The sequence below is a fragment of the Sceloporus occidentalis genome, unplaced genomic scaffold (assembly GCF_023333645.1).
Source record: "Sceloporus occidentalis isolate IW3139 unplaced genomic scaffold, rSceOcc1.0.p SCAF_213, whole genome shotgun sequence".
NCBI classification, from domain to species: domain Eukaryota; kingdom Metazoa; phylum Chordata; class Lepidosauria; order Squamata; family Phrynosomatidae; genus Sceloporus; species Sceloporus occidentalis.
In genome coordinates this window covers 742,261-886,439 of record NW_028317193.1, presented here as the reverse complement: position 1 = coordinate 886,439, position 144,179 = coordinate 742,261, and the positions used below count along the sequence as shown (strand labels likewise).

Below are 144,179 nucleotides of genomic sequence, written 5' to 3'. Positions count from 1 at the left end.
TCCAACTTGAGCTCTCTCTCTCCCCAGAGCACTCCCCCCTCTCCCAGCTCCACCTCCTGTGATGTCACTCAGGCTCTCATCACACAAACCCCCATAAATATTTATAAATATATTGTTTTCTTTAAAAAATATATAGATATAAATGCTCTATAAAATGAATACGGCAAGTGTTAAGCCTCTGCATTTTGCAATCACTTGCTGGTGATTATTTATTTATTATATAACAATGTTCGAGGTGAAGGGCCGACCTTATGTGTGTGCGACCTGTGTGGCCGCACGGGGCGCCATGGCAACAGGGGCGTCTGCGTGAGACTTAAATTAAAACATTGTTGGTTTTTTTGTGCTTTTTCTTAACTTTATTTAACATGGAGGATTCGTTTGTTTTGTTGAACTAAAAATTTGAGCAAGTTTCTTAATGTACATGTCCTGTGAAGTTAGGACATGTTTGTTAATACAATTCTTTACTCGTTTTATCGATTTAAATTTAGTTAAAATAGAGGAGAAAGAAATTATCTCTCCGTAAGCCATTATGTCTGCTATAGTATTAACTCCTGCTTGTTGCCAATATTTTAATGAAATATTATCCATGAGTTCTTCTAGAATGTTAATCTTTAATGTATCAACTAGCTTATCTTTAATACCCAAATTTTTTTTAATAATTAGCCATTCCGGAATGATATTCTCTAATATCATGTTTTTGTTTTTAACTTTATTTACTAAATCTTTATCATTCAAGGACCAAATACAACTGTTAAGACTAGTTACCTCGCACGACTTACATTCTAACTTGTACCATACTTCTTGTCTGGAGGTTTCTTGGTAAGTTTTAACGATGTGATACAATGTACTAGTTTCATAATATTTTTTAACCTGTGGAAAGCTCATACCTCCATCCCTAACGCGTGCGCTCATCCGATTTACATTAATCCTGGGGATCTTCCCCTTCCAAACAAAATCTAGAAAGGACGTATGGATTATAGCGAGCCAACATTGTGGAAATTTTAATGGTATCATACGGAATAAGTAACTCCATTTTGGCATTAAGTAAAAATTTAAAGCATTGACACGACCCCACCAAGACAGTTCAATTTTTCTCCATTCCTTCAAAAAAGTATTTGACACTCTTAATAGACGAAGAAAATTTATTTCTACTAAATTATCTATTTTCTCAGGGATAAGAATCCCTAGATGTTCAAAGTCCATTACTTTTAGATTTAAAGAAAATTGTTTAGATAGAGTATGTCTATCTTGAGCACTAATATTCTTAGCTTGTGCTATAGTTTTATCGAGATTTAGTTTGTAATTCGACACTAAGCTATAGTTTTCAACTTCTCTTAGAAAATATTTCACTGAAGTTAATGGATTAGTTATCGTGATAATCACATCGTCTGCATAGAGCGATATTTTAAATTCTTCATTATCTATTTTGATACCAATTATGTCTTGATTAGTACGAATTTTTTTAGCAAAGGATTCCAAAGTAAGAATATAAAGAATTGGTGAGAGAGGGCAACCCTGTCTGGTGCCATTTTTAAGATCGAACCAGGTAGAGCATAGTCCATGTCCAACCACCCGTGCGCTGGGATTGGAATAGAGAGATATAATAGCATTATAGAACCAGCCCGAAATTCCAAATGCCCTAAGGGTGGCCCTAAGAAACCCCCAACTGACCCTGTCAAAAGCCTTCTCGGCATCTAATGAGAGGGTCAGGAGGGGGTAACCTTGTTTTTCTGCATGATCTAATTCGTCAATCAGACGTCTAATGTTATTAGTAGAATCTCTACTTGGGACAAACCCCACTTGGTCTGAATATATCAAGTTATCTAATGTAAATTTTAATCTTTCTGCCAGTAGTGCGGAGAATAATTTAATATCTACGTTAATTAAGGAAATGGGACGATAGCTTTTTAATTCCTCTGAGTTCTTATTTTTTTTTATTATTGGGAGAATGTTAGCCTGCAAGATCTCTTTTGGGAGTATGCCCGTATTTGCAATTTCTTCAAAAATCAGGATAAGATGGTCTAATAGTTCTGATTTCATAGTTTTATAAAAAAGGTTAGTAAAACCGTCCGGGCCTGGGGTCTTGTATTTCTGCAGTTTATCAATAATATCATTTAATTCCTTTTTCTCCAGTGGCCTATACAGAGTTTCCTTTTGTTCTTCAGACAGTGTTGGTAAATTTATTGTTGCTAAATATTTTTCTATTTCGATATCGTTTACTTCGTTTGAGCTACTGTACAATTTTTCATAGTATAGCCTGAATCCCTCAGCTATATCCTCTGGAGACAATCTTGTACGGCCATCTGAAACTATTTTTATTATTTTTTCACTTGCTCTTTTCTCAAGTCTATTACTTTTGTGGTAGTATGTTGCTCTTAGTTTTTCCATATAGTATCTTGTTCTTTCTATTTCCCTTTGGTTTATTTTGTCTCTAATGGTTTGGACTTGGGATATAGACTCTGGTGTTGGATTTATTTTAGCTTTTAACGATAAATTATAGTATAATATATAAAGTTCATTTAGTGGCTGCTCCCTATTTATTCGCATCTTCTTCTTTATTTTAATGAAGTGACCTCTTATAACTGCCTTATAGGCACACCATCTGGTGATTTGTGTTGTTTGCCCTATTCTATTTTCTAAAAAGAAGGCCTTAGTCATCTCTATAATATAGTTTCTATTTTCCTCGGAGTGTAAAATATAATCATCTAGACGCCATGTTGTAAATGGCGATGGCGCCCACCTATCCTTTACCTCAAAAATAATATAACTGTGATCAGACCAAACGTTATCTTTCATCTTTATTTTCTGTAATTGGCTTACTGCTTTCCCATCCCCAAAAATCATGTCTATTCTAGAGAAAGTATTATGTACTTTCGAAAAGTGGGAGTAATCTCTTGTTGTGGGACATTTCAGTCTCCATAAATCATATAAGTCTGCTTTTAATATCATTTTACAGAAGGATTAATTTTTTAAATACACAGAAGCACTTTAATTTTTTGTAATTCTTAACCCTGGATCATAAAGTTTTCAATACTTGTGATTTCCTCTCTCTGAAATACATATGTTGGCTAATAATTTAGATCAATTTAAGGGATTGCTGTGGAGGGACTGATGACTTCATGGCTCACATTTTCATAATCACTCACAGTATAACAGCAGCTATGACATGGATTAGAAAAAATCTTGGGGTTAGTTGTCTTTTATGTGATGTGTATTCACGTTCTGTAGATTTAATGCAGTCTTTTGAGTACTAAGCATTGTCCACCCATGGCTGTGGTATTGTTTGGCTTAGTAGCATTTGTAATGTTTTGTCTAAGTGGAACAGCAACTTTAACAATAACATTGCTGTGCATTAAAAAGCAGAAAATTGTCTGAAATGTAATGGGAGGCATCTGCATCTGATACCGTTTATATTCAAAATAACTGTCTACTGGCATGACACTTTCCATTGCTGGTTTTAGCATTTCCATTCGTTGGGATAAGACCTGCATTCCTAGTCTTTTTATTTTATGTCTTTTTTTATGGGTACATCAAATATATAAAAGTGAAATCATGCTTTAGCAAATATGATCATTGGGAGTTTGAAAATTTCTTGTTCCCGAATGAGTTAAAAACATCACACAAACTGTCATGAAAGGCACACAACACTGGGCTGCTTTCAACACTTCTTTATTGCAGAGCTTAACTCCAGGGTAGACATCCCCTGCATCCAACTTGAGCTCTCTCTCTCCCCAGAGCACTCCCCCCTCTCCCAGCTCCACCTCCTGTGATGTCACTCAGGCTCTCATCACATCTCCCCCCTTTTAATGCAAAACATTTTGTTTGTTTTCCAACCAACAATAAACACATGAACAAAGAGTAACGAACTACAGGAACATATGACAATCTATCTAGGACATCGGGGTAGACTACCCTAGTCCACAGTAGCTTTGGGATTATTCTGCCCATTCTTCAAGCCACTGTTCTAACTACAGTGTTAATCTCTGTATCGCACTGGAAGCTTCACAACTCTACCACTTGAAGTCATTTTACAAGGACTTTCCCCAAGTCCTGGTGAAAGTGGTTGTGACTCCAATGGTGGCACCGATGTATCCCCACTAGAATCTCGTTGTGAGGCAGGTATGCTTCTGAAGACCGAGGTCTCCACTGGCTGTGGTTCCCGATTCTCGACATCTAACTCCTCGGGAACAGGCTGAAGATGTCTTCTGTTACGGCGGGCAACAGTCCCTCCTTCTGTGCGGACCACATAAGACCTTGGCTCAAGGGAACGCCCTACTACAGTTGCCGGCGTATTCCACCTCTTTTCTTCATCCAGCTTGACTCTTACACTCTGGCCTGTGTGCAGCTCCGGCAATGGACGCGCAGAGTGTCTTCTGTCATAGAAGAATCTGTAGCTCCGCTTTGCCTCCTCATCCCTCCTCCGAACGTCCTCTGGAAGGACGGGGTGGGCAGGTTGGAGTTCACGCACAGAAGGCAACGTGGTACGAATCTGTCGCCCCAACATCAGCTGTGCAGGGCTACATCCTGTGGCATGAATTGGGGTTGCCCTGTATGCTAAGAGGGCCAAATATGGTTCTTGTTGCTTCAAAACGAACTTGGCAGTTTGAACTGCTCTTTCAGCCATCCCGTTGGCTTGCGGGTAGTGTGGACTGGAAGTTGAGTGAACAAAATCATACTCTCTACTGAAGGATTTAAATTCCATGGAAGCAAACTGCATCCCATTGTCACTCACTAGCTCCAAAGGTATTCCCCACCTGGCGAACATACTTTTGAGGCGGGTGATTACAGCCACACTAGTGGCCTCCCCTAATGGTGCAATTTTGATGTACCTAGAATAATAATCTACACCAACCAGATATTTTTTCCCATTAAGTTCACACAAATCTGCAGCTATCTTCTGCCAGGGACCCTCAGGCAGCGGTGTAGATATTAGAGGCTCTCTCCTCTGTGTAGGCCGACGTTCACGGCAAAAGGCACATTTTGATACATATTCTGCAATGTCAGTACTTATTCCCGGCTACCACACCGCTGTGGCTGCTCTTTCCCTACATTTGGAAATCCCTAAATGGCCATCATGAATTCGCCCTAACATTTCTTGACGCATACTGGCAGGTATGACAATACGGTCCTGAAAGAGCACTAAACCATCCAGTTCGGTGAGATGCGCTCTCTCCAACTGGAAAGCATTCAGTGCCATCCACACTGTGCGACTCTCTGGCCAGCCACCCTTTATGTAACTTATAACTTCTTGGAGATCAGTATCCAGACGTGTCTCCCTCTTGATCTGTTCCAATCTCCCAGAAGAGATGGACTTAGATGACAATATTGAATCCACATATGCCTTAACATCCGATTCTGTTGATGATTCTTCAGCAGCAGCCAGCGGGAGCCTGGAGAGTGTATCTGCCACCACCAGTTGCTTCCCCGGCACATGCACTGCCCGAACATTGAATCTTAGTAGTCTCATTAGTAGTCTTTGACATCTCAGGGGAGCTTTGTCAATGTCATAAGTATTTATCAATGGAACCAGTGGTTTGTGATCGGTTTCCAGACTAAATCCTTCCAAGCCCACCAAATAGCGTTGGAAGCGCTCACAGGCCCAAACTCCCGCCAGACATTCCTTTTCAATTTGGGCATATCTTGTCTCTGCTGCTGTTAGTGTACGAGAGCAATAGGCAATGGGCTGTAACTTGCCCTCGTTCAGTTGCAGAAGGGCTGCTCCTAGGCCATAACTGCTAGCATCTGCGCTAACCACTGTCTTTCTAGAGGGGTCATAGAACCCCAGCACAGGGGCTGATCCCAACATTGACTTGACCAGAGCAAGGGCCTCCTCCTGTGAAGGTCCCCAGGTCCAAGCAACATCCTTCTTCAACAATTCATTAATAGGATGCAACACTGAGGATAATTCTGGTAGAAACTTGCCCAAATAATTCACAAGGCCAAGTATTTGTCTTAGTTCAGTTACATCAGAAGGGCTTTTCATCTTCTCGATAGCGAGGACTTTACTGGCATCTGGCTTAATACCGTCTCCGCTAATAATGTGACCAAAATAACACAGTTCTGTTTTCCCAAAGTGACATTTGTCTTTATTCAGCTTGAGCCCAGACTCTCTTACCGTCTGTAGTACACGATGCAGCCGCTGATCATGCTCTTCTTGAGTGGACCCATACACAAGGATGTCATCCATGACCACCACTGTGCCCTCATGGTCTCTCAGGAGGGAGCTTATCTCCCTTTGGAAAATCTCTGGTGCTGATGATATACCGAAGGGGAGTCTGCGGAAACAAAACCGACCTACTGGTGTGATAAAGGTAGTCAGCTTGCGACTCCCTGGGTCAAGGGGTATCTGCCAGAATCCGCTGGAAGCATCGAGCGTGGAAAAGAACTTAGCTCCTGACAATCTTGGAGCTATATCTTCCAAAGTCGGCATCACATATCTTTCCCTCTTCACAGCCTCATTTAGCCGTTTTAAATCCACACAAATACGAACTTTCCCGTTTTTCTTAGCAACAGGCACTATAGGAGCACACCAGTCAGTCGCTTCTGTGACCTCCTCAATAACACCAATACTTTTCATTCTCATAAGTTCTGCTTCAACCTGTGGCAGAAGTGGGAATGGAATTCTACGAGGTGTAGCGACACTGTATGGGACTGCGTCAGACTTAAGCTGTATTCGGACTGGCTCACAGTTCAACAGGCCAAGATCTCCAAAGATGTCTTCTGTGACCTCTTGCACCCTCGCAGCAAGGCCCAGACTGCAGGCTGCATTCCGGCTCAAAAGGTTATTAACACATTGACCTCTGATTACGTACACCCACAGGGTAAATCTTCTTTTCTTGTATTCACTGCGGGCAAGAAATCGCTCGACACAATCAATGCAGCCTCCAGGGCTATAAACTTTTGTCACAACCTTCTCAAGCTGTGGTCTTTGTGGCGGTTGCTTGAACGTTGCCAGAGAAATAACGGTAATGTCCGCTCCCGTATCAATCTTGAAGGCAATCCTTGCACCCATCACTGTAAGTGTAATTCGCCAATCATCGTCAAAGCGAGACTGTTCAATCACTGACCCTACAAAGGACACCTCCTGTGTCTCCTGGTCACTGTCCAGGTGCATTTCCTTAACACACTCTGATTTGCAAACTATCTCAAAATGGCCAACACGGTTGCACTTCCTACATCTCTTGTCTTTAGCAGGACATATCATTCTTGTTCCATGAGTTCGATTACAGCGCATACAACGAGTTTGATGTACCCCACTGCTTCTGAGCCTGTCTGCTGCCTGCGGTCTGCTACCCACACCCTGTCTGTCATTTGTAACTCTCCTGGACTGCAGCACCTCTTCTACCATGCTTTCAGATCTCATATCAGCACTCTGCTTCTTTACCAGTTCGTTTTGGCGGGCCATCCGTATAGCCTCATCAAGTGTCAATTCAGCCTCCAGCTGCAACTTTAAGGAGACTTCTGAGTCTGCAAGTCCTATGACAATTCTGTCTCTAATCTGCTCCTCCTTGGCAGCTCCAAACTCACAGAACTCTGTCAATTCATAAAGGCTGCGCACAAATGATTCCACAGATTCACCCACATGCTGAGTACGCTTGTGAAAACATGCCCTCTCATGAATCACATTCCTCCTGGGCACAAAATGGGCGCTGAGCTTATTCATGACTATCTCAAAGTCATATTTTTCCCCCTCTCGGAATGTAAAAGTATTATACACTGGCTCCACATCTTTCCCCATAGCATATAAAAGGGAATTAACTTGTACTCCACCACTCTCCTTGTCCAGCTTGGATGCAATCCTGAAGCGTGCAAACCTCCGTCTCCAGGTAGGCCATGCTGCAGGCTGGGAGAAGTCAAATGGCTCAGGTGGAGTGAACTTAGCCATCCTCACAAAACAACAGGTGCGCAGGTGAGTACTTCTGACACCATGTCATGAAAGGCACACAACACTGGGCTGCTTTCAACACTTCTTTATTGCAGAGCTTAACTCCAGGGTAGACATCCCCTGCATCCAACTTGAGCTCTCTCTCTCCCCAGAGCACTCCCCCCTCTCCCAGCTCCACCTCCTGTGATGTCACTCAGGCTCTCATCACACAAACCCCCATAAATATTTATAAATATATTGTTTTCTTTAAAAAATATATAGATATAAATGCTCTATAAAATGAATACGGCAAGTGTTAAGCCTCTGCATTTTGCAATCACTTGCTGGTGATTATTTATTTATTATATAACAATGTTCGAGGTGAAGGGCCGACCTTATGTGTGTGCGACCTGTGTGGCCGCACGGGGCGCCATGGCAACAGGGGCGTCTGCGTGAGACTTAAATTAAAACATCGTTGGTTTTTTTGTGCTTTTTCTTAACTTTATTTAACATGGAGGATTCGTTTGTTTTGTTGAACTAAAAATTTGAGCAAGTTTCTTAATGTACATGTCCTGTGAAGTTAGGACATGTTTGTTAATACAATTCTTTACTCGTTTTATCGATTTAAATTTAGTTAAAATAGAGGAGAAAGAAATTATCTCTCCGTAAGCCATTATGTCTGCTATAGTATTAACTCCTGCTTGTTGCCAATATTTTAATGAAATATTATCCATGAGTTCTTCTAGAATGTTAATCTTTAATGTATCAACTAGCTTATCTTTAATACCCAAATTTTTTTTAATAATTAGCCATTCCGGAATGATATTCTCTAATATCATGTTTTTGTTTTTAACTTTATTTACTAAATCTTTATCATTCAAGGACCAAATACAACTGTTAAGACTAGTTACCTCGCACGACTTACATTCTAACTTGTACCATACTTCTTGTCTGGAGGTTTCTTGGTAAGTTTTAACGATGTGATACAATGTACTAGTTTCATAATATTTTTTAACCTGTGGAAAGCTCATACCTCCATCCCTAACGCGTGCGCTCATCCGATTTACATTAATCCTGGGGATCTTCCCCTTCCAAACAAAATCTAGAAAGGACGTATGGATTATAGCGAGCCAACATTGTGGAAATTTTAATGGTATCATACGGAATAAGTAACTCCATTTTGGCATTAAGTAAAAATTTAAAGCATTGACACGACCCCACCAAGACAGTTCAATTTTTCTCCATTCCTTCAAAAAAGTATTTGACACTCTTAATAGACGAAGAAAATTTATTTCTACTAAATTATCTATTTTCTCAGGGATAAGAATCCCTAGATGTTCAAAGTCCATTACTTTTAGATTTAAAGAAAATTGTTTAGATAGAGTATGTCTATCTTGAGCACTAATATTCTTAGCTTGTGCTATAGTTTTATCGAGATTTAGTTTGTAATTCGACACTAAGCTATAGTTTTCAACTTCTCTTAGAAAATATTTCACTGAAGTTAATGGATTAGTTATCGTGATAATCACATCGTCTGCATAGAGCGATATTTTAAATTCTTCATTATCTATTTTGATACCAATTATGTCTTGATTAGTACGAATTTTTTTAGCAAAGGATTCCAAAGTAAGAATATAAAGAATTGGTGAGAGAGGGCAACCCTGTCTGGTGCCATTTTTAAGATCGAACCAGGTAGAGCATAGTCCATGTCCAACCACCCGTGCGCTGGGATTGGAATAGAGAGATATAATAGCATTATAGAACCAGCCCGAAATTCCAAATGCCCTAAGGGTGGCCCTAAGAAACCCCCAACTGACCCTGTCAAAAGCCTTCTCGGCATCTAATGAGAGGGTCAGGAGGGGGTAACCTTGTTTTTCTGCATGATCTAATTCGTCAATCAGACGTCTAATGTTATTAGTAGAATCTCTACTTGGGACAAACCCCACTTGGTCTGAATATATCAAGTTATCTAATGTAAATTTTAATCTTTCTGCCAGTAGTGCGGAGAATAATTTAATATCTACGTTAATTAAGGAAATGGGACGATAGCTTTTTAATTCCTCTGAGTTCTTATTTTTTTTTATTATTGGGAGAATGTTAGCCTGCAAGATCTCTTTTGGGAGTATGCCCGTATTTGCAATTTCTTCAAAAATCAGGATAAGATGGTCTAATAGTTCTGATTTCATAGTTTTATAAAAAAGGTTAGTAAAACCGTCCGGGCCTGGGGTCTTGTATTTCTGCAGTTTATCAATAATATCATTTAATTCCTTTTTCTCCAGTGGCCTATACAGAGTTTCCTTTTGTTCTTCAGACAGTGTTGGTAAATTTATTGTTGCTAAATATTTTTCTATTTCGATATCGTTTACTTCGTTTGAGCTACTGTACAATTTTTCATAGTATAGCCTGAATCCCTCAGCTATATCCTCTGGAGACAATCTTGTACGGCCATCTGAAACTATTTTTATTATTTTTTCACTTGCTCTTTTCTCAAGTCTATTACTTTTGTGGTAGTATGTTGCTCTTAGTTTTTCCATATAGTATCTTGTTCTTTCTATTTCCCTTTGGTTTATTTTGTCTCTAATGGTTTGGACTTGGGATATAGACTCTGGTGTTGGATTTATTTTAGCTTTTAACGATAAATTATAGTATAATATATAAAGTTCATTTAGTGGCTGCTCCCTATTTATTCGCATCTTCTTCTTTATTTTAATGAAGTGACCTCTTATAACTGCCTTATAGGCACACCATCTGGTGATTTGTGTTGTTTGCCCTATTCTATTTTCTAAAAAGAAGGCCTTAGTCATCTCTATAATATAGTTTCTATTTTCCTCGGAGTGTAAAATATAATCATCTAGACGCCATGTTGTAAATGGCGATGGCGCCCACCTATCCTTTACCTCAAAAATAATATAACTGTGATCAGACCAAACGTTATCTTTCATCTTTATTTTCTGTAATTGGCTTACTGCTTTCCCATCCCCAAAAATCATGTCTATTCTAGAGAAAGTATTATGTACTTTCGAAAAGTGGGAGTAATCTCTTGTTGTGGGATATTTCAGTCTCCATAAATCATATAAGTCTGCTTTTAATATCATTTTACAGAAGGATTAATTTTTTAAATACACAGAAGCACTTTAATTTTTTGTAATTCTTAACCCTGGATCATAAAGTTTTCAATACTTGTGATTTCCTCTCTCTGAAATGCATATGTTGGCTAATAATTTAGATCAATTTAAGGGATTGCTGTGGAGGGACTGATGACTTCATGGCTCACATTTTCATAATCACTCACAGTATAACAGCAGCTATGACATGGATTAGAAAAAATCTTGGGGTTAGTTGTCTTTTATGTGATGTGTATTCACGTTCTGTAGATTTAATGCAGTCTTTTGAGTACTAAGCATTGTCCACCCATGGCTGTGGTATTGTTTGGCTTAGTAGCATTTGCATGAGTAGAACTCATAGAGTGTGATGGCGGATAAGAACCATTTGGCCCATCTTGTCTGCCCATTTTGCTAATGTAAAAACTACAATCAGTCCTTGGTCTTGTCTTAGATTCATGATTGCTTTATGCTGAAATTAACTCACTGGTTTAGCCTCTACCACTTCTGCTGGGACCCTGTTCCATTTATCAACCACCCTCTCTGTCAGTCAAACTTCCTTACATTTAAACCTCTAGTTTTAAACTATATCATGTATATGTGTGTGTGTGTGTGTGTGTGTATATATGTATATATATATATATATATATATATATATATATATATAATGAGATCCTTTACACTTCCTTTACAGCTTGGAGGAAAGGAGAGAATTGATAGTAACATTTAAATACTGAAATACCGTATATTCCGGCGTATAAGACGACCTCCAACTTTCCCAGTTAAAATATAGAGTTTGGGCTATACTCGCCGTATAAGACTACCCCTCTACCCAGTATACAACAACCAGCCAATCACGGCAAGCGATGTACCTTACCGGTGATTGGCTGGTTGTTATACAGACATATACATACATACACTGCCCTTACACACAGACATTTTATATATATATATATATATATATATATTATGTGCAGGGTGTGTGGTGAGGGCAGTGTATAAATGTGTATGTAGTATGTGTAGATTAATATATCACTAGATACAAATGGGTTTTTAATGCTTTTATATTGAAACATAGATTGAAATGGTTTGCTTGATATTGTAAATGACCCTCCTATGTAATCATTGACATTATCTTTATGTTGTAGGAGAGAGATTCAGCGTGAAGATGTCATTGGTCACAATCCATGTGAGGATGCGAAGGCTGCGTTGGATTTGGCTTGATATTTTATTCTGCATGGGCCGAAGAAGGTTAGTGTTATCATCTGTTCTTAACTACCGACAGCTTCCATAACACTGCGTAGGAAGGGAAAAGGTGTGGATGAGGGCACTAGTACTGTTGTAATTCCATGTTATCGTAAACTGCTATCATTATAATAATTGCTATAAAACTGAAATAAAAATAAACACCATTTAAAAACTAGTTAAAAGGTTTGCAACTTTTGGGAGGACCAAGTCCATGTTCGGTGTGTGCGCAAAATGCTGTTAATCTGAACAGATAAATGGTTATGGTTATGATATAGTTGATAAATACATAATTAGTGTGTTGCTTTTTTATTGTAGTGAGCCTGAAGGTCGGGTGTTTGGTTTCTTATATAGAAACATAGAAAGTGACGGCAGATAAGAACAGTAGGCCCATCCAGTCTGCCCAACCTCTGAGTACTTTCCTTTAGTACCTGCCCTTCTCCTATATCTAGCTTGGTCTTATGCCTTCTTCCTTTATCTTGTTGATTCCCTTTAAGTATTTAAATGTTTCTATCATATCCCCCCTGTCACGTCTTTCTTCCAGGCTATATAGGTTAAGATCCTTTAACCTGTCCTGGTAAGGTTTATCCTGTAATCCATAAACCCTTTTAGTAGCCCTTCTCTGAACTTTCTCCAACATTTCTATATCCTTCTGGAGATATGGTCTCCAGTACTGTACACAATACTCCAAGTGAGGTCTTACCAGTGATCTGTACAACGGCGTGAGCTCTTCCCTCTATCTACTGCTAATACCTCCTTCTATACAACCAAGCATTCTGCTAGCATTACCTGCTGCTCTACTGCATTGTCTGCCTACCTTTAAATAATTTAAATAATTACCCCTAAATCCCTTTCCTCGCACATTGAGGTTAGGACAGTATCAAATATTCTATACTTTGCATTTATCCGCATTAAATGCTAGTTGCCACAGCTCTGACCATTTTTCCAGTTTGCCGGAATCACTTGCCATTTGGCTTCTTCCTCCAGGAACATCAACCCTGTTGCTAATTTTTGTGTCATCAGCAAATAGACATACCTTTCCATAAAGACTATCTGCAATATCACTAATAAAAATATTAAAGAGAATGGGTCCAAGTACAGATCCCTGAGGTATCCCACTGGTAACAAGACCTTGTTCTGAATATACGGCATTGACTACAACCCTCTGTTGTCTGTCATTCAGCCGCTCCTTAATCCATTCAACAACATCGGGATCTAAACTCTTCTTCTATGTGGCACAGTGTCAAAGGCCTTACTGAAATCCAGATACGCCGTTACCAATGATTCGTTAAATATATCAGTTAACGGTTTTGCTAGTACACCCCCAAGCTCTTTTAATAATTTGGGGTGTTTCCCATCAGGCCCCATCGACTTATTTGTCTTTACCTTAGACCAGGGCTCGACAAAAATCTTTATTTTTTTTTTGTCTTACAGACCAGCCTATTTTTTAGCTATTTCCTCCACTAGTAGGTTATCTAGTTCTTCTACTTGTCCTGGGGGTTTATAAATCACACCTACGCGAGTTACTTTACTTTTGCCAAATTGTACTGTAACCCAGGCTGACTCTATGTTCTCCTCACCAACTTGTATTAAGTTAGATTTTATGTTATTTTTCACATATAGGGCCACCCCTCCCCCTTTCTTATAGTGTTTTTGTGACATTCTAGGTTGACCAACTTAGTCTAGATGACATTTTTAGAAATGTGAATAATGGAAGTGGCTCCTTTAAAGCACAAGAGAATAAACCTGTTTTGTACCAAAATGGGGGTCACCTATCCACTGAACACAGACATAAAACAAATGGAACATTTAGCAGAGAACAGCTGGTAACATATTACATGGGAATGGCAAGGCAGCACACGTGTTTATCTCCTACTACTACAGCCCACAAGACATATGTAAATTTGTAACTTTTTGTGTTGAAGCTCCTTTCTCTTCAAGACGGTAGTCATGGTTTTTTTTCTTCCCATGGACAAAATCGTTTAATTTTTTTTAAGATTAGTACCATCGTCACGTGTGACTGGCCAGATGATCACCTATGTCACCAGAATGAATAACCTGGAGAAACGTGACCGTTCAAAACAATTGGAGTATATTCCATGTACTTCAGATAAAGAGGTGAGATGGAATAGGGACTATGGTTTTCTCCATTGAAACTCAGGAAATAATTCAGGAGGAACCTACTGTTGGTTAGACAGCTCTGTAGCTGGAGGGAGCTGAGTGCATCGCCTCGCATGGTTCGCTACACCTAGAGCATCATAGACGCTCATTGCTAGTTCTCAACTGTAGATTGTTCCGGTGATGGAGGTGAAGCCTCGTCTGATCCTGATTGTTTTTCAGAGCATTATGGAAAAAAATCTGGAGAACCACCCAGTGCAAATGTAAAATGGATAACTTGAAGAAACCACACATTTATCAAATGTATCAAAGTGCTGGAAAGTTCATCATTTCCAAGAGTAATGTGGGAAGCATTTTGGGAGTCGGGACCAGACATGCATTTAGTGTTACTAGTAGATATACACACCAATGTGTATTAGTTTTTACTGTTGTTTTAAGCTGTGAATACTTTACTGCTTTTTGTGCATTCCAGGTACTTAAGAAAGCTTGTAAATTGGTCCCTGTGTATCCAATCAGTGTAATAGAGTTCTGTCCCAAGGACATATACAGCAACTGTACAGCAAATGATATGATCGCAAAGGTAACTGAGATTTGTAGTGTCGGCAGTCATGCTAATAAGCCTGTTGCAGAAGACTGTTCTATTTACTAGACGAGCAGCACTATGAAAGTTGTGAACTTCTGGTAGCCCACAGGGCACTTCTGGATTCTTCACTCTATAGGAGACCCAGACTGGTTATTTGGGAAATCTTGCAATTGCTTCTAGCTGGATACAAGCAGTGGCACGCCAAGGGTAGGTCACACGTATCCGGCCACCAGCAGCAAAGGGGGGGACAAACTACAAATTAATGTCTATGTATTTAGAATGCAATGTCATAAAAGTCCCTGTCGGTATAATGGTCAGGTGCCCCAATACTTTTGTCCGTAAAGTGTATATTTTTGAAGCAGCATATATGTGATATCTGATCAAACAATATGTGTATGTTTTGCATAAAACCTTTTTTTGTTTCTATGTTTCAAGGTAAAATGTAAGTTTGAGGAGATGATGACTGTGTTTGCTGGTCTATTTAAGAAAGACGTTTTCTTAAAATCTGTAAAGAGGGCATTCCAGACCTGTGGGCCCATCCTTTCCCTTAGGATTTTATCAGAGAATTATCAGGTGAGTATCTTCCTGGGACTAAAAAAAATACATGCTCAAGAGTTCTCAAGAACCTCGCTGTCCGCTAGCAAATTGACTTTTTAGAATAATTTCTGAATTCTTATTTTCCCGTTTATTTCTATTGTAGTAAGCATAAATAAGTGACCACAACAACCATTTTTCAAGGATGTATAAATTCATCTTGCATGTGCTGGTCAGCAATATGAAATGTATGTCCTTGCTGGTATGGTCACCCTAAAGACACAGAGCATAAGACTTCAATATGCATATGTACAATGGTATAAATAGATTTTACATTTTTACATTTAAAATCTATCACTGGAAGGCTGCATACACAGAATTATCTCTATTGTCCTAGAATGCTGGATGAAATAGAGGTATATAATGTCTATAAAAAGCACATGCAATATTTTTTTTAATGTCTGACAGGCAGCCACAGACTTCAGATAACTATAGCTTTTTGCATATATGTTTTAGTGACTTTGGAAACACAATGGGTGTATTATGCAGGTCATATTTACATGTAGTGGACACAATTGTAAATGATTCTATGACATCACTACCTTCTTATTAATCATTTGTATTCGCATTTGTGTGCAGGGATGCATTATATTGTAAAATTAGTAAAGGTAATGCATTAAGACAGCATTGCCTCAAGTAACATAATATATATGTTTATTACTAGTAGTGTACGTAAAAAAAGAATCTGCTCATCTTATTTATTTCGATGTATGTTGTTCTGTACAGCCCTTTGTCTGCATAAAGTTCTCTGTCCTGGAGGCAGCCCGGTTGGCACTGGAAGGTTTCAATGAAACTTATGTTGATGGCTGCTTTATCAAGGTAGGTCATTCATGGGAAGTCATTTAAAGGAATGGAAATAATCACTGAGATTTAGCAGCCTGGGAAACAGGAGTTGTTGCTCCATCCAGTGCTATGCCTGTGGGAAACAAATCTACTTTCCAAATCTAACGGGGGTTCTTTTTTACTTAAATCAAATATCATAAATGTGTGGCTGACAAAGTCCACCACATATACTATATATGTGTAAATATTTCTTTCATATAGTAAATCAATTGTGCCATCAATATCTTCTCTCTGTTTGTTACACTTATCTGCAGTTTTATTTTTCTGATGTTCATACCATTCTGTGGCAGAACGGTATGAACCTGGGCATCAAAATAACTTAGTTTCTGCCATCAGCACCAGAAATATTTCAGTCTAACAACATTTAACCAAATAAGGAGTAGAACCAAGTCTAGAAAATAGGAGAAAATATTAAATAAATAAATAAAGGATAACTTCCCTTTCTTTTCACTGTGCTGGATACACAGCTGCAACCCTTAGAAACACTCTCCAGGTGTTGTTGTAGTAAAATCAGAAATCCACTAGGGGGCGCTCGTGTGTCTCAACAGAACAAAAAACAAATGATAGTGTAGATGTAGAGATATATTTTACAATCAATATATCCCAAATTTTGCACTCTACCTCTGTCTGAGTCGATCAAGGCAGTAGCTCAACCGTCCGCCTGGTGGGTTACGGATGCGGCATATATAAAACAAAACACGTAAACAAGCCAATAGTGTAATATTGCTTTGAGGTGGGAACCGCAAGAATGTAGTTGCACTTACGCTTAGGTAGAATGATTTGTGCCCGTAGTATCAAGATGTTCCTCCTTGTAGTTGGATTCCAATGGCAGAAAAAGTTCTTCACAAATGAAGATACTGCACACCGAAAATCAAGTAAAATAATATTTTATTATCTAATTTGTTCAGGGTCTTCTCACCATATATAGTTGGAGAAGACCTCTATATAAATAGCAGAAAAAACGGCTGTATGAAAATGTTAAAAAAAAAAACTGCAGTATGAGGCTTTTACAAAAGCCTTTTCGAGAATTGTTTTAAAAGATTCAAAAAGCTTTTAAAAAAGCTATTAAAAGATAGTCCAAAGTCCGAGTGAAAGAAAAGGTAGTCCTAGGTTTCAAACTCTACGCGTTTCGCCTGGTTTGGCTTCATCAGGAGTGTTCGGAAGTGTTTTGCCGGTGTCTTTTTAAAGTTTCGCGCCGTCCTCCCGTTCCGTCCGTCTGTGCGTCTGACGAATCGGTCCATCAGTGCGTCTGACGGAACGGCGTATCGGCGTCTGACGGAACGGCTTCTAGTGAGGAGATGCCCTACTTCCGGGTTTCGATCGGCATAATTCTCTCCGATACAGCATAGTCAGATAAACAGAAGAAAAATGTAAGTATGCAGGATAATCCATATACATAAATTGGTTGAGAAGGTAATGAAATAATATAATAAACTATATGTATTTAAAAAAGATAAGAAATAAAGAATCGAAAAAGTAAATGTATTTGTAATGAACTGTATATATAAAGAATGATCAAATACTAAATGAAAAATCATAAATACAGAGTTGTATAGATACCTGAATTGAAGAAAATTATAATATACTATATACTATAGTATATAATGTACGTAGAATTTTGTATGTGTATATATATGTGAACCGTACTGTGTGTATATGTGTGTGAACAGGGGAAATAAATACATGAATTCTAATATATGCATGTAAAAATATGGAGATACTTTTTGGAGAAAATAAAAATGTCATCTATGTGTCTGGATTCAAAAAACCTTGAGTGAAGGGTTCCTTCAGCAGAAGTTCAGTCATCTTAAAGACATAAAATCTATTTTACTACCAAGAAATCGCAGCAACCGGAAACATGCTCGATACTGTTATTTAAGTAGGTAACCCTTATTTTACTTTTATGTAAATTAACTGACCTAGGGTTGTTTATTACTAGTGAGGAGGTGACCCTATCCACATGACTTGGGTCAACCTTACAATATAGAGATCATAGTAGCTAGAAGTAAGGTGGAATTTCACATGTTGCAGAACTACTTATTGATGTCTCTTAAAGCTAAAGTAGAACAATTCCTGGAAGCTGTATATATTTACTTTGCCAAGCTTTGAATTTTAATCCCCAATAATGCATTTCCATGTCCTGATGTAGTACTCATTTAGCCTAACACCATTTATTAGAGAAGTTTTAAATATACTGTTTAGCCTTCCACCATCAGACTTTCCACAAACCCTATTACATACAAAGCATGTATGTTGTGGGGTAATTAATTTGGATCCAGGGGGTACTTTGATGGCAAACAGTTATAATATGTGGTACTTTCTGAAAGTCAATAGTAGGAGTACTTTGTTGAAGAAATGTGGACGACCGCTTCTGATATCTAAATCTCTGCCAAGATTGGAAAAGGTATTGAAAGATCAACACTTATGCCTGTTTTTGTCATAAATCTGTCAAGAATTCCATAGTTTTCCAAGTGCCCTTCTTGAGCTGAACATATCCGAGCACAAAGTCAATTAAGAACCTGTAAAGCAGTGACCGCCAGCCATTTGCATCGTTGGTTAAAGTCATCTATAAATTCTGTTCCACCAAAACAGCCTTTGAATGAAGCAGTGCTGCCACAGGTAATACATATGAATCTTGAATATTGCAATCCATTGAAAACCTGACATCATTTAGCTTGTGACTGGTTGAAACATCCAGTTAATAGTGTGCTATACTGGTTGGGGAAACCTCATTGTGATCCAGTGTGGACCAGGTTTCATGTGGATGATCAGGAGGGATTGTTCGATAAAAGCATTAACACAGATTGTTTCTCATACTCTAACTTTAGGTAATGGGTTGCATTAGCTTAAGTGCAATTTATTTTGATTTTGATGGCAGTGCAGTACTTTTTTCTTTCTTACCTGCCTTTTGAAATTTACTATTTTTAGCTCTGTATACAAGAATTACCGATTTTTGTATAAGGAAAGAGCTAGAACAAATCCAGAAGTGGAGACAGAAAAAAAGACATACTTATTATAAAGGGAACCCCCCAGCTCAACAGTCAATATTTAGTATGTACTTCTCTTGGTGACCAATAACCACTGGGGGGAAAAACACCTTATTGTATTTTACAGGAACATGATCTCAGAGATCTGACGGCTGCCATTAGAAGGGTGGACAGGAAAATGAATCAACTTTATGAATGCCTTGAAAGAAATACAATGTGCCTCATTCTTTTCCCTGGTAAAAACAGGTAAGCAACTTAATTACAACTAGTTACTTAACAAAGTCATATCCTCTTGCAATTGACCCCTGTTACTGTAAGATACTGAACGTAATGGCAGTCTTTATCTATGTACATTAATCTTAAACAAAAGGCTTTTTTGAAACTGTGCCAAGATATTTTACCCCAGCACACCCTCTACTGACTCAGAGTGCAGGTTATAAAGGATACACATACTTCTGGTACTCATCCGTTCTTCGCTTCCCAAGTTCCTTACGCTCTACTGTATACCTTTGGATTATTTTGCAGTGCAGACAATGCGATTGTGAACTGTGTAGCCTGTGTGGATAAGAGAAAACTCCTCTACATCTAAGCATCTGACCTTCTAGTTTTAGATTACAACCTCTTCTTCTAACATTTTTTGTCCTTTGAAATAATTTTCCCTCCTACTCCTATTCTATCTTTTTATGTATTTAAATGTTTCCAATACATCTAGTCTTTCTCTTCTCTCTGCTCCAAGCGATGCAGATAGAGATTCCTCTGTCTTTCTTTAGCGGCTCTCATCTGAACTCCCCCTTAGCACATCAAGACCCTGCTGGTGATGGGATCTCCAGATCTGTGAACATTACTTTACAGATTTCCGTTCAGATCGCACCTAAAGTGGCAGATCGACCTCCCTCTTTTTACAATTAACTACGTAACAAGACTATAACATTCTAAAATGATTATGCATAATATGTGTTAGTGCCTAATATAAAACAGCAGTAGCTTCTTAACTGCTTTAAGAAAAAGAATTGCGCTGATGTTTTTGAACCTACTCTATTTCCTACTGAGCTCTAACATTTAATTGTTTTTCTTGTCTTGTAGTGCTAATGGATTACTTCCAGGCTTCGGTCTGATGGGTATAAAAGAAGCATCTGGATAAATTATTTCAATTTCATATATGCCAACACTGAAGTTGCAAAAAAAAAATGAAATAAAGAGAATCCATGTTTTGTGTGTACTATGTACAAGCTATATTCAGCGTCTCACCAAAATTGTAGACACGCATAAAATGACTAAACGTTGAGTTTTACAGACAAGAAATCTATTCCTATTTGATGAAAATGTTCCTTTTGTTGCAAGATCTTTTTATGATAAAAGCCATCATATGCACTTTAATACAGCAGGAAAAATGTGTAAGAATCTGGGCAGCTTCAAATAGGGCCAAATTGTGATGGCTAGATGACTGAGTCAGAGCATCTCCAAAACTGCATGGTACCCTTGCTGATTTATGTCGGTTTATACAGTAATTGAATTTTAATCCTTATAACCTAAGTTTTACACATAAAAGTTCCAACACTAATTTGGACTTTTTAGATTTAGAAACATGTATTAAGACAGTTGACTGCAATGTATTTCTACCCTACTCCAGTCATCACTATTTACGCTGGCTCAGAAATCTCCCATTGTTTTTTTTTTTTGGTTTTTTTTTCCCAATCTGCTAATACCTGTTCACAATCACGTTATGAGGAAGCTGAGGTCTTTTAAGTGTAGGTAAAATACATCCATCTTCTCCCCACTGTATATTCTGCAATGGTCAACAACAACGTGTCTAGTAAAATCTGTTATGTATGGATGTGGACAATTTAAACCCTTAGCTGCTACCATTTTCAGCTAAAGTTGAGAGACAAATATTATTTTCAATGAGCTGGAAATCATTACTGATTACTATTTGTGAATTCCCAATATTTATCGCCTATAATTTTTTCTGCCCATGCTGCTGCAAGTCCACCTATTCATTTCAAAGAATCATAAGGCCCATGAGACAAGCAGCATTGTGTACTTTTGCACATAAGTTCCCAACAGCCTATTTGTTAACAAAGGTCAAAAGTAAAACTAATCAAACAATATATAGTTTTCAGATAGAAACATTCGACTATGACGTGTGTGCAATGGATACAGGGAAAGAACGCAAATCTGCAATACTTTAGTTTAGATCAGGGGCGTCCAACCTGCGGCCCTCCAGCTGCTGCAGGACTGCATCTCCCAGAATGCTCTTTCAGCTAAGGGGCTGGCCGAGGAGTATGGGAGATGCAGTCCTGCAGCAGCTGGAGGGCCGTAGGTTGGACACCCCTGGTTTAGATGGACACCACTCCATCCACACAGGTGGATCTCACTCCCCGTGTGAACTCTTTGTGGACTCAAGTTCAGTATTCAGATTGGTCAAGATGTATCGAATTTTTAATGTTTTTAAACCAGAAAAGGGGAACATTTGTTATCAACTATGCATTTTAAAGGTCTTCCATGACCCTTTGGCAGAGGCAGCTTTGTATGGGTTTCCTCATGCAACACATCTATTATGGCAAGATAAAATACTCGTCTCTACAACTAAGAAGCAGATCACTGTTCAATGGATTGAACAAAGTGTTACTTTCTTATAACCGGATGGAACTTTCCACCTCTGTCAGCAATAAATATCTGTGCAAGGCTGATATCATCATTATCATCTTAACAAGGAAGAGTTTTTTCAGATGGTGCCCATATGGTCATACATACTTGACTCTGAAAATCTCTCTGACAGTCGGGGGGGGGTGTATGCGTGATGGACGCAGACAACCCCCGCTGCTAACTGCACCTCCTTCCGGCTGCAGCAGAAGTTGCCTACGCGAATCGCGTAGACGTCTACCTGCTGCCCGGACAACACACCGGGAGTCAGTTTTTTTTGGAGGGGGGTGTTAAATGGGGGACATAAGGCATTTCTGTAGGCAGAGTGCTCTATGAAATACATTTTAACCCCCTTAATGCCACTCTGCCTCCAGAAATGCCTTTTAACCATCTATACGCCATCTGCCTCCTGAAATGCTTTATACCTTCCTATATGCCACTCTGCCCCATAATATGCCTTTTAACCCCCTAAATGCCAGAGCGGCATATAAGGGGTATAAGGCATTTCTGGAGGCAGAGTGGCACATTAGGGGGTCAAGAGGCATATCAAGGGGCACAGTGGCAGATAGAGGGTTAAAAGGCATATCATGGGATACAGTGGCATTTAGAGGGTTAAAAGGCATATCATGGGGCACAGTGGCATATATGGTGTATAAGGCATTTCTGGGGGCAGATGTGCATAACTTGGGATAGCAGGTTGGTAAATAAAAGGAAAAAAAAACCAAAACATTTTTCTCAATCATAGCTTTTATTAAAAAAATAGTTTAAATTGTTTACATGAATTAACATTTGCTGGTCGTCTTATATTCAGGCTTTTTCTTTTTTTCCGAAATTAATATTCAGATTTGGGGGGTCTTATAATCGAGCAAATACGGTAATTGAGATTTTTGGGGCTTTAGGACACAACGATACATTCATACTCACAGAACAAACACATTTGTGGGAACCAAAGACAAAGCTATTCAATTATTTAGGACAAAATAGCTTATGTAATCAAAGTAATGAAAAAAAACACATTCTGCAGTAAAATATTATATCTACAAATTCCTGGCACACAAAAAAACAAAACCTTGAGTTTAACACACGCAGTAACATACAAACATTAACACACATACAGCAACATATTTGCACACACTAACACACATACAAACAGTAACATAAATACCTTAACCAAGTTACTGTGGGTGTTTTGTGCCGAAAAAACACACTTTTTCATATATTGCTTTAACCATGATTCTGATTTTTTGTGCACACGCAAAAATGATATATTTTTTTTTCAAGGATAGACAGAGCCTTCTTATGATTCCATTTCCAGGTGTATAGTCGAACATTTATGTTGAATAATACATTTAAAAATAAAAAAAATGGTTCTTTTTTTCACCAACCATTCCATATCGTTTTGGATTGTTTGACACAAATTAGATGCAACTGCAGAACTAAATACTCGCCAAAATATATAGAAATATAGTTTCCAGAAATACCCCACATGCATAGGTTTTTTTCTGAGCTTTGGAAGTTACAGAGCAAATAATGGAACATCCCCATAACCCTTCCCAAATTTAAAATAAAAATTAAAAAAAATATATATATATATAACTTATTTGGGACCGTTTATCAATACGTTTTCATATTTATCTATATATCTGAACTTGGTTGTGTCATTTATATACATCTAAGGTCATTATGCTTTTTTTGAGGAGAATTACATTAAGCACACAAATCACCTTTTTTTCCTTTGAAAAATAATGACCTTTAAATATTATATTGCTAATGCAGTTAGCCTTTAAAGAGTTGGATATGCATGAAAGAAGAAGAAATACATATAATTTGTTATAATAAATAAAATAATATAATTTTTGTTTAGTATAAGTATCTCTGGTATTGCAGTTGTTAGCTACAGCCTTTTTTGGTACCCTGTGTATAACCTCTGGTGCCCCCTCCCCACTGGCAGCTGTTAGATCCTTTTCAGTCATAGAAGCTGAACAGGCAGAACAACTGGAACGTTTGCCCAGATTTTCTGGGAACTTTGCCCAAAGGGGGGTTACGTTCTGTGAAGCTTTGAAATGTTACAGCTGCTAATTGAACGCTGGCAACTCCCAGTAAATGCAAACGGGAGGGAGAATGAATACTCAGCTATAGCAGACGAAAGAAGCTATCAAAAATTTGGAGGGTTTTCATTCGTTTTTATTGGGGTCCCTCCCAAATTGAGCAAAAGTTGTTGACATTAACTTTTGCAGTAATTTAAATGCTTAAGTCTTAATGCACAAGTCTTGACACGCCCTGCTCCCCGCCCATTTTTTTCCTTGAAATGGGGGTGTTACCCGCCGACGTCAGCGTGCAGTCCTGGCCGCGTCCCGCAAGGGAAAGCTCCGGGTAGCCGTAGCCGAGAAGTTCCCAGGTATGCCTACAAGCACCAAGGGCTGACAATTCCTTTAACTTTACAGACGTCCACATATTTCAGTGAAGTAGATGTATCTTCATTTTTTTTTACGGGGAAAAAAATTGCGGCATCTTTTAATAAGTCTGAAAAGTTTTGACCGATTATCTTTAGTCTCCTCAGAACAAGCTGGTGTTGGTGTGTTCAGCTGGAGAGATAATTGCTCGGGGATTTCATTGTCACCTGGGCAGTGTGGCTGGGGTCCGGATTGTACTTGTGCTTCTTCCCCTTCGGGTACAGGGTGTAATGTCACAGAGCAATAAACACTCGTGCCAACGCTCAGGACAAGATCATTCGGGTCAGCTGAAGAAGTAAGATCATCTCCCAGATATTGTTCCTCTTCTTCTGTGAAAGATGGAAAGTCTTCCTCACGTACTGGATGTATCACGACGTCACAGCACATTCTGTTTCCAACACTGAGGACAACAAGATGTTTTAATGTATCATCCTGGGAGGTTTCCCTAGGAGAAAAGAAAAGAAAAAACTTTATATACATGCATACAGTGTTTATCTATCAAATACATTAACATCATCCTGATTTTTAGCGTTGGCACAGAGAAGGTATGATAAGCAAAATGTGTAAACCTTTAAATATACTCACTCTGCTTTTGGAAATGCTTCATTGCCTTCAGGGTGTATTTCCGGCAAGGGAAGAAAGTTTGTAAAGACCAGAACAGGTACTTTTTTCCCAACTGGCCACTTTCCCCACAGCTCATGCACCTTTTCTACAGTTTCATCCACAACAACAGTTTTGCTGAACCTTGCCAGAATGTCACCTATGGAAAAACAAAATATAACACCAATATGAAAACCTGAATATTTTTCTTTATACATCTATTGTTGCAGCATAAAATATTTGTCTATACAATTAAGAAGCAGATCTCCTTTCAATGGATCGAACAAGGTTTTAGTCCTTCTTACCTGGGCAGAACTTTCCACTCCTGTCTGCAACACCATTTTTCTTTACACTTAGTATCTGCACAAAACTGCCATTCTGAATGAGCTCCAGGCCAATATCCTCATTCTCTTCTTTCTTAACAAAGATGGCTTCTTTAGATGGTGCAAATGTGGTCACAGATACTTTACTCTGAGAATACAGAAAATTGTTAGGTTTCCGTCTTTGTGATAAAGAATTCTACAATTTGCGTCCTTTAGTGATTGCGTAATGTAGAATGCCAGAACATTCCATTCTGGTGTTCCGCATGGTGCAGAGCAAATCACACAGATCTATGGAAAACTGGAAAATAGCTCATGAACTAACCGGTGTAAATTTCAGCTTGTAAGAGATTTCAAAAGCATCATAGATGAATCCCAAACACTCTCCCAAACAGACAATTTGTCCCATATTTCTTTGGAATCTAAAAAAAAAAAATAGGGCAGACATTTACTATCTTGAAGACAAATACAAATTTTTACATCATATGGAAAAGGTCTCTTGTTCATTCGTTGTAAATGATGCATTAAATAAAGTATGTTTCTCCATAGAAACATTAGATTTAGAAAAAAAAATCCTACATACAGCAGGATACAACTCAGCGTGAACAGTTTCATGGGGATGCTTGTATTGTGTGAAGGCAACATGTACAAATCATATTAATACAATTATGTTCATTTTTCAACCATATTACTCATACATTTTTTTCAAATAAATGATATTTTTTGGGAGTCTATGTAGATTCACCTATATTGCCCTTTTCTTTTACCAATATATATGTGTTTATGATAGGTGACAAATTGTAGGTGTTAAAGCAAGATGAACACATGATGTAGCTGTCCAGACCCCTCTCCCCCCAAAAAAACTATTTGAAAACTAATTTCAAACGGCTTAAATAAAATGGACTCTTAGCTCTTGGCTGGCAAACAGTGGTATACTCACACAAATAATAATGAGAAGCACAAGGTATATAAAACACAATCCACAGCTTATGTTACTGTTCACCTTTCTGGCTATTTGTAACAAGTGACCTCCTTCAGGTGGTTTTCCTCTTTTATGTCTTCAATAGAGCATTGTGACATCATACAGCATTATGATGCAAGCGAATTCTATCATCTGCCAAGAGGAGGAAAATGTTAAACCTGGTCTGGCTTACATTTTTGAATGCAAACAATGCTTCATATTGCTCTATGGTTTTAGATTTCTTTAGATTTTATAAATGACTTCAAAGGAGCATTACTTCCATCAATCTGCGAAGAATATATTTGATATAGTATTGATTTCAACTTTTTTGGGGGGTTTTTTTGTGCATCCACAGAAATTATATATTTTTTCTTAAGGATAGATAGAATTTGCTTTTAATACCATCTTTAGTTGTATAGTCCAATATTTAGTATAAATAATACATTGAAATAATAAAAACAATTTCCCAATATTTTATTATGAAAGGCGACATAATGATTCATGTAACATATAAATTCAATGACATCTGATCCAACGGTGTCTTCATTTTAAATCTTTCTCTTTTTATAATAATAATAAAATCATAACTGAATTTATTACATATTTTTCCTTTTATATTATTGGAATTGTAAGTATTTATTGATTTTTTTTTAAGTAGAAATACAGCAATGATGACAAAAGACAAACTGTGATCTGAAAGACCTCAATCATACGGGATGGATGACAGCTGGTGTGACCTGGAACTGTATCTTTACTCAGGAATAAAATGTCTCCTTTACAATGTTACACAGATAGACCATTCATTTCTTTTGGCTTTCTGCACCCCACAGAGTACATGTATCTGCGCTGCGTCACTTTGTTATGTTGAGATCGGAACGTTCAAGCAACTCTTGGGTTGATGAATTGATTTGAAAAACAACTTGACTGTGTCGCACTGGAGTGATGAGTAAGATGTTATTTTATGTGAGTGTAAATGCAAGTAGACAATAGTGACCTAGTAAGTTGCGCTGACATATTCTCACAGCTCACATGCACTTGCTTTTTATTGAGTCAACCTGAATATGTTGTTGAGAAGAGAGACAAATATATAAGAAACTGATTTCCAAATTACTTGAATGTGTGCTTTTCACTTTCTGTTCCTTCTCTGAGTGCAGAAAGGTTTCCATTTTGAACTAGATCTGAAGGAGACTAGTAGGTGTCTGTTACTCTTCTTCCAATATTATCACACAGCGGGGTATATTTACTGCATTTTTCTTAACTCACATTCTTGCAGTTCTCCCTGCGAGTAATTTCTTTGAAGTTCTAATTATGAATTAGCAAATGTAAAAGTTGAAATGAAGTCCAACGCATTCAAGTTTTTTTTGCGGTGAATTTTTTTTTCTTCCCAACTCATAAGCACAGACAGTTTAGTGAATAGATGGAAATATGTTTTATTTACACAGTGTATTTTAAACAAGAGAAAGGTGGGAGAAAGAATGTACATAGAGCATCTACGCACCATCAAACCTTTGAAATGGCCATGGAGAAACACAGGAACCAAAGATAGAGATGCAGTTATTTTATTTTTTGGGCAACATGGGTTATTTTATACAACTAATGAACAAACACATTCTGCAGTTAAAACATTACAGGTATTAAATATTTTATCTACAAATCACTGGCAAATTAAAAAAATAAACCTTGAGTTGATAATCTTTATTCCGTCAACGTTTGCATGGTTTGACCACAAAGACAGCGACAACGACAACTGTAATTTTACCCAGAATCCATATTAAAGCCATTAACACAGATACACACACAAACACGCTTACACAATCTACCATACTTACCCACACACACACATAGAAACATCCTTACTTAAATACACACACAGTAACATACTTTTGGATAGAAACATATTTATTTTTACACACACATATACACCTACCTCCTTACCTTTGTAAGCTCAGAAGGAGGTAGGCCAGTCTCGGCCCACCTGGGTAGGGGGCAGGGTGAGAGGTGCTGGGGGCCCCCTCTAGACATTGTACTGCGAGCAATGCAGGGGCCTCTGTCATGGCAGTTTAGACCCCTGTGTCTTTGCGTTCAATATGCTCCAATTTATTTAAATGTAATCGCTTTCTTGCCTCTGATTGGCTGCTTAACTTAGTGGCAAGAATCATCAGGCCATGGAGAAAGAGGGCCGCTTTATTTCTCTATTTATTCATTTTGAAGAATGGGTATTGTACATTCTACTTTGGTGGGGTGTCAGGGACAGTTTTTACACACACATTATTGGGTCTGTATAACCCTGTGATACCCTCATACCCAGGAAACATCCAGAGCTGGTACAAAATACAGATAACAGGGGTGAGCACATGGGATATGATGTCATTTCTTGGGACTCCGATGCAAGCGGAGTGTGAGGAGTCTGTGAGATAAAATTGTGTGTGAATATGTAATTGTGTGCAAGTGAGTGTGTGTCTTTCTATGTTACAGTGTGTATATTAGTATGTGTTAGCATATATGACTGTAAGCATGTTTTGGTGTGTATTAGCACATGTGTGTTTGTGTGTATAAGTTTATTAGTGTGTGTATAAGCATGTGTGTTAGGATGTGTGTGTGAGTCTGTGGGTATTGGTATGTGTGTTAGTATGTATGTATTAGTATGTGTATAACCATGTGCCAATTAGTATGTGTATGTTAGTATGTTATTGTGTGTTAGTAGGTGTGTTAGTCTGTAGGTATTAGTATGTGTGTGTTAGTTTGTGTGTCTGTATATAAGTGATAGTGTGTTAGTGGCTGTATTAGTATGTGTGTGTGTTCAAGTGTTAGTATTGTTAGAGTGGGTGTATTAGTATGTGTGTGTGTTAGCATGTTAGTGTGTGTATTAGCATGTGTGTAACTGTGAGCATGTTAGTGTGTATTACTATGTGTGTGTGTTAGTATGTTAGTATGTGTGTTAATGTTAGTGTGTGTGTGTGTGTGTATGTGTGTATAGGTGTGTTACTCTGTGAGTGTTAGTATGTTAGTGTGTGTATTAGTATGTGTGTATGAGAATTAATATGCTAGTTTGTATTAGTATGTGTGCGTCGATTAGTTGGCCGATTCTTTTTTCGATTAATCGGATAAAAAAAAATGAATGTACATTTTTCGTTTATTTTAAACAACTGTTTGTTAAAACAAACAGCAGAATAAAAAAACTTTGAGAAAAATGCATTTCAGTTATGCACATCTGAGCCCAGGCTTGCCACACTGCCTCCCAGATATGCCTTATACCCCAGATATGCCACTCTTCCTTACCCAGATATGCCTTATACCCCTATATATACCCATCTGCCCCCCAGATATGCCTTATACCACCTAGACGCTCTCTGCCCTCTGATATGCCTTATACCCCAGATAAGCGGAGGATGTCTGCAGCATTCGGCCCAAGACATTGTGCTGCGTGGGGCGAAGTGTGAAATGACGTGACCCCCCCCCCACCACCACCACCGTGTGTGAGCCCTGACGTGATGCCTGACGTCATCCCGCGCTCTCCGGGAAACTAATGCTGCCACGCGAGATTTGACCTCCAATCACGGAGGAGAAGACGCTCTGCGCAGTGTGCATTAGGTCCGCAGACCGCAGACAAACTAATAATAGCTTGCTGGTGGCTGCGGCGCCCTAAAGCATTTCTTGGGGCTTTTCAAAAGTGCCACCTGGGGCAATTGCCCCACTCTGCTCCATAGTAGGGCCGGCCCTGGATGTCTGTGCGCATCGCACAAACGCCTGCTGGCCGTCAGAGAGGAGGAGGGTTCAGTTCCTCTATTTGAGGTTGAATTAAAAGACGAAGGATATTAAAAGAAAACCCTCATCTTATATTCGATAAAATATAAAAACCACAAAAATGTGACTCACTATCCTATCATTATTGTGTTTTATATAAATGTGGGTCCATCCCTTATCTCCCTAACCTTTCCCTCCGTCCTGTGCACTTCACCATTCTTTCTGATTCTTTCTTTAACCATTTAACCCAAGGGTAAGTTTAAGAAGTGTGTCCCACATTGAGAATGTGTGTCTATATATATACATCCCCCCAGCCCCACTGTCATCAATTTAACAAGCATTTTCCATGTATCCTATGACTCTATGAGGAGTTATATAGGTGAAAGAAGTGTTCATGCAAGCATTGTGATCGTCTACATTGAAGTTCCTGCCTCCAAACCAAACGTGAGCTGCACTATTCTGTAAGCACAGGGTCAAACACACATCTGCATGAGTTTTCTCTGGTCCTTAGTATGAGCGTAATCTGAGCTTTTTGTAATATAATGTAAATAATATATAATTTCCTAACATAACTTAGGTTAATACAAAAGAGGGCCCTCAGAGATGCGACATGACATCGTTGGCTCGGACCCGCGCTGGCAGACGGAGTTCACAGGAGGATATCATCACTTTGCCAAGGAGACACCTCCGTTCTTTTAGCAAGGGGAACAATCCAGCGCGCACTTTTTAAATTTTAGCCAACAGATACACGATACACCGCACTGGTATTTATGTCCCATGAAAAACTGCCGATTTTAGGTTATGGCGAGTAATTAAACTTTTTTTTTTTTTTTTTATGTATTACAATCTTCTATGGGTAATTTCTAAAATAACATGATTACTTTGCATTATTATGATGTTTATCTTAGCTATTCTTGTAAAGTATTTGCTCAGCTTCACAGTCAAGTCAAACGGGAGTTAAGATATGCATGGAATCAGCCATTCACGATCGAGTGGGCGGGGTTATCTGGCTAACGCAAAAACAAAGGCACAAACGTAAAGCTAAAAGCTGATCCGGCTGCTGAAAACCTATATATTTGATGTACACAAAAAAAGACATAAAAAGACTAGGTATGCAGGTCTTATCCCAACGAATGGAAATGAGTGTGTATATAATATTTATAATATATCACGTAACATAAGCATACAAATGCAACCATGCTAACCCCCCAAAAAACTGCTTTCTCTCCCCATATTTTGTCACCAAGAAATGATTACATATCACAGGGTTAAATGTCATAATTATGATTCCCAGGATATCTTCTTTAACTTCTGTTTTGGTTTAATAATTGCAATTAGGGTTAATCAGCTGTCCTTTACCTTTTAGTATGTGTGTGTTAATGTTAGTACGTTTGTGTTGTATTGGTATGTATGTTTGAGTGTTAGTCTGTTAGTATGTGTATTTATTGGTGTGTTACTCTGTAAGTATTAGTATGTGAGTGTACGTGTTAGTATATTAGTGTATGTCTTAGTATGTTAGTGTGTGTATTTATCGGTGTGTTAGTATGTTACAGTGTGTATTAGTATGTGTGTGTGTGTTAGTATGTGTAGTTATAGGTGTGTTACTCTTGTGTTAGTATGTTTGTGTGTGTAGGGGGAGTCTGAGGACCCCCAATGTGAGTGCACTTAGGGGGGTAGCACAGATGTGACGTCATCGTTGTCCGTACAGATGCAGTAGTGTAACGACTCTGCATTTTATTGCTATGCACTCATATAGACCACAAAGTGTAGTTCACTGGAAAGGGCAGGCAGGTATCCCTGGGTCCTAAAGACGGTACCTGGCTGGTACTGAGTCACCCGCCTATAGCATAGTGACATCAGCGCTCGTCGGCCAGTTCCGCCTCGCCGCTGCAGATGCTCTGGTGCTGCCTATCGAATAGGCAGGAGAAGCCGGTTCGGGCTGCGCAGGGCCATTATATCGGGCATTACAAGCCGCTGACCATGCTGTGGGGCGAGAGTCTGCTGGCCTCTTACACCGCCCTCTTCCTGCTGCTCCTCTCCCGCAGATCTCCTCCTGCCTTATCTGCGGCATTTTCTTCCTGCTGCTCAGCGTCAGGTTCCAGCCTATCCCGAGGACCAGGGCCTTGCAGGTGCTGAAGCCCCGGGGTGAGGTTTCTTCTATAGATCACCGAGGCGGGGGGTGGCACGATGCCCCTGAAAACACCCTGGCTGCTATCAGGACCGTCAGTACACGGGAGTTAACCCTTTCGTTAGCCTGTAGAAACCACAACTGTTCATTATGAAGGATTAACACTGACTTCTTTCTCCAGCAAGAAAAACTGAGTTAACCCTGTATAATGCATAATTCTATGTGCGAAGAATCTTTGTGATTGAACTATACATTATACAGGGTGACCCTGATGCTTCCCGCAGCAGAAGTTCATTGGGGTTGGCCCTTTATAGCAGTGTATGATGTGAAACACATATCTTGATATCCATAAGGAGTGCTTAACATAGTGTAATGGACAGAGAAGATGGGCTATCAAATTTGGCAGTGAATTTAATTTCTTGCCGTAGCCAACAGCTAATTATGATTTGAATGATATGATGTCCTCTTCTTGCGAAGCCTTCGAGAGGGATTTTCTTAGCCCACCCTGGACACAATATTATTAAAAGGTGCCTGTGGGTTTGTGCAGTTCTGCCGAATATTTTGGCCCTTTATGTTAAAATGATCCCAATTTTTGTTGCAGACTGCAAAGAACGGCGCTACAGGCGTGGAATTGGATCTTGGGTTTACGAGTGATGGAGTTCCCATTCTCATGCACGATGACACGGTTCAATTGCCGGCGCGTAGTGATGAGGGAGCAGTAGAGCAGTAAAAAGAAATGACAGGCCTCACGCTCCCACAACTGAATGGAAGATAGAAGATGAGAAAGGGGAGTAAGTGCAGTGTATGTGTATATATGTGTGTGTATGTGTATGGTCCGGTGTGTGTAAGAGCAGTGTAGGTATTTGTGTGTAAGCTGGTGTGTGTGTGTGTGTATATATATATATAATATATATATATATATATATATATATATATATATATATATATATACCGTATATCTATATATATATAATGTGTGTGGTGAGGGCAGTGTATAAATATGTATGTATGGACAGGTGTATGTTAGTATGTGTAGATATATATATGTGTGTAAGGGCAGTGTATGTATGTATATGTCTGTGTATGGGCAGTGTATGTGTATATGTGTGTTTGTAAGCTGGTGTGTACGTGTATATGTGTGTAAAGGAAGGGTTGTGTGAGGGCAGTGTATGTCTATACATGTGTGTGTGTGTGTGTGTGTGTGTGTGTGTGTGTGTGTGTGGACAGGCATATGTTAGGGAGAGCTGACCCATCCAATCCAAGCAGGCTTTGTATACAACAACCAGCCAATCACCGGTAAGGTACATCGCTTTAGAGTGTACTTTTCATCAAACAATAATATGAATGCACTTTGTGAAGTAAAACACAGACTCCCTACTTGGAGTCTGCCTTGATTCTTCCTTGTGCACTGTGCTCGCTATTTACCAGATGGTCACATTAAATAACTGTCCCTGGCTGCTATGATGCATAGTCCACACACGCAGTGAATATTTAGATCCCATGATACACACGGCATGTGTCTTACTAAATCTCCAGTTAAAATGTGTGTTATAAATTACACCTTCTGTCTTGTTGAGGATAGCCGTGTTACAGCTCCTGGTATATGCCGCTTTCACACGACACCCCAATATGTGTTCAGCAACATCTCCTGAGTACAGTGATACCCCACATGCATGGGTTTGTCATTTTTTGGGGGAACTAAAAGGCCACATTTGGTACGTGTGCATTTTTCTAATTGGAAATTAGATGTGTGGCCATCCTTCCCCCCGTGTTAATTGGGACATTGTTGAACCCGGCCAATTCAATTTACCCCATCAAATCATACATTTTTTTAAAGTAGACACCCCATGGGCATTTAATATGCCAATATTTTAACTCTTTCCATGCGAGAATTGTTTTAAGCTAATGTGCTAATTTTAGGACTTGCTCACAAAAATATATTTTTTATATATATATTTTATTTTTTTTGCCTTTTTTTAAAAAAAATGTAAAAAATGTTTTCAACTTGAAGGTTCCCTTGATAGTGACATCAGTGGGAAATTATTTTTACATTTTACTGTTTTTTTTACAATTTTTATCTAATTATTATTAATTTTATTTTATTTTTTATTTTATTTTTACTAATCACACTGTGATTAGAAAGCTGGGCTCCATTGACTTGCATGGTTGAATGCAGTACCTGTATTCAACCTGCAAGTGGAGCCAGAGTTCTCTAGAGGGTCTGGAGACCGTCTAACGAACTCTTTTATCTTTATTTTTTTTTTTCCCGGGCCGCCGCCATCTTGCTGATGGCGAAGATCACCGGCAGCTGTGGCTATGACCGCTCTCCGGAGCGGTCACAGTCCATCTAGAGGTAAGTGTTTGGTGTCGCTGGATGCCTCCTGATCGAGGCATTCCAGCGACACCATTTAAGTTTAGGAGGCGATCGTTGATCCTAAACGCTTTTAAAACGGGCGTCCGCCGCCATACAATGTATGGCGGTTGTTGACGCCCTGGGGAGGGGCCAGAGATGGCCCCTGGTGCCGATCGTGGCGTTGCTGAATGCCTCGAGGTCGAGGCATTACAGCAACGCCGTTTGGGTGCAGAAAGCGAACGTAGATCGCTTTCTGCACCCGTTTAAAGACGTGCCGGTTCTGGCACGTCATTTGTCGTAAACGACTTGTTTTTTCCGTGTCGTGCCAGAACCGGCAATTGTCATTAAGGGGTTAACAAAGTTACTGTGGGTGTTTTGTGCCGAAAAAACAGACACTTTTTCATATATTGCTTTAACCCTGATTCGGATTTTTTGTGCACACGCAAAAATGATATATTTTTTTTTCAAGCATAGACAGAGCCTTCTTATGATTCCATTTCCAGGTGTATAGTCGAACATTTATGTTGAATAATACATTTAAAAATAAAATAAATGGTTCTTTTTTTTCACCAACCATTCCATATCGTTTTGGATTGTTTGACACAAATTAGATGCAACTGCAGAACTAAATACTCGCCAAAATATATAGAAATATAGTTTCCAGAAATACCCCACATGCATAGGTTTTTTTTCTGAGCTTTGGAAGTTACAGAGCAAATAATGGAACATCCCCATAACCCTTAAAATAAAAATTAAAAAAAATATATATATATATATAACTTATTTGGGACCGTTTATCAATACGTTTTCATATTTATCTATATATCTGAACTTGGTTGTGTCATTTATATACATCTAAGGTCATTATGCTTTTTTTGAGGAGAATTACATTAAGCACACAAATCACCTTTTTTTCCTTTGAAAAATAATGACCTTTAAATATTATATTGCTAATGCAGTTAGCCTTTAAAGAGTTGGATATGCATGAAAGAAGAAGAAATACATATAATTTGTTATAATAAATAAAATAATATAATTTTTGTTTAGTATAAGTATCTCTGGTATTGCAGTTGTTAGCTACAGCCTTTTTTGGTACCCTGTGTATAACCTCTGGTGCCCCCTCCCCACTGGCAGCTGTTAGATCCTTTTCAGTCATAGAAGCTGAACAGGCAGAACAACTTGAACGTTTGCCCAGATTTTCTGGGAACTTTGTCCAAAGGGGGGTTACGTTCTGTGAAGCTTTGAAATGTTACAGCTGCTAATTGAACGCTGGCAACTCCCAGTAAATGCAAACGGGAGGGAGAATGAATACTCAGCTATAGCAGACGAAAGAAGCTATCAAAAATTTGGAGGGTTTTCATTCGTTTTTATTGGGGTCCCTCCCAAATTGAGCAAAAGTTGTTGACATTAACTTTTGCAGTAATTTAAATGCTTAAGTCTTAATGCACAAGTCTTGACACGCCCTGCTCCCCGCCCATTTTTTTCCTTGAAATGGGGGTGTTACCCGCCGACGTCAGCGTGCAGTCCTGGCCGCGTCCCGCAAGGGAAAGCTCCGGGTAGCCGTAGCCGAGAAGTTCCCAGGTATGCCTACAAGCACCAAGGGCTGACAATTCCTTTAACTTTACAGACGTCCACATATTTCAGTGAAGTAGATGTATCTTCATTTTTTTTTACGGGGAAAAAAATTGCGGCATCTTTTAATAAGTCTGAAAAGTTTTGACCGATTATCTTTAGTCTCCTCAGAACAAGCTGGTGTTGGTGTGTTCAGCTGGAGAGATAATTGCTCGGGGATTTCATTGTCACCTGGGCAGTGTGGCTGGGGTCCGGATTGTACTTGTGCTTCTTCCCCTTCGGGTACAGGGTGTAATGTCACAGAGCAATAAACACTCGTGCCAACGCTCAGGACAAGATCATTGGGGTCAGCTGAAGAAGTAAGATCATCTCCCAGATATTGTTCCTCTTCTTCTGTGAAAGATGGAAAGTCTTCCTCACGTACTGGATGTATCACGACGTCACAGCACATTCTGTTTCCAACACTGAGGACAACAAGATGTTTTAATGTATCATCCTGGGAGGTTTCCCTAGGAGAAAAGAAAAGAAAAAACTTTATATACATGCATACAGTGTTTATCTATCAAATACATTAACATCATCCTGATTTTTAGCGTTGGCACAGAGAAGGTATGATAAGCAAAATGTGTAAACCTTTAAATATACTCACTCTGCTTTTGGAAATGCTTCATTGCCTTCAGGGTGTATTTCCGGCAAGGGAAGAAAGTTTGTAAAGACCAGAACAGGTACTTTTTTCCCAACTGGCCACTTTCCCCACAGCTCATGCACCTTTTCTACAGTTTCATCCACAACAACAGTTTTGCTGAACCTTGCCAGAATGTCACCTATGGAAAAACAAAATATAACACCAATATGAAAACCTGAATATTTTTCTTTATACATCTATTGTTGCAGCATAAAATATTTGTCTATACAATTAAGAAGCAGATCTCCTTTCAATGGATCGAACAAGGTTTTAGTCCTTCTTACCTGGGCAGAACTTTCCACTCCTGTCTGCAACACCATTTTTCTTTACACTTAGTATCTGCACAAAACTGCCATTCTGAATGAGCTCCAGGCCAATATCCTCATTCTCTTCTTTCTTAACAAAGATGGCTTCTTTAGATGGTGCAAATGTGGTCACAGATACTTTACTCTGAGAATACAGAAAATTGTTAGGTTTCCGTCTTTGTGATAAAGAATTCTACAATTTGCGTCCTTTAGTGATTGCGTAATGTAGAATGCCAGAACATTCCATTCTGGTGTTCCGCATGGTGCAGAGCAAATCACACAGATCTATGGAAAACTGGAAAATAGCTCATGAACTAACCGGTGTAAATTTCAGCTTGTAAGAGATTTCAAAAGCATCATAGATGAATCCCAAACACTCTCCCAAACAGACAATTTGTCCCATATTTCTTTGGAATCTAAAAAAAAAAAATAGGGCAGACATTTACTATCTTGAAGACAAATACAAATTTTTACATCATATGGAAAAGGTCTCTTGTTCATTCGTTGTAAATGATGCATTAAATAAAGTATGTTTCTCCATAGAAACATTAGATTTAGAAAAAAAAATCCTACATACAGCAGGATACAACTCAGCGTGAACAGTTTCATGGGGATGCTTGTATTGTGTGAAGGCAACATGTACAAATCATATTAATACAATTATGTTCATTTTTCAACCATATTACTAATACATTTTTTTCAAATAAATTAAATTATATTTTTTGGGAGTCTATGTAGATTCACCTATATTGCCCTTTTCTTTTACCAATATATATGTGTTTATGATAGGTGACAAATTGTAGGTGTTAAAGCAAGATGAACACATGATGTAGCTGTCCAGACCCCTCTCCCCCCAAAAAAACTATTTGAAAACTAATTTCAAACAGCTTAAATAAAATGGACTCTTAGCTCTTGGCTGGCAAACAGTGGTATACTCACACAAATAATAATGAGAAGCACAAGGTATATAAAACACAATCCACAGCTTATGTTACTGTTCACCTTTCTGGCTATTTGTAACAAGTGACCTCCTTCAGGTGGTTTTCCTCTTTTATGTCTTCAATAGAGCATTGTGACATCATACAGCATTATGATGCAAGCGAATTCTATCATCTGCCAAGAGGAGGAAAATGTTAAACCTGGTCTGGCTTACATTTTTGAATGCAAACAATGCTTCATATTGCTCTATGGTTTTAGATTTCTTTAGATTTTATAAATGACTTCAAAGGAGCATTACTTCCATCAATCTGCGAAGAATATATTTGATATAGTATTGATTTCAACTTTTTTGGGGGGTTTTTTTGTGCATCCACAGAAATTATATATTTTTTCTTAAGGATAGATAGAATTTGCTTTTAATACCATCTTTAGTTGTATAGTCCAATATTTAGTATAAATAATACATTGAAATAATAAAAACAATTTCCCAATATTTTATTATGAAAGGCGACATAATGATTCATGTAACATATAAATTCAATGACATCTGATCTAACGGTGTCTTCATTTTAAATCTTTCTCTTTTTATAATAATAATAAAATCATAACTGAATTTATTACATATTTTTCCTTTTATATTATTGGAATTGTAAGTATTTATTGATTTTTTTTTAAGTAGAAATACAGCAATGATGACAAAAGACAAACTGTGATCTGAAAGACCTCAATCATACGGGATGGATGACAGCTGGTGTGACCTGGAACTGTATCTTTACTCAGGAATAAAATGTCTCCTTTACAATGTTACACAGATAGACCATTCATTTCTTTTGGCTTTCTGCACCCCACAGAGTACATGTATCTGCGCTGCGTCACTTTGTTATTTTGAGATCGGAACGTTCAAGCAACTCTTGGGTTGATGAATTGATTTGAAAAACAACTTGACTGTGTCGCACTGGAGTGATGAGTAAGATGTTATTTTATGTGAGTGTAAATGCAAGTAGACAATAGTGACCTAGTAAGTTGCGCTGACATATTCTCACAGCTCACATGCACTTGCATTTTATTGAGTCAACCTGAATATGTTGTTGAGAAGAGAGACAAATATATAAGAAACTGATTTCCAAATTACTTGAATGTGTGCTTTTCACTTTCTGTTCCTTCTCTGAGTGCAGAAAGGTTTCCATTTTGAACTAGATCTGAAGGAGACTAGTAGGTGTCTGTTACTCTTCTTCCAATATTATCACACAGCGGGGTATATTTACTGCATTTTTCTTAACTCACATTCTTGCAGTTCTCCCTGCGAGTAATTTCTTTGAAGTTCTAATTATGAATTAGCAAATGTAAAAGTTGAAATGAAGTCCAACGCATTCAAGTTTTTTTTGCGGTGAATTTTTTTTTCTTCCCAACTCATAAGCACAGACAGTTTAGTGAATAGATGGAAATATGTTTTATTTACACAGTGTATTTTAAACAAGAGAAAGGTGGGAGAAAGAATGTACATAGAGCATCTACGCACCATCAAACCTTTGAAATGGCCATGGAGAAACACAGGAACCAAAGATAGAGATGCAGTTATTTTATTTTTTGGGCAACATGGGTTATTTTATACAACTAATGAACAAACACATTCTGCAGTTAAAACATTACAGGTATTAAATATTTTATCTACAAATCACTGGCAAATTAAAAAAATAAACCTTGAGTTGATAATCTTTATTCCGTCAACGTTTGCATGGTTTGACCACAAAGACAGCGACAACGACAACTGTAATTTTACCCAGAATCCATATTAAAGCCATTAACACAGATACACACACAAACACGCTTACACAATCTACCATACTTACCCACACACACACATAGAAACATCCTTACTTAAATACACACACAGTAACATACTTTTGGATAGAAACATATTTATTTTTACACACACATATACACCTACCTCCTTACCTTTGTAAGCTCAGAAGGAGGTAGGCCAGTCTCGGCCCACCTGGGTAGGGGGCAGGGTGAGAGGTGCTGGGGGCCCCCTCTAGACATTGTACTGCGAGCAATGCAGGGGCCTCTGTCATGGCAGTTTAGACCCCTGTGTCTTTGCGTTCAATATGCTCCAATTTATTTAAATGTAATCGCTTTCTTGCCTCTGATTGGCTGCTTAACTTAGTGGCAAGAATCATCAGGCCATGGAGAAAGAGGGCCGCTTTATTTCTCTATTTATTCATTTTGAAGAATGGGTATTGTACATTCTACTTTGGTGGGGTGTCAGGGACAGTTTTTACACACACATTATTGGGTCTGTATAACCCTGTGATACCCTCATACCCAGGAAACATCCAGAGCTGGTACAAAATACAGATAACAGGGGTGAGCACATGGGATATGATGTCATTTCTTGGGACTCCGATGCAAGCGGAGTGTGAGGAGTCTGTGAGATAAAATTGTGTGTGAATATGTAATTGTGTGCAAGTGAGTGTGTGTCTTTCTATGTTACAGTGTGTATATTAGTATGTGTTAGCATATATGTCTGTAAGCATGTTTTGGTGTGTATTAGCACATGTGTGTTTGTGTGTATAAGTTTATTAGTGTGTGTATAAGCATGTGTGTTAGGATGTGTGTGTGAGTCTGTGGGTATTGGTATGTGTGTTAGTATGTATGTATTAGTATGTGTATAACCATGTGCCAATTAGTATGTGTATGTTAGTATGTTATTGTGTGTTAGTAGGTGTGTTAGTCTGTAGATATTAGTATGTGTGTGTTAGTTTGTGTGTCTGTATATAAGTGATAGTGTGTTAGTGGCTGTATTAGTATGTGTGTGTGTTCAAGTGTTAGTATTGTTAGAGTGGGTGTATTAGTATGTGTGTGTGTTAGCATGTTAGTGTGTGTATTAGCATGTGTGTAACTGTGAGCATGTTAGTGTGTATTACTATGTGTGTGTGTTAGTATGTTAGTATGTGTGTTAATGTTAGTGTGTGTGTGTGTGTATGTGTGTATAGGTGTGTTACTCTGTGAGTGTTAGTAAATTAGTGTGTGTATTAGTATGTGTGTATGAGAATTAATATGCTAGTTTGTATTAGTATGTGTGCGTCGATTAGTTGGCCGATTCTTTTTTCGATTAATCGGATAAAAAAAAATGAATGTACATTTTTCGTTTATTTTAAACAACTGTTTGTTAAAACAAACAGCAGAATAAAAAAACTTTGAGAAAAATGCATTTCAGTTATGCACATCTGAGCCCAGGCTTGCCACACTGCCTCCCAGATATGCCTTATACCCCAGATATGCCACTCTTCCTTACCCAGATATGCCTTATACCCCTATATATACCCCTCTGCCCCCCAGATATGCCTTATACCACCTAGACGCTCTCTGCCCTCTGATATGCCTTATACCCCAGATAAGCGGAGGATGTCTGCAGCATTCGGCCCAAGACATTGTGCTGCGTGGGGCGAAGTGTGAAATGACGTGACCCCCCCCCCACCACCACCACCGTGCGTGAGCCCTGACGTGATGCCTGACGTCATCCCGCGCTCTCCGGGAAACTAATGCTGCCACGCGAGATTTGACCTCCAATCACGGAGGAGAAGACGCTCTGCGCAGTGTGCATTAGGTCCGCAGACCGCAGACAAACTAATAATAGCTTGCTGGTGGCTGCGGCGCCCTAAAGCATTTCTTGGGGCTTTTCAAAAGTGCCACCTGGGGCAATTGCCCCACTCTGCTCCATAGTAGGGCCGGCCCTGGATGTCTGTGCGCATCGCACAAACGCCTGCTGGCCGTCAGAGAGGAGGAGGGTTCAGTTCCTCTATTTGAGGTTGAATTAAAAGACGAAGGATATTAAAAAAAACCCTCATCTTATATTCGATAAAATATAAAAACCACAAAAATGTGACTCACTATCCTATCATTATTGTGTTTTATATAAATGTGGGTCCATCCCTTATCTCCCTAACCTTTCCCTCCGTCCTGTGCACTTCACCATTCTTTCTGATTCTTTCTTTAACCATTTAACCCAAGGGTAAGTTTAAGAAGTGTGTCCCACATTGAGAATGTGTGTCTATATATATACATCCCCCCAGCCCCACTGTCATCAATTTAACAAGCATTTTCCATGTATCCTATGACTCTATGAGGAGTTATATAGGTGAAAGAAGTGTTCATGCAAGCATTGTGATCGTCTACATTGAAGTTCCTGCCTCCAAACCAAACGTGAGCTGCACTATTCTGTAAGCACAGGGTCAAACACACATCTGCATGAGTTTTCTCTGGTCCTTAGTATGAGCGTAATCTGAGCTTTTTGTAATATAATGTAAATAATATATAATTTCCTAACATAACTTAGGTTAATACAAAAGAGGGCCCTCAGAGATGCGACATGACATCGTTGGCTCGGACCCGCGCTGGCAGAGGAGTTCACAGGAGGATATCATCACTTTGCCAAGGAGACACCTCCGTTCTTTTAGCAAGGGGAACAATCCAGCGCGCACTTTTTAAATTTTAGCCAACAGATACACGATACACCGCACTGGTATTTATGTCCCATGAAAAACTGCCGATTTTAGGTTATGGCGAGTAATTAAACTTTTTTTTTTTTTATGTATTACAATCTTCTATGGGTAATTACTAAAATAACATGATTACTTTGCATTATTATGATGTTTATCTTAGCTATTCTTGTAAAGTATTTGCTCAGCTTCACAGTCAAGTCAAACGGGAGTTAAGATATGCATGGAATCAGCCATTCACGATCGAGTGGGCGGGGTTATCTGGCTAACGCAAAAACAAAGGCACAAACGTAAAGCTAAAAGCTGATCCGGCTGCTGAAAACCTATATATTTGATGTACACAAAAAAAGACATAAAAAGACTAGGTATGCAGGTCTTATCCCAACGAATGGAAATGAGTGTGTATATAATATTTATAATATATCACGTAACATAAGCATACAAATGCAACCATGCTAACCCCCCAAAAAACTGCTTTCTCTCCCCATATTTTGTCACCAAGAAATGATTACATATCACAGGGTTAAATGTCATAATTACGATTCCCAGGATATCTTCTTTAACTTCTGTTTTGGTTTAATAATTGCAATTAGGGTTAATCAGCTGTCCTTTACCTTTTAGTATGTGTGTGTTAATGTTAGTACGTTTGTGTTGTATTGGTATGTATGTTTGAGTGTTAGTCTGTTAGTATGTGTATTTATTGGTGTGTTACTCTGTAAGTATTAGTATGTGAGTGTACGTGTTAGTATATTAGTGTATGTCTTAGTATGTTAGTGTGTGTATTTATCGGTGTGTTAGTATGTTACAGTGTGTATTAGTATGTGTGTGTGTGTGTGTTAGTATGTGTAGTTATAGGTGTGTTACTCTTGTGTTAGTATGTTTGTGTGTGTAGGGGGAGTCTGAGGACCCCCAATGTGAGTGCACTTAGGGGGGTAGCACAGATGTGACGTCATCGTTGTCCGTACAGATGCAGTAGTGTAACGACTCTGCATTTTATTGCTATGCACTCATATAGACCACAAAGTGTAGTTCACTGGAAAGGGCAGGCAGGTATCCCTGGGTCCTAAAGACGGTACCTGGCTGGTACTGAGTCACCCGCCTATAGCATAGTGACATCAGCGCTCGTCGGCCAGTTCCGCCTCGCCGCTGCAGATGCTCTGGTGCTGCCTATCGAATAGGCAGGAGAAGCCGGTTCGGGCTGCGCAGGGCCATTATATCGGGCATTACAAGCCGCTGACCATGCTGTGGGGCGAGAGTCTGCTGGCCTCTTACACCGCCCTCTTCCTGCTGCTCCTCTCCCGCAGATCTCCTCCTGCCTTATCTGCGGCATTTTCTTCCTGCTGCTCAGCGTCAGGTTCCAGCCTATCCCGAGGACCAGGGCCTTGCAGGTGCTGAAGCCCCGGGGTGAGGTTTCTTCTATAGATCACCGAGGCGGGGGGTGGCACGATGCCCCTGAAAACACCCTGGCTGCTATCAGGACCGTCAGTACACGGGAGTTAACCCTTTCGTTAGCCTGTAGAAACCACAACTGTTCATTATGAAGGATTAACACTGACTTCTTTCTCCAGCAAGAAAAACTGAGTTAACCCTGTATAATGCATAATTCTATGTGCGAAGAATCTTTGTGATTGAACTATACATTATACAGGGTGACCCTGATGCTTCCCGCAGCAGAAGTTCATTGGGGTTGGCCCTTTATAGCAGTGTATGATGTGAAACACATATCTTGATATCCATAAGGAGTGCTTAACATAGTGTAATGGACAGAGAAGATGGGCTATCAAATTTGGCAGTGAATTTAATTTCTTGCCGTAGCCAACAGCTAATTATGATTTGAATGATATGATGTCCTCTTCTTGCGAAGCCTTCGAGAGGGATTTTCTTAGCCCACCCTGGACACAATATTATTAAAAGGTGCCTGTGGGTTTGTGCAGTTCTGCCGAATATTTTGGCCCTTTATGTTAAAATGATCCCAATTTTTGTTGCAGACTGCAAAGAACGGCGCTACAGGCGTGGAATTGGATCTTGGGTTTACGAGTGATGGAGTTCCCATTCTCATGCACGATGACACGGTTCAATTGCCGGCGCGTAGTGATGAGGGAGCAGTAGAGCAGTAAAAAGAAATGACAGGCCTCACGCTCCCACAACTGAATGGAAGATAGAAGATGAGAAAGGGGAGTAAGTGCAGTGTATGTGTATATATGTGTGTGTATGTGTATGGTCCGGTGTGTGTAAGAGCAGTGTAGGTATTTGTGTGTAAGCTGGTGTGTGTGTGTGTGTATATATATATATATAATATATATATATATATATATATACCGTATATCTATATATATATAATGTGTGTGGTGAGGGCAGTGTATAAATATGTATGTATGGACAGGTGTATGTTAGTATGTGTAGATATATATATGTGTGTAAGGGCAGTGTATGTATGTATATGTCTGTGTATGGGCAGTGTATGTGTATATGTGTGTTTGTAAGCTGGTGTGTACGTGTATATGTGTGTAAAGGAAGGGTTGTGTGAGGGCAGTGTATGTCTATACATGTGTGTGTGTGTGTGTGGACAGGCATATGTTAGGGAGAGCTGACCCATCCAATCCAAGCAGGCTTTGTATACAACAACCAGCCAATCACCGGTAAGGTACATCGCTTTAGAGTGTACTTTTCATCAAACAATAATATGAATGCACTTTGTGAAGTAAAACAATCTATTCCTGCTTGAGATAAAATGTTATATGTTAACTGCTGCTTACAGGTGTATCTTCCCTACTTGGAGTCTGCCTTCATTCTTCCTTGTGCACTGTGCTCGCTATTTACCAGATGGTCACATTAAATAAATAACTGTCCCTGGCTGCTATGATGCATAGTCCACACACGCAGTGAATATTTAGATCCCATGATACACACGGCATGTGTCTTACTAAATCTCCAGTTAAAATGTGTGTTATAAATTACACCTTCTGTCTTGTTGAGGATAGCCGTGTTACAGCTCCTGGTATATGCCGCTTTCACACGACACCCCAATATGTGTTCAGCAACATCTCCTGAGTACAGTGATACCCCACATGCATGGGTTTGTCATTTTTTGGGGGAACTAAAAGGCCACATTTGGTACGTGTGCATTTTTCTAATTGGAAATTAGATGTGTGGCCATCCTTCCCAATTGGGACATTGTTGAACCCGGCCAATTCAATTTACCCCATCAAATCATACATTTTTTTAAAGTAGACACCCCATGGGCATTTAATATGCCAATATTTTAACTCTTTCCATGTGAGAATTGTTTTAAGCTAATGTGCTAATTTTAGGACTTGCTCACAAAAATATATTTTTTATATATATTTTTTTTTTTTTTTGCCTTTTTTTAAAAAAAATGTAAAAAATGTTTTCAACTTGAAGGTTCCCTTGATAGTGACATCAGTGGGAAATTATTTTTACATTTTACTGTTTTTTTTACAATTTTTATCTAATTATTATTAATTTATTTTATTTTTTATTTTATTTTTACTAATCACACTGTGATTAGAAAGCTGGGCTCCATTGACTTGCATGGTTGAATGCAGTACCTGTATTCAACCTGCAAGTGGAGCCAGAGTTCTCTAGAGGGTCTGGAGACCGTCTAACGAACTCTTTTATCTTTATTTTTTTTTTTCCCGGGCCGCCGCCATCTTGCTGATGGCGAAGATCACCGGCAGCTGTGGCTATGACCGCTCTCCGGAGCGGTCACAGTCCATCTAGAGGTAAGTGTTTGGTGTCGCTGGATGCCTCCTGATCGAGGCATTCCAGCGACACCATTTAAGTTTAGGAGGCGATCGTTGATCCTAAACGCTTTTAAAACGGGCGTCCGCCGCCATACAATGTATGGCGGTTGTTGACGCCCTGGGGAGGGGCCAGAGATGGCCCCTGGTGCCGATCGTGGCGTTGCTGAATGCCTCGAGGTCGAGGCATTACAGCAACGCCGTTTGGGTGCAGAAAGCGAACGTAGATCGCTTTCTGCACCCGTTTAAAGACGTGCCGGTTCTGGCACGTCATTTGTCGTAAACGACTTGTTTTTCCGTGTCGTGCCAGAACCGGCAATTGTCATTAAGGGGTTAACAAAGTTACTGTGGGTGTTTTGTGCCGAAAAAACAGACACTTTTTCATATATTGCTTTAACCCTGATTCGGATTTTTTGTGCACACGCAAAAATGATATATTTTTTTTTCAAGCATAGACAGAGCCTTCTTATGATTCCATTTCCAGGTGTATAGTCGAACATTTATGTTGAATAATACATTTAAAAATAAAATAAATGGTTCTTTTTTTTCACCAACCATTCCATATCGTTTTGGATTGTTTGACACAAATTAGATGCAACTGCAGAACTAAATACTCGCCAAAATATATAGAAATATAGTTTCCAGAAATACCCCACATGCATAGGTTTTTTTTCTGAGCTTTGGAAGTTACAGAGCAAATAATGGAACATCCCCATAACCCTTAAAATAAAAATTAAAAAAAATATATATATATATATAACTTATTTGGGACCGTTTATCAATACGTTTTCATATTTATCTATATATCTGAACTTGGTTGTGTCATTTATATACATCTAAGGTCATTATGCTTTTTTGGGGAGAATTACATTAAGCACACAAATCACCTTTTTTTCCTTTGAAAAATAATGACCTTTAAATATTATATTGCTAATGCAGTTAGCCTTTAAAGAGTTGGATATGCATGAAAGAAGAAGAAATACATATAATTTGTTATAATAAATAAAATAATATAATTTTTGTTTAGTATAAGTATCTCTGGTATTGCAGTTGTTAGCTACAGCCTTTTTTGGTACCCTGTGTATAACCTCTGGTGCCCCCTCCCCACTGGCAGCTGTTAGATCCTTTTCAGTCATAGAAGCTGAACAGGCAGAACAACTTGAACGTTTGCCCAGATTTTCTGGGAACTTTGCCCAAAGGGGGGTTACGTTCTGTGAAGCTTTGAAATGTTACAGCTGCTAATTGAACGCTGGCAACTCCCAGTAAATGCAAACGGGAGGGAGAATGAATACTCAGCTATAGCAGACGAAAGAAGCTATCAAAAATTTGGAGGGTTTTCATTCGTTTTTATTGGGGTCCCTCCCAAATTGAGCAAAAGTTGTTGACATTAACTTTTGCAGTAATTTAAATGCTTAAGTCTTAATGCACAAGTCTTGACACGCCCTGCTCCCCGCCCATTTTTTTCCTTGAAATGGGGGTGTTACCCGCCGACGTCAGCGTGCAGTCCTGGCCGCGTCCCGCAAGGGAAAGCTCCGGGTAGCCGTAGCCGAGAAGTTCCCAGGTATGCCTACAAGCACCAAGGGCTGACAATTCCTTTAACTTTACAGACGTCCACATATTTCAGTGAAGTAGATGTATCTTCATTTTTTTTTACGGGGAAAAAAATTGCGGCATCTTTTAATAAGTCTGAAAAGTTTTGACCGATTATCTTTAGTCTCCTCAGAACAAGCTGGTGTTGGTGTGTTCAGCTGGAGAGATAATTGCTCGGGGATTTCATTGTCACCTGGGCAGTGTGGCTGGGGTCCGTATTGTTCTTCCCCTTCGGGTACAGGGTGTAATGTCACAGAGCAATAAACACTCGTGCCAACGCTCAGGACAAGATCATTCGGGTCAGCTGAAGAAGTAAGATCATCTTCCAGATATTGTTCCTCTTCTTCTGTGAAAGATGGAAAGTCTTCCTCACGTACTGGATGTATCACGACGTCACAGCACATTCTGTTTCCAACACTGAGGACAACAAGATGTTTTAATGTATCATCCTGGGAGGTTTCCCTAGGAGAAAAGAAAAGAAAAAACTTTATATACATGCATACAGTGTTTATCTATCAAATACATTAACATCATCCTGATTTTTAGCGTTGGCACAGAGAAGGTATGATAAGCAAAATGTGTAAACCTTTAAATATACTCACTCTGCTTTTGGAAATGCTTCATTGCCTTCAGGGTGTATTTCCATCAAGGGAAGAAAGTTTGTAAAGACCAGAACAGGTACTTTTTTCCCAACTGGCCACTTTCCCCACAGCTCATGCACCTTTTCTACAGTTTCATCCACAACAACAGTTTTGCTGAACCTTGCCAGAATGTCACCTATGGAAAAACAAAATATAACACCAATATGAAAACCTGAATATTTTTCTTTATACATCTATTGTTGCAGCATAAAATATTTGTCTATACAATTAAGAAGCAGATCTCCTTTCAATGGATCGAACAAGGTTTTAGTCCTTCTTACCTGGGCAGAACTTTCCACTCCTGTCTGCAACACCATTTTTCTTTACACTTAGTATCTGCACAAAACTGCCATTCTGAATGAGCTCCAGGCCAATATCCTCATTCTCTTCTTTCTTAACAAAGATGGCTTCTTTAGATGGTGCAAATGTGGTCACAGATACTTTACTCTGAGAATACAGAAAATTGTTAGGTTTCCGTCTTTGTGATAAAGAATTCTACAATTTGCGTCCTTTAGTGATTGCGTAATTTAGAATGCCAGAACATTCCATTCTGGTGTTCCGCATGGTGCAGAGCAAATCACACAGATCTATGGAAAACTGGAAAATAGCTCATGAACTAACCGGTGTAAATTTCAGCTTGTAAGAGATTTCAAAACCATCATAGATGAATCCCAAACACTCTCCCAAACAGACAATTTGTCCCATATTTCTTTGGAATCTAAAAAAAAAAAATAGGGCAGACATTTACTATCTTGAAGACAAATACAAATTTTTACATCATATGGAAAAGGTCTCTTGTTCATTCGTTGTAAATGATGCATTAAATAAAGTATGTTTCTCCATAGAAACATTAGATTTAGAAAAAAAAATCCTACATACAGCAGGATACAACTCAGCGTGAACAGTTTCATGGGGATGCTTGTATTGTGTGAAGGCAACATGTACAAATCATATTAATACAATTATGTTCATTTTTCAACCATATTACTCATACATTTTTTTCAAATAAATTAAATGATATTTTTTGGGAGTCTATGTAGATTCACCTATATTGCCCTTTTCTTTTACCAATATATATGTGTTTATGATAGGTGACAAATTGTAGGTGTTAAAGCAAGATGAACACATGATGTAGCTGTCCAGACCCCTCTCCCCCCAAAAAAACTATTTGAAAACTAATTTCAAACGGCTTAAATAAAATGGACTCTTAGCTCTTGGCTGGCAAACAGTGGTATACTCACACAAATAATAATGAGAAGCACAAGGTATATAAAACACAATCCACAGCTTATGTTACTGTTCACCTTTCTGGCTATTTGTAACAAGTGACCTCCTTCAGGTGGTTTTCCTCTTTTATGTCTTCAATAGAGCATTGTGACATCATACAGCATTATGATGCAAGCGAATTCTATCATCTGCCAAGAGGAGGAAAATGTTAAACCTGGTCTGGCTTACATTTTTGAATGCAAACAATGCTTCATATTGCTCTATGGTTTTAGATTTCTTTAGATTTTATAAATGACTTCAAAGGAGCATTACTTCCATCAATCTGCGAAGAATATATGTGATATAGTATTGATTTCAACTTTTTTGGGGGGTTTTTTTTGCATCCACAGAAATTATATATTTTTTCTTAAGGATAGATAGAATTTGCTTTTAATACCATCTTTAGTTGTATAGTCCAATATTTAGTATAAATAATACATTGAAATAATAAAAACAATTTCCCAATATTTTATTATGAAAGGCGACATAATGATTCATGTAACATATAAATTCAATGACATCTGATCCAACGGTGTCTTCATTTTAAATCTTTCTCTTTTTATAATAATAATAAAATCATAACTGAATTTATTACATATTTTTCCTTTTATATTATTGGAATTGTAAGTATTTATTGATTTTTTTTAAAGTAGAAATACAGCAATGATGACAAAAGACAAACTGTGATCTGAAAGACCTCAATCATACGGGATGGATGACAGCTGGTGTGACCTGGAACTGTATCTTTACTCAGGAATAAAATGTCTCCTTTACAATGTTACACAGATAGACCATTCATTTCTTTTGGCTTTCTGCACCCCACAGAGTACATGTATCTGCGCTGCGTCACTTTGTTATGTTGAGATCAGAACGTTCAAGCAACTCTTGGGTTGATGAATTGATTTGAAAAACAACTTGACTGTGTCGCACTGGAGTGATGAGTAAGATGTTATTTTATGTGAGTGTAAATGCAAGTAGACAATAGTGACCTAGTAAGTTGCGCTGACATATTCTCACAGCTCACATGCACTTGCTTTTTATTGAGTCAACCTGAATATGTTGTTGAGAAGAGAGACAAATATATAAGAAACTGATTTCCAAATTACTTGAATGTGTGCTTTTCACTTTCTGTTCCTTCTCTGAGTGCAGAAAGGTTTCCATTTTGAACTAGATCTGAAGGAGACTAGTAGGTGTCTGTTACTCTTCTTCCCATATTATCACACAGCGGGGTATATTTACTGCATTTTTCTTAACTCACATTCTTGCAGTTCTCCCTGCGAGTAATTTCTTTGAAGTTCTAATTATGAATTAGCAAATGTAAAAGTTGAAATGAAGTCCAACGCATTCAAGTTTTTTTTGCGGTGAATTTTTTTTTATTCCCAACTCATAAGCACAGACAGTTTAGTGAATAGATGGAAATATGTTTTATTTACACAGTGTATTTTAAACAAGAGAAAGGTGGGAGAAAGAATGTACATAGAGCATCTACGCACCATCAAACCTTTGAAATGGCCATGGAGAAACACAGGAACCAAAGATAGAGATGCAGTTATTTTATTTTTTGGGCAACATGGGTTATTTTATACAACTAATGAACAAACACATTCTGCAGTTAAAACATTACAGGTATTAAATATTTTATCTACAAATCACTGGCAAATTAAAAAAATAAACCTTGAGTTGATAATCTTTATTCCGTCAACGTTTGCATGGTTTGACCACAAAGACAGCGACAACGACAACTGTAATTTTACCCAGAATCCATATTAAAGCCATTAACACAGATACACACACAAACACGCTTACACAATCTACCATACTTACCCACACACACACATAGAAACATCCTTACTTAAATACACACACAGTAACATACTTTTGGATAGAAACATATTTATTTTTACACACACATATACACCTACCTCCTTACCTTTGTAAGCTCAGAAGGAGGTAGGCCAGTCTCGGCCCACCTGGGTAGGGGGCAGGGTGAGAGGTGCTGGGGGCCCCTCTAGACATTGTACTGCGAGCAATGCAGGGGCCTCTGTCATGGCAGTTTAGACCCCTGTGTCTTTGCGTTCAATATGCTCCAATTTATTTAAATGTAATCGCTTTCTTGCCTCTGATTGGCTGCTTAACTTAGTGGCAAGAATCATCAGGCCATGGAGAAAGAGGGCCGCTTTATTTCTCTATTTATTCATTTTGAAGAATGGGTATTGTACATTCTACTTTGGTGGGGTGTCAGGGACAGTTTTTACACACACATTATTGGGTCTGTATAACCCTGTGATACCCTCATACCCAGGAAACATCCAGAGCTGGTACAAAATACAGATAACAGGGGTGAGCACATGGGATATGATGTCATTTCTTGGGACTCCGATGCAAGCGGAGTGTGAGGAGTCTGTGAGATAAAATTGTGTGTGAATATGTAATTGTGTGCAAGTGAGTGTGTGTCTTTCTATGTTACAGTGTGTATATTAGTATGTGTTAGCATATATGTCTGTAAGCATGTTTTGGTGTGTATTAGCACATGTGTGTTTGTGTGTATAAGTTTATTAGTGTGTGTATAAGCATGTGTGTTAGGATGTGTGTGTGAGTCTGTGGGTATTGGTATGTGTGTTAGTATGTATGTATTAGTATGTGTATAACCATGTGCCAATTAGTATGTGTATGTTAGTATGTTATTGTGTGTTAGTAGGTGTGTTAGTCTGTAGGTATTAGTATGTGTGTGTTAGTTTGTGTGTCTGTATATAAGTGATAGTGTGTTAGTGGCTGTATTAGTATGTGTGTGTGTTCAAGTGTTAGTATTGTTAGAGTGGGTGTATTAGTATGTGTGTGTGTTAGCATGTTAGTGTGTGTATTAGCATGTGTGTAACTGTGAGCATGTTAGTGTGTATTACTATGTGTGTGTGTTAGTATGTTAGTATGTGTGTTAATGTTAGTGTGTGTGTGTGTATGTGTGTATAGGTGTGTTACTCTGTGAGTGTTAGTATGTTAGTGTGTGTATTAGTATGTGTGTATGAGAATTAATATGCTAGTTTGTATTAGTATGTGTGCGTCGATTAGTTGGCCGATTCTTTTTTCGATTAATCGGATAAAAAAAAATGAATGTACATTTTTCGTTTATTTTAAACAACTGTTTGTTAAAACAAACAGCAGAATAAAAAAACTTTGAGAAAAATGCATTTCAGTTATGCACATCTGAGCCCAGGCTTGCCACACTGCCTCCCAGATATGCCTTATACCCCAGATATGCCACTCTTCCTTACCCAGATATGCCTTATACCCCTATATATACCCATCTGCCCCCCAGATATGCCTTATACCACCTAGACGCTCTCTGCCCTCTGATATGCCTTATACCCCAGATAAGCGGAGGATGTCTGCAGCATTCGGCCCAAGACATTGTGCTGCGTGGGGCGAAGTGTGAAATGACGTGACCCCCCCCCCACCACCACCACCGTGTGTGAGCCCTGACGTGATGCCTGACGTCATCCCGCGCTCTCCGGGAAACTAATGCTGCCACGCGAGATTTGACCTCCAATCACGGAGGAGAAGACGCTCTGCGCAGTGTGCATTAGGTCCGCAGACCGCAGACAAACTAATAATAGCTTGCTGGTGGCTGCGGCGCCCTAAAGCATTTCTTGGGGCTTTTCAAAAGTGCCACCTGGGGCAATTGCCCCACTCTGCTCCATAGTAGGGCCGGCCCTGGATGTCTGTGCGCATCGCACAAACGCCTGCTGGCTGTCAGAGAGGAGGAGGGTCCAGTTCCTCTATTTGAGGTTGAATTAAAAGACGAAGGATATTAAAAAAAACCCTCATCTTATATTCGATAAAATATAAAAACCACAAAAATGTGACTCACTATCCTATCATTATTGCGTTTTATATAAATGTGGGTCCATCCCTTATCTCCCTAACCTTTCCCTCCGTCCTGTGCACTTCACCATTCTTTCTGATTCTTTCTTTAACCATTTAACCCAAGGGTAAGTTTAAGAAGTGTGTCCCACATTGAGAATGTGTGTCTATATATATACATCCCCCCAGCCCCACTGTCATCAATTTAACAAGCATTTTCCATGTATCCTATGACTCTATGAGGAGTTATATAGGTGAAAGAAGTGTTCATGCAAGCATTGTGATCGTCTACATTGAAGTTCCTGCCTCCAAACCAAACGTGAGCTGCACTATTCTGTAAGCACAGGGTCAAACACACATCTGCATGAGTTTTCTCTGGTCCTTAGTATGAGCGTAATCTGAGCTTTTTGTAATATAATGTAAATAATATATAATTTCCTAACATAACTTAGGTTAATACAAAAGAGGGCCCTCAGAGATGCGACATGACATCGTTGGCTAGGACCCGCGCTGGCAGACGGAGTTCACAGGAGGATATCGTCACTTTGCCAAGGAGACACCTCCGTCCTTTTAGCAAGGGGAACAATCCAGCGCGCACTTTTTAAATTTTAGCCAACAGATATACGATACACCGCACTGGTATTTATGTCCCATGAAAAACTGCCGATTTTAGGTTATGGCGAGTAATTAAACTTTTTTTTTTTTTTTTTATGTATTACAATCTTCTATGGGTAATTTCTAAAATAACATGATTACTTTGCATTATTATGATGTTTATCTTAGCTATTCTTGTAAAGTATTTGCTCAGCTTCGCAGTCAAGTCAAACGGGAGTTAAGATATGCATGGAATCAGCCATTCACGATCGAGTGGGCGGGGTTATCTGGCTAACGCAAAAACAAAGGCACAAACGTAAAACTAAAAGCTGATCCGGCTGCTGAAAACCTATATATTTGATGTACACAAAAAAAGACATAAAAAGACTAGGTATGCAGGTCTTATCCCAACGAATGGAAATGAGTGTGTATATAATATTTATAATATATCACGTAACATAAGCATACAAATGCAACCATGCTAACCCCCCAAAAAACTGCTTTCTCTCCCCATATTTTGTCACCAAGAAATGATTACATATCACAGGGTTAAATGTCATAATTATGATTCCCAGGATATCTTCTTTAACTTCTGTTTTGGTTTAATAATTGCAATTAGGGTTAATCAGCTGTCCTTTACCTTTTAGTATGTGTGTGTTAATGTTAGTACGTTTGTGTTGTATTGGTATGTATGTTTGAGTGTTAGTCTGTTAGTATGTGTATTTATTGGTGTGTTACTCTGTAAGTATTAGTATGTGAGTGTACGTGTTAGTATATTAGTGTATGTCTTAGTATGTTAGTGTGTGTATTTATCGGTGTGTTAGTATGTTACAGTGTGTATTAGTATGTGTGTGTGTGTTAGTATGTGTAGTTATAGGTGTGTTACTCTTGTGTTAGTATGTTTGTGTGTGTAGGGGGAGTCTGAGGACCCCCAATGTGAGTGCACTTAGGGGGGTAGCACAGATGTGACGTCATCGTTGTCCGTACAGATGCAGTAGTGTAACGACTCTGCATTTTATTGCTATGCACTCATATAGACCACAAAGTGTAGTTCACTGGAAAGGGCAGGCAGGTATCCCTGGGTCCTAAAGACGGTACCTGGCTGGTACTGAGTCACCCGCCTATAGCATAGTGACATCAGCGCTCGTCGGCCAGTTCCGCCTCGCCGCTGCAGATGCTCTGGTGCTGCCTATCGAATAGGCAGGAGAAGCCGGTTCGGGCTGCGCAGGGCCATTATATCGGGCATTACAAGCCGCTGACCATGCTGTGGGGCGAGAGTCTGCTGGCCTCTTACACCGCCCTCTTCCTGCTGCTCCTCTCCCGCAGATCTCCTCCTGCCTTATCTGCGGCATTTTCTTCCTGCTGCTCAGCGTCAGGTTCCAGCCTATCCCGAGGACCAGGGCCTTGCAGGTGCTGAAGCCCCGGGGTGAGGTTTCTTCTATAGATCACCGAGGCGGGGGGTGGCACGATGCCCCTGAAAACACCCTGGCTGCTATCAGGACCGTCAGTACACGGGAGTTAACCCTTTCGTTAGCCTGTAGAAACCACAACTGTTCATTATGAAGGATTAACACTGACTTCTTTCTCCAGCAAGAAAAACTGAGTTAACCCTGTATAATGCATAATTCTATGTGCGAAGAACTGTGTGATTGAACTATACATTATACAGGGTGACCCTGATGCTTCCCGCAGCAGAAGTTCATTGGGGTTGGCCCTTTATAGCAGTGTATGATGTGAAACACATATCTTGATATCCATAAGGAGTGCTTAACATAGTGTAATGGACAGAGAAGATGGGCTATCAAATTTGGCAGTGAATTTAATTTCTTGCCGTAGCCAACAGCTAATTATGATTTGAATGATATGATGTCCTCTTCTTGCGAAGCCTTCGAGAGGGATTTTCTTAGCCCACCCTGGACACAATATTATTAAAAGGTGCCTGTGGGTTTGTGCAGTTCTGCCGAATATTTTGGCCCTTTATGTTAAAATGATCCCAATTTTTGTTGCAGACTGCAAAGAACGGCGCTACAGGCGTGGAATTGGATCTTGGGTTTACGAGTGATGGAGTTCCCATTCTCATGCACGATGACACGGTTCAATTGCCGGCGCGTAGTGATGAGGGAGCAGTAGAGCAGTAAAAAGAAATGACAGGCCTCACGCTCCCACAACTGAATGGAAGATAGAAGATGAGAAAGGGGAGTAAGTGCAGTGTATGTGTATATATGTGTGTGTATGTGTATGGTCCGGTGTGTGTAAGAGCAGTGTAGGTATTTGTGTGTAAGCTGGTGTGTGTGTGTGTGTATATATATATAATGTGTGTGGTGAGGGCAGTGTATAAATATGTATGTATGGACAGGTGTATGTTAGTATGTGTAGATATATATATGTGTGTAAGGGCAGTGTATGTATGTATATGTCTGTGTATGGGCAGTGTATGTGTATATGTGTGTTTGTAAGCTGGTGTGTACGTGTATATGTGTGTAAAGGAAGGGTTGTGTGAGGGCAGTGTATGTCTATACATGTGTGTGTGTGTGTGTGGACAGGCATATGTTAGGGAGAGCTGACCCATCCAATCCAAGCAGGCTTTGTATACAACAACCAGCCAATCACCGGTAAGGTACATCGCTTTAGAGTGTACTTTTCATCAAACAATAATATGAATGCACTTTGTGAAGTAAAACAATCTATTCCTGCTTGAGATAAAATGTTATATGTTAACTGCTGCTTACAGGTGTATCTTCCCTACTTGGAGTCTGCCTTCATTCTTCCTTGTGCACTGTGCTCGCTATTTACCAGATGGTCACATTAAATAAATAACTGTCCCTGGCTGCTATGATGCATAGTCCACACACGCAGTGAATATTTAGATCCCATGATACACACGGCATGTGTCTTACTAAATCTCCAGTTAAAATGTGTGTTATAAATTACACCTTCTGTCTTGTTGAGGATAGCCGTGTTACAGCTCCTGGTATATGCCGCTTTCACACGACACCCCAATATGTGTTCAGCAACATCTCCTGAGTACAGTGATACCCCACATGCATGGGTTTGTCATTTTTTGGGGGAACTAAAAGGCCACATTTGGTACGTGTGCATTTTTCTAATTGGAAATTAGATGTGTGGCCATCCTTCCCAATTGGGACATTGTTGAACCCGGCCAATTCAATTTACCCCATCAAATCATACATTTTTTTAAAGTAGACACCCCATGGGCATTTAATATGCCAATATTTTAACTCTTTCCATGTGAGAATTGTTTTAAGCTAATGTGCTAATTTTAGGACTTGCTCACAAAAATATATTTTTTATATATATTTTTTTTTTTTTTTGCCTTTTTTTAAAAAAAATGTAAAAAATGTTTTCAACTTGAAGGTTCCCTTGATAGTGACATCAGTGGGAAATTATTTTTACATTTTACTGTTTTTTTTACAATTTTTATCTAATTATTATTAATTTATTTTATTTTTTATTTTATTTTTACTAATCACACTGTGATTAGAAAGCTGGGCTCCATTGACTTGCATGGTTGAATGCAGTACCTGTATTCAACCTGCAAGTGGAGCCAGAGTTCTCTAGAGGGTCTGGAGACCGTCTAACGAACTCTTTTATCTTTATTTATTTTTTTCCCGGGCCGCCGCCATCTTGCTGATGGCGAAGATCACCGGCAGCTGTGGCTATGACCGCTCTCCGGAGCGGTCACAGTCCATCTAGAGGTAAGTGTTTGGTGTCGCTGGATGCCTCCTGATCGAGGCATTCCAGCGACACCATTTAAGTTTAGGAGGCGATCGTTGATCCTAAACGCTTTTAAAACGGGCGTCCGCCGCCATACAATGTATGGCGGTTGTTGACGCCCTGGGGAGGGGCCAGAGATGGCCCCTGGTGCCGATCGTGGCGTTGCTGAATGCCTCGAGGTCGAGGCATTACAGCAACGCTGTTTGGGTGCAGAAAGCGAACGTAGATCGCTTTCTGCACCCGTTTAAAGACGTGCCGGTTCTGGCACGTCATTTGTCGTAAACGACTTGTTTTTCCGTGTCGTGCGAGAACCGGCAATTGTCATTAAGGGGTTAACAAAGTTACTGTGGGTGTTTTGTGCCGAAAAAACAGACACTTTTTCATATATTGCTTTAACCCTGATTCGGATTTTTTGTGCACACGCAAAAATGATATATTTTTTTTTCAAGCATAGACAGAGCCTTCTTATGATTCCATTTCCAGGTGTATAGTCGAACATTTATGTTGAATAATACATTTAAAAATAAAATAAATGGTTCTTTTTTTTCACCAACCATTCCATATCGTTTTGGATTGTTTGACACAAATTAGATGCAACTGCAGAACTAAATACTCGCCAAAATATATAGAAATATAGTTTCCAGAAATACCCCACATGCATAGGTTTTTTTTCTGAGCTTTGGAAGTTACAGAGCAAATAATGGAACATCCCCATAACCCTTAAAATAAAAATTAAAAAAAATATATATATATATATAACTTATTTGGGACCGTTTATCAATACGTTTTCATATTTATCTATATATCTGAACTTGGTTGTGTCATTTATATACATCTAAGGTCATTATGCTTTTTTGGGGAGAATTACATTAAGCACACAAATCACCTTTTTTTCCTTTGAAAAATAATGACCTTTAAATATTATATTGCTAATGCAGTTAGCCTTTAAAGAGTTGGATATGCATGAAAGAAGAAGAAATACATATAATTTGTTATAATAAATAAAATAATATAATTTTTGTTTAGTATAAGTATCTCTGGTATTGCAGTTGTTAGCTACAGCCTTTTTTGGTACCCTGTGTATAACCTCTGGTGCCCCCTCCCCACTGGCAGCTGTTAGATCCTTTTCAGTCATAGAAGCTGAACAGGCAGAACAACTTGAACGTTTGCCCAGATTTTCTGGGAACTTTGCCCAAAGGGGGGTTACGTTCTGTGAAGCTTTGAAATGTTACAGCTGCTAATTGAACGCTGGCAACTCCCAGTAAATGCAAACGGGAGGGAGAATGAATACTCAGCTATAGCAGACGAAAGAAGCTATCAAAAATTTGGAGGGTTTTCATTAGTTTTTATTGGGGTCCCTCCCAAATTGAGCAAAAGTTGTTGACATTAACTTTTGCAGTAATTTAAATGCTTAAGTCTTAATGCACAAGTCTTGACACGCCCTGCTCCCCGCCCATTTTTTTCCTTGAAATGGGGGTGTTACCCGCCGACGTCAGCGTGCAGTCCTGGCCGCGTCCCGCAAGGGAAAGCTCCGGGTAGCCGTAGCCGAGAAGTTCCCAGGTATGCCTACAAGCACCAAGGGCTGACAATTCCTTTAACTTTACAGACGTCCACATATTTCAGTGAAGTAGATGTATCTTCATTTTTTTTTACGGGGAAAAAAATTGCGGCATCTTTTAATAAGTCTGAAAAGTTTTGACCGATTATCTTTAGTCTCCTCAGAACAAGCTGGTGTTGGTGTGTTCAGCTGGAGAGATAATTGCTCGGGGATTTCATTGTCACCTGGGCAGTGTGGCTGGGGTCCGTATTGTTCTTCCCCTTCGGGTACAGGGTGTAATGTCACAGAGCAATAAACACTCGTGCCAACGCTCAGGACAAGATCATTCGGGTCAGCTGAAGAAGTAAGATCATCTTCCAGATATTGTTCCTCTTCTTCTGTGAAAGATGGAAAGTCTTCCTCACGTACTGGATGTATCACGACGTCACAGCACATTCTGTTTCCAACACTGAGGACAACAAGATGTTTTAATGTATCATCCTGGGAGGTTTCCCTAGGAGAAAAGAAAAGAAAAAACTTTATATACATGCATACAGTGTTTATCTATCAAATACATTAACATCATCCTGATTTTTAGCGTTGGCACAGAGAAGGTATGATAAGCAAAATGTGTAAACCTTTAAATATACTCACTCTGCTTTTGGAAATGCTTCATTGCCTTCAGGGTGTATTTCCATCAAGGGAAGAAAGTTTGTAAAGACCAGAACAGGTACTTTTTTCCCAACTGGCCACTTTCCCCACAGCTCATGCACCTTTTCTACAGTTTCATCCACAACAACAGTTTTGCTGAACCTTGCCAGAATGTCACCTATGGAAAAACAAAATATAACACCAATATGAAAACCTGAATATTTTTCTTTATACATCTATTGTTGCAGCATAAAATATTTGTCTATACAATTAAGAAGCAGATCTCCTTTCAATGGATCGAACAAGGTTTTAGTCCTTCTTACCTGGGCAGAACTTTCCACTCCTGTCTGCAACACCATTTTTCTTTACACTTAGTATCTGCACAAAACTGCCATTCTGAATGAGCTCCAGGCCAATATCCTCATTCTCTTCTTTCTTAACAAAGATGGCTTCTTTAGATGGTGCAAATGTGGTCACAGATACTTTACTCTGAGAATACAGAAAATTGTTAGGTTTCCGTCTTTGTGATAAAGAATTCTACAATTTGCGTCCTTTAGTGATTGCGTAATTTAGAATGCCAGAACATTCCATTCTGGTGTTCCGCATGGTGCAGAGCAAATCACACAGATCTATGGAAAACTGGAAAATAGCTCATGAACTAACCGGTGTAAATTTCAGCTTGTAAGAGATTTCAAAAGCATCATAGATGAATCCCAAACACTCTCCCAAACAGACAATTTGTCCCATATTTCTTTGGAATCTAAAAAAAAAAAATAGGGCAGACATTTACTATCTTGAAGACAAATACAAATTTTTACATCATATGGAAAAGGTCTCTTGTTCATTCGTTGTAAATGATGCATTAAATAAAGTATGTTTCTCCATAGAAACATTAGATTTAGAAAAAAAAATCCTACATACAGCAGGATACAACTCAGCGTGAACAGTTTCATGGGGATGCTTGTATTGTGTGAAGGCAACATGTACAAATCATATTAATACAATTATGTTCATTTTTCAACCATATTACTCATACATTTTTTTCAAATAAATTAAATGATATTTTTTGGGAGTCTATGTAGATTCACCTATATTGCCCTTTTCTTTTACCAATATATATGTGTTTATGATAGGTGACAAATTGTAGGTGTTAAAGCAAGATGAACACATGATGTAGCTGTCCAGACCCCTCTCCCCCCAAAAAAACTATTTGAAAACTAATTTCAAACGGCTTAAATAAAATGGACTCTTAGCTCTTGGCTGGCAAACAGTGGTATACTCACACAAATAATAATGAGAAGCACAAGGTATATAAAACACAATCCACAGCTTATGTTACTGTTCACCTTTCTGGCTATTTGTAACAAGTGACCTCCTTCAGGTGGTTTTCCTCTTTTATGTCTTCAATAGAGCATTGTGACATCATACAGCATTATGATGCAAGCGAATTCTATCATCTGCCAAGAGGAGGAAAATGTTAAACCTGGTCTGGCTTACATTTTTGAATGCAAACAATGCTTCATATTGCTCTATGGTTTTAGATTTCTTTAGATTTTATAAATGACTTCAAAGGAGCATTACTTCCATCAATCTGCGAAGAATATATGTGATATAGTATTGATTTCAACTTTTTTGGGGGGTTTTTTTTGCATCCACAGAAATTATATATTTTTTCTTAAGGATAGATAGAATTTGCTTTTAATACCATCTTTAGTTGTATAGTCCAATATTTAGTATAAATAATACATTGAAATAATAAAAACAATTTCCCAATATTTTATTATGAAAGGCGACATAATGATTCATGTAACATATAAATTCAATGACATCTGATCCAACGGTGTCTTCATTTTAAATCTTTCTCTTTTTATAATAATAATAAAATCATAACTGAATTTATTACATATTTTTCCTTTTATATTATTGGAATTGTAAGTATTTATTGATTTTTTTTAAAGTAGAAATACAGCAATGATGACAAAAGACAAACTGTGATCTGAAAGACCTCAATCATACGGGATGGATGACAGCTGGTGTGACCTGGAACTGTATCTTTACTCAGGAATAAAATGTCTCCTTTACAATGTTACACAGATAGACCATTCATTTCTTTTGGCTTTCTGCACCCCACAGAGTACATGTATCTGCGCTGCGTCACTTTGTTATGTTGAGATCAGAACGTTCAAGCAACTCTTGGGTTGATGAATTGATTTGAAAAACAACTTGACTGTGTCGCACTGGAGTGATGAGTAAGATGTTATTTTATGTGAGTGTAAATGCAAGTAGACAATAGTGACCTAGTAAGTTGCGCTGACATATTCTCACAGCTCACATGCACTTGCTTTTTATTGAGTCAACCTGAATATGTTGTTGAGAAGAGAGACAAATATATAAGAAACTGATTTCCAAATTACTTGAATGTGTGCTTTTCACTTTCTGTTCCTTCTCTGAGTGCAGAAAGGTTTCCATTTTGAACTAGATCTGAAGGAGACTAGTAGGTGTCTGTTACTCTTCTTCCCATATTATCACACAGCGGGGTATATTTACTGCATTTTTCTTAACTCACATTCTTGCAGTTCTCCCTGCGAGTAATTTCTTTGAAGTTCTAATTATGAATTAGCAAATGTAAAAGTTGAAATGAAGTCCAACGCATTCAAGTTTTTTTTGCGGTGAATTTTTTTTTCTTCCCAACTCATAAGCACAGACAGTTTAGTGAATAGATGGAAATATGTTTTATTTACACAGTGTATTTTAAACAAGAGAAAGGTGGGAGAAAGAATGTACATAGAGCATCTACGCACCATCAAACCTTTGAAATGGCCATGGAGAAACACAGGAACCAAAGATAGAGATGCAGTTATTTTATTTTTTGGGCAACATGGGTTATTTTATACAACTAATGAACAAACACATTCTGCAGTTAAAACATTACAGGTATTAAATATTTTATCTACAAATCACTGGCAAATTAAAAAAATAAACCTTGAGTTGATAATCTTTATTCCGTCAACGTTTGCATGGTTTGACCACAAAGACAGCGACAACGACAACTGTAATTTTACCCAGAATCCATATTAAAGCCATTAACACAGATACACACACAAACACGCTTACACAATCTACCATACTTACCCACACACACACATAGAAACATCCTTACTTAAATACACACACAGTAACATACTTTTGGATAGAAACATATTTATTTTTACACACACATATACACCTACCTCCTTACCTTTGTAAGCTCAGAAGGAGGTAGGCCAGTCTCGGCCCACCTGGGTAGGGGGCAGGGTGAGAGGTGCTGGGGGCCCCTCTAGACATTGTACTGCGAGCAATGCAGGGGCCTCTGTCATGGCAGTTTAGACCCCTGTGTCTTTGCGTTCAATATGCTCCAATTTATTTAAATGTAATCGCTTTCTTGCCTCTGATTGGCTGCTTAACTTAGTGGCAAGAATCATCAGGCCATGGAGAAAGAGGGCCGCTTTATTTCTCTATTTATTCATTTTGAAGAATGGGTATTGTACATTCTACTTTGGTGGGGTGTCAGGGACAGTTTTTACACACACATTATTGGGTCTGTATAACCCTGTGATACCCTCATACCCAGGAAACATCCAGAGCTGGTACAAAATACAGATAACAGGGGTGAGCACATGGGATATGATGTCATTTCTTGGGACTCCGATGCAAGCGGAGTGTGAGGAGTCTGTGAGATAAAATTGTGTGTGAATATGTAATTGTGTGCAAGTGAGTGTGTGTCTTTCTATGTTACAGTGTGTATATTAGTATGTGTTAGCATATATGTCTGTAAGCATGTTTTGGTGTGTATTAGCACATGTGTGTTTGTGTGTATAAGTTTATTAGTGTGTGTATAAGCATGTGTGTTAGGATGTGTGTGTGAGTCTGTGGGTATTGGTATGTGTGTTAGTATGTATGTATTAGTATGTGTATAACCATGTGCCAATTAGTATGTGTATGTTAGTATGTTATTGTGTGTTAGTAGGTGTGTTAGTCTGTAGGTATTAGTATGTGTGTGTTAGTTTGTGTGTCTGTATATAAGTGATAGTGTGTTAGTGGCTGTATTAGTATGTGTGTGTGTTCAAGTGTTAGTATTGTTAGAGTGGGTGTATTAGTATGTGTGTGTGTTAGCATGTTAGTGTGTGTATTAGCATGTGTGTAACTGTGAGCATGTTAGTGTGTATTACTATGTGTGTGTGTTAGTATGTTAGTATGTGTGTTAATGTTAGTGTGTGTGTGTGTATGTGTGTATAGGTGTGTTACTCTGTGAGTGTTAGTATGTTAGTGTGTGTATTAGTATGTGTGTATGAGAATTAATATGCTAGTTTGTATTAGTATGTGTGCGTCGATTAGTTGGCCGATTCTTTTTTCGATTAATCGGATAAAAAAAAATGAATGTACATTTTTCGTTTATTTTAAACAACTGTTTGTTAAAACAAACAGCAGAATAAAAAAACTTTGAGAAAAATGCATTTCAGTTATGCACATCTGAGCCCAGGCTTGCCACACTGCCTCCCAGATATGCCTTATACCCCAGATATGCCACTCTTCCTTACCCAGATATGCCTTATACCCCTATATATACCCATCTGCCCCCCAGATATGCCTTATACCACCTAGACGCTCTCTGCCCTCTGATATGCCTTATACCCCAGATAAGCGGAGGATGTCTGCAGCATTCGGCCCAAGACATTGTGCTGCGTGGGGCGAAGTGTGAAATGACGTGACCCCCCCCCCACCACCACCACCGTGTGTGAGCCCTGACGTGATGCCTGACGTCATCCCGCGCTCTCCGGGAAACTAATGCTGCCACGCGAGATTTGACCTCCAATCACGGAGGAGAAGACGCTCTGCGCAGTGTGCATTAGGTCCGCAGACCGCAGACAAACTAATAATAGCTTGCTGGTGGCTGCGGCGCCCTAAAGCATTTCTTGGGGCTTTTCAAAAGTGCCACCTGGGGCAATTGCCCCACTCTGCTCCATAGTAGGGCCGGCCCTGGATGTCTGTGCGCATCGCACAAACGCCTGCTGGCTGTCAGAGAGGAGGAGGGTCCAGTTCCTCTATTTGAGGTTGAATTAAAAGACGAAGGATATTAAAAAAAACCCTCATCTTATATTCGATAAAATATAAAAACCACAAAAATGTGACTCACTATCCTATCATTATTGCGTTTTATATAAATGTGGGTCCATCCCTTATCTCCCTAACCTTTCCCTCCGTCCTGTGCACTTCACCATTCTTTCTGATTCTTTCTTTAACCATTTAACCCAAGGGTAAGTTTAAGAAGTGTGTCCCACATTGAGAATGTGTGTCTATATATATACATCCCCCCAGCCCCACTGTCATCAATTTAACAAGCATTTTCCATGTATCCTATGACTCTATGAGGAGTTATATAGGTGAAAGAAGTGTTCATGCAAGCATTGTGATCGTCTACATTGAAGTTCCTGCCTCCAAACCAAACGTGAGCTGCACTATTCTGTAAGCACAGGGTCAAACACACATCTTTTTAGATTTTAGGTTATGGCGAGTAATTAAACTTTTTTTTTTTTTTTTTATGTATTACAATCTTCTATGGGTAATTTCTAAAATAACATGATTACTTTGCATTATTATGATGTTTATCTTAGCTATTCTTGTAAAGTATTTGCTCAGCTTCGCAGTCAAGTCAAACGGGAGTTAAGATATGCATGGAATCAGCCATTCACGATCGAGTGGGCGGGGTTATCTGGCTAACGCAAAAACAAAGGCACAAACGTAAAACTAAAAGCTGATCCGGCTGCTGAAAACCTATATATTTGATGTACACAAAAAAAGACATAAAAAGACTAGGTATGCAGGTCTTATCCCAACGAATGGAAATGAGTGTGTATATAATATTTATAATATATCACGTAACATAAGCATACAAATGCAACCATGCTAACCCCCCAAAAAACTGCTTTCTCTCCCCATATTTTGTCACCAAGAAATGATTACATATCACAGGGTTAAATGTCATAATTATGATTCCCAGGATATCTTCTTTAACTTCTGTTTTGGTTTAATAATTGCAATTAGGGTTAATCAGCTGTCCTTTACCTTTTAGTATGTGTGTGTTAATGTTAGTACGTTTGTGTTGTATTGGTATGTATGTTTGAGTGTTAGTCTGTTAGTATGTGTATTTATTGGTGTGTTACTCTGTAAGTATTAGTATGTGAGTGTACGTGTTAGTATATTAGTGTATGTCTTAGTATGTTAGTGTGTGTATTTATCGGTGTGTTAGTATGTTACAGTGTGTATTAGTATGTGTGTGTGTGTTAGTATGTGTAGTTATAGGTGTGTTACTCTTGTGTTAGTATGTTTGTGTGTGTAGGGGGAGTCTGAGGACCCCCAATGTGAGTGCACTTAGGGGGGTAGCACAGATGTGACGTCATCGTTGTCCGTACAGATGCAGTAGTGTAACGACTCTGCATTTTATTGCTATGCACTCATATAGACCACAAAGTGTAGTTCACTGGAAAGGGCAGGCAGGTATCCCTGGGTCCTAAAGACGGTACCTGGCTGGTACTGAGTCACCCGCCTATAGCATAGTGACATCAGCGCTCGTCGGCCAGTTCCGCCTCGCCGCTGCAGATGCTCTGGTGCTGCCTATCGAATAGGCAGGAGAAGCCGGTTCGGGCTGCGCAGGGCCATTATATCGGGCATTACAAGCCGCTGACCATGCTGTGGGGCGAGAGTCTGCTGGCCTCTTACACCGCCCTCTTCCTGCTGCTCCTCTCCCGCAGATCTCCTCCTGCCTTATCTGCGGCATTTTCTTCCTGCTGCTCAGCGTCAGGTTCCAGCCTATCCCGAGGACCAGGGCCTTGCAGGTGCTGAAGCCCCGGGGTGAGGTTTCTTCTATAGATCACCGAGGCGGGGGGTGGCACGATGCCCCTGAAAACACCCTGGCTGCTATCAGGACCGTCAGTACACGGGAGTTAACCCTTTCGTTAGCCTGTAGAAACCACAACTGTTCATTATGAAGGATTAACACTGACTTCTTTCTCCAGCAAGAAAAACTGAGTTAACCCTGTATAATGCATAATTCTATGTGCGAAGAACTGTGTGATTGAACTATACATTATACAGGGTGACCCTGATGCTTCCCGCAGCAGAAGTTCATTGGGGTTGGCCCTTTATAGCAGTGTATGATGTGAAACACATATCTTGATATCCATAAGGAGTGCTTAACATAGTGTAATGGACAGAGAAGATGGGCTATCAAATTTGGCAGTGAATTTAATTTCTTGCCGTAGCCAACAGCTAATTATGATTTGAATGATATGATGTCCTCTTCTTGCGAAGCCTTCGAGAGGGATTTTCTTAGCCCACCCTGGACACAATATTATTAAAAGGTGCCTGTGGGTTTGTGCAGTTCTGCCGAATATTTTGGCCCTTTATGTTAAAATGATCCCAATTTTTGTTGCAGACTGCAAAGAACGGCGCTACAGGCGTGGAATTGGATCTTGGGTTTACGAGTGATGGAGTTCCCATTCTCATGCACGATGACACGGTTCAATTGCCGGCGCGTAGTGATGAGGGAGCAGTAGAGCAGTAAAAAGAAATGACAGGCCTCACGCTCCCACAACTGAATGGAAGATAGAAGATGAGAAAGGGGAGTAAGTGCAGTGTATGTGTATATATGTGTGTGTATGTGTATGGTCCGGTGTGTGTAAGAGCAGTGTAGGTATTTGTGTGTAAGCTGGTGTGTGTGTGTGTGTATATATATATATAATATATATATATATACCGTATATCTATATATATATAATGTGTGTGGTGAGGGCAGTGTATAAATATGTATGTATGGACAGGTGTATGTTAGTATGTGTAGATATATATATGTGTGTAAGGGCAGTGTATGTATGTATATGTCTGTGTATGGGCAGTGTATGTGTATATGTGTGTTTGTAAGCTGGTGTGTACGTGTATATGTGTGTAAAGGAAGGGTTGTGTGAGGGCAGTGTATGTCTATACATGTGTGTGTGTGTGTGTGTGTGGACAGGCATATGTTAGGGAGAGCTGACCCATCCAATCCAAGCAGGCTTTGTATACAACAACCAGCCAATCACCGGTAAGGTACATCGCTTTAGAGTGTACTTTTCATCAAACAATAATATGAATGCACTTTGTGAAGTAAAACAATCTATTCCTGCTTGAGATAAAATGTTATATGTTAACTGCTGCTTACAGGTGTATCTTCCCTACTTGGAGTCTGCCTTCATTCTTCCTTGTGCACTGTGCTCGCTATTTACCAGATGGTCACATTAAATAACTGTCCCTGGCTGCTATGATGCATAGTCCACACACGCAGTGAATATTTAGATCCCATGATACACACGGCATGTGTCTTACTAAATCTCCAGTTAAAATGTGTGTTATAAATTACACCTTCTGTCTTGTTGAGGATAGCCGTGTTACAGCTCCTGGTATATGCCGCTTTCACACGACACCCCAATATGTGTTCAGCAACATCTCCTGAGTACAGTGATACCCCACATGCATGGGTTTGTCATTTTTTGGGGGAACTAAAAGGCCACATTTGGTACGTGTGCATTTTTCTAATTGGAAATTAGATGTGTGGCCATCCTTCCCCCCGTGTTAATTGGGACATTGTTGAACCCGGCCAATTCAATTTACCCCATCAAATCATACATTTTTTTAAAGTAGACACCCCATGGGCATTTAATATGCCAATATTTTAACTCTTTCCATGCGAGAATTGTTTTAAGCTAATGTGCTAATTTTAGGACTTGCTCACAAAAATATATTTTTTATATATATATTTTATTTTTTTTGCCTTTTTTTTTAAAAAAATGTAAAAAATGTTTTCAACTTGCGAGAATTGTTTTAAGCTAATGTGCTAATTTTAGGACTTGCTCACAAAAATATATTTTTTATATATATATTTTATTTTTTTTGCCTTTTTTTAAAAAAAATGTAAAAAATGTTTTCAACTTGAAGGTTCCCTTGATAGTGACCTCAGTGGGAAATTATTTTTACATTTTACTGTTTTTTTTACTATTTTTTTCTAATTATTATTAATTTTATTTTTTATTTTATTTTTACTAATCACACTGTGATTAGAAAGCTGGGCTCCATTGACTTGCATGGTTGAATGCAGTACCTGTATTCAACCTGCAAGTGGAGCCAGAGTTCTCTAGAGGGTCTGGAGACCGTCTAACGAACTCTTTTATCTTTATTTTTTTTTTTCCCGGGCCGCCGCCATCTTGCTCATGGCGAAGATCACCGGCAGCTGTGGCTATGACCGCTCTCCGGAGCGGTCACAGTCCATCTAGAGGTAAGTGTTTGGTGTCGCTGGATGCCTCCTGATCGAGGCATTCCAGCGACACCATTTAAGTTTAGGAGGCGATCGTTGATCCTAAACGCTTTTAAAACGGGCGTCCGCCGCCATACAATGTATGGCGGTTGTTGACGCCCTGGGGAGGGGCCAGAGATGGCCCCTGGTGCCGATCGTGGCGTTGCTGAATGCCTCGAGGTCGAGGCATTACAGCAACGCCGTTTGGGTGCAGAAAGCGAACGTAGATCGCTTTCTGCACCCGTTTAAAGACGTGCCGGTTCTGGCACGTCATTTGTCGTAAACGACTTGTTTTTCCGTGTCGTGCGAGAACCGGCAATTGTCATTAAGGGGTTAACAAAGTTACTGTGGGTGTTTTGTGCCGAAAAAACAGACACTTTTTCATATATTGCTTTAACCCTGATTCGGATTTTTTGTGCACACGCAAAAATGATATATTTTTTTTTCAAGCATAGACAGAGCCTTCTTATGATTCCATTTCCAGGTGTATAGTCGAACATTTATGTTGAATAATACATTTAAAAATAAAATAAATGGTTCTTTTTTTTCACCAACCATTCCATATCGTTTTGGATTGTTTGACACAAATTAGATGCAACTGCAGAACTAAATACTCGCCAAAATATATAGAAATATAGTTTCCAGAATTACCCCACATGCATAGGTTTTTTTTCTGAGCTTTGGAAGTTACAGAGCAAATAATGGAACATCCCCATAACCCTTAAAATAAAAATTAAAAAAAATATATATATATATATATAACTTATTTGGGACCGTTTATCAATACGTTTTCATATTTATCTATATATCTGAACTTGGTTGTGTCATTTATATACATCTAAGGTCATTATGCTTTTTTTGAGGAGAATTACATTAAGCACACAAATCACCTTTTTTTCCTTTGAAAAATAATGACCTTTAAATATTATATTGCTAATGCAGTTAGCCTTTAAAGAGTTGGATATGCATGAAAGAAATTTTAGCCAACAGATATACGATACACCGCACTGGTATTTATGTCCCATGAAAAACTGCCGATTTTAGGTTATGGCGAGTAATTAAACTTTTTTTTTTTTTTTTTATGTATTACAATCTTCTATGGGTAATTTCTAAAATAACATGATTACTTTGCATTATTATGATGTTTATCTTAGCTATTCTTGTAAAGTATTTGCTCAGCTTCGCAGTCAAGTCAAACGGGAGTTAAGATATGCATGGAATCAGCCATTCACGATCGAGTGGGCGGGGTTATCTGGCTAACGCAAAAACAAAGGCACAAACGTAAAACTAAAAGCTGATCCGGCTGCTGAAAACCTATATATTTGATGTACACAAAAAAAGACATAAAAAGACTAGGTATGCAGGTCTTATCCCAACGAATGGAAATGAGTGTGTATATAATATTTATAATATATCACGTAACATAAGCATACAAATGCAACCATGCTAACCCCCCAAAAAACTGCTTTCTCTCCCCATATTTTGTCACCAAGAAATGATTACATATCACAGGGTTAAATGTCATAATTATGATTCCCAGGATATCTTCTTTAACTTCTGTTTTGGTTTAATAATTGCAATTAGGGTTAATCAGCTGTCCTTTACCTTTTAGTATGTGTGTGTTAATGTTAGTACGTTTGTGTTGTATTGGTATGTATGTTTGAGTGTTAGTCTGTTAGTATGTGTATTTATTGGTGTGTTACTCTGTAAGTATTAGTATGTGAGTGTACGTGTTAGTATATTAGTGTATGTCTTAGTATGTTAGTGTGTGTATTTATCGGTGTGTTAGTATGTTACAGTGTGTATTAGTATGTGTGTGTGTGTTAGTATGTGTAGTTATAGGTGTGTTACTCTTGTGTTAGTATGTTTGTGTGTGTAGGGGGAGTCTGAGGACCCCCAATGTGAGTGCACTTAGGGGGGTAGCACAGATGTGACGTCATCGTTGTCCGTACAGATGCAGTAGTGTAACGACTCTGCATTTTATTGCTATGCACTCATATAGACCACAAAGTGTAGTTCACTGGAAAGGGCAGGCAGGTATCCCTGGGTCCTAAAGACGGTACCTGGCTGGTACTGAGTCACCCGCCTATAGCATAGTGACATCAGCGCTCGTCGGCCAGTTCCGCCTCGCCGCTGCAGATGCTCTGGTGCTGCCTATCGAATAGGCAGGAGAAGCCGGTTCGGGCTGCGCAGGGCCATTATATCGGGCATTACAAGCCGCTGACCATGCTGTGGGGCGAGAGTCTGCTGGCCTCTTACACCGCCCTCTTCCTGCTGCTCCTCTCCCGCAGATCTCCTCCTGCCTTATCTGCGGCATTTTCTTCCTGCTGCTCAGCGTCAGGTTCCAGCCTATCCCGAGGACCAGGGCCTTGCAGGTGCTGAAGCCCCGGGGTGAGGTTTCTTCTATAGATCACCGAGGCGGGGGGTGGCACGATGCCCCTGAAAACACCCTGGCTGCTATCAGGACCGTCAGTACACGGGAGTTAACCCTTTCGTTAGCCTGTAGAAACCACAACTGTTCATTATGAAGGATTAACACTGACTTCTTTCTCCAGCAAGAAAAACTGAGTTAACCCTGTATAATGCATAATTCTATGTGCGAAGAACTGTGTGATTGAACTATACATTATACAGGGTGACCCTGATGCTTCCCGCAGCAGAAGTTCATTGGGGTTGGCCCTTTATAGCAGTGTATGATGTGAAACACATATCTTGATATCCATAAGGAGTGCTTAACATAGTGTAATGGACAGAGAAGATGGGCTATCAAATTTGGCAGTGAATTTAATTTCTTGCCGTAGCCAACAGCTAATTATGATTTGAATGATATGATGTCCTCTTCTTGCGAAGCCTTCGAGAGGGATTTTCTTAGCCCACCCTGGACACAATATTATTAAAAGGTGCCTGTGGGTTTGTGCAGTTCTGCCGAATATTTTGGCCCTTTATGTTAAAATGATCCCAATTTTTGTTGCAGACTGCAAAGAACGGCGCTACAGGCGTGGAATTGGATCTTGGGTTTACGAGTGATGGAGTTCCCATTCTCATGCACGATGACACGGTTCAATTGCCGGCGCGTAGTGATGAGGGAGCAGTAGAGCAGTAAAAAGAAATGACAGGCCTCACGCTCCCACAACTGAATGGAAGATAGAAGATGAGAAAGGGGAGTAAGTGCAGTGTATGTGTATATATGTGTGTGTATGTGTATGGTCCGGTGTGTGTAAGAGCAGTGTAGGTATTTGTGTGTAAGCTGGTGTGTGTGTGTGTGTATATATATATATAATATATATATATATACCGTATATCTATATATATATAATGTGTGTGGTGAGGGCAGTGTATAAATATGTATGTATGGACAGGTGTATGTTAGTATGTGTAGATATATATATGTGTGTAAGGGCAGTGTATGTATGTATATGTCTGTGTATGGGCAGTGTATGTGTATATGTGTGTTTGTAAGCTGGTGTGTACGTGTATATGTGTGTAAAGGAAGGGTTGTGTGAGGGCAGTGTATGTCTATACATGTGTGTGTGTGTGTGTGTGTGGACAGGCATATGTTAGGGAGAGCTGACCCATCCAATCCAAGCAGGCTTTGTATACAACAACCAGCCAATCACCGGTAAGGTACATCGCTTTAGAGTGTACTTTTCATCAAACAATAATATGAATGCACTTTGTGAAGTAAAACAATCTATTCCTGCTTGAGATAAAATGTTATATGTTAACTGCTGCTTACAGGTGTATCTTCCCTACTTGGAGTCTGCCTTCATTCTTCCTTGTGCACTGTGCTCGCTATTTACCAGATGGTCACATTAAATAACTGTCCCTGGCTGCTATGATGCATAGTCCACACACGCAGTGAATATTTAGATCCCATGATACACACGGCATGTGTCTTACTAAATCTCCAGTTAAAATGTGTGTTATAAATTACACCTTCTGTCTTGTTGAGGATAGCCGTGTTACAGCTCCTGGTATATGCCGCTTTCACACGACACCCCAATATGTGTTCAGCAACATCTCCTGAGTACAGTGATACCCCACATGCATGGGTTTGTCATTTTTTGGGGGAACTAAAAGGCCACATTTGGTACGTGTGCATTTTTCTAATTGGAAATTAGATGTGTGGCCATCCTTCCCCCCGTGTTAATTGGGACATTGTTGAACCCGGCCAATTCAATTTACCCCATCAAATCATACATTTTTTTAAAGTAGACACCCCATGGGCATTTAATATGCCAATATTTTAACTCTTTCCATGCGAGAATTGTTTTAAGCTAATGTGCTAATTTTAGGACTTGCTCACAAAAATATATTTTTTATATATATATTTTATTTTTTTTGCCTTTTTTTTTAAAAAAATGTAAAAAATGTTTTCAACTTGCGAGAATTGTTTTAAGCTAATGTGCTAATTTTAGGACTTGCTCACAAAAATATATTTTTTATATATATATTTTATTTTTTTTGCCTTTTTTTAAAAAAAATGTAAAAAATGTTTTCAACTTGAAGGTTCCCTTGATAGTGACCTCAGTGGGAAATTATTTTTACATTTTACTGTTTTTTTTACTATTTTTTTCTAATTATTATTAATTTTATTTTTTATTTTATTTTTACTAATCACACTGTGATTAGAAAGCTGGGCTCCATTGACTTGCATGGTTGAATGCAGTACCTGTATTCAACCTGCAAGTGGAGCCAGAGTTCTCTAGAGGGTCTGGAGACCGTCTAACGAACTCTTTTATCTTTATTTTTTTTTTTCCCGGGCCGCCGCCATCTTGCTCATGGCGAAGATCACCGGCAGCTGTGGCTATGACCGCTCTCCGGAGCGGTCACAGTCCATCTAGAGGTAAGTGTTTGGTGTCGCTGGATGCCTCCTGATCGAGGCATTCCAGCGACACCATTTAAGTTTAGGAGGCGATCGTTGATCCTAAACGCTTTTAAAACGGGCGTCCGCCGCCATACAATGTATGGCGGTTGTTGACGCCCTGGGGAGGGGCCAGAGATGGCCCCTGGTGCCGATCGTGGCGTTGCTGAATGCCTCGAGGTCGAGGCATTACAGCAACGCCGTTTGGGTGCAGAAAGCGAACGTAGATCGCTTTCTGCACCCGTTTAAAGACGTGCCGGTTCTGGCACGTCATTTGTCGTAAACGACTTGTTTTTCCGTGTCGTGCGAGAACCGGCAATTGTCATTAAGGGGTTAACAAAGTTACTGTGGGTGTTTTGTGCCGAAAAAACAGACACTTTTTCATATATTGCTTTAACCCTGATTCGGATTTTTTGTGCACACGCAAAAATGATATATTTTTTTTTCAAGCATAGACAGAGCCTTCTTATGATTCCATTTCCAGGTGTATAGTCGAACATTTATGTTGAATAATACATTTAAAAATAAAATAAATGGTTCTTTTTTTTCACCAACCATTCCATATCGTTTTGGATTGTTTGACACAAATTAGATGCAACTGCAGAACTAAATACTCGCCAAAATATATAGAAATATAGTTTCCAGAATTACCCCACATGCATAGGTTTTTTTTCTGAGCTTTGGAAGTTACAGAGCAAATAATGGAACATCCCCATAACCCTTAAAATAAAAATTAAAAAAAATATATATATATATAACTTATTTGGGACCGTTTATCAATACGTTTTCATATTTATCTATATATCTGAACTTGGTTGTGTCATTTATATACATCTAAGGTCATTATGCTTTTTTTGAGGAGAATTACATTAAGCACACAAATCACCTTTTTTTCCTTTGAAAAATAATGACCTTTAAATATTATATTGCTAATGCAGTTAGCCTTTAAAGAGTTGGATATGCATGAAAGAAGAAGAAATACATATAATTTGTTATAATAAATAAAATAATATAATTTTTGTTTAGTATAAGTATCTCTGGTATTGCAGTTGTTAGCTACAGCCTTTTTTGGTACCCTGTGTATAACCTCTGGTGCCCCCTCCCCACTGGCAGCTGTTAGATCCTTTTCAGTCATAGAAGCTGAACAGGCAGAACAACTTGAACGTTTGCCCAGATTTTCTGGGAACTTTGCCCAAAGGGGGGTTACGTTCTGTGAAGCTTTGAAATGTTACAGCTGCTAATTGAACGCTGGCAACTCCCAGTAAATGCAAACGGGAGGGAGAATGAATACTCAGCTATAGCAGACGAAAGAAGCTATCAAAAATTTGGAGGGTTTTCATTCGTTTTTATTGGGGTCCCTCCCAAATTGAGCAAAAGTTGTTGACATTAACTTTTGCAGTAATTTAAATGCTTAAGTCTTAATGCACAAGTCTTGACACGCCCTGCTCCCCGCCCATTTTTTTCCTTGAAATGGGGGTGTTACCCGCCGACGTCAGCGTGCAGTCCTGGCCGCGTCCCGCAAGGGAAAGCTCCGGGTAGCCGTAGCCGAGAAGTTCCCAGGTATGCCTACAAGCACCAAGGGCTGACAATTCCTTTAACTTTACAGACGTCCACATATTTCAGTGAAGTAGATGTATCTTCATTTTTTTTTACGGGGAAAAAAATTGCGGCATCTTTTAATAAGTCTGAAAAGTTTTGACCGATTATCTTTAGTCTCCTCAGAACAAGCTGGTGTTGGTGTGTTCAGCTGGAGAGATAATTGCTCGGGGATTTCATTGTCACCTGGGCAGTGTGGCTGGGGTCCGGATTGTACTTGTGCTTCTTCCCCTTCGGGTACAGGGTGTAATGTCACAGAGCAATAAACACTCGTGCCAACGCTCAGGACAAGATCATTCGGGTCAGCTGAAGAAGTAAGATCATCTCCCAGATATTGTTCCTCTTCTTCTGTGAAAGATGGAAAGTCTTCCTCACGTACTGGATGTATCACGACATCACAGCACATTCTGTTTCCAACACTGAGGACAACAAGATGTTTTAATGTATCATCCTGGGAGGTTTCCCTAGGAGAAAAGAAAAGAAAAAACTTTATATACATGCATACAGTGTTTATCTATCAAATACATTAACATCATCCTGATTTTTAGCGTTGGCACAGAGAAGGTATGATAAGCAAAATGTGTAAACCTTTAAATATACTCACTCTGCTTTTGGAAATGCTTCATTGCCTTCAGGGTGTATTTCCATCAAGGGAAGAAAGTTTGTAAAGACCAGAACAGGTACTTTTTTCCCAACTGGCCACTTTCCCCACAGCTCATGCACCTTTTCTACAGTTTCATCCACAACAACAGTTTTGCTGAACCTTGCCAGAATGTCACCTATGGAAAAACAAAATATAACACCAATATGAAAACCTGAATATTTTTCTTTATACATCTATTGTTGCAGCATAAAATATTTGTCTATACAATTAAGAAGCAGATCTCCTTTCAATGGATCGAACAAGGTTTTAGTCCTTCTTACCTGGGCAGAACTTTCCACTCCTGTCTGCAACACCATTTTTCTTTACACTTAGTATCTGCACAAAACTGCCATTCTGAATGAGCTCCAGGCCAATATCCTCATTCTCTTCTTTCTTAACAAAGATGGCTTCTTTAGATGGTGCAAATGTGGTCACAGATACTTTACTCTGAGAATACAGAAAATTGTTAGGTTTCCGTCTTTGTGATAAAGAATTCTACAATTTGCGTCCTTTAGTGATTGCGTAATGTAGAATGCCAGAACATTCCATTCTGGTGTTCCGCATGGTGCAGAGCAAATCACACAGATCTATGGAAAATAGCTCATGAACTAACCGGTGTAAATTTCAGCTTGTAAGAGATTTCAAAAGCATCATAGATGAATCCCAAACACTCTCCCAAACAGACAATTTGTCCCATATTTCTTTGGAATCTAAAAAAAAAAAATAGGGCAGACATTTACTATCTTGAAGACAAATACAAATTTTTACATCATATGGAAAAGGTCTCTTGTTCATTCGTTGTAAATGATGCATTAAATAAAGTATGTTTCTCCATAGAAACATTAGATTTAGAAAAAAAAATCCTACATACAGCAGGATACAACTCAGCGTGAACAGTTTCATGGGGATGCTTGTATTGTGTGAAGGCAACATGTACAAATCATATTAATACAATTATGTTCATTTTTCAACCATATTACTCATACATTTTTTTCAAATAAATTAAATGATATTTTTTGGGAGTCTATGTAGATTCACCTATATTGCCCTTTTCTTTTACCAATATATATGTGTTTATGATAGGTGACAAATTGTAGGTGTTAAAGCAAGATGAACACATGATGTAGCTGTCCAGACCCCTCTCCCCCCAAAAAAACTATTTGAAAACTAATTTCAAACGGCTTAAATAAAATGGACTCTTAGCTCTTGGCTGGCAAACAGTGGTATACTCACACAAATAATAATGAGAAGCACAAGGTATATAAAACACAATCCACAGCTTATGTTACTGTTCACCTTTCTGGCTATTTGTAACAAGTGACCTCCTTCAGGTGGTTTTCCTCTTTTATGTCTTCAATAGAGCATTGTGACATCATACAGCATTATGATGCAAGCGAATTCTATCATCTGCCAAGAGGAGGAAAATGTTAAACCTGGTCTGGCTTACATTTTTGAATGCAAACAATGCTTCATATTGCTCTATGGTTTTAGATTTCTTTAGATTTTATAAATGACTTCAAAGGAGCATTACTTCCATCAATCTGCGAAGAATATATGTGATATAGTATTGATTTCAACTTTTTTGGGGGGTTTTTTTTGCATCCACAGAAATTATATATTTTTTCTTAAGGATAGATAGAATTTGCTTTTAATACCATCTTTAGTTGTATAGTCCAATATTTAGTATAAATAATACATTGAAATAATAAAAACAATTTCCCAATATTTTATTATGAAAGGCGACATAATGATTCATGTAACATATAAATTCAATGACATCTGATCTAACGGTGTCTTCATTTTAAATCTTCTTTCTCTTTTTATAATAATAATAAAATCATAACTGAATTTATTACATATTTTTCCTTTTATATTATTGGAATTGTAAGTATTTATTGATTTTTTTTTAAGTAGAAATACAGCAATGATGACAAAAGACAAACTGTGATCTGAAAGACCTCAATCATACGGGATGGATGACAGCTGGTGTGACCTGGAACTGTATCTTTACTCAGGAATAAAATGTCTCCTTTACAATGTTACACAGATAGACCATTCATTTCTTTTGGCTTTCTGCACCCCACAGAGTACATGTATCTGCGCTGCGTCACTTTGTTATGTTGAGATCGGAACGTTCAAGCAACTCTTGGGTTGATGAATTGATTTGAAAAACAACTTGACTGTGTCGCACTGGAGTGATGAGTAAGATGTTATTTTATGTGAGTGTAAATGCAAGTAGACAATAGTGACCTAGTAAGTTGCGCTGACATATTCTCACAGCTCACACGCACTTGCTTTTTATTGAGTCAACCTGAATATGTTGTTGAGAAGAGAGACAAATATATAAGAAACTGATTTCCAAATTACTTGAATGTGTGCTTTTCACTTTCTGTTCCTTCTCTGAGTGCAGAAAGGTTTCCATTTTGAACTAGATCTGAAGGAGACTAGTAGGTGTCTGTTACTCTTCTTCCAATATTATCACACAGCGGGGTATATTTACTGCATTTTTCTTAACTCACATTCTTGCAGTTCTCCCTGCGAGTAATTTCTTTGAAGTTCTAATTATGAATTAGCAAATGTAAAAGTTGAAATGAAGTCCAACGCATTCAAGTTTTTTTTGCGGTGAATTTTTTTTTCTTCCCAACTCATAAGCACAGACAGTTTAGTGAATAGATGGAAATATGTTTTATTTACACAGTGTATTTTAAACAAGAGAAAGGTGGGAGAAAGAATGTACATAGAGCATCTACGCACCATCAAACCTTTGAAATGGCCATGGAGAAACACAGGAACCAAAGATAGAGATGCAGTTATTTTATTTTTTGGGCAACATGGGTTATTTTATACAACTAATGAACAAACACATTCTGCAGTTAAAACATTACAGGTATTAAATATTTTATCTACAAATCACTGGCAAATTAAAAAAATAAACCTTGAGTTGATAATCTTTATTCCGTCAACGTTTGCATGGTTTGACCACAAAGACAGCGACAACGACAACTGTAATTTTACCCAGAATCCATATTAAAGCCATTAACACAGATACACACACAAACACGCTTACGCAATCTACCATACTTACCCACACACACACATAGAAACATCCTTACTTAAATACACACACAGTAACATACTTTTGGATAGAAACATATTTATTTTTACACACACATATACACCTACCTCCTTACCTTTGTAAGCTCAGAAGGAGGTAGGCCAGTCTCGGCCCACCTGGGTAGGGGGCAGGGTGAGAGGTGCTGGGGGCCCCCTCTAGACATTGTACTGCGAGCAATGCAGGGGCCTCTGTCATGGCAGTTTAGACCCCTGTGTCTTTGCGTTCAATATGCTCCAATTTATTTAAATGTAATCGCTTTCTTGCCTCTGATTGGCTGCTTAACTTAGTGGCAAGAATCATCAGGCCATGGAGAAAGAGGGCCGCTTTATTTCTCTATTTATTCATTTTGAAGAATGGGTATTGTACATTCTACTTTGGTGGGGTGTCAGGGACAGTTTTTACACACACATTATTGGGTCTGTATAACCCTGTGATACCCTCATACCCAGGAAACATCCAGAGCTGGTACAAAATACAGATAACAGGGGTGAGCACATGGGATATGATGTCATTTCTTGGGACTCCGATGCAAGCGGAGTGTGAGGAGTCTGTGAGATAAAATTGTGTGTGAATATGTAATTGTGTGCAAGTGAGTGTGTGTCTTTCTATGTTACAGTGTGTATATTAGTATGTGTTAGCATATATGTCTGTAAGCATGTTTTGGTGTGTATTAGCACATGTGTGTTTGTGTGTATAAGTTTATTAGTGTGTGTATAAGCATGTGTGTTAGGATGTGTGTGTGAGTCTGTGGGTATTGGTATGTGTGTTAGTATGTATGTATTAGTATGTGTATAACCATGTGCCAATTAGTATGTGTATGTTAGTATGTTATTGTGTGTTAGTAGGTGTGTTAGTCTGTAGGTATTAGTATGTGTGTGTTAGTTTGTGTGTCTGTATATAAGTGATAGTGTGTTAGTGGCTGTATTAGTATGTGTGTGTGTTCAAGTGTTAGTATTGTTAGAGTGGGTGTATTAGTATGTGTGTGTGTTAGCATGTTAGTGTGTGTATTAGCATGTGTGTAACTGTGAGTATGTTAGTGTGTATTACTATGTGTGTGTGTTAGTATGTTAGTATGTGTGTTAATGTTAGTGTGTGTGTGTGTATGTGTGTATAGGTGTGTTACTCTGTGAGTGTTAGTATGTTAGTGTGTGTATTAGTATGTGTGTATGAGAATTAATATGCTAGTTTGTATTAGTATGTGTGCGTCGATTAGTTGGCCGATTCTTTTTTCGATTAATCGGATAAAAAAAAATGAATGTACATTTTTCGTTTATTTTAAACAACTGTTTGTTAAAACAAACAGCAGAATAAAAAAACTTTGAGAAAAATGCATTTCAGTTATGCACATCTGAGCCCAGGCTTGCCACACTGCCTCCCAGATATGCCTTATACCCCTATATATACCCATCTGCCCCCCAGATATGCCTTATACCACCTAGACGCTCTCTGCCCTCTGATATGCCTTATACCCCAGATAAGCGGAGGATGTCTGCAGCATTCGGCCCAAGACATTGTGCTGCGTGGGGCGAAGTGTGAAATGACGTGACCCCCCCCACCACCACCACCACCGTGTGTGAGCCCTGACGTGATGCCTGACGTCATCCCGCGCTCTCCGGGAAACTAATGCTGCCACGCGAGATTTGACCTCCAATCACGGAGGAGAAGACGCTCTGCGCAGTGTGCATTAGGTCCGCAGACCGCAGACAAACTAGTAATAGCTTGCTGGTGGCTGCGGCGCCCTAAAGCATTTCTTGGGGCTTTTCAAAAGTGCCACCTGGGGCAATTGCCCCACTCTGCTCCATAGTAGGGCCGGCCCTGGATGTTTGTGTGCATCGCACAAACGCCTGCTGGCTGTCAGAGAGGAGGAGGGTCCAGTTCCTCTATTTGAGGTTGAATTAAAAGACGAAGGATATTAAAAAAAACCCTCATCTTATATTCGATAAAATATAAAAACCACAAAAATGTGACTCACTATCCTATCATTATTGTGTTTTATATAAATGTGGGTCCATCCCTTATCTCCCTAACCTTTCCCTCCGTCCTGTGCACTTCACCATTCTTTCTGATTCTTTCTTTAACCATTTAACCCAAGGGTAAGTTTAAGAAGTGTGTCCCACATTGAGAATGTGTGTCTATATATATACATCCCCCCAGCCCCACTGTCATCAATTTAACAAGCATTTTCCATGTATCCTATGACTCTATGAGGAGTTATATGGGTGAAAGAAGTGTTCATGCAAGCATTGTGATCGTCTACATTGAAGTTCCTGCCTCCAAACCAAACGTGAGCTGCACTATTCTGTAAGCACAGGGTCAAACACACATCTGCATGAGTTTTCTCTGGTCCTTAGTATGAGCGTAATCTGAGCTTTTTGTAATATAATGTAAATAATATATAATTTCCTAACATAACTTAGGTTAATACAAAAGAGGGCCCTCAGAGATGCGACATGACATCGTTGGCTCGGACCCGCGCTGGCAGACGGAGTTCACAGGAGGATATCATCACTTTGCCAAGGAGACACCTCCGACCTTTGTAGCAAGGGGAACAATCCATCGCGCACTTTTTAAATTTTAGCCAACAGATATACAATACACCGCACTGGTATTTATGTCCCATGAAAAACTGCCGATTTTAGGTTAGGGCGAGTAATTAACCTTTTTTTTTATGTATTACAATCTTCTATGGGTAATTTCTAAAATAACATGATTACTTTGCATTATTATGATGTTTATCTTAGCTATTCTTGTAAAGTATTTGCTCAGCTTCACAGTCAAGTCAAACGGGAGGTAAGATATGCATGGAATCAGCCATTCACGATCGAGTGGGCGGGGTTATCTGGGTAACGCAAAAACAAAGGCACAAACGTAAAGCTAAAAGCTGATCCGGCTGCTGAAAACCTATATATTTGATGTACACAAAAAAAGACATAAAAAGACTAGGTATGCAGGTCTTATCCCAACGAATGGAAATGAGTGTGTATATATTATTTATAATATATCACGTAACATAAGCATACAAACGCAACCATGCTAACCCCCCAAAAAACTGCTTTCTCTCCCCATATTTTGTCACCAAGAAATGATTACATATCACAGGGTTAAATGTCATAATTATGATTCCCAGGATATCTTCTTTAACTTCTGTTTTGGTTTAATAATTGCAATTAGGGTTAATCAGCTGTCCTTTACCTTTTAGTATGTGTGTGTTAATGTTAGTACGTTTGTGTTGTATTGGTATGTATGTTTGAGTGTTAGTATGTGTATTTATTGGTGTGTTACTCTGTAAGTATTAGTATGTGAGTGTACGTGTGTGTGTACGTGTGTGTGTGTGTAATTATAGGTGTGTTACTCTTGTGTTAGTATGTTTGTGTGTGTAGGGGGAGCCTGAGGAACCCCAATGTGAGTGCACAGATGTGACGTCATCGTTGTCCGTACAGATGCAGTAGTGTAACGACTGCATTTTATTGCTATGCACTCATATAGACCACAAAGTGTAGTTCAATGGAAAGGGCAGGCAGGTATCCCTGGGTCCTAAAGACGGTACTTGGCTGGTACTGAGTCACCCGCCTATAGCATAGTGACATCAGCGCTCGTCGGCCAGTTCCGCCTCGCCGCTGCAGATGCTCTGGTGCTGCCTGTCGAATAGACAGGAGAAGCCGGTTCGGGCTGCGCAGGGCCATTATATCGGGCCTTACAAGCCACTGACCATGCTGTGGGGCGAGAGTCTGCTGGCCTCTTACACCGCCCTCTTCCTGTTCCTGCTGCTCCTCACCCGCAGCCCGCTGCTCTCCTCATGCCTTATCTGCGGCCTTTTCTTCCTGCTGTTCAGCGTCAGGTTCCAGCCTATCCCGAGGACCAGGGCCTTGCAGGTGCTGAAGCCCCGGGGTGAGGTTTCTTCTATAGCTCACCGAGGCGGGGGGCACGATGCCCCTGAAAACACCCTGGCTGCGATCAGGACGGTGAGTACACGGGAGTTAACCTGTAGAAACCACATTGACCTTTCCACTAGTTTAATACGCTTGTGCATTAACCCTTTTAATACACCAGAGCAGGTTTCTGGCACTGGAATGGTCTTTAACTAATACAGCTCTGAAATGCACTCATTAACCCATTAGTCGTCCAGTGCTGCCTAACGGCAACCTGCCATGCAAAAGTCTTCTGCTCTAATCAGGGGCTGAGAGGGGTTGACAAAGTGGCTCTAGCACTTTATGGCCAGTGGCCGCCTACTAACGTAACTGTGGATACCGGGGGAGATGCCAGTTTTTGTGTTCACGTAGCATGCAGCCGGTCTACCCCAAGAACAGTAGATTGCGGCGCTGTCGACCAGCAGCCTGCTGGCTGGATTATTGACTTTGGGAAGAGGCAATTCATAATAAGGTTTGTACTCTAAAGGAAGGGGGGGGGGGGTGGATTGTGGATTTAACTCTATTGCTCAACTGTTCGTTATCAAGGATTAACACTGACTTCTTTTTCCAGCAAGAAAAACTGAGTTAACCCTGTATAATGCATAATTCTATGTGTGAAGAACTGTGTGATTGAACTATACATTATACAGGGTGACCCTGATGCTTCCTGCAGCAGAAGTTCATTGGGGTTGGCCCTTTATAGCGGTGTATGATGTGAAACACATATCTTGATATCCATACGGAGTGCTTAACATAGTGTAACATGACATGGACAGAGAAGATGGAAGTGAATTTTATTTCTTGCCGTAGCCTTCACTATTGATATGCAAAACCCAACAGCTAATTATGATTTGAATGATATGATGTCCTCTTCTTGCGAAGCCTACGAGAGGGATTTTCTTAGCCCACCCTGGACACAATATTATTAAAAGGTGCCTGTGGGTTTGTGCAGTTCTGCCGAATATTTTGGCCCTTTATGTAAAAATGATCCCAATTTTGTTGCAGGCTGCAAAGAACGGCGCTACTGGCGTGGAATTGGATCTTGGGTTTACGAGTGATGGAGTTCCCATTCTCATGCACGATGACACGGTTGAAAGAACAACAGATGGATTTGGCAAGTTGAATGACCTCACTTACGCTCGCATCAAAACGCTTAATGCCGCAGCTAAGCATCACTTGCAGTGAGTGCGAACTGAAAATGAGCGTAAAATACTACTGTGTAAAGGAGCAGCCGCTCGTTACTCCCATTCTCTACATTTATAGTCATTTATATCTACTCATGCTTCTTTGACCTCTTTGTATCCTTCTTATTGTTTGTGACCCTTACCACTTTTGTTTTTCAATAGGTATGGCATAAATATTTTTTAGTTACTGATATGGAATCTGTTTGTGTAGCGGGTGGGCTGCAGCCTCTGCTTTTCCATAATGTCACATGCTTTAATGGCTTATATAATTTACTTTAATGGTTATCCAGCAAAAGATGCTGGAAATCTCAATTATTGGGGTCCTTGGTTACCGGAATTTCTGAACATATATATTGTGTGTCTGTTGTATTTTCAGCCTTGAATAATATGAATTTTGTTCTTCACAGGGACAAGTTCCATGGAGAAAAGGTTCCTACATTGGACGAGGCAGTTAGAGAGTGCATACATTACAATCTGATTATTTACTTTGATGTCAAAGGCCATGCTGATCAGGTATACTTTCTGCTGGCACTTTTACCTTTCTAGATCTGTGGCTGAATTCACCCACCCCGTATATATTTCTGAAAAAAAAAAAAATATATATATATAATATATATATATATATATATATATATATATATATATATATATATATATATATATATATATATATATATATATTATACTAGAAGGTGCAATTAAGTTGGCGGTTGAGGGCAGTAACGATGGCACCATAGTGTGGAACTTAAACTTCAGATAAGTAAATCTCGTTTTATCTGTTCATGTGCTAGCAATTCCTCAACCACAACGGACAGATAAAATGTTATTCTTTATCTGAAGTATTTGTAAATGAAATGCAGACTGTTTGGTTAACATTTCTTTTCTGTTTATTCAAGTGCCTCTGCTGCTTACAGGGAGTGCTGCCATCTTCATGTCAGGGGCAATTAATGCCAAGTGCCCCCACACCGGTCTCACTCAATACACTCATACACCTGTGTATCTTCCCTACTTGGAGTCTGCCTTCATTCTTCCTTGTGCACTGTGCTCGCTATTTACCGGATGGTCACATTAAATGACCGTCCCTGGCTGCTATGATGCATAGTCCACACACGCAGTGAATATTTAGATCCCATGATACACACGGCATGTGTCTTACTAAATCTCCAGTTTTAATATGTGTTATGAATTACACCTTCTGTCTTGTTGAGGATAGCCGTGTTCGTCCAATATTATAAAGGGGAAAAGAACATTGTACGAGCTGTCAAGGGTATTATCCTCCCTTTATTAACTAAAGGGAGGTTGAACCTCTTGAAAGTAGCATTTTTTTGCCCTTCAAAGTAAAGACTTTTTTTTTTTTTTAATAAAATACATCAGCTACTAGCCAATCAGAGGAGGCCATGTGTTATATGATTTGGAGAGTGTTAGGTAGGTAAGTATCTATATTTAAAATTTAGCACATAATTTTTTTTTTATGCTTACTCAAGTACTTCAAAGACCTCCGAAAATGATCAACTCTTTGTCTCAGATACTTACATCTCAGCCTTCTCACGCCTTTATTTTTCTTCATGTGCCACATTCCGGTGCAATTTTGTTATCTTTAAGTATACAAAAGACTGGACACCAATGGTGAAGAGTATAAAATTGGAATTGAAAAGTTAGCCTCAACAAAGTAGGTGCTGTAGGTCCCTCCACTATGGGATTAGTACAGCCATGCTTTGTGCTTTCAAATAAGTGGTGAAGATGATTTGTCTGTTTTTACATATTTTTCTAACTGCTCCCACTAGGAGCTAACAATTATAAACCGTAAATTCTCTCTTTTTTTTTTTTTTTTTAATTAGGCTGCTAAAACTCTCGGGAAATTGTATAAGGATTACCCTCATCTGTATAACAACAGCATTGTGTGTTCATTCGAACCAAGTGTTATTTATAAAGTAAGTGAGATTTTTTTTATTTAGAGTTTTACTTCTCCCAACAAACCGATCTGTGTCTTTCAGTAGACAGATTGAATCCGTAGTCATGATCGACCTAGTACACGGCCACACATTCCAAGCTGAATTCTAAGGAGCCTCAGTAGAAGTTTTCAGAGCATTTAATCAGCGGTCTCCTGGAGATCTGTTCTGTAAAGTGCTCCCAAGCAATACCAGGACTGTATGCAGCTTTAATATATTTACGTGTGCAACACAGAGTTTGTTTTATGGTAAATAATTTATTGTTCAATGTACAATAAAGGCTTAAGGCAGTGCGGGGCCATAAACCTATTGGGATTCTAGCTACCAGCTGCTGCTCCCTTCTCTTGATGGGTGGAAGAAACTGGGAAGGATTAATTATACCATTTGGGTCTAGAATGATACTGCTAGTGAGCTAAGGATCTGGGAATTCAATCATGATATTTTCATCGAGTTGGGGTTTTTGGACTACCTTCTTGTGTGTTGGGAGAGTACCGTGCACAAGCTATTACCATTTCCTTGACTTCCAGATGAGACAAGCAGACCAACACGTTGTCACCGCTCTCACACACAGACCGTGGAGCCTTAGTCACTTCGGAGATGGTAAAAAGAAATTCGATTCTTTATTAAAACATCACTGGTACATGTTTCTGGATGTTTTGCTGGACTGGGGGCTACACAACATACTATGGGATCTCTGTGGAGTATCGGCTTTCCTTATGCAGAAGAATTACATCTCACAGTGAGTAACTTACAATGCTTATTAAGATGATGTTCAAACAAGCAAAGCCTTTGGTTAAAAGCTAAGTATGTCTTCAGTGGTTTTATTTTTTTTTTTAAGAAGGTCAAACTGAATAAACCAAGCTTGTGTGCTACGAAATACTTTTACTTTACAGTATGGAAACAATAGTAAAGGCGCTCCTCTATACACGTATATTGCAGCTCTCTGCAAATATTTCTTGGCATAGACTGTTCAGTCATGTTTTTACTTAATTCTTTAGGATAGCTTTGTGCACATCCCAAGCGTTCCTGAATGCCCTTACGGTCTTCTACGTGAAATGTAAAGCATGTCCGATCCTAGGACGTATGAAAGGATATTATTGAGAATATCAAATCAAAATGCATCTTCAAGCTATTTTTTTTTCTTCCAACCAGAGTACTTGGATTTCTTGTGTCTCTCATGCCCTACTGCTTAAAAATACACAATATGTGTGTGTATACAAGACAAACCTACCAGCGGCCTAGGGGTATATAATGTTTGGTGCCCTCTACTCAAAGAAGTAAATAGTACTTTATATTACTTTATTCTGTCTTACCTTACAGAGCGTACGTGGACCATTGGAACCTCAGAGGTATCGAAGTTGTAGCGTGGACAGTTAACAGCGCTTCCGAAAAATCTTTTTATCAAACCGTCTTGAATAGCAGTTACATCACTGACAGTTTGGTGGAAGACTGCGACCCCCACTACTGACCTGCAAAACTTGAAGCACTCTCCATTACAAAACGGATAATAATGGACCTGATTGCCTTACTGTTCCTTGTTTAGGGAGATACTCAGGTCGAATGACCATCTCAGTTGTTTTCATCGTCCGTAAAAATAACTATGGACTATTCTGTTGTTTTGAACAAGGGAGCAAAACATCAAATCGGGGTTCGATTATACATTGTTCTATAGATTATCGACATTCTTGTCAGAACAGGTGCTAACTTGTTACTAGTTTTAGGTGAATAAAGGGAAATAAATTATATGCATCGGGAAATAATCCTGTGTCTGCCTCTAGATCTCAAGGAACACCTTGGGACCTTAAATTAATATTTTTTGTATACCTTCTAAGTACTTAAGTTTATTTCTGGTTTTAATAAGAGCTAATATATTTCACTCTCCTAATGTTGATTTTATAAGAATCCACATTATAATTTACCGATCTCTGAAATGTATTGCTCGCAGACCAAATATATCTAGAGTTGGCTCCTAAAAGCACAAATTGTATCAATAATTAACGATCTGGAACTCTGTGTTGGCTGTGGATATGCCACCACTTAACAGAGCGGCAAGAGAAACAGGGTATTACATATAGTTATTTGTTTCTTTACATTGTGTATTTAAATAAAATGTGTGATCTGGAGCGCCAATTTACTATTGAGGCAGCTAAGATACAGGCCTTTTTTTTTTTTTTTTTTTTTAATTTTTTTTTTTTTATAAAGGTGCAGAAAATTACATTGTAATCTTCTGGTGTTCCACATCCTTACTCCAAAGATCTTGCTGAATTTGATCAAGTCTTAAAGAGCAACTGTCACCCATGCAACACGCTTTATTTATTAAAACTAGCTATAGCTTGTTTTTGTTTATCAGATTACATAATAGTTTTGCTGATGTTAGTTGAGATGTGTGTTAAAGGCTGACACTTACTAGTGTATTGATATTTCCAGTACTGAATTTTACTCCGTCTCTCTAGCTTTTCACAAACCACACAATTGGGAATTTGTACTGTAATTATAAGGAGGTCCCTTGGATGGGGCAGCTCGCCTACACTTGTCTACTTCTCAGAAGAAGTAAGTGGAGCCTTCCAACATTCTTCCAGTACCCACCATTACTATTGCTGTCCCATGTCTGCTGGTGGTACTTGGCTCATCATAGAAAATGTTGTAAAGGAGGAAGGCCTATTTGATTTTCCATCTTTTTCAAGATTGGCTCAACCAAAGACAAAGGACTCTTTTGAGCTAATACAGTTACATCCATCTAGCCAGTTTTTTTTCCTTAGCTTGAAAGTGGGTTTTTCTTTTTACTAGTATTGTTTTAAGTTAAGTATTGTTTTGCTTTCTCTGTTTAGGCTGCAAATGTTTTTAACTGTCTTGAAATTATGTTCATGTAGAACATGGGTACCAACCACTAATGTAAACGTACAATATTATGAAAAATGTCTGATGAGCTGATAAGGCTGCTGCTGTTTTATTGGAGTCTGTTTCTGGCCAGTGGCCATGATTTCAATTCCAGCTGTATGGTACTTGCTGACCTATGTGTTGACACCTATAAGAATCAGAATACATGAATATTCATATGTCAGTTTTTTTATGTGTCTTCTTACCTTGTGTCCTTGCAACATCCTTTGCGTTCTAGATATTATTCATATTATTATTATTCACATTAAGGAATTTTTGCCCTGAGATGACATGGGACTAGACTAGAGAATCTGCGTCTAATGCTTGCGTTAGACCTCTTCTTGTTGGCAAGTCACTTTTAACTACAACTGCTTTGGCCTGCAGCATTACCTTGCTCCATGGAGAAGAGTCTTACTATCTGAACAAAATGTAAACTGTTTATTCATTGCACATTACAAAAAGCCATTCAGTATTAGCAATTATATTTTAATTATCTGTTTCTATGTCACTTTTTTGGTTGGACCCTTTCCTCAAATGCACCTTTGAGTGTATTCAGTACTGTAACTACAACAACTACACCTAACCTATAATAGCAAAGTATTTTTTTTCTATCCATCCATTCATGAAATGAAATGAAATCCCTCTGTAGTTGGAGGAATGTTACAGTTCGTAAGATGCTGAAATTGGAAGTTGGTGGATATTTTAATAGTTTCCACCAACTGCCAATAACGTTCTAAAATCCACAAATACAGCAATTGTGTAATACTGTCTAACAGTTCCATTACCATAAAAACACAAGAAAACACCAGACTATTGTAATTAATACTAGAATGTAATTAAAAAATGTTTAATGCTGCTGATCAAGTAAATAACAAGTAACAGTAAAAAACTGTTAATAATATTGAAACTCTAAGCTCTTTTTGTGCTTCAACCCTAAGACCCATTTTATTTTACAAATGCAGTTAATTGTACACTAAGGACAATGCACTAGAGGTCTTTTAGGCTTCACCAACATTCATGGGTTTTCTGGTTGTCCTGGGGCTATACGAGTTTGCATGTGGTTCTGTGAGCTGGACTCGTCTTTACTATTATTCACATTTTTGTTACCCCGTTATTTATCTTTCACATATGGCACTGATAGGGTTGAAGTTATGTTGCTATTACCTATAGTTGACTGATGTAATACAAGTTTATGACTTGGCTATAGTAATGTGTTGAATTTATAATATAACATACACAGATGATTTTACCAATAAAGGCATTAAATGAAAGGGATCAAGGAATTTGCTTTAATAAATATGTATATTAATCTAAACTTTTAACATTTGAACTTAACATTGTTTACCTGTAAACTATATTGGATCAAAACAGGGTTTTTTTATTCCCTTTTACGGAACTTAAAACAATTACTTTGCTACTGGAGTACGTTGGCTTTTGACATATTATGGACATCATGTTTTTGATTTCATATCTCTGATTGGAAGTTTAACTCAATGAGGCTGTCAGTAGTACATAAGCCATGTGGCTACCTGTCCATTTCAGCTTGTTGTCTTGCTCTCATAGCCATTGCCAAAGCCTCTGAAGTGTCAACTTGACTTCTGGATTGTTCTCTCTCTAATTCAGCTTGTTGTCTTGCCCTCATAATCATAGCCATTGCATCTGAGGGAGGTGTACGGTCCATCGACTGATCTCTCAACAGTTCAGCTTGTTGTCTTGCCCTCATAATCAAGGCTATTGCATCTGAACCCTGATGATAGCCCTCTCCGGCTGTCCTATTTTCTAAAGAGGTTTCTTCCAGATCTGCCTGATGTTTTGCCATCATAGTAAGTTCCGGTGCATTTGTCCCACCAATGCTTTCACTTCTGGAAAATGGTGCTTTGGATCCTGAAAGATAGCAGAGAATAAGCATTAGACGAAAGAAGGACTTCTGCTTCTTCAAGTACTTATATGTCAAGTCTTTCTCTAAGTTTAAGATATTCTGATCCTCTGCCTGGCCCTGTACCAAACCTTGAGTTTTGGGGCTTGATTGCCTTTCAGGAATACCTGCAGCTACCCCATATAAAAGTTATTCAGCGTATGTTCTGTTCAGGACACTCAAAATCTTAGCCTGCTAAACACAATTCATACAAAAAACTGATAATTGTATTAATGCTAGGCCAGATATTATTTGTACACACTTAATAATAAATCAAAATATCACAATATATTTTCAGATATATTATCCAAACTCACCATGGACACTGTGACTCTCCTGAGTTCCTAGAGAAGGTGAGAGCTGGAATACATAAAAAAGGTTTAATTAAATAAATTCTTCAAATGTCACACACAGCAGAACAATTTACATTTTACTACAATCTGAAGCACTGTGTCAAAATAATATTCCTCGACCAAAAAAAAGGCTATTTACAATATAGGATTAACCTCATTCCAGTTTCTCACATTCAGAAATCATTCCACCTTCTCACAGCCAAAGAAAAGAGTCTGACCAATAAATGGAAGTTGCTACATTTGGTCCAGCTCTGCTAAGAGTGTAATAGAGTGTAATAGGAGCACCATGGAGATGTTTTAAGTTTCACACCGGATGAATATAATCTATTTTATTCTTGGAGTTCTCTATTGTAATAAGTAGCTTGTTAAAGTGAACCAAATTGATGTATTTCGTGTATAGCTGTCACTTCTTGGTATGTTCATGAAAACATCTTCCACGAGAGGGAACATTTTCTGTGTATCAAATAATTAACGATAGAGTTGAAGCTTCAGGGCAAGTTGAAGATTGTACGAGTGCTGTAGTTCGATCAACAGATTTGTTGACCAATTAAAGTTTTAACATTACATTTATTTATAGAGCAATACATTCTGTATCGCTATTACAATTGTTATTATTATTATCTTATTTATATAGTGCCAATAATTTACGCAGCCCTTAATACAAAACAAAAATTCAAGGGGTCTGACAAGATGAGAATTGACAGACTAAGACAAACCGATACATTAGGTGGAGAGAGCCCTGCTATGTGTTATGCAGTGTTATGAAGGGCCTTATATGTTAGTACCAGGATTTTAAATTTAATTCTAAAGGTAATTGAGAGCCAGCGGAGGGTTTCACAGAGTCGGGAAGCAGAAGAGGAGCGACGTGCAATGAGAGAAGGATGAAAATGATCAACAACATATAAACTAACAATATACAAAGCTGACAATAACACATTAGAAGACCTTCTGATACAAAATTAGAAGAGCGTCCTGGTCTTGCAAGCATCAATCTACCAGGAGTTTGGAGGACGGTAGCAGAAGGACTGCTAGGGTGATGCGAAGAAGTCAGTGGCCAGAAGCTCTCAACTAACTAAGCTAACCATTGGCACACCATCAGTTATTTCCCTACACAAATGTCATCATGCAGGTTTAGGGTTAACCATGTTGTTTGTTAACTGATCCTATACCGACAAGAGCAAATGTAAAATTCTGTATGCTTAATTAACACCTTTATAGTGTATGAGAAGAGATGGAAATCTGTATTGCAAATTTGAGAACGTAATACTCTCTTTTAAACTGGGTTGAGAAACTATGGGAAATGGGTATTCTATGGTGTCACTCCCGTAGGTACAATATACAAATTTAAGTAAAGAATTGTAATGGTTTGAGGCAGTAGCTAAAGGTACACGATTCGTTCTTGAGCAAGATGCCCACCTACCTGTTTTGGAGATCTCTGGTATGGAACAATGACAGCTGCTTCATAAGAATTATGTGTTTTACGTAGCTCTTGCAGTAAAAATGTTTTATCTTTCCCTTCCTGGAAAAAAAGTAATGATGTGATAAATATTTGATGATAAAAGAATTCTTACAACATATACACACACCAGCACTTTGTATTAACTGACTGACACCGCTTTCCAATCTATACTGTGCTCCATATGTTTGTCATCATAATGTATACAGCTAGATGTGAGTACTGCGCAGTAGTCCACGGTATTGTTTATAGGTTATTTGGCACAAATTGAATATGGTACCCAAGGGATAGTAACACTGAATAAGATAGTATGTTGACTGCCATAAGGGACTCACATTACCAATCTGTTCTAGCAAGAGTTTCACCATTGTCTTCCGACCTCGAACGATCTGCCAGTAGAGATAGGATATAATCCTGAAATAAAGCAGCAGGTTATTATTAAATACAGAAATTTTGATATACATAGTTTATGTGAAATCTTATAATAATGTTGTGTGATGCCCCCCAGTACAGAGGAGTCATCCTACTGTACTGTACAAATTATAAATTCTTTCCTTCCCCTTCCTTCAGTTCTAGAACTGTGCTACGGAAATCTGGTGTTGGTGGGGGCCACAAAGTTCTACCTCTACTGCATATTGCATGTGATTTGTAAATACAGATCAGCACAAATGTTGTAGTGGCTTCTGTGTTACATTTTAGAGTCAACTGCGTTTATTTTTGTTTGAGAAAATGCTTACAAAATGTTATTCTATGTATCGAAAATTATATTTACCCAAAGTTTGGTAGAAAGCCAAGATGGCTGTTCCCTCAACCAAGGTTTGGTCAACCTTCAAACTCAGGAAAACACTAACACTACATATTTTATATAATGGTATCCTCATTCAACTAATTATTTAGCATGGCTTTCTTTGGATATTTTTTAATATACATGCACCGGTATAAAATCTGTATACTTACAAAACAATTAGAGTAAGAATGTAGAAAAACAGAACACTTTCAACTAGGTTGTGATAAATCCACACCACCCATTTTGAATGTTCAAAGACTGTTATGTCAGCCACCCAATTAGAGATAGCGTTATAAGGCTCGTCCAATGTTTGGAAAGGTCCACAGGTTTTTGAAGGCTGGCGTCTACAAAATAAAAAAGATACACAACATTTAAATCTTTACATACAGTAAATGTTCATTTTGATTAGCATTATATAAAATATATATTGATTTCAAGTAATTTGAATCTAATAGATTAGTAGTCTTTGGGTATCGTGGACCAACTTAAAATAGAGGTATTGTTTCTTAGCCTACCTGAGCACATTTTTCTTTAAAATAAAAAAAAAACCAGTATGCACTCAGAATAATGTATGCATTGAGTTAGCCAAACTGGCTTGAACTCTGCTTGTGACCATTTCTATACCTCCAGACAGTGACGCCAATAACACACAGAGCTCCGGCAAAAGACGGGAAGAAAAGGAGAAAAATAAACACAGTGGTCATCTGAGAAGCTCTCCAGGCTCTGCGAGGTGGGATGCAGTTCATCATTAAGCTCACCTATAGACCAAGAACAATATTTTAGTTATGCAGGTAGGAAGACTCCCTGATTCATGACAACCTCTCTGGCAGTTTAGCACTGTCATCACTTTTTCTTGCTTGTCATGTCTATGGCTTTAAGGGGAACAGGCCCCATGGTATGCACCCCAGCTTAGCGAGAGGAACATACAAGTGTTGTACAACACAGATCATTACTACCAGACAACAGCAATGACCTCACCACTGGCTAATGTATACAAACAGTAGACTTGTGCACATGGACCAAAAACTATTCAGATAAATGTTTTGTTTTTGGTCCATTTGTTTCTGGACAACAACTTTCAATTCCAGTCCTATCAGTTTGGATGAAATTTGCTTTTCTGATTTAGAAACAAAATTTTTTTCATTCACTCTCTCACTCCCATTCCTACTCTCTCTCATACTCTCTCTCAATGTGGGGATGAGGTTGTCCCTGTGGTGTGCGCCAAGGCTCCATTCTGCTGCAGAAGTTTACCAGGACGCCAGGTTAACAAAGCAGAAAGAGAAGAGAGAAGAACAAGAGGAGGCAAGGCATAAAGGGGAGCAGTGGAAAAGGAGACAGGGAAGCAGTTAACAGAGAAGGTAGAGAGACATGAAGCATGAGAGAGTGAAAGAGTGAGGGGAAAAAACAATGAAATACAAACAAAAATTCAGAGCTCTCTGCTTTGTTTTTGGGGTCCCTTTTTGGGGATTCATACAAATGAATTGGCAAATTTCAATGAATGAATGCAGCAATCTAACAATGGAGAGACACCTTATTGCATGTATTGTTTGTACTATTGTGACAGAAAAAAGGGGGTAACTGCCAAATTTTTTTAAAGTGCACCACCGCAGGATGATCGTTATGCTTCTCCATTAAATAAAACATTCTTACCCTTTTCACGTAAAATATTATGAATAGCTTTAAAATCTGGATTATCGGAAGTAACGGAGAGAAGAAAATTCCAATCCTATATTTAAAAAACAAAACAAAAAACAGAGAAAACATTTATTTGTATCATTTTTATGGATTAAACTTCCTCCAAATATTGGAATTGAAGGCTACAACCAAATGCAAATGCTGAACTTTACTGCCCTCTACTGTGTATATTAAGGATGGTGTATTACAAGATAAGCCAAAGAACTACTTGATTTATAAGAGCAGAAGGTCTCAACTGTTTGGAACACTAACACCTTTTGTTTCACTCCGACAAGTGCTCACATGTCTTATTTGATACAATGCTTGTGATGGCAATTACCCAAATGTATACTGGTGGTCCAAAATATAAGTGAATGTAGCAGGTAGAAAGTGCTACTTTCAACTAATATTAGTTCTTGCAACATACATTTTCCAACTGTGTTCCTCATAAAAGGTCAACATTAGCTCTCCTAATCACCTCCTCTAGGATTGTTCTGAATCATAGAAGCAAAATGCTGCAGAAGTTGTATCAACATCAACAAATGGACAAACGTGTGAACATTGGCCAGAAGAAAACATCTTATGTGGTCACACAATTTGATCCAAAACAGTTGTTAATTTTTTGGGTACTTTTTAGAATAAATAACAGAGATAATATCTTGTACTGATTCAATTAAATGATTTATAAGGCAAAGTGCAACTAATTCTCTCCAACCCCAAATCATAATAAATACGCCCTAAATTATAATACATACCACCCAAGATTTCAAATGACCAAAAAGACAGGATTGTGGGTAAAGCAAAGGTGGCTATGGGTCCTTGTGATCCATTGATAGATATTGCTGAAATTGTGTAGGATGTTTCAAAGCAGAATGCTTCTACACATATTATTGTGGCTAGATATGGGATCCACTCGTATCTAGCAACTATTCTGAGCTCTTAGCACAGGGCAACAATAGGAGAGGAAAGAGGGAAAGGAAATTGTGGTTGTTTTTTCTAAACAGGGGCACATAAGGCACTATTTATTCAAATCAAAGGCACTGGGTCCATCTCCCTTTACTCACCATGCAAGTGTCTGACCGTATATCAAATCCAAGACATTCCTCGCTATATCAAATTCTGGTGTCCCCAGTTTTTTGCAACACCGAGTTCCAATTATTCTGAACAACGAAAAACAAATGCAAGTAAAAAAAAATTGTGAGTAAACATTTAAGGACATTACATAAGAGGTGCCTAAAGAGGTAACTAATAAAAAAACCCACATATTCACGCCACACTGAAACCCCAAACTTATTTTAATTCTTTGCCTTCTGGATAGTTTTATCCACATCCCAATAATTTGGGGTTCTTCTGTATTAGTCCTTAGCAATTACACCGACGATGCTTACCTTCTCACAAATTCTCCAAAGAATGAGCCTATCAAAGCAAATATGAAATCGATCACCACCAGACGATAAATATCTTGTCCCACGTATGATTCCCAGCACTAGGATTTAAAGTATAAGGGAAAAATACCATTACTAACGTATATTTATGCCTATATTGTGATCCGTGTTGTTGCTGATCCACTGCAGGTTTACCAAGCTACGTGTGGGTCCGGGGGATCCTATAATCGCTATGCTTCTATCAGAAGATCAGAAATTAATTCTAAACTAGATCATTGTTCAGAACTCAGAATCACATCTAAGAACGTACAACAGATTCCCATTCATAATTCAATGTGTGTTGGCTCTTCCTAATTCATAGTGAAGTCAAGGAGCATAAAGACATGTTCCTTTTTGAGAATACAGCCTCAGCTACACTTTGATGACCCCTGTCTACAGTAAAGATCTTGCAAACAACTATATGTTATTTCCGCTTTTTTGTGCCTGACAATGAGGATATTGAGAGAAGGATGCCTTGGTCACGTTAAAAGGCGTCATTCTAGGAGTTAAAAACCCAGCTGTAATTTCAAAAGAAATGTTCTTTCAGATGTTTCCGCATGCATAGACAAAAAGGACACCCTGACTTTTTCTCAGAGGGCATGCATGCTTTGTTTAGAATAATACAGGGACACGCAAGGAAAGGCCATAAAGGAAGTGCAGCTTGCCGTGTCCTTATAGTATGTCACAAAGTCCCCAAAAAACAAAAGGCCGTAGCGTGACAATCTTGTGGCACTTGCAGTCAGATGGGTTTTTTCTCTATCACAAACTTGCAGAGCGGGATTGGAAGTAGACGTTTGCGTTTCGACAACCAGAAATAGGTGGACTCCAATCTCAAGATATGATAGTCATACAGAACCCAGATTGTATGTAACTGGTATAGTACTTGTTTCATCTTATGAGCTCCCCTGTAGAAGTAAAACGATCGGGTACTTTAACCAGTAGCTATTAAAGCCAATGTCAATGGGGTGTATTATACCCATACCTGCCAACAGTCTCAAATTTATGAGCATAAAAATACTGCCTATGTGCATTACACCATGCACAGGCAGCATTGCGTTTTACGTCTAAAACGCTCCAAACCACCCAGTATCTGTACTGGGAATCCTAGCGCTCAATGCTGCATGGTCACGCAGTGTGTGCCCCCTACCCTTTGTCCCGGGATGCATTAAGGAAATGTTGGTGGGTATGGTTAAACCTTGCTTATGGAAAGCTTACCTTTCTATTCGACATTGCAACAGACTCGAGCCAGTAATAGCACAGAATCCCAATAATTGAAATTTTGAGGAATACATTCCTAGAAAACAAATATGGTGTCTGTTCATTTCCAGTGACTTGTTGGTGAATATATATGTATAACAGTAAAATGTACGGTAAAACAATAAACAGCCATTTAGAAGAAAGATGGGAAGATGGAGAATATGGATGGAAAGATGGACTACAAAGGTCTCATGAGGATTGATTTTCACTAGCAAGCGCATTTCAGCTCGAAACACGGATAGGCAAAGTACAAGGACACCAGTGGCAAGGTCTGTGGAGGTCAACAGAACATCATTAAATTGTCCACCACAGACCCCAGTAAATATCCGCCATGAGGAAGGTTGGTGCCTACCCCTGGTTCCAATAGCATATTTGCAATCCCCTCTGTCTCTGAACTTTATGGGGGTTCCATTTGCATGCAACTTTTATTTAGGATACTGAACAATAAAATGTAGGGTTTGGGTGAGTTATATTACCTTATGATCACCGTGTAGATGTGATGCCGGGGGTATTTAAATTTTTCTACCAGGTCAAACACTGCATATATGAGAGGCACTACGACGTTGATAAGGGCCACTATCACCGGAACCAGTAACGTTGCTGCTTGCTTCGTCAAATCCCCCACATTCTTAGACTGTAGAAGAAATTGCAATAGAACATAAAAACTAAAAGAAACATTAGATGTATCTGACAGATACCAAAAAAATCCAGTGATAATAGAACAAATTGCACCACTTTCCACGGTAGAGCGGATTAAAGTGTGGGGTAATGATTATGTTGACCAATAATGTGTGAAGCTTAAAAACTACAATGGGTCTGTTATGGTGATAAGACCACTGCTACATAATTGCGTTCCTAGAGCACTTGAAGCTAGGAACATAGTGCTTTAACCCAATAATCTCAAATCCTGAACTGTTCAGATGCTTTCCTTTAGTTTCAAAGTCTATACTTTTGTTGCAATGAAGTCCTCGTAGAGCTTGACCTTCGCATAAATAAGTCGCTAACCCATGATCCAACCTCCTTTTTAACACTATAAATCATCACATGCATTTCCCCTGACCTCTTTATTCGCCGGGTATTGGTTGACAAGGAATACCAGTTGAACAGCTCTTAACAATCATTCTAAGATGACTGAAACTTAAGCCTGCGGAGAGAAATCTCTCAACTGCTGGCTATTTTCAATGTGGTTCCGTATCATCTTTCAGATGTGTTTGTTTCTCATGTTGGGAAAACTGGCACCCAAAGCCCTATAATGGCTGTTTAAAGGGATATACACCATATTTGTAAAATGTTCATGTGATGACATCAGACATTTCTTAAAGACATGGATGCTACTTGCTGCCAGACGGCACTTTTTATGCAAACCATTCAGCAACATGTAAAACTGAAATACATCTGGCAGAAAACAGTCCATGCAGCAAATCTAAGCTTGGGCAATAAATTTAAATTTAGCTCGAATTCACAGAGGATAAGCAAATATATTACATAGGCCAATAACAGCTCGAATTAAATGATGTATTTTAAACAGGTGGGGAAGTGTGATCTAGCTATAGTGCTGCTTATGTTTCCGTATGTTAGGGTTACCCCCGGGCTACTATTTTATAAGATGAACTTCATCCTTGGGAAAATAATAAGTATACACAGAGAATACCTCTTCACCGGGGTGAAATGCAGTATTACTGGGAGAATACCTGCAAGGAATCCAGTTTGATGCAGAGGTAATATACACCTGCGCAGCAGCCAGCCGTAATTCCGGTGGACAGGAACCAAGCCGCCACGTGGATACCAATGCGACGCATCTTCTCTTTCAGAGTAAGCTCGAGTTTACCCATTAATTTTTCTGATACTGTTTCCTGTAATCACAAACAAATGCCTAAGCAAACTCTTACTTAGGAAAACCAAAATCACTTTTTTTCACTTAATTTCAAAGTGAGGGCTATGTGGCCTTATGCGGCCCCTCAGCAACAGCATTATGTGAGCGCTAGGAGCAAGTGTGAGTGCGTGTGTGTGTGCAATGAACACTGGAGGGGCACTTGGCTTTGCTTGTCCCTTAGGCCAAAAGGTGTCAACATTCCCTCTTACAGAAAGACAACTGGGAGATACATTTTGAAATGTTTTACTTTTTAGTGGTTAATGATTACTCAGCTTCCTGCAGTGGGGAAAATCCTTATCTGCTAATGAGGTATTATACGCAAGTCTTAACTCACACATTCCATTCATTTGGCTTAAAGTACCGTACACATCCAATAAATACCGTTGCTAATTATCAATAAGCCATCAATTTCATGGAATTTTTATAATTATATGACAAAACTAGAACGACAATGTTGGGCAAAAAGGAACAGTGGAAATAATACAATTACTACAGAATGAGATCTCTATTATTTTTCTATATCTTTGGTGCAGGTCACAAAGTGCGCTTGTTTGGAAGGTGTGTATCAGTAGATCACAGAGCTCCGCAGTGATGTAATTACCAACACTGTGTTCTTGAACTGCAGGAAATATGTTTTTATGAATAGTTTGGCCTTCATACCTAATCCTTATATTACTGTAATAATCTATCATCAGGTCATAAAGTCACCATGGAGTAGCTTTCGCTTTACCACTAGCACCCAAAACAAACATTATTTAATGGAAGTAAATACCCTATAAATGGCCATCAACAAAGCGACCCTGATACTGGATGACAAGAGGCTGCCAATGATGTAAGTGCGGCTAACGGCTGGATATGAGGGGCTGCACAATGCTATTTTATGCTCATGCAGTGGACACACACTGGGGCACATAATCTGTGAATGGGAGTATGGAGTGATGTTGGCCAGTGGCACGCCATCTGCATGTGTATGTAAAATAGTCTTGATAAAGCCTTGCCCCAAAACAACACCCCTAAGCAACCCCCTTAAATGTCAAATGTATTGGGGTATTTCATTAGAGCACCAACCAGATCCCCATTGCACATCCTCACGTCGTGGCCAGACCCTCCATATAAAATCATTCATGTACACAAGAATTGTTTTCCAAATCTACTTTACTGGAACTCCAGTAACCGCCACTGGTTAACCACAATAGCTATGAATATTATTTCGGTACACTCCGTGTTATGTATAAGGTCATATAAAATGAACCATGCTCCAGGAACGAAAACAAAGGGGTTTCTGTTAATCTGGAGATGAAGTAAACATGTGTAAGTTTAGAAAGTCTTAGTAACAGGCTGCTACCTAGAAGCCTCCACTGAAATTAAATGCTGAATAACTGTCAGGCAGAAAGACTGGTTTCTAAATAGTTCGAGGCATTTATCATATATCATGTCTTTCTTACTGGAGTAGATAAGGTGTTGAAACCATTGTCATATTTGTGTTGTATAAGGCCAGTATATATATATATAAATACAGTACGGCACTAGATTCAAGTATGATAATATTAAAGGTTTCACAAAGTCAACATGTACCAGGAAGTTCACTTTATATTTACTTTACCTTTATTTGTGTGCTAAGGTGCCTTCTCTTAAGCTTCACTGCTTTTTCATTTGTAATGCTGAAATCCCAACTACAAAGAAGTTTGGCTGCGTTTCCAGAGAAGGAAGCAGGATTAATAAAGTTATCTCGAAACGACTTTGCCATACTAAAAAAAGGAGAATATAACAAATGATGTCATAAACACCTTCATTAAATAAATCTACCAGTTACATATTATATATTGGTTAATTTTAACATACCTATTAATGTATACCCATTGCAAGCCTTCTATGTGCTTCAAATTACACAGTGAGTGGCCTGGCATTTGTAATAATAATAATAATTATGATAATAATAATAAAATGCTTGTTTATCAATGCTTAATGCACATTTCAAAAATACTTTTAGAGATTTCAGAGCTTTAAATAACTTGGAATTCATAAGAGCAGTAATTCACCAATAGTAAGACTTTGTAGACATAGCATGCATTTTTCTCTTCCAAAGCTACATTACCTGTAAAGCAAGATAAAAAAGCAGGTTGCCAGATATAATCCAATGGTAAATATATATGCCAGTTGCATATTATATGGAGCAAGGTTTTCATGTTTTCTGATGGTCTGGTTTGTATAATATCCATAGTACAAAACTGTATCTTCAAAATAGCCCTGGAAAGGAAAATGATGCATTTCATTAGCTGTCTTGCCCTTGTATAGCTGAATCCATACATACAGATTATAATCTACACAATCGCATTTACATTATTTGTTGTATGATGATCAAATGGCCAAAATGGAAATTATTTAAAGGTACGTTTGTAAAACAAATATCTTCCCCTTGATATTTCTATCTCATCCCATGGTCTTCTCCTAAAAAAATAATCTCATTTGATGCTAGATAAAACTTGTGCACTTTATCTAACTCAGCATATTAAGTACCTGCACTGTATATTATAGGCTCATATATCTTATATCCTAGTAATATATAGTATATTAGGAAATATAACAGTAATAGATTTATGAGGATGTGTAAATTATATTTATTCATAGTAATTAAATACTTTTTCATTTTTTTTACTGATATTTCTAACTGGCTCTTGACAAAAGTTATAAAAAAGTTATAATTACATTTGTATCCATGGCAGCACTACTAACCAAAGGTATAAAAGCTATCAATATCCACAGATGATGAAAGGCTGGACAAATGGGTTTGGGTAATTAGTTAACCTTGTAAATATATAGTTTTACTTACAGCTCCTGTAAGCAGCTCCAGCCCAGAAAAGGTTAAGTTGTTCGGACTCATATCAAAGAATTGAGGAATTGTTATGAAACTGAAGTTGACTACAAATGAGAAGATGTTAAAAGCCAACAGCCACCTGAGGAAGATGAAATAGGAGAGAATACTTGTTCCAAACTTCCCCTCTATGACTTTAAGGGTGCTGTGCCAAAGTTTGAATGCAGTGCTAACATCTGACACAAACTGCTTCAGTCTTCGGAAGGACTAGAGTCAAAAAGTAAAGAAAAAACGTTTAGAACAATGTAAGAGGTTTGTATGTGGTACTTTCAGTTTTTGAGGATATTGAACATTTATGTTATTGCAGACATTTACTTCTGCTGTGAAATACATGATGCTCATAAAAAAAACACCCCCTTTAATCCATTTAAATACCCTCAATCTGTCTGAACATGGGTCCTGGGTTCCATGAGCAGATCCCTCCGTCGCTTCTCCCTACGAGTCAACATGTTAGGAAGGACATTGTCTCCACACATAAGTACTTCTAAAGACCAGGAAAAGGAAGAGGCGCAGATTTAAACGAGACCTTTAGGAACAGGGATCACATGGTGAGTAAAAAAGATGGACCCCCTTGGACTAAAGGCTAGTTGCAGCTGTACCCTTTACAAAAGTTGAACTTGATCTCGTGCTTGTCTAGGAGAGTTATTGATGAAGGTATTACAGGTATGTATTCATTAACTCTTAACAATAACATGGTGTAACACAGGCCAGGAGAGCTATTGATCCAAAAAACCTGTTTAGCTGGAAAGTATTTGGGCGATAATCACACTGACATTTCCTCTTCTTTGTGCTTCAGTTTAAAGTATGACCCTAGGAAGTCTATCCACTACCAACCACTTTCTGTGGCCCTCCCATGGCCTTCGATGCAGCTGCATTTGCTGGGTGGCCCTGTGCACTGGGAATACGTTGCCCATAGACACTAACCTTCTTATTATAGTCTGATTAGAAAAAAGGAATTTTTGTGGCCTTGCTATTTCTGGGCTCTTTGGCCAAACCATGCCTTTTCTGTACTCCCCTGTTTCAATTATTTAACCAATTCCTCACAAGATGATAAAATACTCACCTTCTTAATACTATAAGTACATCCAGCACAGCAGTTTTGGGATGATTTAAATGATTTCTGTTTCATCTTGATTACATTATTCCTGTATTAGACCAAGGATGAATAAATGAAAATAAGATCTGCCTATGACATAGTCATACCAAAGTACCTACTAACAATGTCTTTTGTTAGATGTTTTACACAATACATTGTACCTGAAGGTCTGAAATATATTTTAACTTGACACCAACTCCAAATAGGCATATGTAATTTGGGTTAAATTTATATGTTGTGAAATCATAAGAACACTACAGCTTTTTGTATCTGATACAAGAACAACTTGAAATAAATAAACTATGACCGATTATATGTTACGTTTCCTAATGGTGTTTATGTCATGTGTTTTCATGTTACTGTTCGCTTCATATATTGCCAGGTTCAATTCTGTTACATTTTTATTCTTCTTCACTCTACTGAATATGGGCCTCTATGAATAAAATGTAATAATAATATCAATTTTTTCCTGATTAATTTATAGACATGCAATGCAGCCAGCTACACTAACACAATGTATTTCAAAGCATGTAATATAGTTTCTTAACTGTACCTGAGGCCTCTTTTTTCATTTAGAGACTTCGGAAGCTTCTGAATTTCTTTGCAAATATCAGCCTCAGACATTTCTGAAAGTTTTCCAACTAGCTTTTCATTCTCTGTTTGAGTAGATACAAGTACAAAATTCTTAGAATCAAAACAAATTAAGTGTTACCAACAAAAATGACATAAAACTGAGGATTTTGAGAAACCGTTGAAATGTAATGCAAACTTGGTATATTTCCTTTATTAACACTGGAGCTCCCCATATAAAACTCTTTGGAGGTAACTCGTATATGGAAAATGGTTAAAGCATATGCAGAAAACTGAGCAAGGTATGATCACAAAGTGCAACATAAATGGAAGTAGGTAGCATAGAATTTTAGCTGCTCTTCCTTAAACACACATTCACTCACACGCACACTCATTCACACACACACACTAACTGGTGTTCTAGGTGCACTCCAAATGATTCAGACCTTTTAAACTGGGCTTATTTAGTACATGTTGTTTTAGATAAAACTAAAGTACTGACGTCAATGGATTATATGCAGGGCATTCATTTACATGCTTTTTTTTATAATAGATGTTCACTGATACATGGAAGATTGGGCCTCAGTTCCCCTGTAGTTATAGCTCACCTTGTATGTAGTTAGACGCTGTTTGGTTTCCAAGGGAAGTTTCAGGCCTGGCAATAAGAGACGGTGTCAGTATTTGCATTGGAACGGATGATTGCCTCTTGGATCGTCTTCGTACATTAGTGTCTAAGAAAAACAAATATGATTATCTATATGTCTAGTAGTAGTAATTATTTTCTATAACAACAAAAGGTTACAAACTCAATTTATACATATTTTTTGTAAATCTTTTTGTTGAATGCTTGATAGGTCTTGTGATCAAATCCAATCTTACATCCCCTCAACACAATAAATTATTGTGCATTATTTTTACCTTTAAATCATCTATAAAGCAATACTTTAGGAACAAAAGGGAAACTAGAATGCATTACTATATGCTTTGTCTTCAAATAAGCTATGTAACTATGTAACTACAATTCAAAATTTAAGGCTATGATGAAAAATAATAGCAGACATATAATATACATGAGGTGTTATGCAATATTGCTAGATTATTCATAAAAACATGTACCTGCTTCTGATATATCACTTGCTGTGTCCATGTACGGGAACCTTCCCTGGAAGGTTTGGTCCGGGTAATATGGTTCTGATTCATGTTGAAAGGCAGGATTAACTAGAACAAAATTGTGATTGAGAATAGATATTTTAAGTACATAATGGCACATACTTGAACTAGTGTTTAAAAATGTATAACATTTATTCTCAGCAATGGAAACATCTTGCACTGAATAAAACCTCCCTCATTTGACCTGTACATACTGGAGATTCATAGGAACCAAAGGCCACAACTGTCCATAGATGGCTTTCTATGCTCTGGTCACTAAAGATTAGGCATTTACCATAGTGATGATGTAAGAACTGTAAACTTTATATAACTAACCCACCACCCCATTCACTGTTATCCACATAGCAAGACAACAGAATTTAAACCTTGTGAGTTCCTACTATGCAAGAAATGGTCCAAATGCTGTTGCCAGCAGGTCAAATCTTGAATCTAGACGAGAGTTGCAATGACCACCAAATATACCCTTAATGTATGGAAGTGGGACTGGCACATGGCCAGGGCACGACAGAAGCATCCGCAACACATAAGAGGTCTACGTCTACACTGACACGCTAAACGTAATAAAAGACATGAAATGGCCGTGTTCATTGTAAAATCTTTTAGCCATCTATTACCCTGTCCATGATGAGACAATACCAAATGTTATAAGAAAAGGTATTATTTTACTTACTATGTCCACCGTAGTCATCACTTATTGGATTGGAGTATCTCGGTAATTGTTGGTTATAATCAAACTCTGGCTGCACCGAGTTCATTGGCAGGAATCGTTGAGCCCGTGGCCTTTCCTGTGCTCTGCCTGGATAACCAACATGATCTTCATCATCATCATCTTCATGATCACCATATGGGTTATGATGGAAAGATGAGTGTTTTCTTAAAGATGGTCTGCTACATTGTGTACAAAACATGGAAATAAGCTTGTGAGGCATCAAAGCAGCTCTAAGCAGATGAGTGGTGGAGCCAGGCTCCAAGGGCAAATTGCACTGTGGGGCACTTTAGGGGCACACAGATTTGCCTGCTTCAAGTGCACTAATGTTCTGTTAAATTTTGAATGTAACCCCTTCAGAGGTAGAGGGCTGTGGCGCACATTAATGGTAATATGCTACATCTCTCTCAGGCAGTGTGAGGGCCACCCGGGGCCCTGATCAGTCAACTGCCATCCTTTCACCTTTTCTTACAGGAAGCAGGACCCAACTTCCTCCCTCCCGGAGAGTTCCCAGGTACGCATACCACGTATCTTCCTCAGGACATACAGCTCATGCATTATTAAGCAGAATTTGCATTTGAAACTTTCTGTATGTTATAATGGTCGCGTGCCCTGTTTTTGTGCTAGAATACTTAATACTGACATATATTAAGGTAATGGTACGGACATACCCTCTGTCCAGTTCCAGCGTCTCAGAGTCATGGTAGGCAGCATTACTAATACCGTCATTGTAAATGGAAGCCATGATGAGAGAGCCTATTTCTCTGTACTGTACTCGGAACTTCACTGCTTCAGAAGATCCTTCTTCATGCTATAATGATATTATAACAAATCATGCAAACAAATGACAGTTTATATTCCTTAGGCAATTTGCATATAACTAGTGCATGACTGGTGAAGCCCTTCCTAAACTTTACAAATGTTTCCCCATTCTGTGAGTTTTAGTGAGAATGTCAGGTTTCAGCTTGCTTGTGTTATTACAAGAGGACAAACTTAGGATATCCGTCTAATCTTAGTGACAAGAATAGCCCCAAAACCAAAATACAAGGTGAACTTGCTTTACACAAAAGAATCAAAAACTCATGATGTTTCAACTCTTTTTATTTTAAACCTTTATGAGCCTCACCAACAGAGGACAGTTGGTCCACATCTGAACTCACCATTACAGTTCGGGTGAACCCCAAGAGATTCCCAAAAGGAGAAGATGCATGTGGCTAGCTCAACTGTGAACAGAACGTGTTTTACGAGCCTACTGTTTGTCACGGCCATTACAAAGGGCAGTCTTCTTGTCTCCATTTCCGCCTGTGAGAAGCTCTTTGGGTTCTCTTAGTATAGCGATGACTCCAGATGCGGGCCCCTTTGCCCATGTGTACCACAATGTTTATCAACCACTCCCCACTGATGATGCCTACAAAGGCTGAAGAATATTATCTTGTGCTAATAGGGACTTTTCCTCAAGTAACTTAATATACGGGCTCACCTGAGCAGAAATGCCTTGTCTAGCAAGATCTTGTCTGTTCTGCTTAGCTTTCAATAAGTTCATAACCAGAGCGTAATACTGATTAGATCACCTAGCATACAATAACCATATTAGTCTGACAGGAGCAGACCAGAACCAGAACGCAATCCAACTTTTTTTGGTACAAGAAAACCAAGATTTAAGACAAATGTCACAGCGCACATAAACTTCATCAGTGTTGTTGGTATTCATTTGGCCACAAGCGAGCAAGTAGAGCCCTGTCTGGACTAAAAGCTGTACAAACTTTCACTACACTTATTAAGTGTAGAATTCCCCAAATAGATGTTTTGAGGAGAAGGGATTCAGGTGTCTGAATTAAAGTTACCAACAATTAGAAAATATGTTAGAAATACAGAAATAACAAAAGGAAAATATCATTTTACTTATAATATATAATCTACTGAAAGTAACTCATCAAGGGAAATGTCTGCTTCAGAAAAATAAAAATAATATATAAAATCTTAGTTTAGTATATTAGTTATTATGAAATAGTCTTTTTTAAGATAAATGATTACCTAATTTTTTCCTGAGACTGAAATGTAATATAATATATACGTTAATCCTACAAAAAATAAAAAGAAAACATGTTTTATTGGTCTGCTTTGAAATTAAGCGACTGGGCCACTAATGGTTGTAACAAAAAGAAAACAAAAAGACAATTAAAACCAAAAAATATTTCTAGCGATAAAGTAAAATTGTGGTTAACTAACCTACCTACTATTATCCATTATTAGTCTACTTTGTTTATTTTTTTATACAGTTTTCGTTTTGTATATAGTTTTTCTACTTAGTTTGTTACATTTATTAGAGATAGACTCTTTCTTTTACAATAGAAGGAAAATGTAATCTTCAATCAAAACGGATTTTTGTTTTATTTTTTGGGGGGTAGGAGTTGGTCACTTAAGTTGACTCTCAATAAAATGTTGTTTAGTAGGTCCAACTGATCTGCACACGTTTTGTTTAATTAATAAGTTCCTAAGGTGTATGGTATGACTTATGCCTAATTATTTTGAATACAATCCTACGCAACTCTATATATAAACCCCAGGGCACATATCTACTAAGACCAGGAAGTCTGAAGGAAAAGCTGTTTTATTTGAACACATACTATGCATACAATCTAGATTATTTGGTGAGTTCATACTCAGATATGCATGCCAATATTTGCTCAAACTCCATGGCATTATTGGCAGAGATATGCGCTGTTAACAAATGTAGCTGGTTGGTCGTGTGTTATTCAGAAAACCAGAAAAATTCCATTTTATGTTTGAATTTGGGGCGTAATTTAGTTTTTTGTGTGCTTAACTAAGAATAGAGCCTCGATTTACAAAGGGGTTTACTTAAACCAAGTATTAGAACGACAACACAGGGAGAGATTTGTAATGGAGTTGTAAGCCGGAATTTCTGTCAAAGTGACAAAAATTGGCATTTCGACACGTTATGACACTAAACTCGGACATATTTAGCAGCTTAGCAACACATGGTCCAACCTGCTAAGCCATTTTTGGTTAAAAGTGGCAAAATTAAGTTATAAAAAAATGAAACTATCAGAAATCACCTGGCAGTATTACAACTCAGATCCAAATGTTGAAGTCTCCTTTACACATTGGAATCTGGCGGTTGTACGAATGGGTTGCATTGCAGGCAGCCGACCTGCCCTTGTTTTACAAATCCGATCACTGTATTCCATTAAAAAAACAATATTTTGAAACATCCACTATGCAGTAATATTTAAGGTTTTTTTGTTAAATAAAAAAAAAATCTGTTGTCTTAGCTGTCTTAGACAGCTATGACTCGCCCTGGGATTATCCTTGGACCAACTAAGGATCAAATTCAGGCTGACAGCAGATACTTGAGGGAATCCTATCTTCCTCACATATGTTTTCCCTACTCAGGATTTAGATGCCACTGGAAACAATCAGCTTGGAAGAACTTTTTTTGCTCTGTAATGGCACAAGTAAATTAAAACTTGGGACAAACTTTAGGGTACCCTGCTCTACTTTGTGTCCCCGTGGGAACCAACAACCCCATGCGTATGTTTTGGCAACCACACGCTACGGATAAGGCTTCCCTTATGCATGAAAGATTTGCATCACATTTTGGTCCTGGACTGCCCGTGTGGACAGGATCAGACTGATATGTCAATGGAGATTTTTGTAATGTGACAGGTAAATTAAAACTTTGGACAAACTATAGGGTGGGGTATTAAGCAGCTTTCCATCCTCAAGTGAGTTACTCTCAACCTTTTTTGTATGCGATTTCACACTTTTGTGATCTTTTGGAGCCCACTCCAAGTGTAAAGGTGAGTCCAGATATGGATCTTCTGACTCACTTATGCTGAGGGGGGATACTAACTGCACCCTGCTGATAAGGCCTATGAAGTAAAATGTACAATTCAGATTGTTGGTTCTCTTCTGCAGAGAAAGGTTCCATTCCATTCTGGTGGGTAGGTTCAGATTGATTTGTCAATGGGGATTTTTCTTCTATAATGGCACAGAAACCTAAAACATTCTTGAGCAGGGATGTGCCATGGGGTAAGCGATTAAGTGTCCTCAGTTGAGTTGTTCGCAAACTTTTTTTGTATGTGACTCCTCTATAGTTAATTAGGAACATTAAAGGAAACAGGATATGTGTGTGGGCTTTTTTCTGGAGTTCCGATGTATAACGATGCCAGAAAGGCAAACCTTAAATGGGACAATGTCTCCAACAGAAGCCTTAAACAAGGAAATAACCTTGAATTATTCTGGTCTACTAAGGTTTTTCCCCTGAGATTCTTCTGTGCCGTACCATGGCAACAACCTTTGTATGTTATATTCCCCAAAACGTTACTGAGGAACTACCTGTTTATGTACGTTCTCTAATGCGAGAGTCTCATGGACGGAAATTCCAGCTCAAATAACATAACAAGATCCTAAGGATTGTGTTACAACTTCCAACATGATGTTGGTCGATACTGTCATAAAAAATTTAGAAAAAGTTTCCTAAAATAACGTAAAAATTAAGTATTAAGAATATGTCACGTTTTAGTGCACCTGTGCCATTATAGAAGAAAAATTGACATATCAGTCTGATCGTGCCCACACGGGCAGTCCAGGACCAAAACGTGATGCAAATCTCCTGCGCATAAGGGAACCAACAACCCTAGATGAAAATAACTTCAAAACTAAGTATTGGATGAAAGTTTGTAAAAATGTCATATTTCAATATTAACATGTTTTTTCTTGTATTCATAAACTCTGTGCCACTATACGTAACTGCAAATATTTCATTTGAATACACTGACGCTACTATTAATATTGGTTTACGCAATTTGAATATTGTAAAGGCCAATAAAATAGTAGAACGGGAAATGCATTTCCTTAAAATTGTTCTAAATAAAAATAAACTGCAATAACTAAACATTAAAAAAAAATAAAATTAAAAAAAAAAAATATATATATATATATATACATATAAATTATATATTTATATATATATAGTTAGTTGTAGAGGCTAAAGATTGCCAGTAACTGGTTTGGCCAAGCATTATTTCTTCTGTGTCTCGCTTCATTGGTACTGAATTACGGTATAGAATACAAGCATGGGAAACCCGTTCTAGACAAAGAATTTTAAAATGTATATGTCCTAATATGACTTTTGCTAAAAATACCATACCAAGAAATGTCAGATATGCCATATGAACGCACCGGGTACTAATAACAGGAAACAAAATACATTATTAAAATGATTGTTGAAGCCTTGATAAAAATTACGGTACTTCTATATTCCAAATTCTTCTTATCGTTCCCTGCAAGTTAACTCTTTGTAACCTATAATGCCTTCTGTGTTCTCCGCATGCCACTATTCAATGCTTACATTTTATTTGGTCTCAAGTACTTAGTGAGATAACTCACATCAACCCAAACCAGCAATTAAAGGTGCTGTCACACTTAGACAACACATTATTTGTACTCTAGTATATTCATATATAAGACAATAATATAATAAGTTAAGTTTAACACATACACCTTTTATTGTTTCCTTTAAAATCTGAATCACAAAAAACAAAGGTGAAATATTCCAAAAACATATTTCACGCCCAGATCCCAATATATTTTTGAAGGGGGGGACACTTGCAACTTATTTATTTATTTAATAGCATTTTGGGAGCTATCGTAGATCCCATATATCCCAGATCTTACCATCACTAGTGGTATAGGGTGAACTGCTCGGGGACAAAGGAAACTATTATACTTTTATATATACCCAATCGGAATCATGGTCCAAATACGGATATGAATTTGGTTGGGTCGGACGACACTCATGTGGCCTCTCTCTCTCCTTTGTATCCCATGGGAGCCCACAATATGCCTCTAGGAGACCCTCCTTGTATAGTCGAGTGTCTCTATATTTCGTCTTATTATTGTTTTGTTCTTTCTACTCTTCTATCTCTGGGGTTGGCAGTTCCTTGACCCCACCAGTCAACTCCAAACAGATTTCCATGGTGTTCGCTGAGCTGGTCCTGGAGCTGAGTGGCGGTAAGCAAATCGTGTGTCGGCCAAACACAGATCCTTCGTGGAAAATAGCTGGTGGAACTGGGGGGATGGTGGATGAAAGAAAGGGCAAAGGGATATGGGGGACTCCGTAGACCCCTTTAAAGTGCATATGGTGGTTGGCGTCTCCCTTTATAGACCATTGTCTGAAACAAATATTCCACTGACTGCTATGGTGATAAAACCACGTTTACTGCTTTGCATCAGAATCTCTTATACGTCACCCCAAAAAGATTGGTAATACAAAGACTTTGAAAAACGACACAATATGATTTTGCATAATATGCAAACTGATCTGATGACATTTTATTATGGGATATTAAAGTTTAATGAGCCGTATCTATTTCACGAACTGTATTCTACGATTGCAAATGAATAGGACGTGTAAATGATACGCGCCCTTGGAGAGCGGTGTCCACGACAACCATTACCAGGGATTGATTGCAGTCTCTTTGGGAAAGTTTTTAGGTAGGTCATCGCTTTAACCCCTTCACTGATTACTCCTACCAAGTGAAAGAACGTTTCCCCGTCAGGTATCACGATGCATGCAAGGACTGAGGCATATGGACCCAAGTACTAGGGACATTGCGTATGTTTTCATCCCTAGTCATGGGATATGTGTAGTATGATATAATGATTTACTTAAATCATTTAGTTATATCATGGGTAGTACAATAAAGATGATTATTTTCTTCTCTCTGCATCGATATTGAGAAAGAACAAGATGAGAATCATGTATGGAATTTCATTGAAAGGTAATGGATTCTCTCAACGCAATAATTGTATTAATTTCATGCAATAATTCTATATTATGGGTATTTAAAACTGCACTAACATAGTATAAGAATAAATATAAAAATCCTTTATGGAAATATATTATTGTTACTTATTTATACTAATCTATTGTATTTGTTTTATCATTTTAATGGAATAAACACATTTCTATGGTAACTCATTGTGACCTAAGTAACCATTAATAGGATCAAGGATTCAAAATGGCAGGCAAACTGGCAAAGCATCATGGGAAATGCAATGCGAAACGGCTCAAGAGCCAATGAAGTAGAGGGACGACATTCTAAATTCGGAACGTTCTAGAAAGAACTGAAAAAACGTATTTATTTCACTAAACATTATTTGTTTTATGTTTGATACGTTCCGCAGACACTGAATGTTTTCAGTTGGTGGATCCTGTAACACAACCTGTCTAGAAAAACCTTCCCGCAGAAATACAATTCCCAGGAATCCAATAAAATGTTACAAAACATGAAACAAAATTAATCAGATTACTTCTCCAGCAAAGGGACAAAGAAACGGAATGGAGACTTTAGGTTGATTTAAGATCATGATTCATTGTGTCAGCAACCTGAGTAAAGGATTTTATTACCTGCATGCAGTTTATTTACTGACCCAAAAGTTCAAGGGTCCAGGGAGGATCGGCACAGCAGCAAATCCCTTATCACTAATCTAAATTCAGGGTTTCTCAAGCGCAGCCAATAGGCCAGCAAGTCTCCTTCCAGGACTATGTGTGTGTGTGTGTGTGTGTGTGTGTGTGTGTATGTGTGTATTTGTGTGTGTATACGAGCGATAGTATGTATGCGTGAGGGAGAGTGGATGTACATGTATGTATGAGTGTCTTCATGTAAGTATGCAATATGTAGGTGCCTGTATTTATATAAGTATGAGAGGGAATGTCTTTACATTAATGTACGCGTGCCACCACAGCATGGCTATAGCCTTCAGAATGTTTTCTGTAGCCACAATGTCAGCCACCAGTCCAATTGAGGGGTGGGCTCGGGAAGAACATTGGATTTAATGCCCCATAAGCAAAAATGACTTCCACAATCCTTGTCAGGGGCAATGAGGTCTTGGTATGGACACTTTGTCTATCCCTGGTAGTCATAGTCATCTGTGCAAAGATTAAAGAAAGTGTGGTGTATGCTTAATATACTCTAGAGAATTAATTGCAAAAAAAAGGATTCCTCAAAAATGCCAGGATTTTATTCCGAGATTTCTCTTTACTTTCTGTCAAGCATTTAGGGAAAAGGCGCAAGCGACTCCTCTTAACGCATTTCTATTTCTGCTTCCCTGTGGATCGTGTGCTGAAACAACACAGGTGTGGATAAAACTCCCGTTCTATCAGCATAACGCAGGTGCTCAGCCCACCGATTACTGCAGGCAGTGCCGCTGTGCCCCAAGATAGCGACAACGGTGTCATAATTCTACACTTACACCTTTTCTGCCTTTAAATCCTTAATTCTTAATGGGTTTATACAATAAATGTGACTATTTCAACACTATCACTATGGTGTAGAAACGTAAAATGTCTAATCCCTTACTGTATTAGTCTCTACCACTTCTACTGGGAAGCTGCGCCACTTATCTACCACTCTCACAGTAAAGTAAATCATCCTTATGACATATCTAAACCTCTGATCCTCTAGTTTTAGATTATGACCACTTATTCTAACATTTCTCCTCATTTGATTATTGTCAAGGAAGAATACTACTTTTTTTGCTTTTTAGCTAAACATGACAGTTAAATAGGCATTTAACCTTTTCTGTGCCAGCCCCTGCAGCTGCCCCTGGGGAGAACCTATGCATGTAGATAACACTTTAAATGTGTGTATATATATATATATACATATATACACAAACACACACACAAATATATATATATATGTATAACTATACAGTATATATACATTGATCTCAATGGACAAACATGGGTTTAAAAGTTATATTACTATATATATATATATATATATATATATATATATATAAGTATATTAAAGTGCCATATACAGAGCTGTTCATCTTGTATAGTGTATCTTTCGTGTATATATAGTGTGTGTGTATATATATATAGTGTGTGTGTGTATATATATATATAGTGTGTGTATATATATATATATAGTGTGTGTATATATATATATATATCGTGTGTATATACATATATAGTGTATATATGTGAGACCCATTATACATGTTCTGTTTGTAAAAGTTTGAAGTCACGGAATGCCCCTGTACTTGTTTTCCCCGCAGGTCTCGGAATCGCCGTCTCTTTCAGCGCAGCTTCGCTCGGATTCCCAGCTTAGTGAAAAGTTCGCTTTTAGTGCATTGCGCGTATCCGTACCTGCGAGACTATCCGAGACGGAACACGGTGGTCTCACAACCTCCAGGACTGTACAGTCCGGCCCCAGTGTGTGTGTCTGGCCGCGGGGATCGTTGCCCGGCAGGTGCCTGCCGGTGTGTGCCGAGACGCAGTACGGATCTACTTGCAGGTTACTGCACCGTCTCCCGGGCGGAAATCTTGCAGGACTCTCCGTTCCCTGGAAACCGATGACTCCTTCCAAGCCACGGAACCCCCGAGCTGTCCGCTTCCAGCCAATCAATGCATTGCACCATTTAACCCTTGGAGTGCAGCGCTGCTGTGCGACACGTTACAGCATTGTGACTTAGCCTGACCCGATTGGGAAGGGGGGGGTATTACCCCCCACAGGGGTTATATAAAGTATCTGTGTACAACGATCAGTCCCGTCAGACCTGCGGTAATTGGAATTTACTGTTCTCAGCATTGTTTTGCTGACAGATAAGATCGATGTATGTTTAAATTCCCTCATTGTATTTCCTCTACCACTTCTGTTGTGAGGCTGTTCCACTTATACACCACCTTCTCAATTTCGTTAAATCTAAGGCTCTTATCCCCAGTCTGGCCCTTTTCCATTACTTGTAAATAGATATTAATACATCTTATTTTTTTAGATGTATACATTTTTTTCTCATTATAGCTACATTTAGTTTTTTTCTGTTAATGTCCAATCATTCGGTACGGTTTATAATCACATCAAATACGGATCACAATTTGGAAATTGTCTCTAATGCTTTAAATAAAGTTTGTTTTTCTAACGCATGGCTCTGAAAAGTAGTTTTTGGCTATGAAATCTAACAGTAACTGTGGATAAAAAGCAGTCAGCCTAACCGTAACCATGGTGAACTGAATATAGTTTTGTTTTATTAGAAAGATGAGGATTTTGAACTTTTAGGTCATATAGTATCTAACACCTAAAGATTAATAAAAGTCTCAAATGTCCAAGGAGGGACTCTATAGTCATGAGTAGGGGAGGGCTGGCACCTTCTCGCCCGGGGTGCATGTAACATGTCCTCCACTGTTACTAACATACAAATGCACACACACACACGCTAACACACGCTTACACACCCACTCCAACACACAACTACCGCATTACGTTCCGTTGGATGACCCCACCGTGTACCATGTCCATGAATTGGACTGGCCTGCCCATAGGGGGCAGCAGCGGGCAGCAGGTGTGCGCCCTCCCCTGGGGTAGGGGGTAATCTATGAATATGGAGCCAGGGTTGGATATTATAGACAGAAGAATTTGGGCTCTTTGACGCAGTATTGAAAATGACTAAATGTTTAGTAATTTGATTGCAAAGACATTATTTTGGGAATGTGGGAGAAATACGGTAAAACGCTACTATATGTAGTAAATATATGTAGAAAAATATACACTAATAGAAATGAACTTATTGGTCAACATTTCAAAGAACAAAAATATGCAAGCAGGCGAAAACGGACTAGGGGGAACAAGGTGGTCCTGGCACTTTAAGGCCAGCGGCTAACCTGAGTGCGTCGACGGCCGGATAGGACAGGATGCAGGTTTCTACGCTCATGTAGCGAGTTACCCCGTGTTCCTGTCTCCTTGTACCGGTTCAAAATAGTTTAAAAAAGGCCCTTCCGACCTGCACCGTAACAGATCCAGGTTGGAAGGGCTCTTTCTAAACTATTTTGAACCACTACGAGGAGACAGGAACATATCGGGTGTGGAACCGCACATCAGCCAGACAGCAAGCTGCAGGAGCGGTGACAGGTAAGTGGGGGTGGGTGGGGGTATGTATGTATGCATGTATGTATGTACATGTGTTTGTATTTATGCATAGCTGTGTGCTTGTGTGTGAGCATGGATGTGTACTTGAGTGTGTGTGTGTATGAGCATGGATGTGTTATTGTGTATAAAAGCGGGGTGAGATGGAGTGTGTGTTAGTGAGTATGAGTAAGTGTGTGTACATATGTTGTATGTTGGAAGGAGGGGCAAAGAAGGCACAGATTAGTTGTTTGGGGGAAATGATGGCACAGACCAACTGTTGAAGTTGGGGCCCCCGGGGCAACTTTCGCACCAGGTCCCCTATGGTTTCTAGTTTCACCCCTGAAAGGGACTTGTTCCTGGGGTCTCTCCTGCATTCTTTCTAAGCTGTCTCTCTCTACTCCCAGGGTAGAGCTGGCATTTACGATCAGCTTGGGTTACCCACCTTCTCTTTAATTATGCAGATTCCAGGGTATGGATAACGTGAGGGAGCGAAACCCCGATTAGCCTTTTAGATCAGCCAGGCATGCAGACGAAGAAGCTGGAGAGGATGCCATAAACGATACACAATATCCTGGCTCAGGTTGTGTAAAGACACACGTGGATGAGGAGGCCCAGCTCTGCGGGAAGCCTCCATCCGCCCTCCTACTGCATGGCATATAACGTAACCAGCTGTATACGGTACGGGTGCTCTTCTGCCTACAGGGAACACTTCTTTAAAAGGTCTAATTTCTACTACTGCTACACGGGGGGAAGCATGGCATTGTTGCCTTTCACAATTTTTTCAGGGAATGCTTAATTGTCATGTGAGACAAAAACAGATATCGATTGGCTGTATCTACAGAAATTACCATTTTTGCATCGGCAAGGCTAAAATCCATGTCAGTGAACAGGAGATCAGGCAAAACGATAGCCAGGTCTACCCTCGGACAGCTGGGGCCGAAATATGATCGAGAGCAGTGTTAAAAAAAGTTTCAATTTTTTTTAAGTGTATATATATATATATATATATATATATATATATATATAACATACAAACTCTCCTTGTATCTATGTAATAAGAAACTTTTCCCACCCCCCACAAAGCTCCCCAGTTACCTTAAAAAATCATAAAAACATATAAATATAAAACATATATTAAAAGAAATACCGTGGGTTCACACATTTGAATTAACTAACTCAGGGAAAAAAAGTTTACATTTTGGAGGGGTTTTTTATATTTGCGACCGCTATTAAAGTTAGAGTCCCACCATGAAAAAAACCTGGAGGAAGCGGTGAGCGGCTTGGAATACATAATAAATGGGACAAAATGGATGATAAAAATTGGGCTTATAGAGTGGCTTCCAAATCAGGGCAAATTAATGAATATATTTTTGTATTTTCCCCATTGGCTTGAGCTGTAATTTATGTACATGTAAGACTGAACTAAATAGTTGAAAAAATATTTTTTGCCATTTTTAAAAATTTTAATCATGCAAAATAATATCTTACGTATGTGAATATAATTTAGAAAGAAAGCCTTATTGTGCTTTATATATATATATATATCATTTGTGTGGATACACTAACTGTGAAATAATATAATATAGTGCAAAATGTAAACTCTGTATTCAATACAAAACACATATCATAGTGATATATTGATCTCTTTTATTATTAAATGACTATTAGATCATCTTCTTCCAGTGGCAATGCCTTCTACACTAGAATAAAGTGCTTTAGTCATGTGGCGACATTTCTGCTGCTGCTGCTGCTGCTGGTTATAAACACGATTGTGACTCGCAGGGCTGCAGTGCTCCCGTGACACTCATCTAGTGAGGAGGATTTTTTCCACAGCTGAGCCGAGGCCGGTAATGACACATCTGTATACGCGCCCTCGGGGCTCACTACACATCTACCCAGCCGCGCATAAAACACCTGGCACTAGAACACGCCTACATCCTTCAGCTGTCCAATCAGCGCCCTCGGACTTAGCGTCATACCCGGAAGTAAGGACCCTCTACCCCTGTGCTGTCATGGCAACTGGGCTAGTAAGGTGAGCTGCCTGAAGGGACTTCTCCGGGCCTGGTGAGGAAAGTTTCCGTGCGGCTACACCGGTCACCTATGAGCCATGAACGCCGAGCCTCACGTTTCCAGTGTGCCCCAGCAACCGGAGAGTGACGGCGATAACGGTAAGAAAGCGTATAGGGTTTATACGAGGGTCTGCCTCCTAACCCCCCAGCTACAACAATGGGCCCAAAACAAACCTTTAACTGCAAACAGCGCATGGTTATAACGCGTACATGTTTACCCCTGACTCTAGTTCTGTGGCAGGTCGAGACTTGTCGTGACATATCCTCATACTCTCAAATGTTACTTTATTTATTTGCAATTTCTTTTCTGAGGAAGGCTGTCCCTGACACCCGAATTCCCGGTGTCTTCCCTCAGTTCTCTTTATATACATCCACACCCAGGTGACCCACTCCCTCGGCTACTTCAGGATATTGTTTGAAGCTCTGAAATCTAATGTTTATTATTGTATGTTCGTGGAATACGCTTCCCGTGTCTAGGAGGCTACTAGCCACTTGACATAATAATCTTGTTCAATTATAGAGAATGCAACTCAAGATAATGTATGTAGGTTGCCATGTGTTTAACAATTGTAGAGATAAACTTACACCCTTATCTAAAGTATTTTTTGTTTGTTTCTGTATATGTAATATAGTAAAGTTTTACCTTTACTGAGAAGGTGGTGGATAAGTGGAACAGCTACCCAGGATAAGTGGCAGAGTTTAACAGTTATCTTAAATATGAGTGGAACAGAGTAAGATCTGGATCTTTACATCAGATTAGATGGGGCTGAATTATTCTTGCTATTATACCTGCTGTCAGATTCTGTTTTTTTTGTTGTTTTTTTTACATAAAATGATATCTTTGTATATATTTTTGCTTTCCCTGCGTAAGACGCTTGGCCTCCAAAAATGTACGATTACGTTGTGTGTGCGCAGTTACCTAGAGGACATTGTGCTGCCCGTAACAATGCATGATGTATATGTTAGAAATATATTACAAATAAATTGCGATATGTATTAGCTGAGGGAATGCTTACGTTTAGCTGCTGCAAAGTGAACTATATAAAAATAAAAAATCTATTTAAATTTTGTGACAGGTCCACTGCTTTCTGTATTATTTAATAGATCTGTAACAATTTCACAATATTTCTTTGTATTATAGTAATATTTGGTCTAGTAAAGAAGTATTTGTGATCGTTACCAGTACAATGTCCGTAATATTATATATCTGTTCTATTTATCGAGTGTTGTCTTATCTGTTTCAAAAGAGGCATTTATGAACGGTTATAATGAATTTTTATTTTTTTTTAAATCATAGAATTGAGGCTTCTTACCTTATAAATTTTACATGTATATAGATAATTTTTTTTTATCCTAGATTTTGTTATTCATTTGGAAAGCCAGAGTACATTACATTACATTGTAATGGTTAAATTATTTGACCTTTTAAAAGATGTCCAAAGCTTCTAGTTGCCCGGAACAAACTTGATGCCGGGGAACCCGTTTCGCCATCTCTCCTGCCGCGTTTCCGTGTATCGTTTTACAGAACATCTATTCTAACGCATCTTGTGGTTGGATTGTGATATTTGAGGGAATGCGCTGGGTAAACTTGGTAAACTCTTGTTGCGTTCTTTTATTATGTACCGATAGTTTGTTAAGCGTAAAAAAGAACCCAAAATGGTGAATGATATTATAGGATCTTGTATTGTTCTCTGTAATTTGCAGAAATAAAAACGGAGTTACTGTAAGATTGTTACATGTTCGTTAAAGGGAAAGTCCTTCCCGTTGAGTTCGCCTCCCAGTCGCCGTGCGGTTCAGGGATCTGCGTGAGACATACTCGCTCACTTCCCTGCTAGAGGCTTCCTGATGATCTAGTGAGTGAACGTGTTTTGACAGGAGTGAGTGCTGCTTGCGTGAGCGCTGGAAGACACTGACACATGCTTCCTTTTTAACTTGGCACCCCGTTTGTGCCATTGTTACAGATGCCAGACTGTCGGCAGAAGAGATTTAGAGGCTCTGCGTAATTTTACAAATCGTAAAGTCACCAAAACGTATCTTCTGACATTTCTACCACTGATTGTCTGCTTGGCAGGAAAGCACTCTTGCTTCTCAGTATTATTGCGCTGAATAATTCCCTTCCCGCAGCGTTCGCCGAGCCAGTGCTGGAGCCGACCGGCAGCAAGTATATCACACGCAGGGAGATGTTTGACCAACGGAAGGGGCGTAATGGAAACACGAAAGCTTAGAGATATCATATGTTTTAAAGTGCACATGATGTGTAATATGATGCGTAAATCTAAACATGCTTGTGGCTTCAGAATGTTGAGGCAAAAAAATCGCCACAACATACCAGTCCTCCTTCCTCGTCTTCTTCTATAGTTTGAGGATAACAATACTAGTCTTGTTTTTCACGTTGTTAGAAACTCATACAAAAGTTCAAAAAAGTCTGTCACTTCCGAGACTAATTGGATATCTCATGTCAGGGTGTTGAATTTCATGCTGGAATAAGCTGCTCTGCAGCTCTTGTTAAGTTGGTGACGATGGTTGCTATCTGGCCCGGACTGGGACAAAAAATAGGCCCGGGCATTTAAGCCTGAGCAGCCCATTTTTATTTATTTGTTTATTGTTAAAGCCCACCCTTTATGTACCATCTTTGCATTTACTCACTCATTCACACAAATCATTAATGCAGTCTCACAAATCATTCAAGTAATTCATCCACACATGAATTCATTAATTGTCATACGCATTCACACAATTCATCCACACATTTATTCATACTCATACGCATTCACACTACCCCCTCTCCCCATCTACCCCTTCCCTTCTTATCTGCCCCTTCTCACTATGTACCCCCTTCCCCACTTCTTAATATGTACTATTTTAACTATCTATCCCCTCTCCCTATAGAGAGGCTTTATGATATGAATACCTAAAGAATAATATTTAACAAGGAGGATGTTAAATAAAGTAAACAAAAAAACTCAGATGTTTTAATTTAAACCCGGGGCGGCCGCACACCCCTAAGGCCGGCCTTGGTGGGGGCTTCCTGGCCCCTTAGAGTGGCGGACCCGGTCGCAGTTGCGGCAGGCTTAAGGTCCTGACTGGGCCTATTTTAAGGTAGGGACCTGGAGCTGCAGCTCCATCAGCCCCTAAATCAATCCGGCCCTGCCGCGGCCCGGCCCACCGGACAAATGCCCGGTGTGCCCGATGGCCAGTCCGGGCCTGGTTGCTATGGACGTCATTTAGGAAAGTTTTTAAGTCATTTTGGTAAACTTTTATTGGCTAACTGACGTGTAATGGATTGCAAGCTTTTGAGACTAGATCTCTTCTTCAGGCGTGTTATACACTTGAGACAGACATTGCTTATACATTTAGACAGTATAAATGCTTCTATGTCAAATGTACAATATGCCTGAAGAAGAGACCTAGATGTTCTCAAGAGCTTGCAATCCATCACACATCAGTTAGCCAATAAAGGTATCATCTTTGCTAACTTTCCCTTCTCTTTCTGTGGGTAACACAACAACTCAACACCTTTATCGACAAAGAAGTTTAATGCAGCAGAACAGTTTTGTCTTGATTTGCATCCAGATTTATTGTGATTTTCATCCTGTTCTGTCTTGCTTTACAAATGTATGATATAAAAAGGGAAGGGAATCTGAAAAGTATAAGATAGTTCTGTGTGTCAGGTAGGGGAATTGCTGAAGCCGTGCACTCGGGGCAGATTTCCATGCATGGTATTTTAATTAGTAGCCGGAGGCTATATGGTGTGTATTCTGTGATTTGTTTAGTTCAGCGGTACATATCGTGGAGACCGTACTAACAACAGCGGCTGCAAACTATGTGCATCCTCACAATCAGTGTGTTTCCATGTTTGCAGAGAGTTATGGGAGTTGCAGTTGAGACACTTATTGCCTTCCCCTTACCTGAAAGTATGTCTCTTTTTTGGGGCTAAAATGATGCCATTATGCTGAGAAGTTCCTTATTTTGCTTTAGTTCTGGTGGCTCATTTTGTTTGCACAGGAAAACACTGTATTCATCCTTCAGGTGAGGGAGCTTCCCCGCAGAATGACCGCTGTCACTAGAAAGTAGACGGTTATTTCATCATGTGGGTTGTTTGATGTAAATATTAGTCAATAAACAGTTCTTTTTTGTGTTTTGAAGAAAAAAAGGATTTTCTCAATGTATACCCCTGCACGTTTCAGGTATCCAGCTTCCCCCCGGCTGAACTAGCTGTGTGCAAATGGCATCTGGATGTGAATATTGTGTAATGGGAAGAATGGTTTTCAGTATAGGTTCATGAAACCCTTGAAGGAAAATAAACCTTGAATTAAATGGTATACATACACTTAACCTTAATATTTCACAAATGTTTTTAATATGAGCAGGTAATACACTACTGACCATCACCCAAGTAGCCCTAACAGGCCCATAGATTCTGAATATAAGACCCATACTCATATACTACCCCATTTTGGTAGAAAATGTGAGAATCATATTTGAAATATACAAAACCTAATGTAACAGCTCACACCTTCAGGTTCTCTTATTTCCTGTTGTACATACTTGTCCCTGCTTATCCTCGGCTACCGTATGGGGCCATGTCTTTTGTGTGAATGTCCAGATCTGTATGATAAAGTTGCTTAGCAATATGAAGTGGGTGTTGATGTGAAATATTTTTCTAACTTTCTGGCTTTCTTTTTTTTTTCCAGATGTCTTTCTCCCTGAAGGAAGTGTGGTGCCTGCCAATCAGTTTTTACATGAACTGCCAAGTTACCAGTCTCTTCTGCGCAGGAGACCCTCAAACTATGGAACCATGGAGAGTCGCAGAAGTGTCCGACGTATGACTACGTCGCTGTCCCGTGAGCCAAGTCGCGTGGGCTCGATCCACGAAGAATATAATAATATGCCTCTCCGTGACTATGCGCTTAGCATACAAGAAAAAAGGAAAATCAGGTTTGGGGAATTACTGCTTTATTATTTGTCAGCTGCATGAAAATCAGAGCAACAAATCTGCCAATACATTAAGTACTTTTTGTTTCTGGAAGGACAAAAAACATAACCTATCCTGCTCAGACGATTACATTTCTTTGGTAATAAGAAACTATTAGCAAGCATGGACACGTTATAGCCACTTTATACTACATTGTGTTTAAGTTCAGGAAACATTTGGTTCATAAACATCTGTAGCTTTCATGTTAAATTATATAATGCCAAGCTTGTCACAGGTTGCCTGTAGATATTATCATCTTTTTACTTAATCGGTTTTGTTGTCCGTTTATGAACCTCTTCTATTCGATCTCCTGTGAACTCATGTGATGCACCAAAAACGCAATACCTTCTATCTAATTGTATACCAGTCTGGAGGGAAAAATGTATCATGGATCTTCACATACTCTACTAATATGAATTGTTTTATCTAGGAATATTCAATTGTCACGTTCCCAGTACATTTCAGGATGGAGTCAGTGGAAAGAGAGCAGTCGGAATCAAGTGAGAAAGTTCAAGGATGATTTTGCAGAGTTATTTTCTTACCTAATGCTGTGGCGAAGTAATATCAATAGCATAGAGGGTAAATATGCGAAGGATAAAAAGAATTCATGTTTGTAATAATAGTTGGTTAATTAATGAATGCCCCCCACATATATCTAAATCTTTTCTTAAACAAACATTGCTTATAATGTTTGCACAGTTCCTTAAAAGATTAAGATAAATTCCTTGTTAGTTTATTTCCCTACTCTACAGTGAACAGCGAGCAAAGGGATGCAGCAGGTATGAAAGCAGAATAACTCCAATGGCATCTTTTATAGAAATATGTGCCCTAATTATAATATGTTCTGACTATACTAATGTTTTTTTTCTTTGTTATTCTCTTATGTAAAAAAATAAATAAATCAGATGGTACATGATTAGTTTTTATTTTCCTTTTTTTCCCCCCTAGGAAAATTTGGCACTGGCATTGGGTCTTACTTCTCATTCCTTAGGTTTCTGGTGTTACTGAATCTTGTGATCTTCCTTTTGGTGTTTTGCTTCACTACACTGCCTGTTGCCATTTCCAAGCAAGGAGTTCTCAACAGCAGCCTGGTTGTTCCCACTGGCGTTGGTAAGACTTACAATAAAATAAACCATATTTTCCTGGCATACAGTGGCAGTACCAGTGGGTAATGTTCTTTCCTAGGGACAAGTAGACTCTAAAGAGAGTAAAGAGTTAAATTGCCCAGAGCCCCTCCTCCTTACCCATAAAACCCGGGACCTCTCGAAGAGAATCAGTTCTTTTCTTGTCCCTTTCAGGGACGGACAGGTGGAATCGTCAGGTCCGGACATTTTCGGCAAGCTGGTGAGGCGCACGGGTTGCTGCCTGGGGGTTTCGTTGCCTCCGATTGCTCCCCGGGTGGTGAGCAGAGAGGGGTCGTCCCTCCGTAGCGGTTCGCGTTACGGAGGATGTGGTGAGTCTTCCTTTTGATGTTCAGGAAGCGGGAGCATGCGCAGTTTGGTGGAACGCACGCCCGGGTGTCGTTGCGTTCCACCGAAGATCCGATCGTGCTACTGAGCATGCGCGAGTCGGATCTTCCGGAGGGCGGCAATTTTAAATTGCTTATAATGCGCTTTGCCTGTCTGACTGCTGGAGCTTTCGTCAGTACAGTGCAACCGTGTCACCAGCCCCCCCACACGGTTCAGAGGAGGTTAGGGTAAGATATTTTTTTTTATCTTTGCTCTTTCTTTTCCTCTTCCCTCCAAAAAAAAAATTTTTTTTTATACTTGCTTTTGTTTTATCAGATGTTTAGTCCGGTGCCGTCAGAAAATCCGGATAAGGATAAGAGACCTGCTCCAGCTCCCAAAAAAGCCACTGCTAAAGCTAAGCATTTTACATGTGCTGAATGTGCTACTCCGCTTCCCGATGGCTGCAGGAAAAAATTATGTAACTCCTGCTCTGCTGAACAGCTTGCTTCTGAGAAGCGTAAAGACCTGCAATCGTTCCTTGGGTGGTTCCAGGAAAATTTGGCGCAGACATTTGAGGCGTTTCAGTTCTCCGCGGCTCAGACCCAGGAGAAAGTTAAGAGTGGGTCAGCTCACAAGCGCAAGAGGTCCAGGTCTTCCTCTCCATCTGACCTTTCCTTGGGTGAGATCTCCCGGTCCTCTAAATCCTCATCAAGTGACAGTTCGGAGGATGAGATGGTTTTTCCTCCCCACGACCTCCGTAAATTCACCAAGGAGGTGTCTCGCCTACTCCTGGAGGATGATATAGGAAGAATTAAGGGTTTCCCTGTCCTGCCTAAAGTGGATGACCTTATTGCCAGGGAATGGAAGCACCCTGGGAAGCGAGCTTTCATTTCAAAACAGTTTAAACAGCTGTTCAGGCTTCAAGGGGAATATTCCTGGGATGAGCCCCCCAAAGTGGACGTACAACTGGCCCAGCTCTCTAAAAAGACTACTCTCCCTATTGGTGAGGCGTCCGGGCTTAAAGACCCCATGGACAGGAGAGCGGAAACTTCGTGCAGGCGTATTTTTCAGGCTGCAGGAGCTCAATGTAAGGTGGCGGTATCCAGTGCAGCGGTGGCTAGAGCCCAGCACATGTGGATTCAGATTTTGCAGGATCGTCTGGCGGATGATTCCGACTCGGAGATTTCTAGGCTTTTAAAGAACTTAAAGCTCTCTAACAGTTTTTTTGTGGATTCGGCGCATGAATCTCTGAAGTTATCAGCCAAGAACATGGCTTTGTCTTCTGTGTCGCGCAGAGCCCTGTGGTTACGGTCTTGGACGGCTGATTCCGCCTCAAAAGCGGCTCTCTGTGACTTACCTTTGGAAAAGAAGAAGTTGTTTGGTGCACCTTTGGAAGACCTTATAAAACAGATTTCTGATACTAAGAGAGCCTTACCACAGGATAGAAGACCTAGGTGGAGTCGTAGATATCCATATAGGAACCCGAGGCCTTTTTTCCAATCCGCTAGATCTCAGAATTTTCGTGGGCCCTTTGGAGATAAGAAATTCCAAGACCGGCCGAGAAAGTAGGAGGTCGCCTGCAGCATTTCAGTCTCTCCTGGGAACAGACCACGCAAAATCCGTGGATTCGACGCATTATTTCTCATGGTTACAGGATAGAGTTCTTTCGTCCTCCGGTCCGCCATTTCCAGATTTCATCTTACCCCTTGGTAACAAAGAATTTGACGCTGTTCTCAGAAAGCATGAAGCTTTTGGGAAAGGGAGTTATAGAGCAGGTCCCTGTTCTCCACAGGTTTCAAGGAGTCTATTCCAGGTTATTTCTGGTGCCGAAGCCGGACGGCTCCCTTCGTCCGGTTTTGGACCTAAAGACTGTCAACCGCTGCATTCCCTATCAGCATTTTCGGATGGAGAGTATCGCCTCAGTCACTCAGGTCTTAAAGGAGGGAGATTTGATGGTCACCTTAGACCTAAAGGACGCTTATCTTCATATCCCCATAGCCGAGGCATTCAGGAAGTTTCTGAGATTTGCTCTACGGGTCAATCAGAGGGTGCATCATTATCAATTCAAGGCCCTTCCATTCGGTCTGGCATCTGCCCCACGAGTTTTTACAAAGATTCTTTGTCCGTTGACTTCGCACCTCAGGGAACAGAATATTTCCATCATTCCTTACCTGGACGACTGGCTGATCATGGCAGCTTCCCGGGAAAAATTGTTACTAGATCTGTCCACAACAATGAACTTTTTGGAACAACACGGCTGGTTGATAAACAAGCAAAAATCTTACCTTATCCCTTCTTCCAAGATTCTGTTCCTGGGTTTTTTGGTGGACTCAAGGTCCCTTTGCGTCTATCTTCCACGTCCCAAGCAGATAAAGATAAGACGGGAAATTGCAGCACTTCAAAGGTGTCCAACTTGCTCGGTCAGGAAGGCTATGAGCGTCTTGGGTCTGCTAACTGCTTCCATCCCGGCAGTACCTTGGGCAAGGTGTCAGCTTCGTCCCTTACAGTGGCAGATTCTCTCAAGCTGGTCCAAGCAAGAAGAGGACCTGGATTCGTCCTTCACAATAAGTGGCCAGGTCCTGTCCCACTTAAATTGGTGGAAACAGTCGACCCATCTCACAAGAGGTCTCTCTTTCCGTCCCAGAAGTTGGATCATTCTCACTACAGATGCCTCCGGCCGCGGATGGGGAGCCCATTTAGGTTCCCTTTTTCGAAGAGGAGATTGGGCTCCAGTGGATGCGGCCCGCTCTTCAAATTTCCGAGAGCTGAAGGCTGTTCTTCAGGCACTCCTGGCCTTCAGGCCCTTCATAGAGGGGCAGGCGGTAAAGATCCAATCGGACAACGCATCGGCCGTCGCCTATGTCAACAAACAAGGTGGGACGCGGATACGGAGTCTTCAGATTCTGTGTGCAGTGATTATGGAATGGGCCCAACTTCATTTGTCGGATATTTCGGCGACTCATATCAGAGGCCGCTACAATTTAATCGCAGACGATTTAAGCAGGTCAAAATGGTCTCAGACGGAGTGGTCCTTGACCCCAGAAACATTCTGCACGTTGGTGGCACGTTTCCGTCTTCCGGAAGTGGATTTGATGGCGACTCGTCTAAACCGCAAGGTTCCGGTGTTCGCGTCTCTCAACAGATGGGATTCGCCGCATGTCCTGGACGGTCTGTCCATGGTGTGGAATTTCCGGTTGGCCTACGTCTTCCCGCCGGTGGCTCTGATTCCTCGCGTGCTGCAGAAGATTCGTTTCGACAAGGCCAGGGTTTTGGCCATCCTTCCGTACTGGCCCAACAGGAGTTGGTTTGTCCTCCTCAGGCAGTTGACCGTCTCCTATTGGGAACTGCCGATTTCGTCCCAGCTTCTGGAGAACGTCGTCCTTCCGGATCTTCTTCAGGTCTTCCGTCTGACAGCCTGGCTGTTGCAAGGCTGATTTTGAGTTACCAGGGTCTGGACGAAGATATGTCTAATTTTCTTCTGTCTTCAGTCAGGTCTTCTACTTCCAGAATTTATTTGCGGGTGTGGACCAAGTTCCTCCTGTGGTGCTCCGACAAGAATCGTTCGATTTTCCCTCTGTCCATCAACTCCATCCTTCAGTTTTTGCAAGAGGGTCTGGCTTTGGGCCTTAGTGTCTCGACCCTTAAGGGGCAGATTTCGGCCCTTAGTCATTTTTTTCTCTCGGATTTGGCATCTCACGTGCTTATTAGACGTTTTTTCAAGGCCGCCCTTATTCGTCGTCCTCCTAGGAGGTCTGTTTTTCCATCATGGGATCTTTCCCTTGTTCTTCATGCTCTCTGTTCAGCGCCTTTCGAACCTCTGGAGGAAGTGTCCCTTAAGCTGCTTTCGCTGAAGACGATTTTTCTGGTGGCTATTACCTCGGCTAGGAGAATTGGAGAAATCCAAGCTCTTTCTTCCTCTCCTGAGTTCACCATTTTTCATGAGGATAAGGTTGTTCTACATGTCAAACCCTCATTTCTCCCTAAGGTGATTTCCAGGTCCAGTCTCAATCAGCCCTTGATTCTGCCCACTTTTTTCCCGTCTCCTTCCTCTCCTGAAGAGTCTGCATGGCACACGTTGGATGTAAAACGGGCTTTAGAGATTTATATTGCTCGTACCTCCTCCATCCGTACCTCGGACCAGCTGTTTGTGAATTTTTTCGGGCGCTCGTCCGGGAGAGCGGCTTCGAAATCATCCATTTCCAGGTGGTTGGTGGACGCCATCCGGATGGCATACCAGTCCAATAACCTCACTCTGCAATGGCCCATCAAGGCCCATTCCACGAGGGCCATGGCAACCTCCTGGGCAGAAAAGGCCGCAGCTTCCCCTGAGGACATCTGTAAAGCTGCTACCTGGTCCTCATTCTCCACCTTCGTTCATCATTATCGGCTAGACATCTTCTCCTCCTCTGCGGCGGATTTTGGGCGCAAGGTGCTCCAGGCGGTGGTTTCCTGATGCGTTTTCCCTCCCAATTCCGGGATCTTGCTACATCCCACTGGTACTGCCACTGTATGCCAGGAAAAATGGAAATTTTTTTACTTACCGTAAATTCCTTTTTCCTTAATACAGTGGCAGTACAGGTTTCCCTCCCCTGTTTTGGTGGAATAAACTTATATTTTGGCAAGCATCTTTCTGTGTGTGTCTTGTTACTTACTGATTCTCTTCGAGAGGTCCCGGGTTTTATGGGTAAGGAGGAGGGGCTCTGGGCAATTTAACTCTTTACTCTCTTTAGATTCTACTTGTCCCTAGGAAAGAACATTACCCACTGGTACTGCCACTGTATTAAGGAAAAAGGAATTTACGGTAAGTAAAAAAATTTCCATTTTTTTATTTCTCCCCTTTTAATATTCTAAACTATACTTTGTTTTTGCAGATACTGCATGTACATATTATTCACCGACTGGTCAAGGACTTCTGTATTTCTACAGTAATATAATAGATCTACTCTCGGGGACGGTACGTGCAAAAACATGGCATGTTTTAGTTACTTACTGATATTACTCTACTAAAGGCAAATATTTTCAAGCCATATGTCTAACTTGGGGATCCTTATTCATGCAACCTATTTACTGTGCAATACACCTAATTTGCTGGTGAACATCAGTAAGGGCTGCATTAATTACATGAAAAAAAGTGTGCTGTATATTTTATTTTCGTGGAGAGAAGATGGGTTGTGTGGCCTTCTAAGATAGGGGGTTAAGATGCAGTCTTTTTTTGCAATTGCCCTCATGGTTTGATGTTATGGGATTACTGGGTAACATAAATGCTTAGTATTTTTTTTCTCAATACACTAGTTGCAAATCATTCATAGTAAATATATAACGCACAACTTGTTGCTAATGATATGAACTTTTTTTCTCCCAGGGTTTCCTTGAACTGACATATTTATTCTATGGTTATTATACCATCGATTCCGTCACTGTTTACATCTTTAAGTACAGTTTGCCACTGGCCTATGTGCTGGTGACTATTACCTACCTGCTCTTGAGTATCCTCTGGATAGTTAAAAGGTAAAAAGTCCTATTTTCTGAGTGTCTTTATGTACTGCTGCACATTTATTGATTTACAATAGATAATCTGTTTATTAGATCTGTTGAGTTGGCTCCATCAGCGTGTTTATAATTGTCACTTTTACTTATCTGTACAGACGTAACTGGTAAACTTTTGTGAACATGGGCAGATTCGAGTGTGTGTCTGGGGGCATACTCTGTGTATAAGGCTAAATAAGTATGTTCTGGGCTTTCTTCTTTATGTCCTAAATTTCAAGGAAGAGGCAGGGTTAAGCTGGGTCACATTTGGTCTACCCTGTGGTATAAGCATGACATGCTGAGGGTTCACAGGGTAAGTGTCTGAGTATGTTGGTGTGTGTTTTAGTGTGAGTGCCCCTCCGGAGATCAGGCTTTGGATCAACACTTCTCATGCACTGTAAATATTTTTGATAATTTTGTTAATTGAACATACTTAGCCTAGGTTTTACTGGGTTTAAACTAAACTATTTAGCCATGTTCTTTCCATGTACATAACGACATTTTTATGTTAATAAAAAATGAATCTATTTCAGGGCTGTGACTGGTTTTAAGCAAAGCTTGGTGCATGATTCTGATCGATTTCAAAGTTACTGCAACAAAATATTTGCAGGCTGGGATTTCTGCACCACAGATGAAAACTACGCTCGGTTAAAACACAGCAGTCTACAGCATGAACTGAAAGTAAGTTTACTACTAGGATGTGAGTATTATAGAAAGTAGTTTTAAGTAGGACAAACATGCATTTCAAACATTTTTAGGTGACAGAGCATACTAGTAAAACAAATAATCGGTAACATTGTACTTCCACTGTACTAGCGGTTAACAACTTTCAATGAAAGTGGTATTTGCATAGAATAATTTAGCAGAAGTGGTTAGAACAAAGAACAGAAGTCATTTGAATAAATATATGGGATGAGGATATTAGTGAGGTTTTTAATCAGATAGTAAAGATGACAAAAGGCTAGGTGCGTCATTGTACATCTTTATAAGTTTGGTTTGTAGCACACTAGGTTTGTTCAGGCTTTTTCAAATGTTTATTTGATTTTTCCTTAGGGGGGATTGGGAGGGATAAAGGATACATGTACAACAGCACATGTAAACATCATCAAATGGGAAATACATTTCTCTGGTCAGCATAATCCAGAATAATGCGTATTCTTGACAAGACTTCAATAAGCAAAAAACATAGGCCCCCCACAGACACTTCCGACAAGCATCCCGAATACATCCGAGACTGCAATTCAATTGGACACAGGGAAACCAAGTGGCTGTATATGCCTGCTTACTCCTTATGGAGGTAGCGGATATATTCTCAATCCATCTGACCTCCTCCACCTTGGACATCCAGTCCCTCAAGTTTGGGGGGATGTGCGCTCTGTCATTTTCTTCACTACCAACTATTACGGTATATTGGTTACAAAACATCATCGTCATTATTAGTAGTAGTATTTACTTATTCTGAAACGAAGCAGGTATCCACATACCCTAGGGGAACACATACTACAAGTAGCAATTATTTAGGTGATGGGACCTTAGCGAAGGCCACAGATAACGGTGGTGTTAGGATGGAAGAAAAGGCATACTGGATATATTATTGGATGAGGACCTTTGGTAAAGATCATTACCATTTTGATGGGCAAAAACCAGCTGCACAATCCGGGTTTTGGTTTACCAAACATCGGCACAGAGTACCAATAATCCCACAACTATACTCGGAAAATATATGGTCTATGCTTCATGGTGCCCGTGTATTCATGTATGATCTTAACAAATCCTTTTTTTTTTCTGTTGTTAGACAGACTTGGCAGAGGAAAGAATACGTCAGAGAAAAGAGAAACGAACAAGGGGAGAAACCATTAGGATCTATTTGTTGCGCTTATTTTTAAATATAATTGTCATTGCTGTTTTGGGAGGCTGCTTTTACGCAATCTACTTGGCTACTGTCTATTCACAAGAATACAGTAATAATAATGTAAGTATCAATTCACAGAACCGATGGATTATTAATTGTGAATAGTCTAGTGGGTGTTAGTTTAAGTATGGATTTTTTTTTTCTTTTTCAGGCTATTTTACAGAAAACTGACACCATTAACCTGCTTGTGGAGTATCTACCATCAATAGTAATCACCATAGCAAATTTTATAACACCTGTAATCTTTCAAACAATTGTAGGTTACGAAGATTATGCGCCTGCCTTTGAAATCAGGTTTACACTCATAAGGTACTGTTACTTTTTTCATGAATAAAGCCATTAAAAAGCATAATTTTTTTCCAACGATAGAACATATAATTTTCCACAGTCACGGACCTAGAAAGCAAAATAGGTGTATATATGCATTACTGGTCCACGTTTCCTATCTATCTAAATCTTTTAAATTCAATGTTAAACTATAATGTGTAATTGTTGTCCTGTGATTTTAGGATATAGAACAGCTGTATTTTTGACTGTTTACACAAAACTTTAATCAGGGCTTAACTGTGACACTAAACACGATTCAGCTTCAATAGAGAAGAAGGAAAGGTGGGGGTATCTCCGCCTGGGAACCTCTCAACAATGCAAAAAACTGGTCTGATGTATCGGACATGCTTACTGAGGTGCTTAATTATGATGCATTTTTTTTTGCAAAGTTAAACAAGCTGATTTATAGCAGATTATGTGAAACTCTGAAGCTCCATTACAAGCCTGGGAGAATTGTATGCATACACCTCATAGCTTTAGGTTGAAAGAGTTTTCAGTAACGGGAAATCCCATCGAATTTCAAATGACATCATCGTTTCAACGTGTCAACAAAATAGATATTCTCAGTTTCCCGAGAATTTGAAATGCAATTAATACCACTTGCTGCCTTCCTGAGCTGTTATTATTGTTCTGTTGCCAGAGTCTTTATCCTTCTGTTATCTAAAGCCTGATCTCTCTTCTAGGTGTGTGTTTGTCCGGTTGGCCAGCATTGCTGTACTGCTAATCTCGCTCTGGACTCGCATCACTTCGTGCGAAAGCAAGAACTGCAGCCCTTGTGGATATAACCATACGTTATACCCTGTAAGACTGATTGACCTTTCCTAATATCTTTTCATATGCGTAATCATTCAAGCAGGCAGCATCATTTGCATTTTATTTATAAAGCACGGTTATTGTGAATGAAACCATACACTGCTGATGGAGTGGATAAGCAAAGGCAAAACATGTACTTAAATACTACCGCAATGCGTTAATGACCCCATTTATATTAAATACATTTATTCCAGGCTCAGTTTCCAGAACGTGTCTGAACCAAAGATATGGGATATATTTTTGTCTTCAAAAACAAATGTCTGAGGTTCTGTGAAACGTAATAGGATAAACCTGTGTTCTATTGTTTTATTTACGCTTATCTTTTAAGACCATACTAAATGTTTTTTTTCCCTATTATTGTTCATTTATAATCGCTTACACGGTTTTACAATTAACGGAACTTTTTTTTTTGTATTAACAGTGTTGGGAGTCTAGAGTTGGGCAGGAAATGTACAAGTTGATGATTTTTGACTTTTTAATAATTGCGGCAGTGACAATTTTTGTGGAATTTCCTAGAAAGTACGTATATTGTGTGTATGTGTGTAAAAGTATAAATGTGATGCTGTTGCTGTCCTCTTTCTTCCTCTCAAAGCACTTTGTTTGGAAATAGTGGGGGTGAGTGTATTTATCTTTTTGCTTCTTTATTATAATTTATTGATTTATATGAACGCAGCAATGTAAAATATGTTTCCATTCTATAGGTTGCTAGTCACCTACTGTTCGTGGAAGCCCATTAAGTGGTGGGGGCAGCAAGAATTTGAGATTCCTCAGAATGTGCTGGAGATAGTGTATGGGCAGACAATCTGCTGGATAGGAACATTTTATTCACCCCTCTTGCCGGCCATAGCAACTATAAAGTATTTCATTATCTTTTACATCAAAAAGGTATGTTTGGTGTGTGATGTGTTTTTGATTTAGCTACATTCCAAAACTTTAGTCATATATTCAGGGGATTTTAAACTAAATATGAAAATAAGCAGTGCTGGAACGAGTAATACAGGTTGGTATCTTGTAATTGGACCAGTATAAATAAACATTTAAGTTATTAAATATGGCAGTACGAGCTTTAATACTGGTGGGGTCGCTGAGAAACTGCGATAAATAAACAACCAAAGCTTTTTCTTTGCCTTTTTTTCCTCTTTAGATTAGTCTTATGGAGAACTGCAGGCCTTCAACTAGGCCTTTCCGGGCATCCAGCTCCAACTTCTTCTTCCAGGTGATATTGCTGATAGGTCTTATCTTGGCATGCATACCTGTGGGACTTGGAATCGCATAGTAAGTGTGTCTTTCTGGATGTAATGCAAAAGTGAAGATAATTTCATTATGAATTTTAGTAGAAGCCCAGAATATATTTTTGATAAAGGCTGGGCAGGCCATGCCTTCTTGTAGGATGATTTTTGAATTTATATAGAAAATATATACCTTAGGCAATGTCTTTCTAAAGATGTGATCAATGTAAACTTGGGGCAATAGGTCCACTCTTTGCTCAATAAACCTGTATTGCTACAAACAGAACAGAATGACTACATTGTATGTATAAGGGTGTATAACAATATAGCTTTAAGCTGAAATAAAAATATGCAGTATAGTAATTTGTGTACCTGTGTGTTATTAAACCTGCAGTATACCAGCATCTAAAGCATGCGGGCCGTTCATGAACTTCAACACTTCTTGGGAAATTATCCCAGTTACAATAAACTCATTCCCAGCGGGCCTGCAGAAGACTATCTACGTCATTTTCTCAGAATCATTTGCAGTTCCATTTTTCCTGCTATCTTGGTGAGTTTGTGACCCTGGTTCTTGTTAGTAAATATGTATTGATTTAACAGAGAAGCAGTTGATATTTGGGGACTGTGCAGTATTTACTTATGGTTTATATATAATGGAGGGTTTGGTGACTACTTACGATATATTCGACAGCAAGAGCAGTGAATCCCATGACGCATACAATACATAACAGTTCTGTTCTCTTACAGTCTTGTCATGTTCTACTTCATTGCTCTTGCCGGAGCGCACAAGAAAGTGGTGCAGCAACTCCAAGAACAGTTAACTATGGTAAGTGTGAATGCAGTATGTCTGTGCGACTCATATAATGGTTATGATAAGAGTAAATAGCCACCTCCCTTTCACATTTCCAGACCGCGTATTGAATATTTTTCAAGTTATCGATACTAATGTGTCCCTTTTTATATGTACGTAACACAGTTCAAGGGATGCACTTTATGCAAACATTAAGTTGCATTCTACTGAAATGACTGTTTTTTGAATACATGCAGATCAATAAAACTAGTGTCTACTTAATGTCTCTTATTTATTTCTACACTAAAACAAATATTATTAAAAATGACTTACAATAAATTATATTTTAACTAGATTGTTCATTTAAACCTTAGTTTTTATTATTGCATTTCTTCCAAACTAATGATGATCCAGCGCAGAAATAATCACTTGTTATCTGAGACCACTAACCTCCTTGCCTTATCTAGTAAAAGTAAACGCATATATTCTGTACTTGTGGAGCATAAGAAGCATCAGGTCTTTATTTTCTATGCAGGATGTTTTCTCATAACTTTGAATGCATTTCTTGCTCTGGGAACATGACTCTTCCAGGTGTGCCATGGATGGCGGTGGTCTAGCGCCGCAGGCTGTACTGTTGGGACTCCCTCTACTATTTATTACCGTACATATCAACGGAGCGAGTGGTTATTGTTGACATCATCATTGCAACATCTTACCAAAGACATTTTGTTACATTTTTTCTTCTCCTCTTAGGAAAGCCGAGATAAGCTTTTTCTTATCAGAAGACTGACCGAAGCACACAGCATCAGGGCATAAAGACCCAAAACGCAGCAAAGCACAAGAAAAGTAGATTTGGAGACAAGGCAGCTCACACTGCCATGAGCTGAAAGACTGAAGTCTGTTCTACAGCACAGGTTAAAGGTTGCGTGTTCCTCCCGTGTGTGTGCATGTGTGTGTATAATTATGCTAAACATGTTTGGAAAATATAAGGGACAATACAGATTTTTAATATTTTATTCACTTGTTTTTCTGTAATACACTACATTAAAATTCTAAATGTTAGATGACTACTGAAGGGCACATAAATGTGCTGAAGAATATAATATTCTTGGGTGCAAATACACGTGAAAATGTTATGTTTAGAGACAAAGCGTTTTGATGCAGTAAATTTTTTATTTTTGAATTGGTCTTTTTTTTTTTTTTTTTACCGTGACAAAATATCTCTGAAAATCCACTTATTTTATCTAGTTGAATCTGTTGGGATAGAATTGTTTTACATTCTGCTATGTGCGTTTCAGTTTACAGAAGCACGCTCGACAGCAAAAACAAAAGGTTGAGTCGATGCTTTATAACGAACCGTTTTACATGATATAAGATGTTTCATGTCACCTAAAACTCGGTTTATGCAAATAATTCCTCAAGAGTCACCAGGACCCAAGTAGATTAGTCAAGTTCATACACCTAATTATTACTTTCTTTAAAGTGATCCAGTAATGAGACTTGCACGGATACACACTACTAACCAAATCACTAGCACGTGTATAAAGAGCGATATTGGTAACTCTGTAATGGGCTACGTGCGCAGCCACACTCCAACGTGCGCATAGCTGATAGATTTCCGTCACAAACTAATCCACTCAGCAGCCCATATATTGTTGCGCATTTAAAAGCTACGTTTACATCTTACTTCTACGTATAGGTAACCTTTTTCTTCTGTCAAACACCTTGCTGATTGCATGCTGACAGCTACACTCTAACCTTAAATAGATTTTAGAACATATGTACATTTTAGAAATGTGCTTAAAATTCATGTTTATGTATTTTTTTTATGGGTCTGTATTTCGTATGCCACCATTCTGTATTGATGAATTTTTTTTTTATTGTAACAATCTACTAGGTTGAACCTTTTAAAACTAAGCTTGTATGTTTATTCGTTAAAAAGTTGATGTTTTCAACAGTTTCAGAGACTGTATTGTGCATTATGAGGGGCCGGCCATGAAAGTTTTGCAGACGTCACTTGTTGCAGGATATTTACTGATGCTTTCTGCACTCAGTTGACGTTACATGGCCCTTTTCCTGTTACAGAACTTTGTGATTTTAATTGTTTTATAGTATATTTTAACGTGATTCAATCTACAGGCAAATGGTCATAAGTTATATGTAGTGATGTGAAAAAAATGAATAGCACTGGATTAAGACATTGTCACCTTTTTCATGTTACATCCCACTGAAAGACCAGCAGAGAATGTGCTAAGTAGATAAGAATTACAAAACCACTACTGAATATAAGGAAATTGAACACTTGAAAAATATAATACACAACTGTGACAAATGTTGAACCACTGGAACCGATTATTTATTTATTATGTGTGTTAATAAACTTGTGTATGTGTATTGTGACCTTATGAACAGGACTCTCACTGTTGCTCTAACAACAAGTTACATTTACTATGTTGTCATTTTCACAATGGGGGGTGTTTCTGCCATTATATAACTGATGGCTTTGTTCGTGAAAATGATTATTCTTCTCAATATACATCTCAGCACAAGTGTATCATTTATTTTATGTCTTGTGTGTAGATTGTTTCATACAGAATGCCAAATAACATCATAAAAAAATCAATAAAATCTTTTTAAATGATTTATTTTCTTTTGTGAACAACACATGTTTATATATTATAACATTACATTATATCGGCTACTTAAAGCAATGCTTTCATTTTAGGGGTACTGTCACACGGAGGATAATACCAGAACTGAATCCAGTGTTATTACGTTATCTTTATAATTCTCTTTCTAAGGTATTCAGACTTCTATTTTCATGGTATCACGAATAAATGATGCCAGAACTGGTTAAACGAGACATGCAATGCAACAGAGGGATATGGTTTTCTCTCTGAATTGAATACTCTTTTTCTGAAAGTAACTTTCCTACTAGGAACTTTTAGAATCAAGAGCTGATTGAAGGCAATATTTACCAAGGGAAAACATATAACTCTTCATTACCTATTTACATTGCATTTTATCTGTCTAATTTGGTTAAGCAAACTGGGAGCGTCCCGTGTTATTTTAAAAATCCAGATTTTTGTATTATCCCAAACACTATGATAAATATAAGTATATACTTCGCTGAGCTTACAATCCATAATACCATATGTGTGTGTGTGTAAAATTATCACTACAGTGAGAAAGAAATGCATGGGGAATTCAGCCTTCTTTATAAACGCCGAGTGAATTGATTTTAAAAGTATGACCACTATCTCCGAAGGATGCAGGAAGGCATATTTAAAGTTTGCTGCCATGTCCTCATCCCAGCTTTATAATCATATATAGAAGAAACATGACGTTCGTTGTAAAACATACAATGCCTTGGTACCTAAAAGCTAAAACATTGAGGACCTGTGGCCGACCCCATACAGTAGCTACATTTGTATATTTGTTACTGTCAAAGGTTATCAGCAGCATAGTTAAGGGGACAGTTTAGTCTCCTATCTACATGGAATGCGTATTAAAGTTGCTTGTTAGTACTGTAATATGCGTTCTTTAACCTCTTATCTATCTTGTGCCAATCACTGATAGGAAAACAATTCCTTTTGACCCCCTGGAACTCTCATAATAAGAGATCTTGATATGCTTTGGAATGGAAAAAAAACCTTAAATGCAAACGCCGAGTTCATTTAACACACTTGTATCCATTTATTTAACATTGATGCTCTCACAAAACACACATCATACACAATTTTTGTTGCCAATTTGAAAGAGATGTATAAAGAGGAGCCCATAATAAGGTAAAAGATTGTACTCTTTATAGTGAACCCCGCATTATTTCTTTTATTAATTATTTTTAACTCAAACCTGTTCTCATGCTTCCTGTATCTTCCAAAGTGCAAGGCCCAGAGCTGTTCTGGATTTCGTATGCAGACTTTGCCCCTTTGATCAGCAGTAATTTTATTGTCTTATTATTACCGGTTTGCATCGCATAATGCAAAGCTGTCTTTCCAAAGATATCTTGTTTGTTTATATTCATCAACCCTACGTTCGAATCAAGGAGGACCTGGGTTGGTAGAATTGACATATTAGAATACAAGATCCAAGCGATTGCTGCAACTGCCTAGCAGTGATATAATATATTTTTATATAGTCAATCAGATTATATACTGTTATACATAAAATTCACATATTAAAATAAACACACATGGCCATTGGACTATATGGATTGGATTAATTCCTACAGATTGCTCTCTCCCCTCACCATGGTTTGGAGCTTTAAAACCCATAAAGATGTGAAATTGGGAAACGTGTGTTATGGGCAGTTATGCACAGAAAGTGAATCTGGTACCAAGTTTTTTGAATATTGAATAGGTAGCCATGGCGACCGCTTTCCTACCTTTTGCACCAGATCCTGTTATAAATGGACACAGGGGTATGAGTAAGATTCACTTGTGATAGGTGAACAGGATGGCAGGAATGATAGAACTTACTATATTAGTACTTGCCTTTTATGTAACGCTCTGGAAAATGACACATTTTCTTAAGCATTATAACTTGTGACAATTACTGTCACGCTACTGGAATGTAATGAGTGGACGAGAGTAAAAAAATACCTGGCAGGAGTGTTCACTCCCGTGAGTGGCTGCATGGTGTAACAGAGTCTTCCCTTCTTTATCCGTACAGCTACAGTTTTCACAGAAATAGAAGAATTTCAGCCAATGGAAGATTAGATTCGAAATACAGATTACGGTATTAGATATTATACCAAAAACATATATAATGTACACCTTGGAGATTCAAATAAAGAATCCACTACCGATTTTGAGTTTGGGGGGGGGGTTGCTCGCAAGGTGATACTTTCAACAGGCATAAGATAATTCCCTGAGTGACCATTAATAAGAATGACATCTATACTGACGCCTATGATTGCTGTAATTATTGTCAAACTTATGAATATGATTAAAAATACATCACCTAAGATGAAAGAAATTGTGTTGACACATATCCCTGAGTCTGGTCATATCTTGGTTTTTTATCATATCTAAAGCTCTCTGAAATATGCGTGAACCGTCTTGTCTGGATTTCCTTCTCTTTTGAATGGGATTCCCGATTCTTCTCTAGAAACAAGAAAATAAATAGATTTTTGCTTGTTTTTGTAGACATCACACCTCCATCTTTACGCATCATCATCGCTATCCTGGCCTGTCTATTGCTTGTAAAACATTAAACTGAAATGGGGAATGGCTGCTTTCTCAATGACGCGCTAAAGTAATAGAGATAACTGAACCGGAGATGGATCTTACCCTCAAGTCATCTTCTTCAGCTGTATCTTCTGACTGGCTTCTCACACTGCCAGACCTCGAAAGAGAAACAATAAAATCTGATTCATTTCCTGATAAACTTATAGCCAGAGAAGTATCAGGGAACAGAAATTCCTCGTCACTTGTGTCAGACATGTAGCTGCTTTCATCTCCATCATACATGCCAGAAATGTGAGCAGCACGACTAGACTGATGGCAACTTGATCCATCTTCCTCAATGTTGTGTGTATTTCGTGTAGAAGTACTTTGGATATCATTGTCTCCAAGGGATCCATCATAGTTATTGACCTGACGATCGGCCCTTTCCATAACTTCAAAGTTGTCAGTAAGCTGCAAATCTGGTTTATTAGAGTCAACGTGCGAATGGCTTATTGGTTCTACAAGAATTTGTTGTAGTAATAAAAGTTGTGAGGCTTTGTCACCCCGATGATCATCTGGTATACCGGTGGTGGATGTTTCTTGAACATCGATGTCCGGCGTTACCACCTTGTCGTACCCGTCTGCTTTTCCAAACTCATTGATGGCCTTCGTGATCTGAAGATCCACATATTGTCCTGTGTGTTTCTCTATTCCATTCACATTGTCACGTACTGGATGTGTAACCATGGTAATGTTCTCCAATAATTCATTGTTTTTTGGTTTCATTTCCATGTAAATGTTTTCAGGTATTTTTTCATTTGAAAACGTTTTGTTTTTTTCGTGGGAGAAATACACATAACCAACTGGGCTGCTTATTGCTCCGTACTCCAACACGTTGTCTTTTATGTTATTTTGGATCTGTGAATAAACATCTTGTTCTATGCGTTTCTCTGATCTTTCCTGATTGCTGTTCTCATTCAATGAAAACTTGCCTGGGGTCAGATTTTCCTTCACATCACTATATTGTAGGTTTATGCCCGTGGAGATCTGATTAGATGATGTTTCATTTGATCCACTTTTCACATTTGAAAGTATATTATTTTCTTCTGTGGAAGAGGGTATTTTTCGAGACCCAGTATCGTGTGATCTGTCTACCTCCATGGTTTGAGGTTCTGGTTGTGTAACAAATTCTGGTGAGAAACTTGGCTTAATAAAGTTCGATTTAAACTTTAAAGGGGGCACTAACGTTATACCATCTTTCTTTGTAGTTTCTGTTCTTCTGTGTGATAACATTTCAGCCTTTTTCATTATCATCTGAGATTTATCATCAGAAGATGATTTTAAAGTTTTCTTTATTGCTCCCTTTCTTTGAAGCCCTGGAATAAACAAGAAATATTACAATTGATTCCTGAGTAAGATTATTTTCAGTATTATCAAAATACTTCATAACAGATTCATAATCGCATAATTAAATGTGAAGTGATCACTAATTGTCAGCGGTTTGGGCTGTATGTGGACTATGAGTTACTGCTTGCTTTTTGGATTCTGTATTAACTCTTGGGGTGCTGACATTTTGCCTGTTAATGAATTATTGAATGAATACTTGTTATTCCGACGTACAGCCTTCTTTACCTAAGACTTGCACCTGTTGTGCTGTGACGTGCCCTGTACCTTGGTACAAAATAGTGAAATCTGGCATAGAATAAAATGTACAATGGCTTGTTGACAAACAAATAATTGACACTGGAATCTTAAGATTGTTTACCTTGTGGTGGGGCCTTTGTTGCGCTGCCCGCACCCATATGTGTTTTAGGATGTCCATGCAGTGTAGTTTGAGCTGAAGAAAGCCACCCATTGCATGGAAATACATGGACCTCATCTGCCGTTTCATTTTTTTTCACAATTATATCCTTGCAATAGAACCTGCAGTCTAACAAAAATGACACCAGAATGAATTATGTTTCACTTAGACGCCCATCCTTCCTTCACATTTAGATTTTTTACGAGTTTAGCTATCTAGTCAACACCACCACTGGTGATAAAGAGGTTAACGTGCGCCATTTACCTGGCCTGTACCATATTTTGCAATTAAATGTGTTGTTTTTATACAATTTTATATTGATTTTATTTTCTGATAATGCAATTGTCATTAACAA

General features: G+C 39.0%; 3 protein-coding genes across 3 annotated transcripts; 2 read left to right on the top strand and 1 right to left on the bottom strand.

Annotated features, from left to right (window-relative positions):
- Window positions 1-83,462: 83,462 nt before the first annotated feature.
- LOC149277495 (glycerophosphodiester phosphodiesterase 1-like) lies at window positions 83,463-88,261 on the top strand. Its single transcript, XM_089502830.1, has 6 exons — window positions 83,463-83,714; window positions 84,666-84,841; window positions 85,252-85,357; window positions 86,683-86,775; window positions 87,321-87,532; window positions 88,114-88,261. Exons 1-6 carry the CDS (start codon window positions 83,463-83,465, stop codon window positions 88,259-88,261), a joined length of 987 nt encoding a protein of 328 aa, XP_089358956.1.
- A 2,934-nt stretch (window positions 88,262-91,195) lies between these two features.
- LOC149277494 (transmembrane channel-like protein 5) lies at window positions 91,196-119,740 on the bottom strand. The gene is made up of 22 exons (XM_089502838.1): window positions 119,699-119,740; window positions 107,495-107,634; window positions 106,788-107,005; window positions 106,064-106,165; window positions 105,556-105,678; window positions 104,931-105,033; window positions 104,345-104,426; window positions 103,240-103,488; window positions 102,505-102,656; window positions 102,013-102,157; window positions 100,228-100,389; window positions 99,013-99,170; window positions 98,495-98,573; window positions 97,244-97,341; window positions 96,920-97,015; window positions 95,832-95,907; window positions 94,806-94,939; window positions 94,352-94,525; window positions 93,730-93,808; window positions 93,359-93,457; window positions 91,903-91,945; window positions 91,196-91,554 (listed from the first exon to the last, which is right to left on the bottom strand). Exons 1-22 carry the CDS (start codon window positions 119,738-119,740, stop codon window positions 91,196-91,198), a joined length of 2,913 nt encoding a protein of 970 aa, XP_089358964.1.
- A 130-nt stretch (window positions 119,741-119,870) lies between these two features.
- On the top strand, window positions 119,871-137,668 carry LOC149277493 (transmembrane channel-like protein 7). Its single transcript, XM_089502837.1, has 16 exons — window positions 119,871-119,931; window positions 124,527-124,770; window positions 125,238-125,386; window positions 125,756-125,917; window positions 131,127-131,209; window positions 131,618-131,763; window positions 132,315-132,462; window positions 133,577-133,748; window positions 133,855-134,002; window positions 134,704-134,821; window positions 135,255-135,352; window positions 135,535-135,718; window positions 135,978-136,108; window positions 136,457-136,612; window positions 136,810-136,888; window positions 137,606-137,668. The coding sequence occupies exons 1-16, from the start codon at window positions 119,871-119,873 to the stop codon at window positions 137,666-137,668; spliced, it is 2,142 nt and encodes a 713-aa protein (XP_089358963.1).
- Window positions 137,669-144,179: the final 6,511 nt, after the last annotated feature.

Coding starts and splice junctions, on each gene's coding strand:
- LOC149277495 (XM_089502830.1), top strand. CDS start 83,463: ATGCTGTGGGGCGAGAGTCTGCTGGCCTCTTACACCGCCCTCTTCCTG. Junction 83,715..84,665: donor CCCTGGCTGCGATCAGGACG/GTGAGTACACGG, acceptor ATTTTGTTGCAG/GCTGCAAAGAACGGCGCTAC. Junction 85,358..86,682: donor TCAAAGGCCATGCTGATCAG/GTATACTTTCTG, acceptor TTTTTTAATTAG/GCTGCTAAAACTCTCGGGAA.
- LOC149277494 (XM_089502838.1), bottom strand. CDS start 119,740: ATGACGCTAAGTCCGAGGGCGCTGATTGGACAGCTGAAGGAT. Junction 103,489..104,344: donor GTACTTATAGTATTAAGAAG/GTGAGTATTTTA, acceptor TTTTGACTCTAG/TCCTTCCGAAGACTGAAGCA. Junction 98,574..99,012: donor ATCTACACGGTGATCATAAG/GTAATATAACTC, acceptor TTTGTTTTCTAG/GAATGTATTCCTCAAAATTT.
- LOC149277493 (XM_089502837.1), top strand. CDS start 119,871: ATGAACGCCGAGCCTCACGTTTCCAGTGTGCCCCAGCAACCGGAGAGT. Junction 125,387..125,755: donor TAATATCAATAGCATAGAGG/GTAAATATGCGA, acceptor TTTCCCCCCTAG/GAAAATTTGGCACTGGCATT. Junction 136,613..136,809: donor CCATTTTTCCTGCTATCTTG/GTGAGTTTGTGA, acceptor GTTCTCTTACAG/TCTTGTCATGTTCTACTTCA.